The sequence below is a fragment of the Hyperolius riggenbachi genome, chromosome 10, assembly GCF_040937935.1.
Source record: "Hyperolius riggenbachi isolate aHypRig1 chromosome 10, aHypRig1.pri, whole genome shotgun sequence".
In the NCBI taxonomy this organism is placed as follows: domain Eukaryota; kingdom Metazoa; phylum Chordata; class Amphibia; order Anura; family Hyperoliidae; genus Hyperolius; species Hyperolius riggenbachi.
The window spans coordinates 228,353,061-228,475,506 of NC_090655.1; the positions used below are offsets into that span (position 1 = coordinate 228,353,061).

General features: G+C 44.2%; 3 protein-coding genes and 1 long non-coding RNA gene across 4 annotated transcripts in view; all 4 read left to right on the top strand.

Moving 5' to 3' along the window:
* LOC137534706 (oocyte zinc finger protein XlCOF6-like) overlaps window positions 1–5,243 on the top strand; it is a 13,701-nt gene extending 8,458 nt beyond the window's left edge. Inside the window, exon 5 of the mRNA XM_068256324.1 lies at window positions 2,506–5,243. Within this exon, the coding sequence (XP_068112425.1) occupies window positions 2,506–3,965 (1,460 nt within the window). The 3' untranslated portion in view covers window positions 3,966–5,243. The remainder of the gene's footprint in view (window positions 1–2,505) is intronic.
* Window positions 5,244–21,982: 16,739 nt separating this feature from the next.
* LOC137534707 (oocyte zinc finger protein XlCOF6-like) lies at window positions 21,983–48,378 on the top strand. Its single transcript, XM_068256325.1, has 5 exons — window positions 21,983–22,033; window positions 36,976–37,054; window positions 37,175–37,272; window positions 38,246–38,675; window positions 46,856–48,378. Exons 2-5 carry the CDS (start codon window positions 37,024–37,026, stop codon window positions 48,067–48,069), a joined length of 1,773 nt encoding a protein of 590 aa, XP_068112426.1. The 5' UTR covers window positions 21,983–22,033; window positions 36,976–37,023; the 3' UTR covers window positions 48,070–48,378.
* A 5,850-nt stretch (window positions 48,379–54,228) lies between these two features.
* LOC137534712 (uncharacterized) lies at window positions 54,229–55,046 on the top strand. Its single transcript, XR_011024379.1, has 3 exons — window positions 54,229–54,310; window positions 54,433–54,529; window positions 54,776–55,046. It is a non-coding gene; the product is annotated as an uncharacterized lncRNA (long non-coding RNA).
* Window positions 55,047–56,922: 1,876 nt separating this feature from the next.
* LOC137536870 (zinc finger protein 850-like) lies at window positions 56,923–113,362 on the top strand. The gene is made up of 15 exons (XM_068259054.1): window positions 56,923–56,928; window positions 57,305–57,839; window positions 57,950–58,239; window positions 67,263–67,341; window positions 67,448–67,545; window positions 68,508–68,724; window positions 73,234–74,425; window positions 75,554–75,609; window positions 86,875–86,972; window positions 88,662–88,935; window positions 95,565–96,705; window positions 106,069–106,115; window positions 107,958–108,049; window positions 108,172–108,388; window positions 112,117–113,362. Exons 1-15 carry the CDS (start codon window positions 56,923–56,925, stop codon window positions 113,121–113,123), a joined length of 5,349 nt encoding a protein of 1,782 aa, XP_068115155.1. The 3' UTR covers window positions 113,124–113,362.
* The last annotated feature ends 9,084 nt before the right edge of the window (window positions 113,363–122,446 follow it).

Here is a 122,446-nt window from a genome sequence, read left to right on the forward strand (position 1 = left end):
TTCCTTAAAAACCTCATCAGTGTACCTCCGGACCACCTGATGTGGAGGCCATATGAAAGGCCCATCTTCATTCCTCAGTATAACATCATGTTACCAACACATGTGGGGGAGATACTGTACACCATATGAAAGGCCCACCTCCATTCCTCAGTATAACATCATAGTACCAACAAATGAGGAGGAGATACTGTACACCATATGAAAGGCCCATCTCCATTCCTCAGTATAACATCATAGTACCAACAAATGAGGAGGAGATACTGCACATCATATGAAAGGCCCATCTCCATTCCTCAGTATAACATCATAGTACCAACAAATGAGGAGGAGATACAGTACACCATATGAAAGGCCCATCTCCATTCCTCAGTATAACATCATAGTACCAACAAATGAGGAGGAGATACAGTACACCATATGAAAGGCCCATCTCCATTCCTCAGTATAACATCATAGCACCAACAAATGAGGAGGAGATACTGTACAGCAGGGGTCAGGAACCTTTTTGGCTGAGAGAGCCATAAATGCCACATATTTTAAAATGTAATTACGTGAGAGCCATACAGTATGTTTCAAACTGGCACAGTGCGCATGCGCAGCAGAGGGCTCATGTCCCTGTTGTCATGGTGATGTGTATACAGTTGATCCGCCAGGCAGCGGAAGTGTCAGACATGTCTTCAGCTTTTCTTGAGTTTCAGTAACATCAGCAATTTCCCCGAGAGCCAGACAGGAGAAATACTGACTAACAGCTTGTACAATTAGCTAGCTGACTTGGGGGTTGATTCACTTTATAGGACGAGATCCCCGCACTTTGGCCCAATAGGCTGCCTGTCAAGTGACAGGCAGCCTATTGGGCCAATCAAAGTGCAGGGATCTCATCCTACAAAGTCACTGGATCTGACAGGGTCCAGGGTGGGACAATTAGAGCGGCTGTTAGTTTTGGGGAAGTGTAAGTTAGTGGTGCATGCTACAGCAGTAGCGTGCCTAATTTGAGAATAATAATTGCGCTGCCACACTAAGCTGTGGTACTTGAGCAGTGTAGCTTAGTGAATCAACCCCTACTGATTTGTTCGAGAGCCAGATGTAGCCATCAAAAGAGCCACATCTGGCTCGTGAGCCATAGGTTCCCTACCCCAGCTGTACACCATATGAAAGGCCCATCTCCATGCCTCAGTATAACATCATAGTACCAACAAATGAGGAAGAAATACTGTACATCATATGAAAGGCCCATCTCCATTCCTCAGTATAACATCATAGTGCCAACAAATGAGGAGGAAATACTGTACACCATATGAAAGGCCCATCTCCATTCCTCAGTATAATATGTTCCCAACAAATGAGGAGGAGATACTGTACACCATATGAAAGGTTCATCTCCATTCCTCAGTATAACATCATAGTACCAACAAATGAGGAGGAGATACTGTACACCATATGAAAGGTTCATCTCCATTCCTCAGTATAACATCATAGTACCAACAAATGAGGAGGAGATACTGTACACCATATGAGAGGTCCATCTCCATTCCTCAGTATAACATCATAGTACCAACAAATGAGGAGGAGATACTGTACACCATATGAAAGGCCCATCTCCATTCCTCAGTATAACATCATAGTACCAATAAATGAGGAGTAGATACTGTACACCATATGAAAGGCCCATCTCCATTCCTCATTATAATAACACCACAGTACCAACAAATGAGGAGGAGATTCTGTACACCATATGAAAGGCCCATCTCCATTCCTCAGTATAACATCATAGCACCAACAAATGAGGAGGAGATACTGTACACCATATGAGAGGTCCATCTCCATTCCTCAGTATAACATCATAGCACCAACAAATGAGGGGGAGATACTGTACACCATATGAAAGGCCCATCTCTATTCCTCAGTATAGCATCATAGCACCAACAAATAAGGGGGAGATACTGTACACCATATGAAAGGCCCATCTCCATTCCTCAGTATAACATCATAGCACCAACAAATGAGATGGAGATACTGTACACCATATGAAAGACCCATCTCCATTCCTCAGTATAACATCATAGTACCAACAAATGAGGAGGAGATACTGTACACCATATGAAAGGCCCATCTCCATTCCTCAGTGTAACATCCTAGTACCAACAAATGAGGAGGAGATACTGTACACCATATGAAAGGCCCATCTCCATTCCTCAGTATAACATCATAGTACCAACAAATGAGGAGGGGATACTGTACACCATATGAAAGGCCCATCTCCATTGCTCAGTATAACATCATAGTACCAACAAATGAGGAGGAGATACTGTGCACCATATGAAAGGCCCATCTCCATTCCTCAGTATAACATCATAGTACCAACAAATGAGGAGGAGATATTGTACACCATATGAAAGGCCCATCTCCATTCCCCAGTATAACATCATAGTACCAGCGAAAGAGGAAGAGATATTGTACACCATATGCAAAGCCCACTTCTAATCATTATACATTGTTTTCCTGCAGATGGACACTATGTCAGAAACACCTTGAAGGGACATCATATATTACCTCCAGGTTGGAATACAGGAGATAATAACATCACACAGTGTTCTCCAGGAGGAATCCCCGATCATAAACTTCACAATGCTAACTATGTAAATGGATCAGGAAATATCTCTGATTGCACAGAATATTCTGATAAATCCAATCTTAATAATACACGTAGCAGATTGCACAGAGAGGATCATTCAAATGAACTATCTAATTCTACAGAGTCCCCCAGTAATTTAAGCCCACTTAGAGATGGAGATGCTGACATATGTTCTGAAAATAATAAAAGTTCAGGGAAGAAGATACATTACAAAAACAAAGAAAAAACGGGCTGGAGTCCTCATCAATGTTCTGTGTGTGGAAAATGTTCTAGCTCCAAAGCAGAGCTTCTAGTGCATCAAAGAAAACACACAGGTGAGCGTCCTTTCGTTTGTTCAGAGTGTGGAAAAGGTTTCACCCATAAAGGAGGCCTAAACACACATCAAAGAACCCACACAGGTGAACGTCCTTTTTCATGTCCAGACTGTGGGAAATGTTTCGCTAGAAGTGAAGTCCTTCGTGTACATCAGAGAATACACACTGGTGAAAAGCCGTTCTCTTGTTTAGAGTGCGGTAAAAGTTTCACACGCAGAGGAGAGCTACTCTCGCACCAGAAAAATCATACAGGTGAGTATCCTTTTTCATGTTCTGAGTGTGGGAAAGCTTTTGTTCATAGAGAAGGCCTAAACAGACACCAGAGAACCCATACAGGCGAACGTCCCTTTTCATGTACAGATTGTGGGAAAAGTTTTGCTACGAGTGGAGTCCTTCGCGTGCATGAGAGAATTCACACAGGAGAAAAGCCTTTTACTTGTTCAGAGTGTGGGAAATGTTTCACACAGAGAGGAGATTTTCTTTCTCACCAGAGAAACCACACAGGTGAGCGGCCTTTTTCATGTTCAGAGTGTGGGAAACCTTTTGCACAGAAAAGATACCTTCTTGCACACCTGAGAATTCACACAGGCGAGCGCCCTTTTAAATGTTCAGATTGTGGGAAAGGTTTTTCTGACAAGGGACAACTTTGCAAGCACCAGAGAACTCACATAGGAGAGAATTCTTTTTCCTGCTCAGAGTGTGGGAAGTCTTTCACTCGGCAACAGAGCCTTCGTATACACCAGAGTACTCACAAAACTGAGCGTCCGTTTCCATGTTCAGAGTGTGGGAAATGCTTCATTGAGAAATCGGCTCTTGTTGCTCATAAAAGGATTCACACAGGTGAGCGCCCTTATGCATGTTCAGAGTGTGGGAAACGGTTCAGCGTGAAAGGAACCCTTAATGTTCACCAAAGGATTCACACAGGGGAGAGGCCTTTTTCGTGTTCTGAATGTGGGGAATGTTTTGCCTGGAAAGAAACTCTTCTGACGCATCAAAGAAAGCACGCGCAAACTGTTTGATGACCATAACGTAATGAGTAGTGGAGCTGCATAAGATTACATTCTATGTGTATAACATTCTGTATTGTAAACGTGGAATGTTTTGAAAAGCTCATCCAGTCAAGATACAAGTGATTTCTTCTGAGGCTGGGTGCAAACATTACAGAGCGTGAAAGGTCGCGTTTTCTGTCAGGTGCATTTTTTTTGTGTGTTTTTAGTGCATTCGCGTTTTTTCTGCATATGCGTTTTTTCTAGCATTTTGCGTGCGTTTTTACGTGTTTGCGGTTCGCATGTTCAAAACGCATATGCGTTTTGTATGTGTTTTTAATGCATTTTTATATTTCGAGTTATGCAAATCACTAGGAAGACAATAGGAAACGGAAATACATCACAAAAACATTTTTTTTTAAAAACGCATTTAAAAATGCATACAAAACGCAATACATTGCGTTCCCATTGACTTTCATTATGTGCGTTTTTGATTTGTTTTTGAGTATTATGCAACGAAACCAGCGGTTTTAAAAGCGTACGCATACAAAACGCATATGCGTTTTTATATGCATTTTTCATTTCGGCCCATAGACTTCCAATAGCGGCAAAAATGCAGTGTTTTCAGCAACGCTTGCGTTTCTGCTAAGTGTGCACCTAGCCTGAAAGCTCATCTCTCTGAGGACACTAGTGATTGGTTGCGCAAATCCTCACTTTCTCCGCCCACTACAAGATACTCACTCCCCTGTAGATCTATACTTTGTTTGTTTTTATGATTTGTGTTTCTCACTTAGGGCCTGATTCACAAAGCGGTGCTAACAGTTAGCACCCTGGTGAAAAGCCCTTTATCACGCCTAAACTCAGTTTAGGCATGATAAGTTTAGGTGTGATAAGTTTAGGCATGATAGGTTTAGGTGTGATAAGTTTAGGCATGATAAGTTTAAGCACCAACTGGGTTAGCACAGCAGTGCACAGCTGATCAAAAGTTTTGCGCTAGCAAAGTCTGGTGCACTTCGCATAGAGTTTAATGGTGCTGCTTTGCGTGCGGGACTTTGCACGCTATCTACACTTATCTAAACTTAGCATGCCTAAACTTATCACACCTAAACTTATCACGCCTAAACTTATCACGCCTAAACTGGCTTTTCGCCAGTGTGGTGCAATGGTTATCACGCCTAAAGTCTCTAACTGGGTTAGCACCACTTTGTGAATCGAGCCCTAAGTGTAAAGATAAGCTGTGTGTTCATTTCTTCTGTATTATTTTATTCTCTTTTGCGTAAAGAAGATGAAATGAAAATAAAATATAACTTGTGCCTGAATTCTGTCATGATCTGCCTATATGATACATGGTGGGAAGTGTAGAAGAGGATTGTGGTATGACATAAGCAGCTTGATTCACTAAAGGCCCCTTTCATACTGGCGCGATGCATTACCCTGTTTTGCCGCAACGCCACGCCAATGAAAGTCTATGCAACGTTTCATACCTGGTTCGCTGCAATCAAATTGGAAGTAGTGAATTTGATACATGGGCAACAGCGTGTTGTCGGCAACATGCACAGCGACCAGGGGTCATGTAAGTCTGTGGCGAAACAGGTTTTTAAAAATTTTCAGCGTTTGCATTGCGGCGGGAATGCGCATTTCATATTTCAGCCACACAAAGTGAGCACTAGAGAGCCTCACTTCCTGCTTGGCCTGCAGCCAGAAGGGAGATTACCGCACATTACCACGGTAATCCCCAAAGGCTGTTTATAGGATTGCGGTGCACTGCAACACTGCTACAATGCCGGTTTCCAGTGGGAAACCGGCCTCAATGTAACACGCTATCATAGCGCAAGAACATTTTAGCACGCGAGCGCTATGCATGGTCCTGTCAGCATAGCATGTGCTCTTAAGTTATGCACAATCTTTTGAAGTGTAATTAATGTAGTAGCAGCCGTGCTAGTGAAGTATCGCAGTCGCGCTACAAACACATAGTGTGGCACTTCAAAGGCTCATGCATAACTTAAAGCGTAACTCCAGTGAAAATTATATAATAAAAGAAATGCTTACATTTTAGAATAATTATGTATAAATGATTAAGCCAGTGTTTGCTCCATGTAAAATCTTTCCTCTCCCTGATTTACATTCTGTCATTTATCACATAGTGACATTTTTACTGCTGGTAGGTGATGTCAGTGGAAGGATATGCTGCTTGCTTTTTTGGCAGGTGGAAACAGCTGTTATTTCCCACAATGCAACAAGGCTCCCCCAGCGTGATGTCAGCACCTCAGAGCTGTAAGGCGCTCACATCACACTGTGGGAGAGGTTTCTCCACAAAATCAGCCATACAGAGCCCCCTGATAATCCGTTTGAGAAAAGGAAAATATTTCTCATGGGAAAGGGGGTATCAGCTACTGATTGGGATGAAGTTCAATTCTTGATTAGGGTTTCTCTTTAAGAGCATGTGGTATGGTGACAGGACTGTGCATAGCATTCCCTTGCTAAAATTAACTTGCGCTGTGGTAGCACGTTACATTTAGTGAATGAAGGCATTGGAGAGAATCATCTGTCCATACATTATATTAGCAAAATGTGTTCTTTGCACACAGTGGATACAATCATTAACCCTTTGCACTGGAACACTCACAGCAGGCTGTTGGAACTCTAGTAATGATAAAAACAACTAGAATGCAAGTTATATTCGGTTGCATTTATAGAGGATATTGCGATCTAGCGCAGGGCTGTGACAGCCTTGTCACTTAATTGTCCCTAACGGGTCCCTAACAGGCCCAATTTGGGGGGGGGGGGGGGGGGAATAAAAGTAATGGGGATTTTAAAAAAAATAAGCTTTTAGTAATAAAAACAAAACATTGCAGCAACAATCAGAGACCACCAAAAGAAAGCTCTATTACTGGGAAGAAAAGGAGGTTAAATTAATTTGGGTGCTAAGTTGGCGTGCATGAAAAAGGGCACCAGGAAAAAAGGGCCTTGCTGGATAACCAAATGGCGCTGGTGGATAACAAAATCTTAAAACATTGTTGTCGAACTTGTTAATGTTAAAAACCATTTTAAAAACAGACGGGAGATAATAACGAAACGATATTAACTTTAAAAATCATTATGTAATTCAACAATACAGCTTAACCCAACCCTACTCTCACACAAAACCTTCCTCTGGTGGTGCCTAAAACTAACTACTCCCCTGGTGGCGCCTAACCACCCTCCCGGTGGTGCCTAAGCCTAACCACCACCCTGGTGGTGCCTACCTCTAACCCCCCCCCCCCTCCTTGTTGCCTAAAACTAACCGCCGTCCGGGTGGTGCCTAACCCTAACCACTCCCCCTAGTGGTGCCTAACCCTAACCACCCCCTCTGCAGAAACACTCTTTTACACATAGAAAAGATAATATCTTTGATAACTAAAAAAAAAACTAGTGTTCTTATGTTGTTGACGATATTTATCAGGCGCCATTTTTTCTGCTTTTTTTGCCATATCAACAATAATTGCATTTTTTGTCTACTAGCCGCCAGCGCCCTTTTTTCCTGCTACCCTAAGTTGTATGATCAAGCAAATAAACTGTTAAAGCTGTGTAGTGCTGAATTGTAAAAAATCGTCCGGTCACTAGGGGGGTATAAACCTCTGGTCCTCAAAAGGTTAAAGAGGAAAGGAGGTGCTGATGGGAGTGGCCAATTTATTTACGAACAATCATTAACCCTTTGCACTCAAACAAGCTGAAACTCAAGTAATGATAAAATCAATTAGAATGCAATTTGTATTTGGTTGCTCTAATGGAGAATATTCACTATCAGTATGGATTGTATGCAAAAGCATTCTGTACTGAAAATGTTCACTAACGTTGATGTACCCTCCATTATGAATTGACCACTCCCCACTTTCTTTCCCCTTTAAATCCTGGGTCCTTAACTTCATAACCCTTCTACTTGATGAGGTATAGAAGATGCCCTCTGACAACCTGGAATCCAAATTGACTTCTGAGTAGGAGATGATCTGCCAGAAAAAGTATCAGATGGTACTGCCTTGAGACAGAATACAAGGAACATCAGGTGGATCTTAAAGCAAACCCAAGGTGGTAGAAAAAAAGGTAGATTCTTACTTAGTTAAGTTAGATTAAAACTGTAAACCGTCAATGGCCAGGAACCTGTTTTAGGGTGTGACTCTCCCATTCATGCAGGTGAGTACTATGCCTGCATAAGTATGTCCACACCTGGGCAGTAGCATGGAAACACTAATGGACAAGCAGCTTCGGCATTACTGAGCAGGCCTGGCCATACTTGCCTTCATACATAGTGAAAGTGCAGACACAAGAACATATCCAACAAACTCTTGTCATATATGTTCAGAGGGCCCATGCATTGCCATCAAGATACCCTTAGTGGAAATATAATAGTGCTAATAAATTGAAATGAGTTTCATTAATGTTTCAAATTGTTCCACTTTTGCATAAAGCCGTTGATTGTGGAGGTGCCTTTTAACATGTTCCATGTAGTTTTCTAGGGGAGAGCTGGACAAAATATCATCTACTTATGCCACCATGAACAAGTTAAAGTGGATCCGAGATGAAAAACTAACTATAACAAGTAACTTGTCTATATATCTTATCTAAGGTTTAGAAAGTTTACACAGCATATCTAGTTGCAAACAGCTTCAAAAGTTTATCATTATTTATTCCTGTGATACAATAAGGGCAGCCATGTTCTGTTTGTCACATTGTCACAGGCTGAGGGCTGGAGATGATATCAGCTTGTCTGTGTGTAAATTCAGTCCCCTCTCCTCCTCCCCCCTCCCCTCTGCCTCTGAAATCAATGGCTGGTAACCTCCTCCTGCCCAGGCTGAGCTCCCATAAGCCCTTGCTACAGTGTCAAGGCACAAAAGGAGCTGTGGGCGAGGCTTGTTTAGTTTATAGGGAATTAGAGTATTAAAACAAAACAAAAAAAGTATTTGGCTTGAGGAATGCCCTCTAAACTATATGAAAGGAACACAATTATGCAATGAGTAAAAGTTTATCTCGGGTCCACTTTAAGGAAGACACAATGTACAAAATGCTGGAATGCAACAAGAGACTATGGATTTCAACTGGTATGACCACAGATTTAAAATGGCCAAGTCAAGAACAAAAGGCATCATTCTGTTTATCTCTTTCCCACATTTGTACAAGCTTGTATGCTCCATCGATTTAGAGCTTAGTGATTAACTTAATGGTTTGTAATTGTTAAAACAGTTCTGGGACAATCAACCAATAGAACAAAGCCAAGGTGGAATTTAATGGGCCCATTTTCAAGCAGTATTCATTAAAAAGTATGCATTGTTCTGCAACAACATGGAATTATTTCCATCTCATTACCCTCCAATTTTTACCAGTAGGATTTACTAGGCAGTTTCCAAGAAATGGGCACACAATACAAACCAAGATTAGATTGGCAGCAGCGATGCTAAAGCTTCTTACCAGAAAGCACATGCCTTGCAAGATACAGTGGCATGGGTGGAGGATGTTTAGAGTCCCAGGGGTGACGAAGCAGCAAATGGTGCTCTGGGTTGTCCTCAACGAGATGCAAGACATTTGCCAGCTCTTCTTCATCTTGTTCCATTAGCTGAAATGCCCACACTTCAGCCCACACACTGAATTCCCCTTGGGGCAGTGATATGACTGTGCCCACATCAACATGCACTTTCAAAAATTTCCAGGATTGTAAGGTCAAGTAGAAAAGAGAAGGAAGGTATAGGTAATAAAAGTTTTAAGATTGTCTCTGAGCACTCACAAAGTGATTGGAAAGTGGAACATTTTGGTTCACTGGGTGGAAAAGAATCTGCTGCCAGAGTTGCAACACTGGAGAAACCTCAACACAACAGTTCATCACTGCAACTGGCAATAGCTTCTCTGAAAATCAGACATCTTTAGCTAGTTCACTTGTTGGCCAAGTGAAATCTTGGCCTTCACGAGTAGAGATGGCTCGAACCTCCTATTTTCGGTTCGCGAACCTTGAACTTCCGCAAAAGTTTGATTTGCGCGAACTTCCGCGAACCACAATAGACTTTAATGGGGATGCGAACTTTGAAAACTAGAAACATTTATGCTGGCCACAAAAGTGATGGAAAAGATTTTTCAATTGGTCTAACACCTGGAGGGGGGCATGGATGAGTGGGATAGACACCAAAAGTCCCGGGGAAAAATCTGGATTTGACGCAAAACAGCGTTTTAAGGGCAGAAATCACATTGCATGCTAAATTGGAGGCCTAAAGTGCTTTAAAACATCTTGCATGTGTATACATCAATCAGGGAGTGTAATTAGAGTACTGCTTCATAGCCGTTTGTGTAGTGACTGCTGTGCTGGACTGGTGCGCACCATGGTGAGAGTGCAGGCCGTGGTGGTTTTCAAGCCCATATGGTCACCGGGCTGTGGTAGCTCAATGATAGAACAACAGTGACTGTCCAGCTGATCGAATTTGGTCTGTCCACAATGAAGCGACAACCTTATTATCTTGCGTTTTCCGGAAGGGTTAAGGCCCCGTTGGACTAAAGAATGTCCGCATGTCTGACATCACCATGAGATCGCTGGAGCGTCCTTTCCTTGCCTGTGTGGACATGGGAGAAGGATTACTGGCAGTGGTACCTTTATGGCATTGTGCTGTGACATCACCCTTAAACGCATTGGAAAGCATAGTTGCCAGCTTGTTCTGCAAGTGCTGCATCCTTTCTGCCTTCGTGCCTTTGTGCCTATACCGAGGGCCTAGTAGCGTGGCCACCCAGTACAGCTCATTCCCCTTGAGTTTTTTTATACGGAGGTCTCTCAGCTGGACAGCATTCAAAAAGCCATCTGCACAAATTTGGATCCAGACGTACTATCCATCTCCTCTTGCTCTTCCTCAGTGACGTCAAGTAAGTTCTCCTCCTCCCCCCAGCCACGAACAATACCACGGGAACGTTGAGCAGCACAAGCCCCCTGTGACGCCTGCTGCAGTTGTTCTTCTGCTGCCGCCTCCTCCTCCTCCAAAAAAACACCTTCCTCATCATCTGAGTCTGACTCCTCTTCCCCACACGACTCTTCCACCTCCTCCTCCCCCCTCTGTGCTGCCGAAGGTGTTGAGTAAACATCTTGTTCTGATGAAAATTGATCCCACAACTCTTCCTTCTGTTCCTGTTCACGCTCCTCCACAGCTTGTTCCACCACTCTACACAAGGCACGCTCCAGGAAGAAAGCGTATGGGATCAAGTTGCTGATGGCGCCTTCACTGCGACTCAACAGGTTGGTCACCTCCTCAAACGGCCACATGAGTGTAACGATTGCGGAATCGTTTTCGTGGTCAGCGCACGAGATGCGCACTGACACAGCGAAAACCTTCCACAAGCGTATAATTGGGTGAACCCAGGCTAGGTGCAATGCACCAGCAGAGGGCAATTCCCACCGGCAGATGGCTCTGTGGAGTGCAGACGAGTACAATCGCTGCACGGCCACAGATGCCAGATGGGGATTGTACAGATCATGACAATGCGGAGATGAACAGCCCATAAAGAGAAAGAGCACAGGGACAGGACGAATGTGTGTTCACCAATCTAGTCGTGACCCGGCGACGGTGAACACACATCAGCAGAAACAAAAGTAGGAACGCGATCGCGAGGAAGGCGATCGCCAGAAGTGACACAAGACAGACTAGAACAGAACACAAGAGGAGCAAAGGCACAGCAAATAATACAATGAGAATGATGAAGAAAATAACAAACGCTAACTAAACGCGAACACCGCACTCATTCGCAACAGCAAACGCGTTTATTGCGCGGTCTCCACGTGTTAAGCACAACAGAGACAAGCACGCCTAACTAACCACCGACAGACAAACATGAAACAAAGAACGTGAATGCTTGCTTAACGGTTACCTCACCGAACCTACAGCAAGCGCCCGTATCAGACAAGACAGACAAACGAGAAACAAGAACTAGGCAGAAAGGACCCACCGCTCTTCCGCCAGAGCAAGTGTGATCCAAGCAGGAACACAGATCAGAAAGATCCACAGCCGCTAACACTAGCGGCTAGTGCGATCTAAACTCCGGAACAAGAGAACAGATCAGAAGGATCCACAGCGGTAGCGCTAGAGGCTAGTGCGATCCAGGAAGACAGAACAGAAGGATCCACAGCAATAGCGCAAGGCGAGTGCGATCCAGGCAAGACAGATCAGAAGGATCCACAGCACTAGCGCAAGGCGAGTGCGATCCAGGCAAGACAGATCAGAAGGGGCTACCAGTAACAACCACTGTTTCGGTTAGCACCCAGACACACAGAACGATTTCCTGTCGACCACCGCTGGGACAGGACAATCGCAACAGACAAACAAACAGATATGCAATCCTAACTGCACTAGGGAAACTACCTAGTGCAGTCCCATGAATTACTCTAAGCTAACTTTAACAAGAAGTAGCATGGCTGACACTCTAGGAGTGTTTACTACAAACCCTGAAGGAATGACCAGCCAAGGTCTCTGGGAAACATAGCTCTTTATACTGCCAGTCATCAAAGGAGGCAGGTAGGGGATTTGCATAACGAATGTATGCAAATTCCTTAGCAGCAGAACAGACCAGAAACTTGCAATGGAAAGACAGGTCTCTCTTCCAGAGACCTGCAGCCCACAGACTAGAGTAGAGTTGGGCCGAACCTCCGATTTTAGGTTCGCGAACCCTGTTCGAACTTCCGCGAAAGGTTCGGTTCGCGAAAAAGTTCGCGAACCGCAATAGACTTCAATGGGGAGGCGAACTTTGAAAGTTTAAAAAAATTCTATCAACTGGAAAAGTGATAGAAAACATGTTTCAAAAGCTCTAATACCTGGAGCCACACCTAATTGAGTGAAATATACATCACTGCTGGAGGACCCGCCCACCCTCTTCCAAGCAAGGTCCTTTATACCATTTGCCTGCCTACACTAATTAGTTATGGGACAGCTGCTACACACTCTGCTAGGGAGATTTTAATTGGTCACCCTCCTACCCTCCTACCTATTCCCTCCTACCGGAGGGAGGAGGGTCTCTTCTGCCAGGGAATTATACTATTTTAAAAACCAGTATACATCATACCATAGCTGGGAATACATACATGAGTATACATCATACCATAGCTGGGGATACATACATGAGTATACATCATACCATAGCTGGGAATCGAACCCAGATCTCACTGTGTGGTGGGCACGTCACCCTAAGCACTGTACCACTACAGAAGTAAGTGAAGCTAGCCTAAAATTTAACATTTATGCTCAATGCAATAAAACCATTAGGTTGCTTAAAGGAGAACTGTAGTGAGAGGTATATGGAGGCTGCCATATTGATTTCCTTTTAAGCTATACCAGTTGCCTGGCAGCCCTGCTGATCTATTTGGCTGCAGTAGTGTGAATCACACCAGAAACAAGCATGCAGCTAATCTTGTCAGATCTTACAAAATGTCAAACACCAGATCATACCATAGCTGGGAATCGAACGCAGATCTCACTGTGTGGTGGGCACATCACCCTAAGCACTGTACCACTACAGAAGTAAGTGAAGCTAGCCTAAAATTTAACATTTATGCTCAATGCAATAGAACCATTAGGTTGCTTAAAGGAGAACTGTAGTGAAAGGTATATGGAGGCTACCATATTGATTTCCTTTTAAGCAATACCAGTTACCTGGCTATCCTGCAGATCCTCTGCCTCCAATACTTTTAGCCCTAGACCCTGAACAAGCATGCAGCAGATCTGGTGTTTGACATTTTTGTAAGATCTGACAAGATTAGCTGCATGCTTGTTTCTGGTGTGATTCACACTACAGTGGCTGGATAGTGTACTGGTTAAGGGCTCTGCCTTTGACATGGGAGACCAGGGTTTGAATCCTGGCTAGGTCAAGTACCTATTTAGTAAGGAGTTCAAGGCAAGACTCCCTAACACTGCAGGGTGGCCTCTTGAGCGCATCCCTGTGGCTTGCAGCTCTTGAGCGCTTTGAGTCCGACAGGAGAAAAGCACTATACAAATGTTTGGATTATTATTATTACTGCAGCCAAATAGATCAGCAGGGCTGCCAGGCAACTGGTATAGCTTAAAAGGAAATCAATATGGCAGCCTCCATATACCTCTCACTACAGTTCTCCTTTAACCTCCTTGCCGGTCTAAAAAATCCGGCAAGGAGGCAGCGGCGCACATTTTTTTAATTTTTTTTTTTTTTAAATCATGTAGCGAGCCAAGGGCTCGCTACATGATAGCCGCTAAGCGGCGGCATCCCCCCACCCACTCCGATCGCCTTCGGCGATCAGAGTATGCAGGGAATCCCGTTGAGAACGGGATTTCCTGCAGGGCTTCCCCGGTCGCCATGGCGACGGGGCGGGATGACGTCACCGACGTCATGGACGTCGGGACGTCATAGGGAATCCCGATCCGCCCCTCAACGCTGCCTGGCACTGATTGGCCAGGCAGCGCAGGGCTCTGGGGCGGGGGGGAGCGACTCGGCGCGGCGGATTGCGGCGGATCGGCGGCGAGCGGCGGCGATCGGAAGTTACAAGCAGCTAGCAAAGTGCTAGCTGCTTGTAACAAAAAAAAAATTATGCAAATCGGCCCAGCGGGGCCTGAGATATCCTCCTGCGCAGGTTACCCCGAGCTGAGCTCGGGATAACCGGCAAGGAGGTTAAGCAACCTAATGGTTCTATTGCATTGAGCATAAATGTTAAATTTTAGGCTAGCTTCACTTACTTCTGTAGTGGTACAGTGCTTAGGGTGATGTGCCCACCACACAGTGAGATCTGGGTTCGATTCCCAGCTATGGTATTATCTGGTGTTTGACATTTTTGTAAGATCTGACAAGATTAGCTGCATGCTTGTTTCTGGTGTGATTCACACTACTGCAGCCAAATAGATCAGCAGGGCTGCCAGGCAACTGGTATAGCTTAAAAGGAAATCAATATGGCAGCCTCCATATACCTCTCACTACAGTTCTCCTTTAAGCAACCTAATGGTTCTATTTCATTGAGCATAAATGTTAAATTTTAGGCTAGCTTCACTTACTTCTGTAGTGGTACAGTGCTTAGGGTGACGTGCCCACCACACAGTGAGATCTGGGTTTGATTCCCAGCTATGGTATGATGTATACTCATGTATGTATCCCCAGCTATGGTATGATGTATACTCATGTATGTATTCCCAGCTATGGTATGATGTATACTGGTTTTTAAAATAGTATAATTCCCTGGCAGAAGAGACCCTCCTCCCTCCGGTAGGAGGGAGGAGGGAATAGGTAGAAGGGTGGAGGGTGGAGGGTGGAGGGTGGAGGGAAATTAAAATCTCCCTAGCAGAGTGTGTAGCAGCTGTCCCATAACTAATTAGTGTAGCCAGACAACTGAGTCAAATGGTATAAAGGACCTAGCTTGAAGGGAGGGTGGGCGGGTTCTCAAGCAGTGTGTTTGACAATAACATGTCTGCTGACAGTGAAATGGAGGCTAAAAATTTTGCTCAATACAGCATTATGGGGCGAATCGAACTTCCGCAAAAGTTCGCCTGATGCAGGCGAACGCGAACCCCCAAAGTTCACCTGGAACCGTTCGGCCCATCTCTAGACTAGAGGAATGGTCAAACAGCTGTCTGCCTGTGCAGCCGGCTGAGCGGATCATCACAATGAGCCTGCAGGCATTTCGCATGAGTGTCCAGTTTTTGGGCCAGAACATCCCCATCTCCCCAGAGTGTGTCCTTCTACTGTAGTTGTAGAGATACTGGGTGATGGCTTTCTCCTGTTGTAGCAACAAGCGAGAGAACATAAGGAGGGTCGAATTCCAGCGAGTCAGGCTATCGCAAATCAGGCGTCTCTCCGGTAAGTTGTTTCTCCACTGAATATCGGCAAAGTGTGCCATGGCTGTGTAAGACCACCTGAAATGCCCACACAACTTCCTGGCCTTCTTCAGGATGTCCTGTAAGCCTGGGTACTTCAACACAAATCTCTGAATTATGAGATTCAGCACATGTGCCATGCAGGGTACATGTGTCAGCTTTCCCAAACTCAAAGCGGAAATGAGATTGCTGCCGTTGTCACACACCACGTTGCCGATCTCCAGTTGGCGCGGGGTCAGCCACTTATCCGCCTGTTTGTTAAGAGCAGCCAGGAGTGACTCTCCGCTTTGAGGCAAGACATGTCTAAGATGGCGTGACACCGTCATACCTGGCATGCAGCATAGGCCCTGGGGAGCTGGGGCTGTATAGCTGCAGAGAAGATAGCAGCACCAGTAGAGTTGCACTGCCACTCAGCCAAGGAGGAGGAGGACGGCCACAGCGAAGAGGATGTAGTAGCAGGAGTAGGAGGAGAAGAAGAGGAGGTGGCAGCAGGCCTGCCTGCAAGCCGTGGAGATGTCACAAGTTGGTCCGCTGCACAGCCTTGTACTCCCTGCTTGCCATCGGTCCCCAGGTTGACCCAATGGGCTGTGTAACTAATGTACCTACCCTGACCGTGTTTGGCAGACCAGTCATCCGTGGTCAGATGGACCCTTGACCCAACGCTTGTGTGCCAGAGATGACACCACTTGCCTCTCAACTTCACGGTACAGTTTGGGTATCACCTTTTGTAGAGAAATAATTGCGGCCTGGCATCTTCCACTGTGGTGTCCCAATGGCCACAACTTTATGGAAGGCCTCAGAGTCCACCAGCTGGTATGGTAACAGCTGGCGAGCTAACCATTCCGCCAAGTCAGCTGTCAGACGCCGGGCAAGGGGGTGACTGGCAGAAATTGGCTTCTTCCACGCAAAGATTTCCCTCAAGGACACCTGACTGCTGCTGCGGGCAGAGGAGCAGGAAACACTCAAGGTGAGAGGCGGAGTGGAGGGTGGCTGTGATTGTGCAGGTGCAAGGGAGAAAGAGGCTGAAAATGATGCACCTGAAGGAGGAAGAGGAGAAGGGGGGTGGCTATTCTTTTGTGTGCTGCTTTTCCTCTGGTGCTCTTCCCATTGTTGTTTGTGCATTTTCTCCATGTGCCTTCGTAAGGCAGTTGTCCCTACGTGGCTGTTGGCCTATTCATGGCTCAATTTTTGGAGGCAGAGAGAACAGATGGCATTGCTCTGATATAAGGCAGACACACTAAAAAAATTCCCAACCGCTGAGCCCCCCTGGGGTGATGGCACTATGGTGGCATCAGCAGCTGACGTTAAAGGACATGTTGGCTGGCTGTACATAGGTGGCGATACATGGTGCCGGACACTGCCACCAGCTATTTCTGACGACAAGCTCCCCCTGCTTCTTTCAGGAACTCGTCTCCTCCTACTCCTCTCTGACTCCCCCTCTGAACTGTCCCCTTGGTCATCTTGTCTCTTAGGATCCCACGTGACATCTGTATCATCATCCTCATAATCATCCTGCCCAGCTTCGCTTGCCTTAGAACCTCATAAACTGCACCAACAGCAGGTACTTCATCATCCTCCTCCTCACACGTTACATCCATAGTGTCGCCTAACTCAGACATATGAGGTGGTGTAACTTGCTTAGCGCCTTCATCTTGTTGTGATAGTAGTGGCTGTGAATCAGTTAATTCCCCACCAAATAACTCCTGTGAAGTGTCAAATGGAACGGATGTGGTGCTAGTAGTAGCGCTGGTGGCTGCGGAAGATGAGGTGTTCTGTGTTAAATAGTCAACCACGTCCTGACAATCTTGGGAGTTAATGGGACGTGCCTTCTTCTGAGCACTGTACTTTGGTCCAGGGCCGCACAAAATCACATCAGCACGACCTTGAACAGACCTGCCGGGTGGCCTTCCCCTGGGTTTGCCTCTGCTTCTACCTGTTTTGTCCCTATCGGGGGGGATGAAGTTAAAGGTATGCACTGACTTGACTTATACAATGTGCAGTTAACAGGTATGCACGGCGTGGTATATCACACTGCGTGCGCTCACGTAGGTAGGTGGGGAACTGAACAGCAGGTAGGTATATGCAGTGCTGCTGGGTATTACAAATGTGCAGCTGTCACACACACACACATGTACCGTGAACAGGTACAGTGACTGGTGGTATTAAATAGCACACTGCGTGCGCTCACGTAGGTAGGTGGGTGCACTAAACAACAGGTAGGTATATGCAGTGCTGCTGGGTATTACAAATGTGCACCTGTCACACACACATACCGTGAACAGTTACAGTGACTGGTGGTATTAAACAGCACACTGCGTGCGCTCATGTAGGTAGGTGGGTGCACTGAACAACAGGTAGGTATATGCAGTGCTGCTGGGTATTACAAATGTGCACCTGTCACACACACGTACCGTGAACAGGTACAGTTACAGGTGGTATTAAATAGCACACTGCGTGCGCTCACGTAGGTAGGTGGGTGCACTGAACAAGTAGGTATATGTAGTGCTGCTGGGTATTACAAATGTGCACCTGACACACACACACACACACACACACACACACATACACACACACACACACACACACACACACACACACACACACACACACGTATTAACAATGCGTGCGCTCACGTAGGTGGGTAGGTGCACTGAACAGTGAACAGGTGCAGTGATTGGGATGGGATTACAAATGTGCAGCTGTCTGTCACACACACAGGTAGTCACTGAATGTGCTGGGCCTGGCAGTGGCACACAGTAGGAATTACCACCAAGGGGCCAAAGGCCAGCTGCGACTGACTGACAAAGCTGTATATAATGCAAGTGGGCCACAAAAAAATAGATCACAAGAACAAGATTAGCTTTCAAAAGAGCTGTTGAGGGGTGATTTTTTAGCAATAAGAATCAGCAAGGAGCAAGCTAACAAGCCTACAAGAGCCTAACTAAGCTTTCCCTATGAGAGTCTGCAGCAGCTCTCCCTTCTCTAATTACTGCAGGCACACGAGTAAGTAAAATGCCTGACGCTGCCTGCCTTTTATAAGGGGGGAGGGCCTCCAGGAGGGAATGTAGCCTGATTGGCTACAATGTACCTGCTGACTGTGATGTACAGGGTCAAAGCTGCCCCTAATGATGTAGTAAAGGAGGCGGGTCGAATCCACCATAAAGTTTGCATGCGAACGCGAACCACAGAAGTTCGTGCAAATAAGTTCGCGGTCGAACCGTTCAGGCCATCTCTATTCACCAGAACACCCTACAAAGAACCTGTCCAATGCTAACCCTCGCCCCATAAGTATAACATGCCCCCCCTTTCCTTAACCTCCTTGGCGGTAACCCCGTGTGTGACACATGGTAAGCCGCCGGAGGGTGCCGCTCAGGCCCTGCTGGGCCGATTTACATAATTTTTTTTTTCAAACACGCAGCTAGCACTAGCTGCGTGTTTGCTCTGATCACCGCTGCCGCCGCCGATGCGCCGCTACCCGCCGCAGAAACAGGCCCCCCCCGCATACCCCTTGCGCAGCCTGGCCAATCGCCGCCAGGCTGCGCTATGGGGTGGATCGGGACTCCCTGTGACGTCGATGACGTTACTCCATTCGTCGCCATGGCAACGGGGGAAGCCCTCAAGGAAATCCTGTTCAGAACGGGATTTCCTTATGGGCAAGCGGCGCCGGCGGCGATCGGAGGGGACTGGCAGATGCCGCGGGGAGGGGGGGAAGCATGTAGCTAGCGTTAGGCTAGCTACATGCTAAAAAAAAATGGCGAAAAAAACCATCCCACGGCTGCGCAGCCGCAGGAATTATACCGCCAGGGGGTTAAAGCACACCGGAACTGAGAGGCATATAGAGGCTGAAGTAAGTGAAGTATGGTTTGGTGCTAGTCTTGGAGCAGAAATGCAGGCATCAAACCAACAAACACTGATTCCGGTAATAACGTTAATGTACTTTTGTATGGCTCTGACCCAGTTCCTTATAATGCAGTCATGTAGTTAGGAGCGGAACACCTTTCCGTATATTGAGGGTGCTGAACCTTAGATGCAAAGCTACATCTATCGTAATTCCAAACAGTCCAAGGATAGGTTCGCACACCAGCTTCTCCAAAGAGCAAAAAGGCAGTTTTATTTCACCATAATGTGTCAACACAGAGTATGACAATTGTTTCGGGGCCACGGAGGGTCCCCTTCCTCAGATAAGTGCAGACAAACATTTTACTATGAAGTGCACACCACATTAAATACATAGAACGACTAAAACAGGTCAACCCACTGAGACCGGGCACACACCCACTCATTAAATATATGAACATGTAAACATGTACAACATGGGGCAATCAATGCTTCTAATACATGTTAAACACAAACTAAACAACTGTGCACATCATGTATACAATGCCCACTAATGGGTCTCCTAGCAAACTTTTGCTGATAGCATGTAATAGTCCTAAATTTAATACAGACAAATGCTGTCACTCACCAATGTATTTAAATTGATTGGCTGTCCATTCCCGCCGTAGGAGATCACTCATGCTGCCAACATTAGCCGTTCCCCGATGCCGAGCGGCCAGAACTCGTGATGCGTACTTCCGGTACGCTCGACTACGTCTGGCCAATTACAGAGCCCGTGACGTCAAGGCACTACAGCAAGTGCCAGCAAGCCGCTGGCCCGGAAGGGGCGTGTCAGACGTCTGCGTGTGGGATCCAATGAACTAGGACCCTCCTGCGCATGCCTAAACTCGCGTCGTCATAGTAACACATAAACGTGGACCGTAAAGCGCGTCACCATGTTAACGTGCCAGCCCAGTGGAAAGAGCGTGTTATAAAACTCGCCGCTATGAATAAGCGCAGGACCTGGGATAATGCAGCATGAGGATTCAACCGCATCCTAAAGCGGTCTGGACAGCAAAGAAAGTGGTGATGGCCAGTAAATAATAGGAAATGAAAAGATGTAATCCAACATAGTAATAACCCTACAAAAATGGCCACTATTCTTGGTGAGGGACAGTAACATATAAGACCACGCCCACATGTCCAGTTATAATGATATGGGTTGGGGAGGGAGGGGGGCAGGTTAAAAAAAGGGATAACATGGGAGGGGAAGTGAGGAACAGGGTAGGACTGACCAGGGGATTGGGAATAGTGAAAAAGGAATGGGAAAATGGAAAACGGGATGGGGCAAAATAGGTAAAACGGATAGCTCCTGGGGGACCTGCAAACCAAAACAGTGCAGTTGCATACTATACAGATATCATAAACGAAATCTACATCATAAAAACATATCACTAAACAACATGACAATAATCATGAGGTAGTGGAGAGAAGCGCTATCTTTCATTCAAAAAGCATGCAAAGGAATTCAACTGGTTTAGTCCCTTAGGTGTGATTGTATCCATGGTATAAATCCAGAATGTTTCTTTCTGTAACAAAAGTTTCTATCAATGTCCTCCTCAACTGAGGCCTGAAGAGCACGCATTGTAAATACCTACCCTGGTTTATGCACCCAGCTCCAATGTACAGAAATCATACCACAGTTTGTCGCTAGGGATGATCAATGAAATGGAGATAATTTCTCATTGCATTCAAATTTTATGTAAATTTTATGCAGCTTGAACTTGGACCAATAATAATTGACATGAAGCTATTCTGATTGGTCCAATTTCAAGCTGTATATAATTTGCAAAATGTCCTTGCATTTACTCTAAATGCAAGGACGTTTTTTTTAATTGTGCATCTCATTGATCATCATCAATGTCCATGGAACACTCCTCCTAGAACAATTGTAAAACTGCACCAGGGAATGCACACCAGCAACTATCCATAAAGTGACGAAGAAAAAACGCCTATGAGAGGGGTATCAACGACAGGGGCCCATATGCAATTAACTTTTTCTCCTGAGTTATCTCCTGGGAGATAATTTACACCTTCTCTTTAAAATAACTTTTTACCATTTTACAATTGAAAAAGTACCCAAAAGTTGGTGAAAAAAGTGCTATTAAAACTGTTTTGAGTATTTGCTTACTTACTGCTGCATTAAAAGGCATTTTATGATTGGGTGTGAAAATATCAACTAGGAGAAGTATCAGGACAAAAAGTGAATTGCATATGGGCCAGGGTCTCTTTACCGAGAGCAGTACTGATGAGGCAGCAGTTCTCACGTACAGCAAGTGTTCCCCTGGAAGCTGCAGTTCCCATATTAAACACAAGGTGTCTCACGCTGACAGGAAGTAATTTTGCAGTCTGAAGGGACACTGGAGAAGTCGAGAGGAGACGGTGTTGGGAGCACAGGCGGTAATTTTATTATTATTTTGATTAATGGTGTTTATACGGTGTTGACGTTTCCTGCAGCACTCTTCAGAATGCAATACGAAATTCATATCACTAAATATCCCTCAGAGGAACTCTCAATCATGGCCGAGATTCGGACTTGGGACTCTAACCCCACCCCCACCAGCATTCAGCATTATTACTACGGCTGTGTGGTGTTGAAGTCATATGTGGGAAGCATAGAGTTATTATTTTGCATTGACTAGATAATCAAGCTTGATATGCTCAATATGGATGTGCTGTCCCCATTCCACCTCACCTGCTCCTGCCCTGTACCTCTACTTTCTCCATTCCTCCTCCTACTCGGTACCCCCACCTTCTCCATTCCTCCTGCCCTGTACCTCCACCTTCTCCCTCCTGCCCACCTTCTCCATTCCTCCTCTTGTTCTGTACCCCCACTTTCTCCATTCCTCTTCCTACCCTTTACCCCCCCCCCCCCCCCCCTTCTCAATTCATCCTCCTAGCCTGTTTTCTCACCTTCTCTATTCCTCGTCTGGCCCTGTGTCCACCTTTTCCATTCTACCTACTGCCCTGTGCCCCCACCATCTTCCTCCTACCCTGTACCCCCACCTTCTCCATTCTTCCTCCTGCTCTGTACCCCCACCTTCTCCATTCTTCCTCCTGCTCTGTACCCCCACCTTCTCCATTCTTCCTCCTGCTCTGTACCCCCACCTTCTCCATTCTTCCTCCTGCTCTGTACCCCCTCCTTATCCATTCCTCCCCCTGTCCTGTACCCCACTTTCTCCATACTCCTCCTGCCCTGTACCCCACCTTTGTTCCTCCTCCTGTCTTATAACCCCACCTTCTCCATCATTCCTCCTTCCCTGTATCCACCATTTTGTTATACTGTCAAAGAATAGATACGTTGCGTTTTCCCGTGTGGTTCGCGGGATCGATTCCGTCGATTCGATTATTTCCAACATGTTTGATCGTGTTTCGATGGATACAGCCGTTGATTTTGCATATTAAGTATGCAAAATCGACGGCTGTATCCATCGAAACACGATCGAACATGATGGAAATAATCGAAACGACGGAATCGATCCCACCAATCGCACGGGAAACCGCAAAGTGTCTATTCTTTGACAGTATAACAAAATGGTGGATGTGGTCCCTGACAACCTGGGTGTACATACCTCTGCCCTCAATACTGAAGATTATGAATTATTACAAGCCAGGCTGGACTTTTGTAGGAAGAGCTGGTATAAATCAGAGATAGTACACCTGTCATCAAGAACAGCTGAGACCCCCTCACACATCCACCTGTATATAAACCAATGGGCTCAATTTTTTATAAAGTCAAAGTCGCATTTATCAATCAACTTATGGTGACAACAACATACCCCACACAAAACAATAGTCTGGCTACATAGATTCATTAGCAGAGTTCTGCACCTAAATATATAACGTTAATCTTATAATCATTAGAAAATAAAGCTCCTCATAATCAAAGTTGGCCAGCGCAATGCCTCATCATGGGACAGACCAAATGATTTGCATAGCTCCGCCTCCTTTTGACTGTATTAAGCCTGGCAGCCTTTCCATCTCACAGGCCACGCCTCCTCTGCCCTCAGACAGCCCATTCCAGGACTCAAGTCAGGTATGGACTATGGACAAGGCAGAGAGCCGTGATATACAGGCGGCGGGGAGCCCCAGAGAGTGGCAGCATATAATGTAAACAGCCATCTAGCGACAATCTGTGTGTCGCTAGCGTGACGGTTTTTATAAGGCGGACAGCAGAGCATGGGGGTGGGGCGGCTGGGGGCACAGTATAAGGACACAGAGGCTGGTGATAGTATGCAGAATGTGCATCTTTGTCGTATATGAATTGGAGAAACCCACCATTGGCTCTCTTTAGGGCCCGTTTCCATTATCGCGAATCTGCATGCGTTTTCTGCACACAGATTCACATAACCAATACAAGTTAATTAGCCTGTTCCCACTTGTCAGGACAACAGAGTGTTTTTCTGTACAGGAAAAATCTGCAGAGCCATCAGAATTCGCACACCGCCTCGTGCATACAATATAATTAATAGGAAATTCGCATGCGTTTTCGCTATGCGAACTTTCCATGCAAATTTGCGTACATTTTCGCATAAAATCAATGTAAGGACCATTTCAACTACTGTGGTAGTAGCAAAAAAGTTTCTGTACCGTGTTAGCCAAACAAATTATATAGGTAGAAAAAAAAAACAACGTTTTGTAAGAAATAATACCTTTTTAATGGCTAACTAATAGAGTTAAATGATGCAAGCTTTCTGGGATCTAGTCCCCTTCTTCAGGCATATTTCCAGATGTAAGCTGAAGTAAAACACTGATGCAGATAAATGGTAAACACGAAGATGACAGTTGTGTTGGTTACTGTTTATCCGTTAGGTGTCAGGTGATCAGCAGGCTGGAGCCAGTGAGTTAGTGCAACCATACATGAAATCCAGCAGGTTTCTGAAGATCATGAAGTCAAATCAATCATGTTACATAAGGTGTCATGAATCCTGTTCCACAATTTAAACCTTCTGTTAATGTCTTGAACATTTTCATAAATTTGTACTCAGAAACTTTTCTTGATTGATCATTTTTGAAGTTACCCTTAAGAACAAGTACTTTTAGATCTTGCATGCTGTGTCCTGGTTCACAGAAGTGTTGGCCCACTGGTGTGTCCATTTTACCCTCATTAATTTTAAAGCGGTGATGGTTCATTCTTGTGCGCAGTTTTTGTCCTGTTTCTCCTATATAGATTCCTCTTGAGGGGCATTTCATGCAGCGTATCATGTTTACAACATTGGATGACTCGCAGGAAAATTGGTCTTGTATTTGATGATATTTTTGTGAGTTTGGTATTTGTATTTGGCTTGTGCTCAAGATATAAGGGCAGGTCTCACACCTTGTGTTATTGCAGGGTAATGTGCCTGGAGTATCTGGTGTAGATAATGCACTTCTGATAATCATTTGTCTCAAATTGGGAGGTTGTCTGAAAGCAAGCAGTGGTAAATCAGGAAAAACATCCTTCAGGCGTTTGTCTTTATGGAGTATTGGTTGTAGGGCTTTTGATATCTTCCTCAGTGTCTTTAATTTTGGGTTGTAGGTTACCACAATTGGGATTCTGTTGTTTTCAGTCTTTGGGGTGTACTTCAACAGTTCCTCTCTTGATTTTAAAGTTGCTCTGTGTATTTGATCATCAACGATTTGTGGATGATATCCCTGATCTATGAATATTTTACGTAGTGACATAAGTTGTCTGTCTCTGTCCTCTGAATTAGAACATATTCGGTTATACCTCAGAGTCTGGCTGTAAACAATAGATTTTTTGGTGTGTTCCGGGTGGAAACTCTTCCATTTTAGGTAAATATACCGGTCAGTTGGTTTACGGTATATGGAGGTTTGTAAAATTCTATCTTGTATATAAATTGTGGTATCCAGGAAACTGACATGGGAGGTTGAAAAGCTGAGCGTTAACTTGATGTTCTTGTGGTACTCTGAAAAGTTTTTGTGGAATCTGATTAATTCTTCCTGTGATGCTGTCCAGATTAATAGGATATCGTCTATAAATCTGAAGTAAGCCCATGGTTTAATTTCACAAGTTGAAAGGAAGTTTTCCTCCAATCTGGCCATAAACAAATTTGCATACTGGGGCGACATCCTACTTCCCATAGCACTGCCCATTGTCTGTAGATACATATCATTCCCAAATGAAAAATAGTTGTGAGTTAGTATATACCTGATAAGTTGTAGTGTGGGCTCTGTTGGTAGATCATTTAGCTGAAGGAAATGTTGGCAAGCTGCAATACCGTCCTCGTGTGGAATGTTGGTATAAAGGGATTCAACATCCATTGTAGCCAGGATAGCACCCTCTGGGATCAGACCCGTGGCAGTCAATTTGTTAAGAAGGTCAGTGGTGTCCTGGATGTAGCTGGCTGTATTCCTTACCATGGGTTTAATAATGTTTTCTACCCAACCAGATATCTTTTCTGTTAGTGTCCCCAAACCAGAGATGATAGGACGACCTGGATTTCCTTCTTTGTGTATTTTTGGTAAGATGTAGAAGGTGCCTATTTTAGGATTAGCTGGTATTAATGTAAGTATGTTAGATGATTTTGAGGAAAGATCATTAACCACTTGAGGACCTAGGGCTTTCTACCCCTTAAGGACCGGCCACTTTTTTTCCATTCAGACCACTGCAGCTTTCACGGTTTATTGCTCGCTCATACAACCTACCACCTAAATGAATTTTGGCTCCTTTTCTTGTCACTAATAAAGCTTTCTTTTGGTGCTATTTGATTGCTCCTGCGATTTTTACTTTTTATTATATTCAGCAAAAAAGACATGAATTTTGGCAAAAAAATGATTTTTTTAACTTTCTGTGCTGACAGTTTTCAAATAAAGTAAAATTTCTGTATACATGCAGCGCGAAAAATGTGGACAAACATGTTTTTGATAAAAAAAAACCCATTCAGTGTATATTTATTGGTTTGGGTAAAAGTTATAGCGTTTACAAACTATGGTGCAAAAAGTGAATTTTCCCATTTTCAAGCATCTCTGACTTTTCTGACCCTCTGTCATGTTTCATGAGGGGCTAGAATTCCAGGATAGTATAAATACCCCCCAAATGACCCCATTTTGGAAAGAAGACATCCCAAAGTATTCACTGAGAGGCATAGTGAGTTCATAGAAGATATTATTTTTTGTCACAAGTAAGCGGAAAATGACACTTTGTGAAAAAAAAAAAAAAGTTTCCATTTCTTCTAACTTGCGACAAAAAAAAAAAGAAATCTGCCACGGACTCACCATGCCCCTCTCTGAATACCTTGAAGGGTCTACTTTCCAAAATGGGGTCATTTGTGGGGTGTGTTTACTGTCCTGACATTTTGGGGGGTGCTAAATTGTAAGCACCCCTGTAAAGCCTAAAGGTGCTCATTGGACTTTGGACCCCTTAGCGCAGTTAGGCTGCAAAAAAGTGCCACACATGTGGTATTGCCGTACTCAGGAGAAGTAGTATAATGTGTTTTGGGGTGTATTTTTACACATACCCATGCTGGGTGGGAGAAATAACTCTGTAAATGACAATTTGTTAATTTTTTTTACACACAATTGTCCATTTACAGAGATCTTTCTCCCACTCAGCATGGGTATGTGTAAAAATACACCACAAAACACATTATACTACTTCTCCTGAGTACGGCGATACCACATGTGTGGCACTTTTTTGCACCCTAACTGCGCTAAAGGGCCCAAAGTCCAATGAGTACCTTTAGAATTTCACAGGTCATTTTGAGAAATTTCGTTTCAAGACTACTCCTCATGGTTTAGGGCCCCTAAAATGCCAGGGCAGTATAGGAACCCCACAAATGACCCCATTTTAGAAAGAAGACACCCCAAGGTATTCCGTTAGGAGTATGGTGAGTTCATAGAAGATTTTATTTTTTGTCAAAAGTTAGCAGAAAATGACACTTTGTGAAAAAACACAATTAAAATCAATTTCCGCTAACTTTTGACAAAAAATAAAATCTTCTATGAACTCACCATACTCCTAACGGAATACCTTGGGGTGTCTTCTTTCTAAAATGGGGTCATTTGTGGGGTTCCTATACTGCCCTGGCATTTTAGGGGCCCTAAACCGTGAGGAGTAGTCTTGAAACGAAATTTCTCAAAATGACCTGTGAAATTCTAAAGGTACTCATTGGACTTTGGGCCCTTTAGCGCAGTTAGGGTGCAAAAAAGTGCCACACATGTGGCATCGCCATACTCGGGAGAAGTAGTACAATGTGTTTTGGGGTGTATTTTTACACATACCCATGCTGGGTGGGAGAAATACCTCTGTAAATGGACAATTGTGTGTAAAAAAATCAAAAGATTGTCATTTACAGAGGTATTTCTCCCACCCAGCATGGGTATGTGTAAAAATACACCCCAAAACACATTATACTACTTCTCCCGAGTACGGCGATACCACATGTGTGGCACTTTTTTGCACCCTAACTGCACTAAGGGGCCCAAAGTCCAATGAGTACCTTTAGGATTTCACAGGTCATTTTTGTTTCAAGACTACTCCTCACGGTTTAGGGCCCCTAAAATGCCAGGGCAGTATAGGAACCCCACTAATGACCCCATTTTAGAAAGAAGACACCCCAAGGTATTCCGTTAGGAGTATGGTGAGTTCATAGAAGTTTTTATTTTTTTGTCACAAGTTAGCGGAAATTGATTTTAATAGTTTTTTTTCACAAAGTGTCATTTTCCGCTAACTTGTGACAAAAAATAAAATCTTCTATGAACTCACTATACTCCGTACGGAATACCTTTGGGTGTCTTCTTTCTAGAATGGGGTCATTTGTGGGGTTCCTATACTGCCCTGGCATTTTAGGGGCCCTAAACCGTGTGGAGTAGTCTTGAAACCAAATGTCGCAAAATGACCTGTGAAATCCTAAAGGTACTCATTGGACTTTGGGCCCCTTAGCGTACTTAGGGTGTAAAAAAGTGCCACACATGTGGTACCGCCGTACTCAGGAGAAGTAGTATAATGCGTTTTGGGGTGTATTTTTACACATACCCATGCTAAGTGGGAGAAATATCTCTGTAAATGACAATTGTTTGATTTTTTTACACACAATTGTCCATTTACATAGAAATTTCTCCCATCCAGCATGGGTATGTGTAAAAATACACCCCAAAACACATTATACTACTTTTCCTGAGTACGGCGGTACCACATGTGTGACAATTTTTTGCAGCCTAGGTGCGCTAAGGGGCCCAACGTCCTATTCACAGGTCATTTTGAAGCATTTGTTTTCTAGACTACTCCTCGCGGTTTAGGGCCCCTAAAATGCCAGGGCAGTATAGGAACCCCACAAGTGACCCCATTTTAGAAAGAAGACACCCCAAGGTATTCCGTTAGGTGTATGGCGAGTTCATAGAAGATTTTATTTTTTGTCACAAGTTAGTGAAAAATGACACTTTGTGAAAAAAAAACAATAAAAATTAATTTCCGCTAACTTTTGACAAAAAATAAAATCTTCTATGAACTCGTCATACACCTAACAGAATACCTTGGGGTGTCTTTTTTTCTAAAATGGGGTCACTTGTGGGGTTCCTATACCGCCCTGGCATTTTACAGGCCCAAAACCGTGAGTAGTCTGGAAACCAAATGTCTCAAAATGACTGTTCAGGGGTATAAGCATCTGCAAATTTTGATGACAGGTAGTCTATGAGGGGGCGAATTTTGTGGAACCGGTCATAAGCAGGGTGGCCTTTTAGATGACAGGTTGTATTGGGCCTGATCTGATGGATAGGAGTGCTAGGGGGGTGACAGGAGGTGATTGATGGGTGTCTCAGGGGGTGGTTAGAGGGGAAAATAGATGCAATCAATGCACTGGGGAGGTGATCGGAAGGGGGTCTGAGGGGGATCTGAGGGATTGGCCGAGTGATCAGGAGCCCACACGGGGCAAATTGGGGCCTGATCTGATGGGTAGGTGTGCTAGGGGGTGACAGGAGGTGATTGATGGGTGTCTCAAGGTGTGATTAGAGGGGGGAATAGATGCAAGCAATGCACTGGCGAGGTGATCAGGGCTGGGGTCTTAGGGCATTCTGAGGGTGTGGGCGGGTGATTGAGTGCCCTAGGGGCAGATAGGGGTCTAATTTGATAGGTAGCAGTGACGGGGTGATTGATGGGTAATTAGTGGGTGTTTAGGGTAGAGAATAGATGGAAACACCGCGCTTGGGTGGTGATCTGATGTCGGATCTGCGGGCGATCTATTGGTGTGGGTGGGTGATCAGTTTGCCCGCAAGGGGCAGGTTAGGGGCTGATTGATGGGTGGCAGTGACAGGGGGTGATTGATGGGTGATTGATAGGTGATTGACAGGTAATCAGTGGGTTATTACAGGGGAGAACAGATGTAAATATTGCACTGGCGAATTGATAAGGGGGGGGGTCTGAGGGCAATCTGAGCGTGTAGGCGGGTGATTGGGTGCCCGCAAGTGGCAGATTAGGGTCTGATCTGATAGGTAACAGTGACGGTTGGTGATAGGGGGTGATTGATGGGTGATTGATGGGTAATTAGTGGGTGTTTAGAGAAGATAACAGATGTAAACAATACATTTGGGAGGTAATCTGACGGCGGGTTTGCGGGCGATCTAATGGTGTGGGTGGGTGATCAGATTGCCCGCAAGGGGCAGGTTAGGGGCTGATTGATGGGTGGCAGTGACAGGGGGTGACAGGGGGTGATTGATGGGTGATAGGTGATTGGCAGGTGATTGACAGGTGATCAGTGGGGTATTACAGGGAAGAACAGATGTAATTAATGCACTGGTGAATTGATAAGGGGGGGTCAGAGGGCAATCTGAGCGTGTGGGCGGGTGATTGGGTGCCCGCAAGGGGCAGATTAGGGTCTGATCTGATAGGTAAAAGTGACAGGTGGTGATAGGGGGTGATTGATGGGTGATTGATGGGTAATTAGTGGGTGTTTAGAGGAGAGAATAGATGTAAACAATGGATTTGGGAGGTGATCTGATGTCGGATCTGCGGGCGATCTATTGGTGTGGGGGGGTGATCAGATTGCCCGCAAGGGGCAGGTTAGGGGCTGGCTGATGGGTGGCAGTGACAGGGGGTGATTGACGGGTGATTGATGGGTGATTGACAGGTGATTGACAGGTGATCAGGGGGATAGATGCATACAGTAAACAGGGGGGGTGGTCTGGGGGGGGGGGGTCTGGGGAGAATCTGAGGGGTGGGGGGTGATCAGGAGGGGGCAGGGAGCAGGGTGGGGGATAAAAAAAAAATAGCGTCGACAGATAGTGACAGGGAGTGATTGATGGGTGATTAGGGGGGTGATTGGGTGCAAACAGGGGTCTGGGGGGTGGGCAGGGGGGGGTCTGATGGGTGCTGTGGGCGATCTGGGGCAGGGGGGGGAGAAATCAGTGTGCTTTGGTGCAGACTAGGGTGGCTGCAGCCTGCCCTGGTGGTCCCTCGGACACTGGGACCACCAGGGCAGGAGGCAGCCTGTATTATACACTTTGTATGCGGCGATCGCGGGGTTAACATCCCGCCGGCGCTTCCGTATAGCCGGCGGGATGTTGCGGCGGGTGAGCGGCGCCAGGCGGAGGCGGAGGATCGCGTCACGGATGACGCGATCGCTCCGCCCATGCCCATACAAGGACCGCCGCCAATTGTCAATACGGCGGTCCTTGCGGCGTCCACTTCCCGGCCGCCAATTGTACATACGGCGGTCGGGAAGTGGTTAAGCATATTCTTCAATTCCCTTGAGTATTGTAGCGTGGGGTTTGTTTCTAGTCTTTTGTAGTAGGTGTTGTTGGAGAGCTGTCTGTTTGCTTCTTGAACATAGGTGGATTTATCCAAAATCACTACAGCTCCTCCTTTGTCAGCTGGTTTAATTACTATGTTGTTATTGCTTTTAAGGCTCAGTATTGCTTTCCTTTCTTGAGTGTTGAGGTTGTAGAGTGTCTGTTTTTGTTTGTCCAGTATCTCTAATTTGATTCTTTTTCTGAAGTTTTCAATATACTCTTCTAATTTCTTGTTCCGCCCTAATTTTGGTGTCCAGGTACTGCTCTTTTTGTTTTTGCTATTCGCAGGTTCAGTATCTTCGAATGATGAATAATTAGGTCTGTTGTGAAAAAACTCCTTTAAACTGGCACACCAAGCAATGGAAATGCTTAAATGTAATTGTATTGTAAACACAAAGAGAAAATGACATGTGAATACATACAGTGGGCTCTGTACATCAGAGAGAATAGCCCAAACATTGGTACAATACACTAGCAGAATTACATGGCAGAATTACATAGCAATGGCAAACACAGCAAAGTGGATCAAAAAACAAAAGACAATCATTGCATCAAAAATCACTGCTGCCAACAAAGTTCATATAGCATTGTGATGTATCTGCTCCATAGCAGTTCGAAGTGGGAGGCAGCTGGCAGCGTTTAAGGCAAAAGGAAATGATTGTCCAATAGGCAGAATAAATTACCCTGACAGCGCTGTTTCGATTCTTCTTCAGAGAGTAAGGATAAGGTCCCCAGAGAGTGCTGCACCATATGAGCAAAAAACCGCCAGTTAAATAGCGGTATGCGCCCTCTCAACCACGCCAGACACCGTGGGCCAGCCCATTGACGTCATGACGTCACGCGGCTTCCTGCCGCCGCGCCAGTACGTCACTTCTGGATCCCATTCACTGGGAATGGTCGCCGCCAACCACACAGGACCAGCTATTGCCAGTCACAGTATGGGAGGCAAGCGCCCCTTCTCCCAGTGGTGGGACCAGGTACTGCAGCTCAAAAACATGCTGGGGGAACTTTGTAAATAGAGGCAAAAGCTTAATGGCTGCAAAGTAACGCGGTGTTCTGGTTTGTTTGATGGTAGCGGTGTCTGGTCATGGAGGCGCAGAGCATCTAAAATATAAGAAAGGAAAAATATTAAAATGCATTCATCATAAGCAAAGTATCTGGGGACTGTTAGTATAGATACATAGGTGACTGGGACATAGTAGTAATAATAATGACAGGGATCACTGGAAGCATACTGATCCAGGTTGACGGAATATCGATGGCAGCCCACCAGTAATCAGGCACATACCAGCATAACAAGCAAAGAGCCTGTGAAAAAATCCCAAAGTGATAAATCACTGCAGTCAAATTTTGATGGCCTGGGTCATATCCAGACATAGCAGTGGTGGAAAATAATATAGAAAAAAAGGGGGGGAGGGGGGGGGAAATTGTAAGCAGGTATGATTGTAGACAGGACTAGATCAACTACCGTGTGAAAGGGGTCAAGCTAACGTCCTCATTCATTCCCAAGGGAATTTTACTTTGAAGTTTGTATATCCAATATAGTTCACGTTGGAGCAATTTGAGTTCTAAGTCTCCACCCCTGTATGATGGACTCACAAGCTCAAGCACCCTGAATCTCAACTGGGATACACTGTGCCCTGCCGTAAGAAAGTGTTTCGCAACCGGTGAATCCACATCAACGCATCTTATATTGCTCCGATGTTCGCTAATGCGAGTACGGATGTCCCGTGTGGTTTGACCCACATAGATCCAGAAGTGACGTACTGGCGCGGCGGCAGGAAGCCGCGTGACGTCATGACGTCAATGGGCTGGCCCACGGTGTCTGGCGTGGTTGAGAGGGCGCATACCGCTATTTAACTGGCGGTTTTTTGCTCATATGGTGCAGCACTCTCTGGGGACCTTATCCTTACTCTCTGAAGAAGAATCGAAACAGCGCTGTCAGGGTAATTTATTCTGCCTATTGGACAATCATTTCCTTTTGCCTTAAACGCTGCCAGCTGCCTCCCACTTCGAACTGCTATGGAGCAGATACATCACAATGCTATATGAACTTTGTTGGCAGCAGTGATTTTTGATGCAATGATTGTCTTTTGTTTTTTGATCCACTTTGCTGTGTTTGCCATTGCTATGTAATTCTGCCATGTAATTCTGCTAGTGTATTGTACCAATGTTTGGGCTATTCTCTCTGATGTACAGAGCCCACTGTATGTATTCACATGTCATTTTCTCTTTGTGTTTACAATACAATTACATTTAAGCATTTCCATTGCTTGGTGTGCCAGTTCTTTGGTATATAGTATACAGTGTAAGACCTTGTGTTAGGTCTGGTTTATTAACTGAGCACCCTTATTGTTCTCTGTAAAATTTGAAGGTGTGCATACCAATACTTATTCGAAAAAACTCCTTTAGCCTTATCCTCCGAAAAAATTCTTCCATGTCACTACAAAATTCTATTTCATCAAATCTTTTGGTGGGGCAAAAAGTGAGTCCTTTAGATAAAACAGCTAATTCAGTCTTGCTTGGGTTATAGCTGGACAAGTTAACCACAAGTAAAAGATTGGCATTTTTGGGTTTTGAACGGGGTACACTTGTATTGTTATCTAGAATGATGTTTTCAGCTTTCAGTCTAAGGCTGTCGAGTTTCTTTTTCTTGTTTTGGATTAAATGGTGTTGTAATTGTTTGTAGAATTTCTGTAATGTAGATTTAATGCTTTCTGATGATGGTCCTTGCAGTGTAGAATAGAGTAAACATAGATTATCTTGGGTAATTTTCTTTTTGCTGTAACAAACCTTGATGAGATGATTCCTGATCCTTTCTGATGTTCTGAAGCAGAGTCGCTGTGCAAAATGGGTATTGAAGGTATGTTGAACTGGGTTTCTGATGGTAATACCTTTCGGTATCAGATTTTCTTTCTTGCACTTGGATAGAAAAAAGATGTCACTGTCCAGTTGTGCCAATTTCTTCAGTAAGGTTTTACATTCCAAATGTGTGCGGTACATTATGGTATCTTGCATGATGATAGTAGCAAAAAAGTTTCTGTACCGTGTTAGCCAAACAAATTATATAGGTAGAAAAAAAAACAACGTTTTGTAAGAAATAATACCTTTTAATGGCTAACTAATAGAGTTAAATGATGCAAGCTTTCTGGGATCTAGTCCCCTTCTTCAGGCATATTTCCAGATGTAAGCTGAAGTAAAACACTGATGCAGATAAATGGTAAACACGAAGATGACAGTTGTGTTGGTTACTGATTAATGATTAATCAAGTTAAATGATTAATCAAGAAAAGTTTCTGAGTACAAATTTATGAAAATGTTCAAGACATTAACAGAAGGTTTAAATTGTGGAACAGGATTCATGACACCTTATGTAACATGATTGATTTGGCTTCATGATCTTCAGAAACCTGCTGGATTTCATGTATGGTTGCACTAACTCACTGGCTCCAGCCTGCTGATCACCTGACACCTAACGGATAAACAGTAACCAACACAACTGTCATCTTCGTGTTTACCATTTATCTGCATCAGTGTTTTACTTCAGCTTACATCTGGAAATATGCCTGAAGAAGGGGACTAGATCCCAGAAAGCTTGCATCATTTAACTCTATTAGTTAGCCATTAAAAGGTATTATTTTTTACAGAACGTTGTTTTTTTTTTCTACCTATATAACTACTGTGGTGCGATTTCTATGTGGAAAAAGCATAAACGAATTCACATGTGCATGCAAATTTGTATGCAAATTTTCATGCAAATTCGCATGCGTTTTCGCGTTCCTGTATAAGGATGCGAATTTAACTATATGTGTGCTTTTCCATTTATTAGGTATGCGAATCTGCATGCATAAAACGCATGCAGATTCCCTGTAGTGGAAACGGGCCCTAAAAGCACACAGGCACTGACATGGTTAAATTCGCATACATACTAACATATGCAAAAACGTGCGCAAATTTGCTGCAGGTTTCTGCACGCAGATTCGCATAACCAATACAAGTTAATTAGCCTGTTTCCACTTGTCAGGACAACAGAGTGTTTTTCTGTACAAGAAAAATCTGCAGAGCACAGCCATCAGAATTAATAGGAAATTAACATGCGTTTTCGCTATGCAAATTTTCCATGAAAATTTGCGTACGTTTTCGCATAAATTCAATGTAAGGGCCTTTTTGGACTAGTGCAGTGCGATTTCTATGCGGAAAACACATAAACGAATTCACATGGGCTTGCAAATTTGTATGAAAATTTTTATGCAAATTCGCATGCGTTTTCGCGTTCCTGTATAAGGATGCGAAAATAACTATATCAGTGCCCTTTGTGCTTTAACATTTATTATTAGCTATGTGAATCTGCATACATAAAACGCATGCAGATTCACTGTAGTGGAAACGGGCCCTAAAAGCACACAGGCACTGACATGGTTAAATTTGCATTCTTACTAACATATGCGAAAACGTGCGCATATTTGAATCTGCATGCGTTTTTGCATTTCCTCTAACAAATTCAAGTCGGTTATGGACTAAGTATGGACAAGGCGGGGAGCCGCGATATACAGGCGGCAGGGGAGACGTGGAGAGTGGCAGCATCAATGTAAACAGCCAGCTAGCGACAATCTGTGTGTCGCTAGCGTGACGGTTTTTATAACGGGGGACAGCAGAGAACGGGGGGGGGGGGGGGGGCGGCTGGGGGCACAGTATAAGGACACAGAGGCTGGTGATAGTATACAAAATGTGCCTCTTTGTCGTATATGAATTGCAGAAACCCACCTTTGGCTCACTTTAGGGCCCATTTCCATTATCGCGAATCTGCATGCGTTTTCTGCACACAGATTCACATAACCAATACAAGTTAATTAGCCTGTTCCCACTTGTCAGGACAACAGAGTGCTTTTCTGTACTTTTCTTTTCCCTGTATCTCTTTCTCTTTTGCTGCCCTGCACCCCAACCTTTTACATCTCTCCTCCTGTCCTGTACCCACACCTTCTCCATTCCTCCTCCTGCTCTGTACCCCCACATTTTCTACTCCTTCTCCTGATCTGTACCCCCACCTTTTCCATTGCTCCTCCTGCCCTTCACCCCATCTGCTCCATTCCTCCTCCTACCCTGTACACCCACCTTTACCATTCTTCCTCCTTCCCTTTGTTCCCATCTTCTCCATTCTTGTTCCTGCCCTGTGCCCCCACCTTCTCCATTCTTCCTCCTGCCCTGTACCCCCTCCTCCATTTCTCTTCCTACTCTGCTCCATCTTCTCTATTTTCCCTTCTGCACTGTACCCCCACATTCTCTGTTGCTCCTCCTCCTGCCCTGTGCCCCCACCTTCTCCATTCTTCCTCCTGCCCTGTACCCCCTCCTCCATTTCTCTTCCTACTCTGCTCCATCTTCTCTATTTTCCCTTCTGCACTGTACCCCCACATGCTCTGTTGCTCCTCCTCCTGCCCTGTGCCCCCACCTTCTCCATTCTTTCTTCTGTCTTGTGCCTTCTCTCTTCCTCCTCCTGCCCTGTGCCCCCACCTCCATTCTTTCTTCTGTCTTGTGCCTTCTCTCTTCCTCCTCCTGCCCTGTACCCCCACCTTGACCATTTTAAGGTTTCAGGATGTACCTGTCTCTCTTTTTTCATGTAGGAGGGGCAGTATTTTAAAAGACAGAAGGATTTCTATGACAATATCATTATGGAAAACCATCAGCCCCTCACATCACCAGGTAAAAAGAGACTTTCATTTCTCTTAAAGGGGAAAACCGTATGGGAAGTTCTCCTGCAATCTCACCATCTGATAAACACATAGAAAAAATGTATTCAGTCAGCGTATGTATTTCCTACAGATGGATCCAGTCACAGAAACCCACCAGAGAGATGTACAGGTCCTCTTTATTCCCAGGATTGTTCACAGGAAGATTCCACCATCCCGCACCAATATCAGGTAGGTTAAGGGTCTATAACTTATAAAAAAGTCTAATCTCTTCTACCTTGTATTGGTCAGGGTTAGACATGCAAAGGGGATACTACAGCTAGCAAATATGTGCCTATGGGCATAGCACACATCAGATCAAACCTGAGTTTGGGTGAGGGTGGCCAAAGATTGTAGATGATAGTTACAGAGAGTATGGGTGGGGGATGCTATGAGTTTGAGTAGCGTGGGAGACGTGTCATTGCATAAAATGATAAGAGAAATAGAAGAGTAACGCAATGTGGTGATGAGTCTTAGAGGTAAGCTGGGAAAGTTTATAGTGGAAAAAAAGGGAAAAGAACAGCTCTACCTCACCATAGATAGTTGTACTGTGCAATTGGTAAAGGGTACTGGAAACAGATCACTAGTCCACATTACCAAGCCAATTCTGCACCCCTATTACATCTAAATCTTTTATTGGTTATCCAGTAGGTACATGACAGCAACGAGAGCTGACGTGTTTCCGGTTGGGTACTTAGACAACTAGGGTCGGAAACGCTTCAGCAGTCATATTAGGTCATGATAGGTTAGAGTCAGGCAGGAGGCCACAGTGGTAGGGATGGTAGGTAAAAGTCAGCAGTGTCAATTTTTATATAGTCCATAAATCTCACCAGCACACCCCAATTCAAAGCACACCTTTTATTGTGCCAGTTTCCACAATATTCCAACAATGTGGTAACCACATGCCTTGATAAAGGGGGACCCTGCGTGGCCCCCGAAACAATTATTGGAATATTATGGAAACTGGCACAATAAAAGGTGTGCTTTGAATTGTGGTGTGCTGGTGAGATTTATGGACTGATTTGAATGTGGTACTGCCTATACCACTTCACCAAGCACCCCGGAAACTAGATGCTGGATGGTGTGCCTGCTTCATTTGGAAAACATAAATTTTTATATATGTATGGTTAAAGTTGTTTTTTTTTAAATCATTTTCTGCTTTTAGTGTGGAGAACAGATCATTATGAAAGTTGAGGTTAAAGAGGAAGAAGAAGAGACCCATGAGAGGAGCGATTGTCAGTCTACAGAGGAAAGTAAAATGATGGGGATGATTAAAGAAGAAGAGACATATGTGAAGGGTGATCAGCAGTCTACAGAGGAGGGTGTCATGACGAGGACAATTAAACAGGAAGAAGAGGAGATATATGTTAAAAGTGAACAGAAATCTATGGAGGACGGTGGCATGATGGGGACAATTAAAAAGGAAGAAGAAAAAACATATGTCAGTGGTGATCAGCAGTCTATGGAGGAGGGTGACATGATGAGGACAATTAAAAAGGAAGAACAGGAGACGTATGTGAGTGGTGATCAGCAGTCTAAGAAGAAGAGGGAAATGAGGAAAACAATTAAAAAATCCTCTCTGAATATTGGCACAGGTAAGTAACTGTAAAGGCTCATACACACGTCCAACATAATGCAAAACCAACCACACAACATGACCAACCGCACACGTTGTTTACAAAACAAGTATGTACAAAGATGACAAACAACTAAACACCCAACTCGCTTAAATACAATGGCTATCATTCATGAAAGTGTGTTCGGTAAAAAATCTGTGCGGACAAATACCGCGTTCGGTACTTTAGACCTTTGTGTGCTGATTCATAAACATTTTCACAGCTGCCTTTGAAGTTCGGTAAATTACCGCAACCCATTGAGCGGCACAGCAGAAGTGTGGCGTCATCTCTCTTTTGTTACAAGCTGTAATTATGGTTCCCTGCACAGACTCACACAGACTTTGGCTCCCTGCACAGACTCGAACAGACTCACTCACACAGACTTTGGCTCCCTGCACAGACTCACACAGACTTTGGCTCCCTGCACAGACTCGAACAGAGTCACTCACACAGACTTTGGCTCCCTGCACAGACTCGCACAGACTTTGTCTCCCTGCACAGACTCAAACAGACTCACTCACACAGACTTCGGCTCCCTGCACAGACTCGCATAGACTTCGGCTCCCTGCATAGACTCGCACAGAATGACTCACACAGACTTCGGCTCCCTGCACAGACTCACAGAGACTTCAGCTCCCTGCACAGCCTACTTTGCTCTTATCCGCATGCTAATCGCCTCCTCCAAGCAAGCGGTATTCTCCGTCCCAAGACCGCCTGCTCTAATCTTTATGAATTGACATTTAGAGACATGTGTTGAGATAATTACCGCACAAGGCAGTAATTTACCTCACTGCTTGGTAATTTGAGCTTTTCATGTGGTAACAGCTTTTATGAATTTACATTTTGCTGAGTGCTCGGTAAAGTTAGCTGTTTTCAGCATTACCGCATGCGGTAATGCTTTATGAATGATAGCCAATGCGTGCAAGCTGAACATCAAACTGCACAACGTGTCTGCATTCTAAAACAACAAAGTCTGTTCAAAAGACTTTTCCACAGGTTCTAACCTGCATTCACTTACAATGGTACAAGAAATATCCAGTTAGGCCTGGTGCACACCAGAGGAGTTTTTCTGAGCGTTTTGAGTTTTTAAATCTGCTGCTAATGTTATCCTATGTGTCTGTGCACACTGGAGCAATAAGGTTTTGTAAAAGACCCCATAGCATTACATTGGGAAGAGCTTTTAGAGGTTTCAAAAGCTCTTCCCAATGTAATGCTATGGGATTTTTTACAAAACCTCATTGCTCCAGTGTGCACAGACACATAGGATAACATTAGCAGCATATTTAAAAACTCAAAACGCTCAGAAAAACTCCTCTGGTGTGCACCAGGCCTTAGTGTCAGATGGGGTGCCTTGTTGTTGAGCATCAAGCCTGGTCTGATTGGGTCTGACGATGATATCAACTGCACAAATCCATGGTGCCCACCTACCTTGTGTCAGCAGTCCAGCTGGTGGGATTTTGGGAAGTGGTGTGATCTGATATTATCATGTCAACATGGAGCAGAATCTCAGACTAAAGTTCCCAACTTCTTGTGGAATTCACAATGTACAGGAAGAGGCTTAGCTGTTATGAAACCAAATATAGGCCATATCCAGTATTGGTAAAGTGTTCCTAATGTAGCATTTATCGGAACAATTCACTCATTCAATACAGTGTGTGCCCTATCCTATGAATAAAAAAAAATGATTATCATCAAAAACTGAGAGAACCTAATTACAGTATTGTCCATTAGTACCTCATCAATGTATCTCACTTACCGCCTGATATAAAGGTATTGTATACCACATGCCAGCGCCATGCAATATGCTGTAATAACAGTTATAATATTAAAAAAGGTCTATCCCAATACATTGAAGCCCCAGTTCATACTCAGATTAGTAATTGTTAGTAGAAGCGAGTCAGGGTTTATACCATTAGACTCACAGTTCTTGTGTTTGTTGTAGCTGTTCCAGATATTCTCGCTGTTCTCGCACATTACAAAACTTTTGCACACAAACATTGGCTGTTCCCCAACTCTAATGAGCAGCCTTCACTGCTAAGCAGTCTTGTCACTTGACTTTGCTAACCTCCTCCCCATGCTGCTAAGTTTAACTTAACTTAACTTTTGTGCCCAGCACTGCATCTGTAACATAGTTACATAGTTATTTTGGTTGAAAAAAGACATACGTCCATTGAGTTCAACCAGTATAAAGTACAACACCAGCCTGCTCCCTCACATATCCCTGTTGATCCAGAGGAAGGCGAAAAAACCCTTACAAGGCATGGTCCAATTAGCCCCAAAAGGGAAAAATTCCTTCCCGACTCCAGATGGCAATCAGATAAAATCCCTGGATCAACATCATTAGGCATTACCTAGTAATTGTAGCCATGGATGTCTTTCAACGCAAGGAAAGCATCTAAGCCCCTTTTAAATGCAGGTATAGAGTTTGCCATAACTACTTCCTGTGGCAATGCATTCCACATCTTAATCACTCTTACTGTAAAGAACCCTTTCCTAAATAAATGGCTAAAACGTTTTTCCTCCATGTGCAGATCATGTCCTCTAGTCCTTTGAGAAGGCCTAGGGACAAAAAGCTCATCCGCCAAGCTATTATATTGCCCTCTGATGTATTTATACATGTTAATTAGATCCCCTCTTTCTCTAGACTAAATAAACCCAGTTTATCTAACCTTTCTTGGAAAGTGAGACCTTCCATCCCACGTATCAATTTTGTTGCTGGTCGTAAGGCTTGGTGATATAATTCTAGGAGTCAGTGTGTATGTCCCAGGCTATAGGTCTCGCTCTTCACCTAGGTATCCCTGCCTTGCACACCACTAACTGACACCTACACTGTCTCTGCCTGGCACACCACTAGCTGGCCCTAATTAGGATAGAAGACAGATATACCACCAGGAGCCACTACTGAGACTAGTAACACAGTTCCGTAGTATCACATGCACAGTTCAGAGAAAGTAATCTAAGTATAATAATCTTCATGCAAAACTATTCAACAGCAATAGTAATTTGATCAGAGTTATGAAACAGTTCCAGCAGACTTGCATACAGGATAGCAACAGATGATAATTGAGGTAAGTATGACGCAGTTCCTTTGAGTCTGCATGCAAGATTATGTGAACAGATCACAGAAGTCCAGATGATGTATGACAAGTTATGCGAGAGTATATACACACTGTTAGCTGACTGATAAGGAGAGTAGACTTTATACTTATCATCCAGAGCAATTGGCATACAGAGAATATCCAGTAACAGTCCAAGGTCGGTCCAGGCGGCAAGCAAGGAATGTCCAGTAACTTTGCATAGGTCGGTCCAGGCAGCAAGCAAGGGAAGTCCAGTAACTAGCAGAGGTCGGTCCAGGCAGCAAGCAAAGGGTTATCCAGGAATCGAGCAGAGGTTAAACACAACAGAGTAGTCAAATACAATCCGAGGTCGAAGTCCAGAATATCAAACAATGACCAGAGTGCGCATCCAGCAACTAGCCAAAGCTATGCTTATCACGGGTGATGACTGGGAGCACTCTGCACATTTAAATATCAATCATTTTTCAATCAGTGGCCTGCCACCTTTCGCACAACCAATCACACAGCAAGGCCCTGTCAGGTAGAGATCAGCTGACACCGCTCCAGTCAACTGAGCGGGTCAACTGACTATTGATTACCCTTGCGAAGGGCATACTGCGAACGCGCCCTCCGCCTATCAGCATGCCTATCAGCATGCCTATCAGCATGTGCGGACTGTGAGTCACCGGCAGGGCCGGCAGCAGGGAACAAGCACCGAGACCCGAAAGTGACAGATTCTGCCCAAGTTTCTGCGGCACTTTCACTGTTTACAGGTACATTCCTTATAGCAGCTCAGCAGATCTTTGTGCCCAGCACTGCAGCTCAACAAGATTCTTCTATAGCTACAGTGCTGGGCACAAACAGTTCATTTCTGTCCAGCAGATAAAGGTGGGCTTCGTCAGATGATCTGTGCTGGAAGAGCAAGACTAGTTAACGTCATCTCTTAACTCCTCCCAATTTCATATAGGTGATAATGGGAAAAGGGCTAGGCTGGATTTATACTTTTCCCAGTAGATATGCCATTTTTTTTTCATTGTGGTTTTGTGGTATATGGCCCATCTGCTCCTACACCGCTGTCAGCCTTCTAGGAGTTCAGCATTTTACCATTTTATTTTGTTATGATGCATTATTCATACAATTTTACTATAATATGCATACAAGTTAGGGTCATAATTAGTAGTATAACATCAAAGCATCAACAAATGAGGAGATACTGTACACCATATGAAAGGTCCATCTCCATTCCTCAGTATAACATCATAGTACCAACAAATGAGGAGGAGATACTGTACACCATATTAAAGGCCCAACTCCATGCCTCAGTATAACATCATGTTCCCAACAAATGAGGAGGAGAGACTGTACACCATATGAAAGGCCCATCTCCATTCCTCAGTATAACATCATAGTACCAACAAATGAGGAGGAGATACTGTACACCATATGAAAGGCCCATCTCCATTCCTCAGTATAACATTGTTTCCCCCATATGAGGAGGAGATACTGTACATCAGGGGCGTTTCTAGGGTCCTTGGAGATCGGGGGCACCTGTGGGCACCAGGCGGGGAGGTATATGCGGCGTGCGCAGCGGCAAAAAATGGGCATGGCCATGAGGTGAGTGGGCGTGGCCATGGGTGGGGCCAAATGTACATGAACTTAGCAGCATTGTAAGCTACAGATAACGGGCCTGCCCATCGAAATATTGGATGGAGCCCCCTGTCCTTTTATTTAGATAATTTACAATCAGTATAGGCATAGATCAAAGATGTATACGCACATACAATTTTGATTGGTCAATCACTGACCCCCAATTTTACCACCCCCGTGCAGTAAGTGGGCCAACAGACAATGAATTTTATGAACAGAGCTAAAATTGGCTAATCAAAATTGTATGTGTGTACCAGGCTTTACAGCTAATACTGTACATACTGAAAGTAGCAGGCATCAGCATACAATAAAGCTGGTTTACAATCAGTAAAGGCACAGAGTAACACCTTACACTGTACACACTGGAGGTAAATCAGCACACAGTGCAGGCACTAGAGAACAGCATATACTGTACATACTGTAGGCAGCAGAATTCAGCACACTGCAGCTAGCGTGCCAAAAATATGAGGATCACGTTGTGTGGCGTGCTTATCGCGCCGCACCGAAAAATGGGTGGGCCATGGACCAGAATATAGGTGTGGTAACGGGTGGAGACAAATTTACATGAACCTAGCAATGGTGGGACATTAGATTATGACAGTGGTGGCAAACCTTTAGGAGGCCGAGTGCCCAAACTGCAACCCAAAAGTCACTTATCTATCGCAAAGTGGCAACAGCAATTTAAACTAAATACTGTACAAACGTTTTAACTCATACATGAACATTATGGAAAATCCAATTTGAAAATAAACTGTGAAGATAAACAATTTCATCCATCCTACTCCTGAAAAATGTATTCAATTTTTTAGAACCTCCTAGTTTTATTTTCTGTTTTAAAAAGCTAAAAAAAGTAGGTTTAATGCTATTGTCTCATATGATAAGGATTCAGCTTTTCCCATAGTCTCGCAGTTAGCAATCATGTGACCCCCAACAAGACAAATTCAGCAATCATGAGGCCCCCAACAAATCATGAGGCCCCCAACAAGACAAATTCAGCAATCATGAGGCCTCCAACAAATCATGAGGCCCCCAACAAGACAAATTCAGCAATCATGAGGCCCCCAACAAGACAAATTCAGCAATCTTGAGGCCCCCAACAAATCATGAGGCCCCCAACAAGACAAATTCAGCAATCTTGAGGCCCCCAACAAATCATGAGGCCCCCAACAAGACAAATTCAGCAATCATGAGGCCTCCAACAAATCATGAGGCCCCCAACAAGACAAATTCAGCAATCATGAGGCCCCCAACAAGACAAATTCAGCAATCTTGAGGCCCCCAACAAATCATAAGGCTCCCAACAAGACAAATTCAGCATGAGGCACATAAATAGACAGCATTTCACATAAATAGGCAGAATGCCCCCTTAATATGGTAGCCCCCCAAGTTAGGTAGTGAGTGACAGGGACCCCCAGGTTAGCTAGTGAGTGACAGGCGCCTCCAGTTAGGTAGTGAGTGACAGGGACCCCGATAGTGAGTGACAGGGAGCCCCTTTAGGGAGTGAGTGAGTGCCAGGGAGCCCCTTTAGGCAGTGAGTGAGTGCCAGGGAGCCCCTTTAGGCAGTGAGTGAGTGAAAGGGAGCCCCTTTAGGCAGTGAGTGAGTAACAGGGTGCCCCTTTAGGCAGTGAGTGAGTGACAGGGAGCCCCTTTAGGCAGTGAGTGAGTGACAGGGAGCCCCTTTAGGCAGTGAGTGAGTGACAGGGAGCCCCTTTAGGCAGTGAGTGAGTGACAGGGAGCCCCTTTAGGGAGTGAGTGAGTGACAGGGAGCCCCTTTAGGGAGTGAGTGAGTGCCAGGGAGCCCCTTTAGGGAGTGAGTGAGTGCCAGGGAGCCCCTTTAGGGAGTGAGTGAGTGCCAGGGAGCCCCTTTAGGGAGTGAGTGAGTGACAGGGAGCCCCTTTAGGGCGTGAGTGAGTGACAGGGAGCCCCTTTAGGGAGTGAGTGAGTGACAGGGAGCCCCTTTAGGAAGTGAGTGAGTGACAGGGAGCCCCTTTAGGAAGTGAGTGAGTGACAGGAAGCCCCTTTAGGGAGTGAGTGAGTGACAGGGAGCCCCTTTAGGAAGTGAGTGAGTGCCAGGCAGCCCCTTTAGGGAGTGAGTGAGTGCCAGGGAGCCCCTTTAGGGAGTGAGTGAGTGCCAGGGAGCCCCTTTAGGGAGTGAGTGAGTGACAGGGAGCCCCTTTAGGAAGTGAGTGAGTGACAGGGAGGCCCTTTAGGGAGTGCGTGAGTGACAGGGAGGCCCTTTAGGGAGTGCGTGAGTGACAGGGAGGCCCTTTAGGGAGTGAGTGAGTGACAGGGAGGCCCTTTAGGGAGTGAGTGCCAGGGAACCCCTTTAGGGAGTGAGTGAGTGACAGGGAGCCCCTTTAGGGAGTGAGTGACAGGGAGCCCCTTTAGGGAGTGAGCGAGTGACAGGGAGCCCCTTTAGGGAGTGAGCGAGTGACAGGGAGGCCCTTTAGGGAGTGAGTGAGTGCCAGGGAGCCCCTTTAGGGAGTGAGTGAGTGCCAGGGAGCCCCTTTAGGGAGTGAGTGAGTGACAGGGAGCCCCTTTAGGAAGTGAGTGAGTGACAGGGAGGCCCTTTAGGGAGTGCGTGAGTGACAGGGAGGCCCTTTAGGTAGTGAGTGAGTGACAGGGAGGCCCTTTAGGTAGTGAGTGAGTGACAGGGAGGCCCTTTAGGGAGTGAGTGCCAGGGAACCCCTTTAGGGAGTGAGTGACAGGGAGCCCCTTTAGGGAGTGAGTGACAGGGAGCCCCCTTTAGGGAGTGAGCGAGTGACAGGGAGCCCCTTTAGGAAGTGAGTGAGTGACAGGGAGGCCCTTTAGGGAGTGAGTGAGTGAGTGACAGGGAGGCCCTTTAGGGAGTGAGTGAGTGAGTGACAGGGAGGCCCTTTAGGGAGTGAGTGAGTGACAGGGAGGCCCTTTAGGGAGTGACTAAGTGACAGGGAGGCCCCCCTCTAGCCGCCGCCGCTCCCCCCCTCACCTGGCAGACCTTAGGATCAGCGGCGACTCGACCAGTACCAGCGGGCGCCAGACGCACCCGCTCGATATGCGGAAGTGATGTCACTTCCGCATATCAGTGCGGGCGCTGGGTCCTAGCGCCCGCACGATTGGTCGCCGGCTCGCCGCCTGATCCTGAGGTCTGAGTGACGCGGCGGCGGCTGGAGGGAGCTGCTGACAGAGCGGCCGGGCGGAGATCCGTGGCACCCCAGGGCAGATTGGGGGCACGTGCCACCCCAAAATAGGGCTAGCGACGCCCCTGCTGTACACCATATGAAAGGCCCATCTCCATTCCTCAGTATAACATCATAGTACCAACAAATGAGGAGGAGATACTGTACCCCATATGAAAGGCCCATCCCCATTCCTCAGTATAACATCATAGCACCAACAAATGAGGAGTAGATACTGTACACCATATGAAAGGCCCATCTCCATTCCTCAGTATAACATCATGATTTCTTCCAACAGATGGACACTATGTTAATAACACCTCGAAGGGCCATCGTATTTCATCTGAAGACTGTGATGCAGAAGATAATGGCGGCAAACGATATTCTTCAGGAAGAAATCTTGTTACTCAACATAAATCTCATATTAACGATATAGATACATCGGCAAGTCCCTCTACCTACACAGAAAATTCTGACCAATCCCATATTAACTCAAATATACTTTCCACATTTCCCAGAGAGGAACTGTCACGTGACCTATCTAATGCTGAGGAATTCTCTAGTAAAACAAATCCTGTTGATGATGAGAAGATGCCAAATCCTGAAAATAATAAAAGTTTAGCTAAAGACTCACATTCCAAACCTAACACAGTTCAGAGTCCTTATATGTGTCCTGTGTGTGGGAAATGCTCCAGGTCCAAATCAGGGCTGGTTGTGCACCAGAGAAAACACACAGGAGAACGTCCATTTACGTGTTCAGAGTGTGGGAAAGGTTTTGTCCACAAAGGAGGCCTTAATACACATCTGCGAAGCCACACAGGTGAACGGCCTTTTTCATGTTCAATATGTGATAAAAGTTTTGTTACAAGTGGAGTACTTCGCATACATCAAAGGATTCACACAGGAGAGAAGCCTTTCTCGTGTTCAGAATGTGGGAACTCTTTTAAGCAGAGAGGAGAGCTTATTTCACACCAGAAAAGAAACCACACACGTGAGCGCCCTTTCTCTTGTTCAGAGTGTGGGAAATGTTTTATTGAGAAAAGATACCTTCTGGGACACCAGAGAATTCACACAGGTGAGCGCCCTTTTTTATGTACAGTTTGTGGCAAAGGTTTTACTATCAAAGCTCAACTTCGTAAGCACCAGCGAACCCACACGGGAGTGAGTCCTTTTTCTTGCTCAGAGTGTGGGAAATGTTTTGTTGGGAAACAAGGCCTTCAGGCACATCACAAAACTCACACAGGCGAACGTCCGTTTCCATGCACAGATTGTGGAAGACGGTTCACTGAGAAATCGGCTCTTGTTTCACATCGGAGGATTCACACTGGCGAGCGGCCTTATGTATGTCCAGAGTGTGGCAAAGGGTTCAGGGTGAAAGGAGCCCTTAATGTACACCAGAGAAATCACACAGGAGAGAAGCCTTTTTTGTGTTCGGACTGCGGTAAATATTTTGTCCGGAAAGAGAACCTTCTTGCACATTACAAAACTCTTGCACACAAACAAACTCTTTGATAAATAGTGGCTTTTCGTAGCTTGAAGATGCCAGTAGAGACAAGGTGAAAAACAGAGAAGATCTGGAGAGCTCAGTCCTTCCAGAAGTCATACGGGGGAGTCCTCCAGCTGTATTTCCCAGCTCTGCTTAGTTTTGGGATATTTCCCACTCTCCCCGTATCTTTTTATCCAATACCATAAATGCAATTAAAATTCGTATGAATTGTGGGCTATAAAGATTTCTTTTGGATTTGGTTGATCTCATTTGTTACTGCAAGCTGCATGTTTTTTTTTCCCTTCTGTATAATTTTGTTGTGTTGTATGAAAAAGATGAATAGTATTAAAGGAACTCAAATGTGTTCTCTTTTAGTTCTTGAATTCTGTTATTCCTCTGCTGGGCTCTCTAGGGGAAAAAAATCTACATATCCTTTCAAGGAAGAGTCTCCATTGGTCCTGAAAAATCACATGCTCCACCCCTTATAGCAAGCTCCACTCCTTTCTCAATGTGTCATTTTACACCATCTTGTATTAAGAACTGGTGGACAAAAACACAGGAGACACACAGCATGGTATACAATACACAGCAGCTGCCCAGCCATGCCTCCCCTTATATTATATACTGTTATATGATCCAGCCTTCGTCTGACTGGGCTGTGTTCTTCCTTTATCAATTAGAGATTATTTGTACCGTCTCTTCCCTTGATTGGTCCATTTCAAGCTGTATACATCTGCATAAAAAATTGTCTAATTCTGCATCAACTCAAAATTATTTGCTTCTCATTGACAATCCCTTGTGTAGAGGCAGGATGCTAATTAAGCACGCCTCATTGTACAGGCAGAAGATTCTCTTAACAAGGAGGTTATTTAACTGATAATACTACACTACGTAAGAGGAACTATCAGAAACTGTAATTCTGTAAACCCCACATACCTATAGAGCTTTTAGCCATTAGCAATAGAAAGCTTTTCAGAAGTCTCTCATCACAGCCTTAATGGAAAAAAACCCTTGTGTATCAGCTTTTTGTAACAAAGTTGGTGTCGGGGCCAGAGCTGTACCATGTAGATAGGTGCCGCTTCTCTGTCACTATTCACAGAGGAATTGTTTACTGTTTGTTTCTGCGCTGCCTACACACACACTTCTTTCTCACACATCATATGAGAACAGCTGAAAGATTTTTCAGCTACAGTGAAAGGATTTCACTGGGAAGGAGTCTTATTTTATTCCTGTACTTGCATGCTTACACCCCCCATTCAGAATGAGCTCTTCATGGCTGTAAACTCTGTTTACTTTCGACTGCATGAGGCAGAGAGTCACAGGAACAGCTGATGAGCTATTTACACACTATCTTGATGGTGTATCTCTGAATTTTGTCATTCTGAAGACATTTCAGTCACAGGATCACAGCCAGGACTGTTTCTGTATGTTGGATGTGCTGGATACAGTCCTCCATGGTAATGCCCACAGTGAAAACTGTTCTCTGTAAATGGCATATTTTATTCACATAAAAAAATGAAAAGATGAAAAAAAGCCTTTGTATTGCTATTTGCTAGTAATCACTGGAAATATAACGTGGCATTTAGAATTTTAGTTAACTTTGATAGTTGTCCTTTTTGTTAGGGCATGATCAATAAAATGCAAATAATTCCATGTAAAATTTGCAGGAAATTTACATGCCTGAATTATTTGTATCTCGTTGACTATCTCTAGTCCTCCTAAGAAATAATGGCGGACCACATTACGCCCTGTACCCGGAATTGACAAGGCCGTGGCGGTGTGGTGGTGAGGGACTGCGGGAGAGCCTGGGTTTTACTGGCTAAGTGGGACACCGCGGGTGGTGATATTGCTGATTATTGAGCTTGAAGGTGCCCCTGACGACTGTCCTGAAGCTTTTCTGCACTTTCACGATATATAAGCTGTTGATGGTGTGCGGAGAAATGTTGATGCAGATTGCAATTTGCTACCTGGATTTAACTTTTTTGGCTTTACATTTTAAACAAAGTTTTAATGGTTTTTACAGCAAGAATAAAAGGAATGTCTTATTGGATCAGTACAAGCATTGAATTGGTAAACAGTGGGGATATTGTTGTGCAGCCAGACCACACAGAGGCCCATATGCTATTCCTTTTTCTCTTAAGTTTTCTCCTAGGAGATCATTTTTCATCTCCTGTTTAAAATAACTTTTTAGAACTATGCAATTTAAAGACTACTAAACAGTAGATGAAAAGTACTGTCACAATTGTTCTTGCTTGCTGGTGGCTTAAAGCGGTATTGTCACCATAAAAATCAAATTTCAACAGCAACTGGTCTGAGTGTATTAAGTGATATGCTAATCCTGCATTCAAAACTTGCAAAATATTTTCTGCTGTTATGGTTTGGAGTTATCACATACTTTAGGAGCACTGGCCCTTTAGAAGTCAGTGCCAAACAGTTGAATGTTGGGGGTTCTTTCTTATCTATAATATATTCCTCCTCTTCCATTTATTTCCCTGCCTAGCCTATCTGAAACATGATCCTCTGCTCATTTTTGTTTACAAGCAAAGCTGAGGTGACTCAGCGATTGGAGGAGAAAAAAAAAAAAAAAGACATTGCAGTTCTTAGTATTCACCTCAGTGGGAGTGTCTGAAGACTGTGGGAGGAGGGCAGCTAATGAATACACAATGAGCAAGAGGAGGAGGGGGGGGGAACAAGAGTCAGGGAGGATATGATGTCAGTGTTAGCTTAGCAAGATGGCCACTGCCTAGAATAGGATTGTCTGCTTTTCCTTTATATATAATTCACAGGAATCATTACGTGGATAGCACAATACATCTGTTATGTAAGTAGAACTAGTATTTATCTACTTACATATGTGTTTTTTATTTCTAGGTTAGCATGGGTGTCGCTTGTTCTTTAACAAGAGAAAATATCACCTAGGAGAAAACTTAGAAGAGGAAAGGAATTGCATATGGCCTAGGAAGTCTTATAAGGTGAGACTGAACTGCAGGGCTACAGTCATATGTGTTAAATCCTAAAACACAGACATACTACGCTATTTTTGAGTTTCATTCATTGCAGGCAGCTGTTTACCTCCTAGAATAGTTGGCAATAATTACCACAAAACGCGCATACCACTATCCTGAATAAGATAAAACATTTATATTGCATTTCTCTCCTGACGGACGCCAAGCACTTGAGCTGCAGCCACAAGAGCTCAGTGGTAGCAGTGTTAGAGAATCTTGCCCAAGGACTCCTTACTGATGATATAGCGGGGAACACCGCTTTAATGGATTTACCCAAGGCTTCAAATCAATGTTAATATTTGTTCCTATGCATGCATTTAGGAACCTTGAATCAGAGAGACAAAGAGACCATATTCCATAGATTCATTATTAACAAGTCTTTTATTGAGGACGCAGTCTTTGATTTTATAGGTTACATGAAGTAACAATTAATGTTTATTCATGTGAGCGACGGTTTATAATTAGTGGAGGGTGTACATAATCATTAAGAGATGTGTTGGGGGTGTACATAATTCAATATGGTGCAATCTGATGAGCTCAGTGGTCCTGTGAGGTCTAGGCATCACAAGTGTTGGAACAGAGCAGAGTATCTGCAATGACATAAGTTAAATTAATTGCAGTACATCATACAAAAAATAAACAGTATAAAGTAATATATATATATATATTGAGAGATATGAGCAGTGAGCATTAATCCTGGATTTAATCAATAACCTATGAGGTAAAGAATGTTACTCAATACCAAATCAATAATATGCCTATGACAGCTTCCTTCTCTGGATCACATTATTTACCAGAATTAGCTGTAGACTTGCAAATGAGGATAATTTAATAAATTAATTTAATTTCTATTACAGGATAATCTTATGCGTTCCATGCAGACTTGGTTTATCCTTAGTAGATGGTCTAGGCATTATCTTATAATTTGATACTTTTAGCCATAGATCCTGAACAAGCATGCAGATCAGATGCCTCTGATTAAAGTCTGACTAGATTAGCCACATACTTGTTTCAGGCGTGTGATTCAAACACTACTACAGCCAAAGGGATCAGCTGGAGAGCCAGGCAGCTCATATTGTTTAAAAGAAAATAAATATGGCAGCTACCAAATGCTTGTCACTTTATGTTCCCTTTCAGAGGCAACCATGGCTAGAAGCGTTTTGTGCATAAGTGATTCTTAAAGAATTGTAACCGCACATGCGCATACTGGTCCTTGCTACAGCTGCCATGCACAGTAGCTGCAACTGAGTCTAGTCACGGCTTTTTAAAACGGGCGACAGCAGCACCTCGGATGGGGGGATGGGGGGGGGGGGGGGGGGGAGGGGGGTTTAAGAAACTGAGGGGCCAGGATGATCATGTTTTTCATTTAGCTGATGAGTTCATGTGTGCTAACTGGGTAAACAATCAGGTAGACAGATGCTGATCTACTCAACCTTATAGGTTACACATTTGCAGCTCCAGTAAAATAAGAATATGCTTCACCAGCAGTATCGGAACATCGATAATGTCTGAGCCTAACATCTAGTTACCACAAAATACAACATTATAACGAAATAATAAAAATCAGTTTGGAAGTTGCAGTTCCCATACTGAGCAGAAGCTGACAGGAAGTGATGTGAAAAGCAGGAAGTTCATAGATAGAGGAAGTAGAGAGGAGACATTGTTGAAACTGGAAACACAGCAAGTATTAACATGTTTTATATTGCATTACAGTATACATTTATATTATGGTGCCTTTTTCCACAGATATTTACAGAGTACACTTTTAGTGGGGAAGCTTTTAGGTTCCTTTTAGAACATTATAAAACGCTTTGCAGTTCTGGTTCATCATGACTTTACTGGGTATTTTGTAACATGTCTTAGCCCTAGCCCTAGTGCTATATCAGTCCATTCCTTACACTGATGAAGGCCTATTCTGAAGCAGCTGGATCACATCTGGCTCAAGAAATGAATAGGCATAGCATACACTAGTAGCTCTGGATGTGTCCTTGGCCTTTCAGGGAACATAAGGCAATGATTTGCATATCTGTTCACTGAGCAGCAGTGATGCATTGTGTGGTGTTGTTTCTTGCCTACATAAATCAGATAATTGCCAATCCTTTCTGTAGTAAAGCAAGTATGTAGTGAAAAGAAAAAAAGTTACCATTGTAGAGGGAGCTTTTGATTTCTTCCCCGATCCACTAGAACCCCTCTGCTTCTTGCCAGGTCCTTCTTTCCTTTTCCTCTTCTTAGCGATGCTCCTATTTAATGTAAACCTCTATTTTGGTTATGCAAGAATTGGCAGTTGCCATGGTTAGTAACTTACCCACTCACTCATAAAACATTATTTGTCTGAAACTCAACCGCCCTAAGGCAAAACCACCAGTTTGTACCCAGAGTGTTTCCGAAGCTTTGTGGCCACCTCTAACTACATTGCTGCTGCCTGACCCCAGCATGGCAGCCACCTATTACCATTGCATTGCAGGTGTTGGTGGCCACATAATTTGAGGTGTACTTTGGGCAAAATCCAACATGCCAGTTGTGTGTGTGTGTGTGTGTGTGTGTTGACAACTCTCTTTTAGTTGGATAGTAGTAGACAGCTCTCTGTTAAATTGGATGGTAGACAGCTATGTCAGTTAGATAGTAGTAGACAGCTCTCTGTCAGTTGGATAGTAGTAGACAGCTCTCTGTCAGTTGCATGGTAGACAGCTCTGTCAGTCGGATAGCAGTAGACAGCGCTCTGTTAGTTGGATGGTAGACAGCTATGTCAGTTAGATAGTAGTAGACAGCTCTCTGTCAGTTGGAGGAAACCACAAACACTCAAAGGTGAGGTAATTAGTGTCACAGCAGAGCTGATTAATGCTTCTGTGTATTACCACAAAACATACTTTGTTGGTGGGCCTTGAGCATAGAGTTGGGGAACACTGGCCTAGAGAATTGAGCTGCTGACGGAAGCAGCTCTAAAGAATTATGGGACATCATACAGTAACAACAAGGGATGTGTGAATGGTGACTGTATCACTTTGTGTCAGGTTCCTATAAGGTGATGAAAGTCACACTGACTGAAATGGCTTGATTGTTTGTTTCTTGTGGTGTGTGAATAAAAACCTTTGTGGATAAACCCAGGTGGAGTCCCAGATCTTCTTGAATTGGCTTAAGGTTCCTATAATGTTTTAGGATTTCACTCTCTGTTTCTCCATACAGGAGTGACAGTATTTAGAAGAACACAAGGATCTCTACAAGGACATTAGGATGGAGAATCAGCCACCCCTCACGTCACTGGGTAGGAGGAGACTTTAATTTCTTGTAAAAGAGAAAGCAGTACTGAGGGGTCATGTGTCCCCACTTCATCTGATAAACACATAGAGACAATGTATTTAGTCAGTGTGTGTGTGTTTCCTACAGATGGATCCACTAACAGAAACCCGCCATAGAGATGTACAGGTCCTCTTTATTCCCAGGATGATACACGGAAAGATTGCACCACCCCCACCATTATCAGGTAGGTGGAACTGAGGGTCTAGAATCGAGAAATGTCATGACTGAATATTTTGAATTATCCTACCTGATGGAGGTGAATCCAAACAGAACTGTTATGAAGGGGATGAGCAATATTCTATCCCCGCATACACTTTTGGTGTATAACTTATAAGAGACTCTGTACTGGATTTGATTTTCTTGTTCAGGGTAATATGTTATTAATGGTATTACATCAAAAACATGATTTTAAATCATTTTGTGGTTGTAGCATGAAGAACAGATTATTATGAAGGTTGAAGTTAAGGATGAAGAAGAAGAGACGTATGTAAGAAGTGATCACCAGTCTACAGAGAAGGGTGACTTGATGAGGCCAATAAAAAAAAAGAAGAGACCTCTGTGAGAGGTGATCAGTCTACAGAGAAGGGTGAATCGATGAGGCTAATAAAAGAAGAAGAGACCTCTGTGAGGGGTGATCAGCAGTTTATTGAGGGGAGAGACAGGATGGGGACAGTTAAAGAGGAAGACTCTAGTAAAGTAGATACAGGCAAGTAAGAAGCATTGAAGGTAAAGCTTTTTATATTTACAATTTATTTCTGTAAGAGAATGGGGGAAAATGTAACCATAGTGATTTTGACCATGGTATAGTTGATGATGCCAGACAGGCTGGGTTGAGTATTTCTGCAACTAGCGATCCATTGGTATTATTTTGCATGGTAGTCTTTTGAGTTTACAATGAATGGTGAAGGATACAAAAAAAAACCACACCTCCTTGATGAGAGAGATCAGAGGAGAATGGCCACACTGGTTTCAGCTGAAATTAAAGCCTCATACACAAGTATGCGGACTGTCACCTGGCACAGATTGGGGCCTCATCCTATGGGCAACAGTTCATGGGTTGAGTTTGTACAGACGCGTTGCTAGTATGCAGGCTAGCAATGCATTGTGTAGCTATGGGGGGGGGGGGGGAGGGGATAAGCCAATGGTGCATTGTGCATGAGAAGGCAAACCATGCCCTTAATCTGTGACCGGCTTAAGAAATTGGGGGCCTCTCTACACATGCTAGATCCTCAACCGAGAGCCATCTAGCATGTATATGGAGCTTAAAGCGGATCTGAACTCTTGCACAGCACACAATGAAAAGTCTTTATGCCACATCTAGTTGCTGAAGAAATCCAATAAACACTGAGTGCTCCCTCCAAAGTAAAACCACTTGCTTTCTGTTCAAATAAAAACAGATAAACCACACTATGGATACCTCCTACAGCTTGCTGAGAACATGTCATAGGAATGTAACAACTGTAGCTTATATTAAGATCCTATAAGCCAGCATTGGTTACCATATACTCTATTCAAGTGATTTTGTGTTTGTTCCTTTACGCTATTATAACTGCTATGCCAAACTGTTATAACACCTGGTATATTGTTTGTAACCAGATATTTCAAGCTCTTAAATCCTTGTATGGTAAAAATGTACCATGTACCAATTTTTTTGCTACTATCCGCTTAAATAAAGTATTTGCAAAAATATTACTGGTACAAACACTGCGCATTGCACAATTATCACAACCTGAAATACATGGGTAATGTGAGAGTTAACTATGTTAAGGAACGTTAAGCAAGTACAGTATTGTAATGCACATGGCCATAGCAACGCTCACATTACCCATGTACTACAGATGCTAATTGGGCAACGTGTGGTACTCTGCTGGCATTAGCACCAGTAATATTGCCATACGATACCTGCACATGGCAATATTACCGTTGGTAATATCAGACCCGATGATTTGTATCATGAATGTGCACCCACCTAATAGATATATTATATACATCCTTAATTTAATTTTTGCTAAGATACTGTACTGTACTGTACCATATGAAAGGTCCATCTCCATTCCTCAGTATAACATCATAGTACCAACAAATGAGGATGAGATACTGTACACCATATGAAAGGCCATCTCCATTCCTCAGTATAACATCATAGTACCAACAAATGAGGAGGGGATACTGTACAATGGGGCAAAAAACTGTCATCACTCCAGCGCTCCACTCCATACCTAACACAGCTATTCCTCACACAATCACCCTACGCCAGTACCGGCAAACACACAAACTCTGTTGTCTTCGTGGCGGCAGGGGGAAAGAGGCGCATAGGCTATGGGATGGCTGCAGTACAAAACATTTTCTGACCAACAGCACAACAGTGGCAATTCTCACAAGACCTCCGGGTGTTAGTAAGTAGCTTGCTGCAGCTGAAATCTTTGCCTTTATGAGACAGGCACATCTACCGCTCAAGACGTACACCCAGTTGAAGCTCGCGGAGGGCGGGCACAATGCGTCGGTGGGCGGGCACTATTGGGGTTCTATATAATAAATGTGATTACTATAATACAGACAGTCTTTCATGTCTGCTTTATGGAGGTAAGTCCACCGCTTCCTCCAAGCAAATTTTAAAGGTTTTATCCACTTTTACCCTGCTGGCGCCTCTGTTCCCTGTTTGCTGATCTATTTATACCTCCAGGAGATAATCCAGAAAATAATAGCATTGTACAATATTCCACAGGTGAAAATACTGTAACTCAACATAAAATCCACAGTGCTAACTGTGTGAATGGATCAGTGGATCCCTCTGGTGGCACAAATATTTTGACAAATCCCTTATTACTTTCCTACATGTTGATTCCCTAATTTACAGTCAGGATAGTTCAATTGACCCAATTACATCTGAGAGGTCCTCTAGTAAAACTTGTCCTGGGGTTGATGTAATTTCGTGTTCTGAAAATAACAAACGTTTCAGGGAAAAAAATCGCTTAACAAAGTTCACACAGGTCAGAGTCCTTATATTTGTTCTGTGTGTGGGAAATGTTCCAGCTCCAAAGCAGAGCTTCTTGTGCATCAGAGGAAACACACAGGCGAGCGTCCTTTTGTTTGTCCAGAGTGTGGGAAAGGTTTCACTCATAAAGGAGGCCTAAATACACATCAAAGAACCCACACAGGTGAACGACCTTTTTCATGTTCAGACTGTGGGAAATGTTTTACAACAAGAGGAATCCTTCAAGCACATGAGACAACTCATACTAGAGAGAAATTCTTTTCTTGTTCAGAGTGTGGGAAATGTTTTGTTACAAGTGGAGCCCTCCATGTACATCAGAGAATTCACACAGGAGAGAAGCCTTTTTCATGTTCAGAGTGTAGGAAATGTTTTAGAAAGCAAAAAGAACTTCTTTCTCTTCAGAAAAATCACATAGGCGAGTTGCCTTTTTCATGTTCAGAGTGTGGGAAGTCTTTTTCTGAGAAAAGATTCCTACATAGACACTTCAGAATTCACACTGGCGAGCAGCCTTTTTCATGTTCAGAGTGTGGAAAATGTTTTACTAATAAATAGCTACTCTGTAAGCACCAGAGAACTCACATTGGGGTGAGCCCATTTTTTTTTGTTCAGAGTGTGGGAAGTGTTTCACTGGGAAACATAATCTTCTTTTACACCTCAGAACTCACACAGGTGAACGTCCTTTTCCATGTTCAGACTGTGGAAAAAGTTTCAGTGACAAATCAGCCCTTGTCATACATCAGAGGATTCACACAGTGGAGCGTGATTTTGTGTACTCGGAGTGTGGGAAGTGTTTCAGTGTGAAAGGGACCCTTCATGCACACCAGAGAATTCACACCGGTGAACGCTTATTTTCTTGTTCAGAGTGTGGGAAATGTTTTACAAGAAATGAAACTCTTATAGCACATCAGAAGAAACACACGCAAATTCTATGACACTACTCATTAAAGAGAGTCTGAAGCCATAATAAAAATGGCTTTTTTGCTTATATATAGCAGGGGCATGTGTGCCCCTGCTAAAACGCCGCTATCCCGCGGCTGAACGAGGGTCCTTTCCCCTCCAAATCCCCCCCTGCAAAATCACGACCAACTTGGTCGTAGATTTTGCTACCCCTGTGTGCTTCCGTGTGAGGCGGGGCTATGAGCTGCAGCCCTGCCTAACACACATCTATCAGCGGCTGATCTCCGCCTCTCCCCCGCCCCTCTCAGTAAAGGAAGACTGAGAGGGGCGGGGGAGAGGCGGAGATCCGCCGCTGATAGATGCGTGTGAGGCAGGGCTGCAGCTCATAGCCCCGCCTCACACGGAAGCGCTCCCCGGGCAGCACAGGCGGGATTTGGAGGGGAAAGGACCCTCGTTCAGCCGCGGGATAGCGGCGTTTTAGCAGAGGCACACATGCCCCTGCTATATATAAGCAAAAAAGCCATTTTAATTATGGCTTCAGACTCTCTTTAAAGTGTTCTTAAACTCTAACATTCAATAAAAATATGTTTTCCTACTTTTTATTTCCCATACCGTTACCATATTTGCTTTTGTGCACAAGTAATATCATCTGTTCACAAGTTCTCAAAGTACAGTTTATCTGCTCTGAAAGCAGCCATTGCATTTTATTCAAGCTGCTTTTTATTATATATTAAAATCTTCTAGTGAGCTCTTCTGAACTGTGTGCATGCTAGAAACAGAACTCATTTTTCAGCTCAGCAAAAAATGTAACAACTGTGCAATGTAAACAAAAGATAATGTTATCTCCTCTCTGGATGTGGATCATAAGCAGAAGGGGCTTTTCACTGCAGAGCAAAATGCTGTGTTTAACTGTTTGGATGCAGTTCTGCTATAATTTTTGTTTGTTGTAGTAGGTTTAAAGCTGTAAGGAATCTTTTAGAGCAAAGAAGAAATGCTGAGTTTCAGACCACTTTAATAAGCAGTGGCATTTTACACAGTAGATGTCAGTGTTGAGCAGAAGGTGACACACTGCAGAGGAATCTGATCAGAATGGCTGTATGGGCAGCTAAATGGTAGATTAAATGTATCACTGAATAATGTAAGGTCATGCATGTTTGTGGTGTCAATGGCGGAGCATCATGTAAACTCAATGGGATGTCTCAGTGGATAGTAGGTAAAGGTAGACTGGTTGCTAGTGATGGTCAGCAAGGTGGTATTTATTCTGATTGGAAGCAAATGTTATGCTTATTGTGTTGAAATTGGGCCAATTATAGGCAACATCTGCATTGGATTGGTCCATTTACAAACGGGATATGTTTCCATAATTTAAACATAACATTTGTATCCACTTGGAATGATTTGCATCTCACTGGCCACCTCTTCTGATTGATAGCAAGGTAAGCAGCTCTACTTAATGCCAAGCAGCATCTGCTAAAGCCACTAAAATGTTGGTATGTTTTGCACATAAAGGGAGATCAAAACACAGGATGCTATTATACTCCCAACCCCAGTATACGTCTTGTATGCCCACACATATAATATAATGTATGGGCGCAATATTAAAAGGAACACATTTAAATTTATAGTATGCGTTAAAACGGAGCATTACGTTCATTAAAGGGTCTGAAGATCTCACTAAACAAGAAATGTTATCCAGACTGGGCTTATTTACCTTGAAAAAGAGGTGACCTACTTAAAATGTCGAAATAGGTCAGAAAAAAGCTCAGTGAATCAGTTTTTTTATGCTTAGGTCCATGCAGAGGACATGTACTGTGTATGGAGGAAAGGGGAATTTAATAAGGTGTACACTTGCTGCTATTGCTAGTTATGGGTTGGTGATCATTTGACCAGGTTAGGGAGGGAATTCTACTCTTGTAGTTTTTCCTTTTCCTGTATGAAGATAAAGACAATGGTCATGATTCACAAAGCTTTTTCACCTGTTTTCCTCTGTTTCCCCCAAAGAGCAAAAATATATTTAAGGTATAAAAAGTAATATTTTAATTATGTTAATCAGGAACAACTTTGAGTGATTATTTTGCTTGTAAATGTGCTGAAAGGTTATTTTTATCAAAGAAGTCATTTTTCAGAAGTTTTGTCAATAGAGCTCCAAGCCATGTAACTATATAGGCTTTTAGTATAAAAGAACATCTTATTGCTGGATGTGAAGGTTGTTTCTTTTTTCATTTGTTGGCGCCTCTTTTTTTACTGTAAGCTGCTTTTTCCTGCATTATTTTAGTTTGTTGTTCTTACATAAAAATGAAAAACCTGATCTGTGTTTTCCTTTTCTGCTGGATGAATCGCATGCTCTGCCCCCAATAACACAGTACATACTGCATGGAAACCATTATGGCTGTCCTCCATCCGCTGATGTTATAAACACTTTATGGTCAGTGTGGGCTAGAATGAGCTGTGACGTGGGGAGAGTATATTATACTGTATATTAAAATGTGCCCATATGCTACATGATGGAAGTATAGAAGAGGAGAAAACTGTCACTTGAGTCGCTCATACAATGTGCATGCCAGACGTAATTATTAGTGTAGTGGTGACATCGGCAAGAACAGCAACAGCCATTTAAACTATCTCATACCACAATAAACTGTAACAAATGATTTACACCTTCCATTTCATCTGGATTCAAATATATGGAGAAGTGGTGGAGGCATGCAACAGGGCCCAGGGGTGTAACTTAAAGGACAACTGTAGCACAAGGTAAATTGAGGCTGCCATATTTATTTCCTTTTAAGCAATACCAGTTGTCTGGCTATCCTGCTGATTCTTTGACTGTAATACTTTTAGCCATAGACCCTGAACAAGCATGCAGCAGATCAGGAGCATGATTCATTAAAGCAGCACAGCTTAATGTGAAGGAGCGGCTTCAAAAGCAGCGCTCGTAGCTATGTAAGTAGCGTGCCTTCCTTAGTTACGCGCGTTGCTTACATAGCAATGCGCATAACTTTAAATGCAGACAGTTCTTTGAAGTATCGCAACCACGGTACTCACTAGTGGCCATTACTATGTCAATTTAACACATAGTAGTGGCCGCTAGTCAGTAAGTGAAGATACTTTAAAGGACCGCCCGCATTTAAAATGACGTGCATTGCTATGTAAGCAATGTGCGTAACTAAGGAAGGCACGCTTGCTCCTTACATAGCAACGTGCGCTGCTGTGTAAGCCTTGCATTGCAGCTGCTCCTTCACATTAAGCTGTGTTGCTTTAGTAGCGCAGCTTAATGAATCAAGCCCTTGGTGTTTCTGACATTATTGTTAATGACAAGATTAGCTGTATGCTTGTTTCTGATGTCATTCAGACACTTCTACAGCCAAATAGATCAGCAGGGCTGCCAGGCAACTGATATTGTTTAAAAGGTAATAAATATTGCAGCCTTCATATTTCTCTATTAAGTAAGTTGTCCGTTAAAGAGGACCTTTAACCAAGGTTTGAACTTCATCCCAATCAGTAGCTGATACCCACTGTCCCTCAATAAATCTTTACCTTTTCTCAAACAGATCATCGGGGGGAAATATCAGCTCCCCCCTCTCCCTTAACCTCCTTAGCGGTAACACCGTGTGTGACACGGGGTAAGCCACCGGAGGGTGCTGCTCAGGCCCTGCTGGGCCGATTTACATAATTTTTTTTTGCTGGACGCAGCTAGCACTTTGCTAGCTGCGCCAGCACACTGATCGCCGCCGCCCCGCGCCCGATCGCCGCTATCCGTTGCGGCGCGCCCCCCCCCTCCCAGACCCCGTGCGCTGCCTGGCCAATCAGTGCCAGGCAGCGCCGAGGGGTGGATCGGGACTCCCAATGATGTCACGACGTCGCTGACGTCGGTGGCGTCATCCCGCCCCGTCGCCATGGTGACGGGGGAAGCCCTCCAGGAAATCCCGTTCTTAGCGGAGATCGGCTCGCTACATGATTTAAAAAAAAAAAAAAAAAAAAAACTGCTGTGCTGCCTCCTGGCGGAATGTTGCATACCGCCAGGAGGGTTAATATTGGCATTAAACCCCTCCCACAATGTGATTCATGACCATGGTCCTGACAGTTGTTGCTGCCTTGTCGACTTTTAATGGAATAAAGATTTGAAGAGCTTATAAATACAACTTTCTGTGTGGTGCCGATCCTTCCAGGAAGTCTCATGGTCCTGACAGTTTGCTGTCTGTGAAACTTATTGTATTGTGTGGGAAATATGGCTGTTTCTAACTGAGAAGCAAGCAACATCTCCCTCTGTACATAGAACTCTCAGTAATGAACATTCCGCACAGATCACCTGGCCCAACTAAAGATGTCACCGACAGTGATACATTTCAGAATATAAATTGGGAAGAGGAAAGCTTAAGCAATTGGCAAACACTGCCTAAATAAACTATAAATGAATGTTGTAAAAAAAAATAAGGAATTATATTCATTATATTATATATATTTATTATATTAAATAGGACCCCACAGCAGGGTTCACCAAGCCCGTGTGGGCTAAGTAAAAAATAAAAAGGGCTCGTTGTGCACACTGTACCTCAAAATACTATGAAGTTCCTGCCACTACTCTGCTCCCAGGCCCAGGCCAGCCCACCTCCCCTTCCCCCCCTCAACAATGCTGGTGGGTGCAGGTGCTATTATTACTCCCCCGGTGGTGACATCCTACACAGGAAGCACTGTGAGTATCTGTCCTTACCAACTGGTTAGTTAGACTGATCAGGCACCGTTTTGCTTAGCCATTAGTCACGACAATTATGGGCATGTACAAGTTGTGTGGAGGCGGATCAGGTTTCAGGAAAGGGACTTTACAGACTACCTTGCTTCAAATATTTTTGCATAAGTAATAAAGATGGTTTGATATTATTCTCTTGCACTGGTTGGTATCTTGGAATTTCTATTTCTTAAAGGACAACTGAAGAGAGAGGTATATAGAGGCTGCCATGTTTATTTCCTTTTAAGCAATACCAGTTGCCTGGCAGCCCTGCTGATCCTCTACCTCTAATACTATTCGCCATAGCCCCTGAACAAGCATGCAGCAGATCAGGTGTTTCTGACTTTAAAGTCAGATCTGACAAGATTAGCTGCATGCTTGTTTCTGGTGTTATTCAGATACTACTGCAGAGAAATAGACCAGCAGGGCTGCCAGGAAACTGGTATTTATTAAAAGGAAATAAATATGACGGCCTCCGTATACCTCTTACTTCAGTTCCCCTTTAATGGTGATTGCAGACTGCAATGTATGTCCTTATTTGACTCAAGGGTATTACTTGCAAGTAGTAGTGTGATGCAGTCCTCCTGTTGCTTATAATAGATGTGCCAGGCTAATAATCCAGCAGCACTCTGGGTCAGATACAAGTAGCAGAGATGAAGCCGGCACCATCCGATGTAATTTTTGCTCTTTTATTGTATTTAAAGCATAACAGCAAGTATGGGCAATGTTTTAAGGCTGCACGCCTCTTTGTCAAGCTATGCTGTTAGTCAATCACACATCAAACAGTATCATGTGAGTTTAAATAGCATACATGGTTAAGCAGCAGCCAATACAATTCAAATCATTTTCCTCCAATCATCACCGTCCTCCACAAACCGGACCTGATGGGGAACTTATGTGCTGCAGCCTGCAGCGCTATAGGCTCAAAGAACTCTGGTCCCTCCCACCCTCCAACACCCACCTTGAGTCACGGCAGGCGACTCCCCTTGTCCGCCCCTCTCTAGACAACGCTCGATCTCCCCGCCCTCGGCGGACCTGATAGGAGACATGCAGGATGATGCACTAGAGGCAGCGCAGAGCAAAAATTACATCGGATAGTGCCGGCTTCATCTCTACTACTCAAAGGTAATACTAAAATAGGCCAGGCCCCTCAGCAAAACTTGTCAGGCCCCTCTCCACCCTCCATCACATACCTGTGTGGACTAGTTAGAAGGTAAAAAAGGTGCACACCTGAGTCCCAAATTCTCCCCCCCCCCCCCCGCCACTCCCCAGGTTTTGCAGAGCAGTGGCAGCCACAGTGGAGCATAATTCTTTACCTCATTCTGGCAGGACAGGTTCTCTTCATTCCCCTGTGTAGCTGTTTTGTGCAACCTACTAGCTTGCGGCTCCTGACTCCTGTATGTCATGTGACAGGGAACCACGAGGTGATAGGCTGCATGGCATGGCTACACAGAGGATTAAAGGGTACCTAAACTGAGAGGGATATGGATGTTTCCTTTTAAACAATACCAGTTGCCTGACTCTCCTGCTGATCAATTTGCTGCAGTAGTATCTGGATGTCACACCTGAAACAGGCATGAAGCTAATCCAGTCTGACTTCAGTCAGAGCCCCTGATGTGCATCCTTGTTCAGGGGCTGTGGCTAAAAGTATTAGACACAGGATTAGTAGAAGAGTCAGGCAATTGGTATTATTTTAAAAGGAAAAATCCATATCCTTCTCAGTTTAGGTTCCCTTTAAAGAGAACCTGTTCCACCAGAAAGAGGTAAGGTATTATGCTCTGCTGTGGCTGCCGCTGCTCTGCACAATCTGGGGGTGCCATGGGAGAGAGCGTTTGGGACTCTGAAGCACACACAAGAATCCTCCCCTGCACCCCAGGACCTGATCTCTTAGCCCTTCCCTCCATGTGACAGTGAGGATCTATTGTTACCACTCTGTCTGGACTGCTCTACCCACATCCATTTCTTACCTCACTATGTACTCTAAGGGTGCATAAACATATCCAATTTTGATTTGCCAATCACTGGCCAATTTTGTCACCTCCATACCTTCATTGACTGCCTCACCTCTAGCCTCACCCAGCCCAGCTTTGTGCTTCCTCCACATATTCTGTCACTTCCACTGACTGTCTCTGCTTAAATCCTGCTCACCTCATCTACCCAGCCTCAGGGTCAGACCTGTGCCAAAGAGGAACAAATTTGCTAGTAAAATAAAAGAGTGATCCTCTTTTCCAGCAATCCGGGCTTCTTCGGGATGTCTGAGGCAGCAGTTCTTTTATCTAATTCAGTTTTTTTTCCCTTCATTTATCCAATTGGATATTGACTGAAGGTGAATTAGAAGGATATACACATGGAACGATAGCCAATATTTCAATCTGTATTTTTCAGCATGTCCAATCTGCATCCTATCGAGAAAGATATTGATTTTAAGCTTGGGATTTGTCGCTGGCAGCCAATAAGCTGTATATATTTTTCCCAATCGGAAATAGGATGTGAATAATGTGAAAATTGCATGGTGCGAACCAGGATTAACAGAACTCAGTTTGGATTGTGCAGTTCCCATATCGAACACAAGATGTCATACTTTCACAGGAAGTGATGTATAGGATGTTCTGAGTTAAAGGAAGTAGAGAGGAGACATTCTTGGAACTGGAAACAGAGGAGGTAGTAAGATAATATTATTAGTGTATATTATTATATATTATGCATTGATTATATAGTCCTTATAATTTTTACAATACTTTATAGAGTACACTTAATTCATGTCAGAAACCATTCATTAAAGTTCTCAATCTCATCACTACAGTAGTCATGGTCAAATTTCTTCCACAACAGTAATTCCTGGTTGTTTTGAGTAGCAGGTTAGGAGCAATTCTGTTTAATGGAGAGAAGAGGGGGATAACAAGTAACAGGCTCAATACTTTGGGCAATACAACAGTATGAGGCAAAGGTTTCATGGCTTGGACGATCACAGAATAGGAGACACCAGTTCACACTGTTGATGTTCTCCTTCTCCTACTCCTGACTCAGTCTCACATGGTCTTCATGGACAGCAGAAATGCATGTACATCGCATTATGTGAGTATGATGGAGAACCATTTAACTTACCCATATGCTTCAGAGATGTGACAGGAAACCACGGTGCCTGGAGGAAACCAACACAAGCATGGGGAGAACACACTTTACAAACTCCACCCAGACAGTCATGAAGGAGGAGAGGCAAACGCTGGCACTTGTGCTTATTGTGAAAAGGAGAGACTTACATGCAGTGTGTCCAGTGGAGGCAGCTACGTGCGGCTAAGCCGGGATGGAGGACGTCTGAGATGTCTGTTTCAAGCTACTGGTGTTCACCCAGGAAGTCCAGCATAGGGACGAGTTGCCATAATATGAGTTAAGTAAACTGCGCCGCGGAATAACTTCCGCTTTTGCGTCAGAGACACATCCCTGTTTCCTTGGCAACACAGGATGCCCAAGTAACATAATCCAACGGGGACAAAAAGATGCAATACAGATATTTTGAACAAAGGTGGCAAACATAGGATACAATAGTTAAAAACTGTTAAAAAAGGGAGGTAGTGGAGCCTTCAGCTCCCTGCACACTGCAAATCCTTTTTGCGATTCCGTTCTGTTTCCGATTTGAAATTCCGATTTTCCCTGAATGCAATCAACAGAAAACGGAGGAAAAAACGCAGCATGCAGTAATAATTAAAAATCGGAATCGGATGTAAAATCCGATTAAGGCTCCCTTGCACACTGCAAATCCGTTTTGCGATTCCGATTGAGTTTCCGATTCCGATTTGCAATTCCGATTTTTCCTGAATACTATCAACAGAAAAAACGAGGAAAAAACGCAGCATACAGTAACGATTAAAAATCGGAATGGGATGTAAAAACCGATTCAAAATCTGAATCGCATGCAGTGTGCAGGGAGCCTTAAAATCAGAATTGGAATCACATGCAGTGTGCAGGGAGCCTAAAGGCTCCCTGCACACTGCATGCAATTCTGATTTTTAATCGGTTTTTACATCCGATTCCGATCCCTCTGTATAATGTTCAATCAAAAAAAGCTGGCACATCCAAGATGAATCTTTATTAGTTCCATATAAAACATATAGCTAATGTTTCGGGGCCGCATAGGGCCCCTTTGTCAAGGCACAATTTGCTTGAGGGAAAAAATCTGTCTGCCGCTGTAAACAAGCTCCAGTAGGGGTTAATGGGAGAAATCTCCTCTAAACACTCACGAGTCATTGTGTGTATCAGGTTCATGCAAGCAATCAGGATGACCCTGTTTATTTGTCCATGCAGGAGGGGTTGTATCTAGAAGGACACAAGGACCTCTACAAGGACATCATGATGGAGTATAAGCCACCCCTATCATCACCGGGTAAAAAAAGTTTAATTTCTTGTAAAGGGGAGAGAAATATGGATTCCCCATCATCTGTTCAACACATAGAGGCAATGTATTAAGTCAGTGTGTGTGTTTCCTACAGATGGATCCAGTAACAGAAACCCACCAGAGAAACCTACATGTCCTCTTTATTCCCAGGATTGTACACAGGAAGATCACACTGACCCCCACCATGATCAGGTAGTTGAATTGAGAGTCTGGTGCTATTACAGAGAAGAAGAATGGGGAATGAGAGTAGAAAGGGGGGAGTGGTAGGCGTCAGCACAGGTAACAGTATATGCCTGCTCCCCCTTTTCTCAAAAATATTTGAGCTCTGGTATCCTTTAACCACCTGGGCATTATGGACGAGCTCAGCTCGTCCAGTAATCCCGCGGTGGATTGCTCGGGCCCTGGTGGGCCAATTTGCATAATTTCTTTTTTTTATACACGCAGCTAGCACTTTGCTAGCTGCGTGTTTTACCCGATCGCCGATCCGCCGCGAAAGAGTGCTCCCCGCAGACCTCTTGCGCAGGCTGGCCAGTCACCGCCAGGCTGCTCTATGGGGTGGATCGGAACTCCATGTGACGTCACGACGTTGATGATATCAAGACGTTCGTCGACATGGCGACGGGGGAAGCAAAGCAAGAAATCCCGTTCAGAACGGGATTTCCTGATAGGTATTGACGCCGGTGGCGATCGGAAGGGTGGGAGGGAGAGAGCAGGGAATCATGTACCTAGCGATAGGCTAGCTACATGAAAAAAAAAAAAAAATAGGTAACAAAAAAAACCCTCCCGTGGCCGTGCGTGAATCCAAACCCCAGGGAGGTTAAACAATGCAAGTTGCCTGGCTGCCCCCCTGATCCTGTGTCTCTAATACTTTTAGCCATAGACCCTGAACGAGCATGCAGGTTAGATGCTCTAACTCAAATGTGACTGGATTAGCTACATGCTGGTTTCAAGGCTGCAATTCCGACACTATTGATGTCAGAAGATAAATAGGTCTGCCAGGAAACTGGTATTGTTTTTAAAAGGATACAATATGGCAGCCTCCACCTCAGATTCCTTTTAAACACTCTACATTCAGATTGTGGGGTTCTAGGTAAGCACATGTAATGCGTGCTATTGCACTTACCTCAACATTTTCTATTATTTTATGAATTTAGTGTGAAGAACAGATTATCATTAAAGTTGAGGTTAAAGAGGAGGAAGATGAGACCTATGTGACTGGTGATCAGCAGTGTGTAGAGGAAGATGAAGTGATGAGGGTAATTAAAGAGGAAGAAGAGGAGATGTATGTGAGGGCTGACGAGCAGTCTACAGAGGAGGGGGAAATAATGGAATCATTTAAAGAAGATTCGGCTGTTCTAAGTATTGACACTGGTAAGTAATGCATGTTAAATGTAAGACAGTTTAATACAGTAGAATCCCTTTATAGTGACCTTCAAGGTACCTGGCTAAGTAGTTTACTATATCAGAAGTTTACTGTATCAGAATTCATCATACATTGGGCCTGATTCACAAAGCAGTGCAAACACTTTGCACGCCTGTGAAAAGCCCTTTATCATGCCTAAACTTAGCTTAGGCGTGATCTCTAGTAACTCACGCGAAGGAATCGCACAGGCGCGCGCGCAGCGCCCATTAAGCCCTATGTGACTTTGCACGCACAAAACTTTGCGCGCGGGAGCTTCGCGCGATCAGCAGCACAAAGCGGTGGTAACTCTGCTAGTGCAAAGGTTATCACACCTAAAGTCTTTTAGGCGTGATAACTGAGTTATCACCACTTTGTGAATCAGGCCCATTGAATATTTGTACAGGCGAATGGTCTGGACCTGAGGACTGAGTCTACTATATTAGAGTTTACTTAACGAGATTTTACTGTATTGTCATTTTATTTCTGAATATGACATATACAGCTTGCTATCATATATTTGCATACCTAGGGCTCGATTCACAAAGCGGTGCTAACCCAGTTAGAGACTTTTGGCGTGATAACCATTGCACCACGCTGGTGAAAAGCCAGTTTAGGCGTGATAAGTTTAGGCATGATACGTTCAGGCATGCTAAGTTTAGATAAGTTTAGATCGCACGCAAAGTCCCGCACGCAAAGCAGCGCCATTAAACTCTATGCGAAGTGCACCAAACATTGCTAGCGCAAAACTTTTGATCAGCTGTGCACTGCGGTGCTAACCCAGTTGGTGCTTAAACTTATCACACCTAAACTTAACATACCTAAAGTTACCACACCTAAACTTATCATGCCTAAACTGAGTTTAGGCATGATAAAGGGCTTTTCACCAGCGTGCGAACTGTTAGCACCGCTTTGTGAATCAGGCCCTTAGTGCTCGATTCAGTAAACGGTGCTAACCCAGTTACATAGTTACATAGTTATTTTGGTTGAAAAAAGACATACGTCCATCGAGTTCAACCAGTACAAAGTACAACTCCAGCCTGCTCCCTCACATATCCCTGTTGATCCAGAGGAAGGCAAAAAAACCCTTAGCCTAAAGGCTTTGGACGTGCTAACTAGGGTGCTAAGTAGTTAGCACATACAAACTACTTAGCACCGTAGTTAGCACATGCAAACTTAGCACCGTCGTTAGCACATGCAAACTACTTCGCACCGTAGTTAGGACATGCATACTACTACTTAGCACCGTGCTAACTAGGGTGCTAAACTCCATGGTTAGATACCCCTGGTCTTGCTAATTATGATCTTGTAAAAGATAGAATATTTGGAAATTTAAATTCAATCTGAGCTCTATATATTATGTGACGATCATTATATTATTGTTAACAATACCTCTCTTCCACAGTGATAATTGATGCTGAAGCTACTGTTGGAAAAGTTAGGAGGCGCACTGCTACACTGCATATTCTGTCATATGTTCCTTTACTTTGTTGAATAAACACTGATTTTTTTTTAAAAACTAGGGTGCTAAGTAGTTTACATGTGCTAACTACGGTGCTAAGTAGTTTACATGTGCTAACTACGGTGCTAAGTAGTTTGCATGAGCTAACTACTTAGCACGTGCAAAGCATGTTAGCACATACCAAGGGGCTTTTCACTGGCGTGCTAACACTTAGCACCCTTTTCTGAATCAAGCCCTTAGAGTCTTATGGTTAAAAAACTAATTATTCAGTCAATGTAAATAACATTCTTTAGTTATCAGTAAATTGGGACATCCTAATTATTAATGTGCCTTGTTAACATATAAGGAGGAGGAGATACTGTACACCATATGAAAGGCCCATCTCCATTCCTCAGTATAACATCATAGTGCCAACAAATGAGGAGGAGATACTGTACACCATATTAAAAGGCCCATCTCCATTCCTCAGTATAACATCATAGCACCAACAAATGAGGAGGAGATACTGTACACCATGTGAAAGGCCCATCTCCATTCCTCAGTATAACATCATAGTACCAACAAATGAGGAGGAGATGCTATACACCATATGAAAGGCCCATCTCCATTCCTCAGTATAACATCATAGTACCAACAAATGAGGAGGAGATGCTGTATACCATATGAAAGGCCCATCTCCACTCCTCAGTATAACATCATAGTGCCAACAAATGAGGAGGAGACGCTGTACACCATATGAAAGGCCCATCTCCATTCCTCTGTATAACATCATAGTACCAAAAAATGAGGAGGAGATGCTGTACACCATATGAGAGGCCCATCTCCATTCCTCAGTATACTGTAACATCATAGTACTAACAAATGAGGGGAAGATACTGTACACCATATGAAAGGCCCATCTCCATTCCTCAGTATAACATCATAGTACCAAGAAATGAGGAGGAGATACTGTACACCATATGAGAGGCCCATCTCCATTCCTCAGTATAACATCATAGCACCAACAAATGAGGAGCAGATACTGTACACCATATGGAAGGTCCATCTCCATTCCTCAGTATAACATCATAGCACCAACAAATGAGGAGGGGATACTGTACACCATATGGAAGGTCCATCTCCATTCCTCAGTATAACATCATAGCACCAACAAATGAGGAGGAGATACTGTACACCATATGAAAGGCCCATCTCCATTCCTCAGTATAACATCATAGTGCCAACAAATGAGGAGGAGATACTGTACACCATATGAAAGGTCCATCTCCATTCCTCAGTATAACATCATAGTACCAACAAATGAGGAGGAGATACTGTACACCATATGAGAGGCCCATCTCCATTCCTGTGTATAACATCATAGTACCAACAAATGAGGAGGGGATACTGTACAGCATATGAAAGGTCTATGCTCCTTCTTCAGTATAAAATCATAGTACCAACAAATCAGGAGGGGAATACTTAATGGGAACCTGAGGCGAGGGTGATATGGAGGCTACCATATTTATTTTCTTTTAAACAATACCAGTTGCGTGGCAGCCCTGCTGATCCTTTAGGCTGCAGTAGTGTCTGAATCAAACCAGAAACAAGCATGCAGCTCTTTTTGTCGGATCTGACAATAATGTCAGAAACACCTGATCTGCATAGGCTTGTTCAGGGTCTATGGCTTAAAGCCTAGGTTCTCAACGTGTGGTACACGTACCCCAGGGGGTACTTCTGATGGTTCCAAGGGGTACTCGAGCTTGATAAACTTAACCAAGAATAACACATTTAGAGTTTTAGAAAATGATAAATCTTATTTAAACAACACCAAATTAGTGTTTTAGCTAATTAAAAACAATAGCAAATGCTTGGAAATTGTTTAGAACCAATTATCATGTACTACGATGAAATATATGTTTGTCAAGGGGTACTTGTGTTAATGTTTACTATGCTAGGGGGTACTTGGCGAGTACAAGGCTTTAAAAGGTATACATAGCAATAAAATGTTGAGAAACACTGGCTTAAAGTATTAGAGGCAGAGGAACAGCAGGACGGCCAGGCAACTGGTATTGCTTAAAAGGAAATAAATATGGTGGCTTCCATATCACTCTCACCTCAGGTTTACTTTAAAGGGAACCAGAGAGGTTGGGGGGAAGCTTTAATACATACCTGGGGCTTCCTCCAGCCCCATAGGCACGGATCGCTCCCACGCCGCCGTCCTCTGCTGCCTGGATCCACCGGTACCGGGTCCCGTCATTGCCGCTAGTCGGCCAGTCGGCCGGCGGACGCGGCCAATTCGCCGCATCACACGGAGCTCCTTCTATACAAGTACGCATGAGGCTGCCTACTGCGCAGCCGCATGCGCACATGTATGGAGGGAGCCCCTGTGATGCGGACAATTGGCCGCGTCCGCCGGAAGTGACGGGCCCGGTAACGGCGGTTCCAGGAAGCGGAGGATGGCGGCGTGGGAGCGATCCAGGCTTATGGGGCTGGAAGAAGCCCCAGGTATGTATAAAGGCTTGTTCTTTTTTTTTCAGCCCGTTCCTCTCTGGTTCCCTTTAAACATATAAAATTGTATAATATGCTTTGAATATTAAAGCAAACCCGTAACTTCAGAAAAAAAAATAGCTACCTCAGTAGAGGGAAGCCTTTGGAGTCTACCCAAATCCCCCTCAAAACCACCACTTCCCAGGACCCTCTGAAAGTTCACGGTTGTACTCCCATCCATGAGCAAGCGTGGCCGGACTGCACAGGCACATTGAAGTCCCGTGCTGCTCAGTAGCACCGAGCAACTTGTGCACAGAGGAAAAAGGTGTGCGCAAGTGGCTGTTTGCTACAGCACAGGCCCTTGTTTCATGGACGGGAGCATGGCAAGCCCTTGTCGAATAGGTTTAGAGAGTCCCAGCTTTGGAATAGCAAGATCGAGGGGGTTGGGAGAAGCCTCTGGATTATCCTGAGACTTCCTTCTACTGAGGTAAGTATGTATCTTTTACTGTATATTTGTCTTCAGGTACCCTTTAATGTGCTCTTCCAACAGATGGACACTATGTCAGAAGAACCTCGGAGGGACATCTTAGCTCACCTCCAGATGATCCTGCAGAAGGTAGTGGCATCACACAATTTACTTCAGGAGAAATCTCTACAACTCAACCGAAACCTCATGATGTTTACCATATGAATGAATCAGCAGATCCTTCTGATGGCCCAGGATATTATGCTATCCATTCCACAAGTAGGGATCAGTCAAAGGACCCATCTAATTCCGAGAAGTCTTCCAGTGAAACATGTCCTGTTAGTGGTGGAGGTGCTGAGACTGTTGCACATTTAGAAAGTGATAAAAGTTCAGGAAAAAAATCACTTCAGAAAGTTCACATGGGTGAAAGTTCTTTGTCTTGTCTTGTGTGTGGGAAATGTTCGACTTCAAACGCAGAGCTGCTTGTGCATCAGAGAAAGCACACAGGGGAGCGTCCATTTACATGTTCAGAGTGTGGGAAAGGTTTCATTCACAAAGGAGACCTTCATACACACCTAAGGAGCCACACAGGCGAGCGTCCATTTTCATGTTCTGATTGTGGGAAATGTTTTAGTACAAGAGGAATCCTTCGTGTACATCAGAGAACTCACACTGGTGAGCGGCCTTTTTCATGTGATCAGTGTGGGAAATGTTTCATACAGAAAGGAGAACTCCTCACACACCAAAGAAATCACACAGGGGAACGGCCTTTTTCATGTTCTGAGTGTGGGAAATGTTTCAATGGTAGAGGACATCTTCTCATACACTTGAGAATTCATACAGGAGAGCGTCCTTTTTCATGTTCAGTATGTGGAAAATCTTTTATCGATAAAGGACCCTTACATAGGCATCAGAGAACTCACACAGGGGAGAGGCCATTTTCTTGTTCTGAATGTGGGAAATCTTTTGCTGGGAAACACAGCCTTCTTGTCCACCAGAGAACTCATACAGGGGAGCGGCCATTCCCATGTTCAGACTGTGGAAAAAGTTTCACAGACAAATCATCTCTCGTTACACATCAAAGGACTCACACTGGCGAGCGGCCTTTTCCATGCTCAGAGTGTGGGAAATCTTTCAGTGTGAAAAGAAGCCTCCGCTCACACCAGAGAATTCACACAGGTGAGCGGCCTTTTTCATGTTCAGAGTGTGGGAAATGTTTTAGAGAGAAAGGAACGCTTACTGTACATCAGAAAACACACTCAAACTCTCATGAAAAGTGACATTTCACAGATTAAACTGTCTATAAAACTCTATATATAATGCACCTTAGAAGTATTTATGAGGCGAGTTCAACTCCAAAATATAGTGGTGAGACCCCCCCTCCGTAATCCTGGATTCTGTCATTTTGCCATTGCTAAGTATTTGTTTCCTTTGCCACTTCTGGATGTTCCCGTTTTACATGTAGTCTTTTCTAGCATACATGTAAGTACATTTAAAATTGCAGAATTAATTGTCAACTGTAAAGATTGCTTCATTTTAATCTGTTTAGTTTTGTTTTTTCTCCCCTCTTCGACTGTTTTTCTGTTATGCTTACCAAAAATATGAATTTGTTGTTGGTGTTTTGTTTTGTTTTACTTGTTAGTTTTTTATGCAACAAGATGACAAAATGGCAAAGCAAGTCTTACATTTTTCAGTTATTTTTAAATAGATTGTACAGTAGAAGTAATTTACTACACTCACCTAAAGGATTATTAGGAACACCATAATAATACGGTGTTTGACCCCCTTTCACCTTCAGAACTGCCTTAATTCTATGTGGCATTGATTCAACAAGGTGCTGAAAGCATTCTTTAGAAATGTTGGCCCATATTGATAGGATAGCATCTTGCAGTTGATGGAGATTCGTGGGATGCACATCCAGGGCACGAAGCTCCCGTTCCATCACATCCCAAAGATGCTCTATTGGGTTGAGATCTGGTGACTGTGGGGGCCATTTTAGTACAGTGAACTCATTGTCATGTTCAAGAAACCAATTTGAAATGATTCAAGCTTTGTGACATGGTGCATTATTCTGCTGGAAGTAGCCATCAGAGGATGGGTACATGGCGGTCATGAAGGGATAGACATGGTCAGAAACAATGCTCAGGTAGCCCGTGGCATTTAAGCGATGCCCAATTGGCACTAAGGGGCCTAAAGTGTGCCAAGAAAACATCCCCCACACCATTACACCACCACCACCAGCCTGCACAGTGATAACAAGGCATGATGGATCCATGTTCTCATTCTGTTTATGCCAAATTCTGACTCTGTTGAGACTCATCAGACCAGGCAACATTTTTCCAGTCTTCAACTGTCCAATGTTGGTGAGCTTGTGCAAATTGTAGCCTCTTTTTCCTATTTATAGGCGAGATGAGCGGTACCCGGTGGGGTCTTCTGCTGTTGTAGCCCATCCGCCTCAAGGTTGTGCGTGTTGTGGCTTCACAAATGCTTTGCTGCATACCTCTGGTTATTTCAGTCAACGTTGCTCTTCTATTAGCTTGAAGCAGTCGGCCCATTCTCCTCTGACCTCTTGCATCAACAAGGCATTTTTGCCCCCAGGACTGCCACATACTGGATGTTTTGACCTTTTCACACCATTCTTTGTAAACCCTAGAAATGGTTGTGTGTGAAAATCACAGTAACTGAGCGAAAATATTCAGATCGACCCCTCTAGCACCAACAACCATGCCATGCTTAAATGACCTTTCTTTCCCATTCTGACATTCAGTTTGGAGTTCAGGAGATTGTCTTGACCGGGACCACAACCCTAAATGCATTGAAGCAACTGCCATGTGATTGGTTGATTAGATAAATGCATTAATGAGAAATTGAACAGGCGTTCCTAATAATCCTTTAGGTGAGTGTATATCATTGGTTTATTATACCAGAATTGGTGTCATACGTTGTATATTTATATAGACGCAGCGGCTGGGACCTGCGGACTGAGATTACTATATCCAGAGGTTTACTATATCAGAATTTACTATAATGAGATTCTACTGTATTAAACTGTTTAATTAACCCTTTCCAATCATATGTCCAGTATTGGCCTTTTCCAGGATGGGCTCAATATCTGACATAGCTTGACTTAGGAATAATGGCTGCCGCTAGGAGGCACTGTTGCTGTAGAAAATTTGGCACAGTGCCAGCCTCTTCAGGTCAAAGTGTCGGATTTGATCGCCGCTGGCCCCATCTTCCACCGCTGCTTCAAGTAAACATTACATGGGGGCATTTGGACTTGTAGGGGCTGCTGCCGGGTCTGGTCTGGCACAAGGTCACCCTGTGTGGATCAAAGCCTGACACTTTGATCCATTCAGCGCCACGCTGTGCCACGTTATAATGGAATTCCACTGGTGAGTTGGCAAGGGGGCAGAACTACAGCTCCCCCCTGATGGCCGGTTGCCTCCTCACTCTAGTGTGAGGAAGCAGAGACCCCCGTTTACTCAAGGCTGTAGCACTTTGAGATTAGGGCGAGGATGATCACAAAAATGGATAGTAAAGGATTTAATATCTGCTGTGTTTTAATGGCCTTAGTTGTCCATTCTTTTCATTTTCTGTTATTTTGCTGCCTAGTTCTTTTGTATGAAAAAAGATGACATAATAATAAAACAAGAGGTCTGTTTTCTCTTTCTGTGCCTGATGTCAGTCATTGCTCTGCTGTGTCCTCTGGAAAGTAGAAGCCACCAGTCCCTCCACATCAGAGTTCCTGGTGGTCCTGATAGGTGATCTCGCCCTTCACCCCCAATAAGAAACCCCTCCCCTTCATCAGTGTCATTTCTTCCGCTTATAAATATTATGCGGCCTCTGCTGACTCACGATCGTTGGTGTGTAACGCTCTGCTGTCCATCTGATTGCGGGGGCGTCATATTTGGGAACACTATGAAGGAGGCATAATATTGGATGGCTCTATTATGGCGAGCACTGCCACATGAGAATTACAGTGTGAATCCCTCTAATGGGGCAATATTATGGGGCGCACTATGAGGGGACTGTTAAGGGGCACACTCTAATATGGCCATTGTACTGGGCAGCACTATAATGTGGGTGTTATAGTGGGCGGGAACATGATGGTGAAGTTATAACAGGGACACTTTGAGGACATTATTATAGATAGCATGATAACTGGGGCATTATCACACCTGTAAACAAGCCCCTACGCCAGCAATACTCAAAGAATGTATGCAATAGGCATATTAAAATAATTCAAAACACACATTATTATTATTATTTAGTATTTATATAGCTCTGGCATCTTTCACAGTGCTTTACAGAGTATATATAGTCTTGTCACTAACTGTAACTAACACTAATCCCTACTATAGTCAAATGACCATTGTAGTCTAGGACCAATTTTTAAGGGGAAGCTAATTAACTTATCTGTATGTTTTTAGGAAGTGGGAGGAAACCGGAGTACCCAGAGGAAACCCATACAGACAAGGAGAAACCATAAAAACTCCTTGCAGATGTTGCCCTGGCTGGTATTTGAACTGGGGGACCAGCGCTACAAGGCATAAGAGCTATACACTATGCCACGGTGCTGCCTACAGCTAGGTCTTGTCACCACTACTTTTACTTCATGTAAACATCTGAATATAAGTTATGCATCAATTCAGAGTATGGGAATAAGATGACTTGCATCAGTTGAATACATTTCTTCCAGTCCTACTCTCTGGTGTGGACGGACAAAGCAAGGTCACACAGAGCTACAGAAAATGCCAAGCCAACAGAGGTTGTGTGTCGCTGTCAGGGTTCTATTGATCTCGGCACTGGTAATAGATACGGGCGTTCCCAGGGCATGAGTAGTGTTGGGCGAACAGTGTTCGCCACTGTTCGGGTTCTGCAGAACATCACCCTGTTCGGGTGATGTTCGAGTTCGGCCGAACACCTGATGGTGTTCGGCCTTTTAAGTTCGGGTTCGCCCCGAACTACTGAATGGCCGCCGAACAGGGCCGAACAGGGCCCCTGTTCGGCCGAACAGGGCCCTGTTCGCCCGAACATGCCGCAATACGGCCCCCCTATGGGGTCACAGGCATAAGGGAGGAGCATGCCCCGATCGCGGGGGGGGGGGTCGGAAATTCCCCCCACCCCCTCCGCTAGCGCTCCCCCCTCTGCCCGCTTCCCCATAAAAAAAGTTTAAGGCAAGTTAAATAGTACTTGGTGGCTGGCCTGGCACTGGCAGTGGAGTGAGGAGGAGGAGGAGTCCGAGTAGCAGAGTGACGCGTTGAGGCCGGGCAGCAGGCGGTTCATCGGTAGTACCCTTGTGGTACTTCCGCCCTTTCTCTGACCTCACGTCCTCTGCATACGAGGGTACGCGTCACGCGTACCCTCGTATGCGTCATCACGTAGAGGACGTGAGGTCAGAGAAAGGGCGGAAGTACCACAAGGGTACTACCGCTGAACCGCCCACTGCCCGGCCTCAACGCGTCACTCTGCTACTCGGACTCCTCCTCCTCCTCACTCCACTGCCAGTGCCAGCCACCAAGTACTATTTAACTTGCCTTAAACTTTTTTTATGGGGAAGCGGGCAGAGGGGGGAGCGCTAGCGGAGGGGGTGGGGGGAATTTCCGACCCCCCCCCCCCGCGATCGGGGCATGCTCCCCCCTTATGCCTGCGACCCCATAGGGCCCCCAAAATGGGCATGTTCGGGGGTCCCATTGACTTCCATTGAGTTTGGTGTTCGGGCCGAACATGCCGAACATCTGGCCCATGTTCGGCCTGTTCGGCCCGAACCCGAACATCCAGGTGTTCGCCCAACACTAGACATGAGGTCTAAGTGAGCACGGGTTTTCACCAGCGCACCATGCAGGAATGATGGACCCTAACCCCTAATGGGTGGCGGACTACTTTGCTGCTTGGTGCTCATTAGGTCACAACCCCTAGGACTACCCCACCAGAGACAAGAAGAAAATAAGGGGTTACCTTGTCGATAAGAAAGGAGAATTATCACCAAACTACTATACAGAACTGAATGACAAGGACCACTAGCAATAGAGGGTACATAGGACAGCACGGGGACCACCCAACAACAGAGGAGTACATAGAAGGGCAGCACAGGGACCACCAGCAACAGAGGGGTAGATAGGACAGCACAGTGACCACCAGCAACAGAGGGGTAGATGGGGGAGAGTGAGAAAAAGGAAAAGGAGTGTGCACTGGATCCAAATAGTACACCTCAAAAATTCAAGTGATAAGAGGAAATTGTGTAACAATTGACAACTTAACCTCTACGGTATAAAGGACATTCCTGATGTAATCCAAGGTAAGAGAGTACAACGATAGGTTGGCACTAGATGCACAGACAGGCAGATCCAGGGGGTAGCAGGTGGACACTCTGTGCCTCCGGACAAGAAGACAACGCTGCAACCAGTAGAAAAGAAATTATGTATCCGGGCACCAGCCAGCAATAATGCTTAGATCACACCTTTATTGCATCCACCTGGAATTCCAAACAACGATATGTACAGTCGGCCTAACAGCCGTTTCGTAGGAGCACCTGCTTTTTCAGAGGCAACAATGACAGTAAATGGCATACAGAAAGTTTAAATACATTTGCATTTCATAGAGAATGGGCTTACCGCACTTCAACATCCGCCCCACCGCCGAGCGCACGCTTCCGTGTCTAGCGCCGCCCCGAGCCACTGATTCGCTTGCAGACTCTGTCGTCACCCTCTCGGGCTCGTCTCTCAGGCGCTGCCTGATTGGTTAGTCGGGGGTCAAGTGACTGGGTACTGGATGTTGAAGTGCGGTAAGCCCATTCTCTATGAAATGCAAATGTATTTAAACTTTCTGTATGCCATTTACTGTCATTGTTGCCTCTGAAGAAGCAGGTGCTCCTGCGAAACGGCTGTTAGGCCGACTGTACATATCGTTGTTTGGAATTCCAGGTGGATGCAATAAAGGTGTGATCTAAGCATTATTGCTGGCTGGTGCCCAGATACATAATTTCTTTTCTACTGGTTACATTCCTGATGTATTAGAAACAATATAGTCATATAAGTACAGTATATTAACCACTTTAGAGCCATGCATATTAAAATCTATGTCCTGTCTATGAATGCTACTGTAGTTTCTGACACATTGTAGATTTTTACTCCACAATTCTTATATTTTGACAGCTGACACCTTCTGGAATGAATGAGGAGCGATTTTGATTGGCTCCTGATCACTAGGATTGCATAATTATCACTTTTTCACTCTTAAAATCTTAATTTCCACCTCTATTTGGTACACCTGCAGTGTACCTAAAAAATAAATCATCTACATATTTTTGACATCTCTGCATAGAAAACATATGGAAGAATCTGTTTCTGAAAGTTTTACTGCTGCTATTTAAGATATTTTCTGTACATATTTTTGTTTGAAAAAAATCAGAAAATTATTTTTTTAAGCATATTATCTCTTTAAAACACAAGCAATCCCGATTTGTCTTGAAAAGAAAAAAACACAAGGTCGCATATGTTGGGATAGACTAGAAATTGCCCAAGATCTCTCAACTTAAGCAAAGGCATAGCAGAATTATGAATATTGGCTTGGTCCTGAAGTGGCTAAATACAGCAGTTTGAATCCCATCGCATAGGAAGTATAGAAGCCCAATTTAGGGGGCCTACTTCAAATTAGGGGGGGGGGGGGCATAGATGGAAACCCGCGGTCTTATGGGCTGCTGACCACCCATGAACGGGAAACTCTCCCTATATCCCCCTAAATGTATATTTCGATCTAAATGTTGACTATCCTAATAAGCCACATTACTTATGCAAATAGTGTTGCAATTTGTGTGCAGCTTGCATTGTATACCATTGTATGCAGCTCGCTGCATTTTATTGCTCAAGTTGCAAGCCTTGCAAAAGGAGCAATCACATGCAGCAATCTGCTCAGAAAATTCAGAACGATTAAATCATTGATCGTCTTCTGTTCTTATTCAATACAAAAAACTTGGTGTTCTCCTAAAAAATGGAATTGTTGGGAAAAGTAATGATTGTTTCAGGCAACAATAAAAGTGATAAGCTAGGGAACTGTTCAGGTACCCACTAGATACAATCATTTTGTCCAATTTCACAATTTCTATGTAATATTTATTTATTTATTTATTTATTGTATTTATAAAGAGCCAACATATTACGCAGCGCTGGACAATAAATAGGGATACATACAATATTTAGGGGTGACATACAGCAAAATGACAATACCTGAATACAAGAAAGATCAGATCATGCAGCACAGTATGAGTACAAGGTAATGCTTAGTCAGTCACTGGAGGGGAGCATGGAGATTAGGCAAGTTAGGTTCACTCAGATGCCTAGCATGGGTTCACAGTAATGGAAGTGCATGATCAGGTTGGACACAAAAGGAGGAGGACCCTGCCCAAAGGCTTACAATCTAAAGGGAGAGGTAGGGACACGAGAGGTAGGAGACCAGAGTTCAGCTGTGGGTTTAGAGCACTTGTGAGGAGTAGTAGACCAGAGTGAAAAGGTGAGTTTTGAGGGCTTTCTTGAAGATGTTGAAGGAGGGGGCTGCCCTAATGGGTGGAGGTAGGGAGTTCCATAGTGTTGGAGCAGCTCTTGAGAAGTCCTGGAGGCGTGCATGGGACTGGGTGATGCGGGGGGCGGTTAGGCGAAGTTCATTGGAAGAGCGGAGTGAGCGGCTTGGTGTGTACCTCTGAGTAAGATCGGAAATGTAGGTTGGACAGGTTTTGTGGACAGATTTGTAGGTCAGACACAGTATCTTGAATCTGATTCTGGACTGGATAGGAAGCCAGTGGAGGGATTCAAGGAGGGGATCCGCCATGGTGGAGCGATGGGAGCAGTGGATAATTCTGGCTGCTGCATTCATGATGGACTGCAGTGGGGCTGTTCGGGTCATAGGGAGACCAGACAGCAGGGCATTGCAGTAGTCAAGGTGGGAAATTATGAGGGCATGGATGAGGAGTTTGGTGGTGGCAGAGGTCAGGAAAGGGCGAATCTTACAGATGTTACGAAGGTGGAAGTTGCAGGACTTTGTGAGGTTTTGGATGTGGGGAGTGAAGGAGAGTGCGGAGTCCAGGGTGACACCCAGACAGCGGGCTTGAGAGGTAGGACGAATTGTAGTGTGGTTGACAGTGACATGCACATCTGGGAGGTTAAGGTTTATGGATGTCCGGGGTGGGAAGATCATAAATTCCGTTTTGTCTAGGTTTAGTTTCAGGAACCTAGCGGACAGTCTATCTAAAATTCAAAGTAAAATTCAAACTATATTTACTCAGTTTACCCATCTACTGCACAGATTTGGATTGAACAAAAAAGATTGTTTCATCATTAGTGGGCACCATAAATTATGCACCACAACGACGCAGCATTCCATTAAAAAGGGCTGTTTAGAAGCTGCAGTTTTCACAGTGAACACAAGGTGGCACAATCACAGGAAGTGATGTGCTAAGAAGTAGAGGTACTCAGAGGTGAAGTGGGCGGAAAAAAAGAGAAGACATTTGCTAGAACTGACAAAACAGGAGGAGGTAATGCGAGTTGTGACACTGTTCTCTCTCTTCCCTCTCAGCTAATTCCTAAGGGCTATGATCATATATTCATAACTGGTAAATACAAATATTTACACCTTGATCTCCACCTCTCCACTCCTCCTGCTGCCCCTCTTCATCCTCCTGCTCTATACCACATTCCCCCCATATTCTCTATTACCCCTCCTACTCGATCTCCATCATCCTGCTCTGAGCCCCCACCTTCTCCATACCTCCTCCTGCTCTGTGACCCCCCCTCCCCACCTTCACATTCAGTCATTCACCTGCTTTATAACCCCACCTTCACCATTCTCAAGCTCTGTACCCCCTACCATCTGGCAAAAATAGCTTTCACGTTTCTTCCATTCCTCCTCCTGCTCTTTGCCTTTCTCCCCCCTTCTCTGCTCCTCCTCCTGCTCTGTGCACTCATTTTCTCAATATCTCCTCCTGTTCGGTACCCCCACCTTCATTCCTTCTTCTGCTCTGTGACCCCTAATTTCTCCATTCCTCCTCCTGTTCTGTGCCCCCACATTATCCATTCCTCCTCCTGCTCTTTGCCCCCCCCCCCATCCTCACCCTGCTCTGTACCCCCACCTTCTCCATTCCTCCTCCTGTTCTGTACCCCACCTCCTGTTCTGTGACCCCCACCTTCTCCATTCCTCCTTCTGCTCTGTGCCCCCACATTATCCATTCCTCCTCCTGTTCTGTACCCCACCTCCTGCTTTGTGATCCCACCTTCACCATTCCTTCTCCTGCTCTGTACCCCATCTTCTTCATACCTTCTCCTGCTCTGTACCCCCACCTTCACCATTCCTCCTCCTGCTCTGTGCCCCCACATTATCCATTCCTTCTACTGCTCTGTACCCCATCTTCTTCATACCTTCTCCTGTTCTGTACCACCACCTTCTCCATTCCTCCTTCTGCTTTGTGATCCCACCTTCAGTCCTTCTGCTATATACCCCCACCTTCTCAATTCCCTGTCCTGCTCTGTACCTCTGCCTTCACCATTTCTCCTCCTGCTCTGTAACCTACCATCACCATTCATCCTCCTACGCTGTACCTCTGCCTTCACCATTCCTGCTTTGTGATCCCCACCTTCAGTCCTTCTGCCCTGTACCCCACCTTCTCAATTCCCTCTCCTGTTCTGTACCCCCCACCTTCACCATTCCTCCTCCTGCCCGGTACCCCCACCTTCTCAATTCCCTCTCGTGTTCTGTACCCCCCACCGTCACCATTCCTCCTCCTGCCCTGTACCTCCACCTTCTCAATTCCCTCTCTTGTTTTGTACCCTCCACCTTCACCACCATTTCTCCTCTTGCTCTATACCCCCACCTTCTCCATTCCTCTCCCTGCTCTGTGACCCTACCTACTCCATCCTTCTACTGCTCTGGATCCCTCCTACCTTCTCTCTTCCTCCTCCTGTTCTGCTGCCCCATCTTCAGTCCTTCATCTACTTTAAACCCCACCTTCACCATTCCTCCTCCTGCTCTATGTCTCACCTTCTCCATTGTTCAACCTGCTTTGTATCCCCCCCCCCCCCCCCCCCCCCACACACACACACCTTCTGCATTTCTCTTCCTGCTCTGTGCCCCTTCCCCCCACCTCCCACCACCTTCTTCATCCTCATCCTGCTCTGATACCCCTTCATTTCTTAATGTCCTCTCCTGTTCTGTACCCCTACCATCTCTATTCCTCATCCTGCTCTGTGCCCCCACCTTCTCCATCTTCCTCCTGCTTTGCCCCCCATCAACTCATAGTTACAAAACAGTAGACAAATGTTAAAATAACAGCAAAGCTTACTTATTTTGCCTCATAAAAAGTCTCAGAGAATTGGAAGGCAACAATAATCACACTGTGGTGCTTTATGTTTGTGTAGCAAACCTCACCTTATATCTCATTATTATTTTATAACCTCTTTTTTCAGTCTCTGATATTCACAAGCTGCATGTGTGAGAAAAATACCAAGGGCCTTATGATGCTCTCTGTCTCTTCCACATTGCAAATGGATCTCTGCCATTCACTTATCCAGGTCACTCCGGAATCCATGGTCCTCACTCCAGACCTTTAGTAACCTCTCTACTTCACAGTCCACTTTAAGCTGTTTACAGTGGCGTAGAAATAGGGTATGCAGAGGTTGGGACCATCTCGGGGCCCCTGGACCAGAGGAGCCCACTAGGGACCCTCCTTCATCCATCTCATTAGCATTGCATATTGGTGCTATGCTGGTAATGAATAGGGACGATCAATAAGATGCAAATTTTTCCAAAATTATGCAAATGTTTATGCAAATGTATTCAGTTTGAAAACGGACCAATCAATTTAAACCCAGGTTTAAATTGATTGGTCAATTTTCAAGCTGCATAAATATTTGCATAAATTTGCATCAACTGGAAAAAAAATTGCATATCTGTGATCATTCCTAGTAATGAACACCTCTATATGTGCATTGCATAATGGTAATCCTTAAAAAACTGTTTCTTTGCTCTGATTAACCTTCTCTAACACTGCAGCTTTCCTTGGTAGGTTGGCTGATTACACATGCTCTTATACCCTGACCTGGATCTGCTGGAATGGAATGCAATACCCAACCTCCTCTGAATGCTCACCAGCCTCAATACCAAAGTAAATTAGCAGTTGCTAGGGATAGTCAATGAGACGCTAATGCTTCTGGAGTGCATGCAAATGTATGCAGCTCAAAATTGGGCAAATCCAAATAATCAGCATGTGCATTTGATTAGACTGATTCTAAACTTGTATTATGATGAAATCATGTCATAATTACACAGAAAAAACAAACACTAGGGTTTAGAGGCCCGCGGTCGCACTCTTAAAAAAGACTGGTAGTGCAGGTGGCAGGGCCACTTGTAGTCAAAAATATCCCCCCCCCCCCTTCCCCGATAGGGGGAGGTAAACTTCGCACAAACTGAAATGCAGAGGAGCCCAGGATCGATAAAACTTAGTTAAAAGAAAACTAAAAGTAGAAAAAAGGAGTTGGAAAAGCAGTAGTGCACACCCACTAAAAAGCAAAAATGTATTACAAAAATTTTAAAATCTTAAAGGCATACAATACCGCACACAAAGAGAGTACAAGGCAGTGGGTGGCATGTACTCTCTGTGTTGCAGTATTGTATGCCTTCAAGAATTTAACATTTTTGTAATAAAGTATTGCTTTTTAGTGGATGTGCACTACTGCTTTTTCTCTTTTGCATAATACAGTGACTAGTTTTAGATAGTTGCACTCCACTGTATTAAGCCACATCCCGTGCATCAGTTGCTTTCCTCCACGAGAAAAAAGGAGTTGGCCTACCTCTCTAATGACACTAACAAAACCAGTATAAGGTAGAATATGTATTAGCACAGGCAACACATTTTGTGGGTGCAAACCCACTCCCTCAGACCAGTAAAAGTGCCGCTTTGTACAGCCAAAAAGCACAGGGTGCCTCTCTGCTTTTTGACTGTACAAAAGTGGCACTTTTATTGTTTTAATGTCATTGAAGAGGTAAGCCACCTGCTTTTTTTTCTACTTTTAGTTTGTTTTTAACTAAGCTTTATTGATCCTGGGTGCCTCTTCATCATGTGTTGTTCCATTTGAGACAGCACTCCTAAAACCATTTAAAATCATTAGTAGGGAACAGAGAGGTTGACCCCAATACACCATACAGGCAGCACATATGCCACTCACACAACGGCCATTATCCAGCAATTGATGCGTCTGAGTAGTGTCTGTATCATTCTGTGTATCAGATTCATATAAGATGTCAGGATGTCTAGTGGCTGGATAGTGTACTGGTTACTGACACAGGAGACCAGGGTTCGAATCTTGGCTCTTCCTGTTCAGTAAGCCAGCATCTAGTCAGTAAGGAGACCTTGGGCAAGATTCCCAACCACTGCTACTGCCTACTGAGCGCGCCCTAGTGGCTGCTGCTATGGCACTTTAAGTCCGCCAAAAGAGAAGTGCAATATAAATGTTATGTGTCTTGTCTTGTTTATTTATCCATGCAGGAGTGGCAGCATTTAGGACATTAGGGCTTCTCCTTGGACGCCATGATGGAAAACCATCCAACTCCTACAACACCGGGTGAGGCAAGACTTTTATTTCTTGTAAAGAAGAGAGCAGTGTGGAGGGTTCACCTAGATCCCCCATCATCTGATAAACACATACAGACAATGCATTAAGTCAGTGTGTGTGTTTCCTACAGATGGGACCAGTAACAGAAACCCAACAGAGGGATGTACAGGTCCTCTTTATTCCAAAGATTGTCCTCAGGAAGATCACACCATCCCCCACCATTATCAGGTAGGAGGACCTGAGGGTCTGGAGGTCACAATGTTTATACAGTACAAAAATAATGTTCTTTAACCTCCTTGCCAGTCCAATTCCCGCCGGCAAGGGGGCAGCGCAGCACTTTTTTTTAATTTTTATTTTTTTCAAATCATGTAGCGAGCCCAGGGCGGCGGCATACCCCCACTCACTCCGATTGCCTCCGGCGATCAGAGTAAGCAGGAAATCCCGTTCAGAACGGGATTTCCTGCAGGGCTTCCCCGGTCGCCATGGCGACGGGGCGGGATGACGTCATGGACGTCGGGACGTCAGAGGGAATCCCGATCCACCCCTCAGCGCTGCCTGGCACTGATTGGCAAGGCTGCGCAGGGGTCTGGGAGGGGGGGGCTGGCTCGGCGCGGCGGGTAGCGGTGAATCGGCGGGTAGCGGCGGCGATCGCGTACCACACGCAGCTAGCAAAGTGCTAGCTGCGTGTAGGGAACAAAAAATTATGCAAATCGGCCCAGCGGGGCCTGAGAAATCCTCCTGCGCAGGTTACCCCGAGCTGAGCTCGGGATAACCGGCAAGGAGGTTAAGATAGTCTGATTAATAGTACACATGCAAGTGGCATTTGGCCATCTCAACTAAGAATCCTGCGTGTATAGCTGCCCTCAGTATTGTTCAATGATCCAGCAAGCCTGATCTCTAAAACAACACTGACCAGAAAGCACATTGCTCTTCGGAGCAGTGCTTTTCAGCGCTGCTAGATTTGGGCGCAGCCGGCGCCTCCCATAGACTACAATAGGAATCACTCCTATTGCAGCGCTCAGTGAGTAACGTCGGCTCCGTCAGGAGACGGAGCCGAGGTTGCTTAAAAAACACAATAATTCGGTCTCCAGCAATCGCATTTCCTCACTATCCATGGCGGCCTGGAGAGGGAATAGTAATTAAAACGTCCCGGACTTGTGCAGAAGCAGGATCAGCCATATACCACTGTATCCTGCGCCCAAGTCTACCGGCGCCGATTTCAAATGTACTCATTGCTCTTACCCCACCTTCTGGAAGCTGCTCAATCGTGCTCCGCCCCATTGTCCCTCCTCCCCACTGCACTGAACACTATGCGCTTCTTGGCTACAGCTGAGAAGCGTGTTTGTACAGCGATCATTCACTGCAGTGTTATTCTAATGATTATTAAAGTGACACTGAAGCGAAAAAAAATATATGATATAATGAATTGGTTGTGTAATATGGATAATTAATATAATGTTAGTAACAAAGAATTTTTTTTATTTTCTGTTATATAGTTTTTTTTTCTAACATTGCATTATTCTCAAATATTTGCAGTTTACACACTATACTCAGCATTCTAAATGATTTCACAGAGCATGCTAATGACCTTTTAACCTTTCATCTGCAGAAAAAACTAAATACAGTGACAGACAGTTGAGATAATAAGCTTCAGAAGACAGAGCTCTCTGCGACTTTAAAAGTTGGAGAGGTCAGTGAAGCTCTTTTGCATAGATAACAACTGGAGTTTCTTAACTCTTCCTGTACTGGAAACAATATTAGACTTGTATCTGCTCCTAATGTTTTATTTCTTGGCTGTACTACACATACAAATCATTATATCATAAGTTTATTTTCACTTCAGATTCCCTTTAAGGGCCACACTGTTTACTCTTACAAGCCTATTAAATGTTCTTTTCTATAAATTTCTGTGTTCAGAGTGAAAAACACGTTATTGTGAAAGTTGAGATTAAAGAGGAAGAAGAGGAGGAGTCCTATAAGAGGAGTGGTGAGCAGTCTACAGAGGAGGGTGACATGATGAGGACAATTAAAGAGGAAAAAGAAGAGACCTATAAGATGTCTATGGAGGAGGGTGACATGAGGAGGACTACTAAAGAAGAAGAGACGTATATGAAGAGTGATTGCCAATCTATGGAGGAAAGTGAAATAATGCAGAAAAAAGATGAACAATCTTCACTCCATATTGGAACAGGTAATGAATAAACTGTAAATATATACATCGCATAATGTGTTTAAGTGAAAATAAACTGATGAGTTGAACAACTCCTACTCTTAAAAATGACTTTAAATATCCCAGGGTTTTTGTAACGATCGGTGTCAGCACACAGAGAGAATCTGATTATTGGTGATCTGCAGAATCACCGATAATCCAAGTATAACTAACCTCTGGACACCTTATAGTGTGAGTGTTTGGTGTAACAGTATGACTTTGAGCAATCCACCTGATGAGCAGGTGGCTTTTGGCAGTACAGGAGGTACTGCTATAGAGAGTACAGAAACCCTCCAGCAGCCTGAGACTCTCCAAAGGGTGGAGGCAGGCTAAAGGTAGGAAGGGCCAGAGAGTGAGTGACACCTGAAGGTGGATGTCACTGACTGATCTGGAGACTCTCTTTAGGGGAGAGAGATAGCTCTCGAGGTCGGGCAATCCAGGTCGGCAACACACGGACAGACAAAGTACAAAGACAGAAGGCTGATTCGGTATCCAAGGCAGGCAGGGTTTGGCAACAGAATATCAGATATGCGTGGTACCGAATCAGAGAGCAGAGGGATAGTCAGGAAAGCAACAGGTCATAACAAATATCAAACAATGCCTAGTTTTGGGTGTGAGGTCCGTGGTCTCTACACCCTGGAACTAGTCTGGAGTATAACAAAACGATAACACAGAGTTCCTAATCTTGGGTGTGAGGTCCGTGGTCTCAACCCCCTGGAACTAGTCTGAAGTATAACACAATGATAATACAGAGTCCCTAGTCTTGGGTGTGAGGTCCGTGGTCTCGACACCCTGGAACTAGTCTGAAGTATAACACAATAATAATACACTGTCCCTAGTCTTGGGTGTGAGGTCCATGGTCTCGACACCCTGGAACTAGTCTGAAGTATAACACAATAATACACAGAGGTAATCTGGCTCAGTGTGAATTCCCAGGTCCTCCTGGTTCTAACACACTGTTGGATCTGACTAAGGTCTGAGTGCTTCCACATAAGTGTTTGCAATGGCAGACAACCAGCAACTGGCAAGCAACCTGAATATATAGTTGCAGGACTCTGCCGCCCCGCCCGAGCCACTCAGCCAATCAGGAGTCCAGCAGGAATCAGCTGATCGTCCTGATCAGCTGATACATCTCCTGCTGGCATAAAAGGTCTGACTTCCGGCGCGCGCGCGTAGCTCCTCAGCCTGTGTGAACTAACAGACCCAGCCACACCAGACGCACGCTACTGCGGACAAACCGCCGTGCTGGACGCGGAATCAGCCGCCTTGCCGCCAGTACACGCGGCGGCTTTTCCGCGTTTTCTCACAGTTTTCTTTTATATTTCAACATTTACATTGAAGTAGGTTGAATGTTTTACTGTCTCTAATCAGTGGCAACCTATGAAGTGTTCTAGAGTTAGATAAAGGTCAGTATGTATTTTAGCTCTCCCTGCCCTCAGAAGTTGTATTCTGCCAGGAAAACTTTTATGGCTGTAATTTGCTTACACGTAGGCTTACTATATTTCCGGCAAGGTACCGACAAGACAGAAGCTGTCAATTCCATGCCTAGAAATTAAGTCTTTTAGGCAGAAAAATAAAGTAGAACAACCTGGTTATTAATATGCTTTGTACCATACATACATGTGTTTATCTCATCATGTCACATATCACCTCGGGTACACTTTAAAATGACCATACAAAGTCAATTAGGGCCCGATAAGCCAAGCCAATTGATCTCTCTCCAATTGGAATTCAAAAAGATGGTAGCCTATTCCTACCCTACAGGGCAAACTCATTTTCAATCAAAATGTTAGCAGAAATCTATTGAGCAATGATTGAACCACAAGTACTGTATTGTATTGCTTGATGAAACACAACGCTTTGGGCCATCAATTCCACATTGCCACTGCCCCGCCCCCTCACAGGGAGATTTTCCAAAATCAGGTTTTAAAGTGATTGATTGCACAAAATTGATCAATAGTGAATTGATTGAATATGTCTGCTCACATCTGGGTAACCCTATGTCTGGCATGTGGCAGATTCAATGAAAGGGACTGAATAGATTGATGCTTGTTGTGGGGCCAGTTGTATGCAGAAATTTCTCAAAAGGAGAATGTACAAAGCTTTGTGCAACCAGGCAAACCAAAACTGGGTTATACTTGTTAGAAATTGCTAACTTCAATTCTAGGTGAAAATGTTTATTTACATATCCTAAAACCATACAGGTAGGATAAATGGCTGTGGTATGATCATTAGATTGTAAGGTTCTCTAAGTACAGTTAGTGACATGAGGCAGAGATTTAAGACATCAAGGGATTGATTCACTTACAGGAATAGCACGAGTAACCTCCTCACTTGACAGGCAGCCTATTGGGCCAATCAAAGTGCAGGGATCACATCCTTTAAAGTGATTGGACCTGAAGGGGCTCAGAGTGGGACGAGTGGAGCACCCTTTATTGGCAAGGGGCAGGTGTAAGTTACCAGTGCTCGCTATGCTGCACTACCCGCTCCTGTGGCTGAGGGTAATTACACATGCTACGCGGCCAGTAGCGCATGTAGAATGCAGCCACTTACATTTAAGGCACGCTGTTCTAATAGCACGAGTAACAGGATGTTACTCGTGCTATTTCTGTTAGTGGATCAACTCCCATAGTGTAAAATATGATTGTCTACTCCCCAATAACATGATGTCAACAAATTTTGTGAAGAGGCTTTATACCATATGCGAGGCCCATCTCCATTCCTTGGTGTAACATTATATTACCAACAAATGAGTAGATACTGTACACCATATGAAAGGCCCATCTCCATTCCTCAGTATAACATCATAGTGCCAACAAATGAGGAGGAGATACTGTACACCATATGAAAGGTCCATCTCCATTCCTCAGTATAACATCATAGTACCAACAAATGAGGAGATACTGTACACCATATGAAAGGTCCATCTCCATCCCTCAGTATAACATCATAGCACCAACAAATATGGAGGAGATACTGTACACCATATGAAAGGCCCATCTCCATTCCTCAATATAACATCATAGCACTAACAAATGAGGAGGAGATACTGTACACCATATGAAAGACCCATCTCCATTCCTCAGTATAACATCATAGCACCAACAAATGAGGAGTATATACTGTACACCATATGAAAGACCCATCTCCATTCCTCAGTATAACACCATAGTGCCAACAAATGAGGAGGAGATACTGTACACCATATGAAAGACCCATCTCCATTCCTCAGTATAACACCATAGTGCCAACAAATGAGGAGGAGATACTGTACACCATATGAAAGGCCCATCTCCATTGCTCAGTATAACATCATAGCACCAACAAATGAGGGGGAGATACTGTACACCATATGAAAGGTCCATCTCCATTCCTCAGTATAACATCATAGCACCAACAAATGAGGGGGAGATACTGTACACCATATGAAAGGCCCATCTCCATTCCTCAGTATAACATCATAGTACCAACAAATGAGGAGGAGATACTGTACACCATATGAAAGACCCATCTCCATTCCTCAGTATAACATCATAGTGCCAACAAATGAGGAGGAGATACTGTACACCATATGAGAGGCCCATTTCCATTCCTCAGTATAACACCATAGTGCCAACAAATGAGGAGGAGATACTGTACACCATATGAAAGACCCATCTCCATTGCTCAGTATAACATCATAGCACCAACAAATGAGGGGGAGATACTGTACACCATATGAAAGGTCCATCTCCATTCCTCAGTATAACATCATAGCACCAACAAATGAGGGGGAGATACTGTACACCATATGAAAGGTCCATCTCCATTCCTCAGTATAACATCATAGCACCAACAAATGAGGGGTAGATACTGTACACCATATGAAAGGCCCATCTCCATTCCTCAGTATAACATCATAGTACCAACAAATGAGGAGGAGATACTGTACACCATATGAAAGACCCATCTCCATTCCTCAGTATAACATCATAGTGCCAACAAATGAGGAGGAGATACTGTACACCATATGAGAGGCCCATTTCCATTCCTCAGTATAACACCATAGTGCCAACAAATGAGGAGGAGATACTGTACACCATATGAAAGACCCATCTCCATTGCTCAGTATAACATCATAGCACCAACAAATGAGGGGGAGATACTGTACACCATATGAAAGGTCCATCTCCATTCCTCAGTATAACATCATAGCACCAACAAATGAGGGGGAGATACTGTACACCATATGAAAGGCCCATCTCCATTCCTCAGTATAACATCATAGTACCAACAAATGAGGAGGAGATACTGTACACCATATGAAAGACCCATCTCCATTCCTCAGTATAACATCATAGTGCCAACAAATGAGGAGGAGATACTGTACACCATATGAGAGGCCCATTTCCATTCCTCAGTATAACACCATAGCACCAACAAATGAGGAGGAGATACTGTACACCATATGAAAGGCCCATCTCCATTCCTCAGTATAACATCATAGTACCAACAAATGAGGAGGAGATACTGTACACCATATGAAAGGTCCATCTCCATTCCTCAGTATAACATCATAGTGCCAACAAATGAGGAAGGGATACTGTACACCATATGAAAGGCCCACCTCCATTCCTCAGTATAACATCATAATACCAACAAATGAGGAGGAGATACTGTACACCATATGAAAGGTCCATCTCCATTCCTCAGTATAACATCATAGCACCAACAATTGAGGAGATACTGTACACCATATGAAAGGCCCATCTCCGTTCCTCAGTATAACATCATAGCACCAACAAATGAGGAAATACTGTACACCATATGAAAGGCCCATTTCCATTCCTCAGTATAACATTATAGTACCAACAAATGAGGAGGAGATACTGTACACCATATGAAAGGTCCATCTCCATTCCTCAGTATAACATCATAGTACCAACAAATGAGGAGGAGACACTGTACACCATATGAAAGGCCCATCTCCATTCCTCAGTATAACATCATAGTACCAACAAATGAGGAGGAGATACTGTACACCATATGAAAGGTCCATCTCCATTCCTCAGTATAACATCATAGCACCAACAAATGAGGAGGAGATACTGTACACCATATGAAAGGTCCATCTCAATTCCTCAGTATAACATCATAGCACCAACAAATGAGGAGATACTGTACACCATATGAAAGGCCCATCTCCGTTCCTCAGTATAACATCATAGCACCAACAAATGAGGAGATACTGTACACCATATGAAAGGCCCATTTCCATTCCTCAGTATAACATTATAGTACCAACAAATGAGGAGGAGATACTGTTCACCATATGAAAGGTCCATCTCTATTCCTCAGTATAACATCATAGTGTCAACAAATGAGGAGGATATACTGTACACCATATGAAAGGCCCATCTCCATTCCTCAGTATAACATCATAGCACCAACAAATGATGAGGAGATACTGTATACCATATGAAAGGCCCATTTCCATTCCTCAGTATAATATCATAGTGCCAACAAATGAGGAGGAGATACTGTACACCATATGAAAGGCCCATCTCCATTCCTCAGTATAACATCACAGCACCAACAAACGAGGAGGAGATACTGTACACCATATGAAAGGCCCATCTCCATTCCTCAGTATAACATCATAGCACCAACAAATGAGGAGGAGATACTGTACACCATATGAAAGGTCCATCTCCATTCCTCAGTATAACATCATAGCACCAACAAACGAGGAGGAGATACTGTACACCATATGAAAGGCCCATCTCCATTCCTCAGTATAACATCATAGCACCAACAAACGAGGAGGAGATACTGTACACCATATGAAAGGCCCATCTCCATTCCTCAGTATAATATCATAGTGCCAACAAATGAGGAGGAGATACTGTACACCATATGAAAGGCCCATCTCCATTCCTCAGTATAACATCATAGTACCAACAAATGAGGAGGGGATACTGTACATCATATGAAAGGCCCATCTCCATTCCTCAGTATAACATCATAGCACCAACAAACGAGGAGGAGATACTGTACACCATATGAAAGGCCCATCTCCATTCCTCAGTATAACATCATAGCACCAACAAATGAGGAGGAGATACTGTACACCATATGAAAGGCCCATCCCCATTCCTCAGTATAACATCATAGTACCAACAAATGAGGAGGAGATACTGTACACCATATAAAAGGCCCATCTCCATTCCTCAGTATAACATCATAGTACCAACAAATGAGGAGGAGATACTGTACACCATATGAAAGGTCCATCTCCATTCCTCAGTATAACATCATAGTACCAACAAATGAGGAGGAGATACTGTACACCATATGAAAGGCCCATCTCCATTCCTCAGTATAACATCATAGTACCAACAAATGAGGAGGAGATACTGTACACCATATAAAAGGCCCATCTCCATTCCTCAGTATAACATCATAGCACCAACAAATGAGGAGGAAATACTGTATTTCTTGGTATTTGACTGTATGTGCACTGTGACGTAGTGTACTAAAGTTGCTTCAATTATTTTATGTGTAATATATGACTCCTGAAAGAAGATCAGAAAATTCAATGTCCTTTCAAAGCCAATTGTTTTTCCCAACAGATGGACACTATGTCCAGAATTCCTCAGAGGAACGTCTTATTTCACCTTCTGAAGTTAATGCAGAAGATAATGGCGTCACTCGAAATTCTCTAGTGGGAAACTCCCTTGCTCAGAGTAGAATTCATTTTGTAAGAAATGTTAATGGCTCTATAGAACTCTCTAATAGCAAAGAATATTTAAACAAATCACTCATTCCTTCTTCAAGGATTCATTCCAAATTGGATCAGTCAAGTGACCCAGGTAACTCTGAGCAGTCTTTTAGTAAAGTCTGTCCTGGTACAGATAAAGAACTTTCATGTACTGAGTGTGGGAAATGTTTCACTCAGAAAGGGGAGCTTCTAATGCATCAGAGAAGTCACACAGGTGAACATCCTGTTTCCTGTACAGAATGTGGGAAATGTTTCAGTAAGAAAGAAAACCTTCTTATGCATATGAGAAGCCATACAGGTGAGCGTCCTTTTTCATGTTCAGTGTGTGGCAAAGGTTTCAGTACAAAAGGAAGCCTTCTTACGCACCAGAGAAGTCATACTGGTGAGCGGCCTTTCGCATGTTCGGTGTGTGGAAAATGTTTCAATCAGAAAGCAGTTCTTCAAACTCACCAGGCAATTCACACAGGTGAGCGTCCTTTTTCATGTTCAGAGTGTGGGAAATGTTTCTCTCAAAAGGGACACCTTCTCACACACCAGAGAAGTCACACAGGCAAGCATTATTTTTCATGTTCAGTGTGTGGGAAATGCTTTATGAAGAAAGAAAGCTTAGTCACACACCAGAGAACTCACACAGGAGAGCGGCCTTTTTCATGTTCAGAGTGTGGGAAATGCTTCTCTGAGAAACAGAGCCTTATCATACACCAGAGAGTTCACACAGGGGAGCGTCCCTTTTTGTGTCCAGAATGCGGAAAAAGTTTTAGTCAGAAAGGAGCCCTTCGTACTCATCTGAGAAGCCACACAGGCGAGCGTCCTTATTCTTGTTTAGAGTGTGGAAGAAGTTTCAGTATAAAAGCAACCCTTCGCAGACACCAGAGAACTCACACAGGTGAGCGTCCGTTTTCATGTTCAGAGTGCGGGAAATCATTTGGAAAGAAAGAAACTTTAATCACCCATCAGAAAAAAACACACACACAACCAGAGGCCAGCGAATTGTAATTGCTGACATTTCATAGATTGCATTGTTTTGTCAATGTGGAAAACTGTGTAATAAAGATTATGAATTTGTACATGATTAGTCCAGCCAGGAGCTGGAAGAGTCGCATTTCATAAGTGAAAGTGTTAAGGAGCCCATACATCACTCCATATTGCAGCCTTCCGATTCAATAATTTCATCAAATGGAAAGAGACTCGGTGCCACAATATGGCCACCCAATCGATGTTCGTCCAAAATCAGTTAAAAGGGATCACTTGTACATGCTGGAAAATCTTGGTTGCAAGTGCTCGGATGGGCATGCGACGGTAATGGCGTTTGTTATCACGATGACCGATGTCCCCCCAGAACACGACCGATGTGCTCCCGAAGCCACAGCTCCCCCCCCCCCCCCCTCCCGGCATCCGCCATTACTTAGAGCGGCTGTACCACATGGCATTGGGGCATGTGTGATGTCACTACACGTGCCTGGAGCCATGTGGTACAGGTGATCGCAGTGATGGCAGATATTGGAGGAGGTCAGGAGTCACAGCAGTGGACAGGTGAGACTTTACTGAGCATGCACATCGGGGGGACATTTAACATGGGGGGGGGATAGCGGACCTAAGCCATTTTCTGATAGATTTCAAGATGAAATCTATCATAAATCGGTCTGCAGTGTATGGGCAGGCAACAGATCCCCCTCTGTTCGGATTCGATCAGAGAGGAGTCTGTCTCATGATCAATTTGTTCAAATTGGAAACTCATGAATGATCAAGCTCTAGTAAATGGGCTTGATTGTCGTCTAAACGGGGCCATATATTAGGCGACTTGGTGACAGATCGACCATCCGATTTGGTTACTATATAATGATGTTAAATGTCCCCCTGATGCCCATGCTCAGTGTGTTTGTGTTTGCTCGTGTGTTTGGATGAAGGATCCAGCCTGGAGGCAGTGGCGGACAAGCAATGTATAGTGCACTGGGTACCAGGGGGGCACATTGACCATGGGGGACAGCAGATTCGGAGTCACAAGGCCGATTCCCGATTGACTTCAGCATGGCATTAATCAAAAAGCGTCCTGGGGTGTATGGGCATGTAACAGATCTCTTTCTAATCAGAGAAAGATCTGTCTCTTAGTCGATCTGGCCATACATTGGACTTGATTCACTAAGACAAATAGCATGCCTTATCAAAGTTAGCACGCCTTATCCCAGTTAACATGCCTTATCAGAGTAGCATTGCGAGCACTACGAACCTGCAGGACTCAGGGCAGGAGGATTGGAGCTCTCGTCATTGCCAATTAGAAGGCATACGTTCGCTATGCTACTCTGATAAGGCATGTTAACTTTGATAAGGCATGCTAATTGTCTTAGTGAGTTAAGCCCCTTGTCTGATATATGGGCACATTAAAGGCGCGTACACACACCACACTGTAGCAAACGACGGGTCCATCAGACAGTCACGCTGGGCAGACGTTCTGCCGACAGTAGCACGTGTATACATGCTGTCGGCAGACTGATAAGACGCGGATCTATCAGAAACAGTCTTGTCAGTCTGCCGACAGAGTGTACACACGTGCTACTGTCGGCAGAACGTCCGCCCAGCGGGAGGGTCTGATGGACCCTTCGTTTGCTACAGTATGGTGTGTGTGTACGCCTTAACAGACCAAAAACGGACAACAATCAGGTTGTCTGGTTGAGCGTGTGTATGGGCAAGAGGAGAGATTATTTTGTTTGCTAAGTAAACAAAGGAGGTACATTATCTACATATCTGATTAATGACAGTGCAGCACTGATCCTAAAGGTGCATACACACTTATATTAAAGACTATAACCGAGCATTGGTACTGGTGTTCCCTGAGCTCATTTAAAATATCACAATTCTGGGTCTATAAACCTTAGATAATCATCAGGCACATCCCTGGGCACCCTGATTCTGTATGCAGAGTACGTTCCTGATGACGTCACCCTCCCACAAACCGGTAAGGCAGACCATGGCATTGATGCCAAGGCAAAATCTCCTTAAGCGTCATATAAATGAGGTATACTACGTATTGGCAAATATTCTTTTAGGTATACATTGTTATTTCATCTGTGATGTTACTTTGTTTTTGTATAAACAAGATGAATTAATGAAAGATCTGTGTTCTCTTTTTGTACCTGTGTACTTCTGTGTATTCTGGGATTTAAAGCCTTAAGTCCTTTTAGGGAAGAGTCCCCAGGTTGTCCTAATAGGTGGCCACGTGCCCCACCCACAGTAACAAGTCCCTCCGCAACCAGTGTCTTATTTTATGCTCACGTAGAATCTTGCAGATACAGGTCAGAAGCTTCAGATAATGTTCACTTCAAACACCAGAATGGGTAAGCAATGTGATCTTGCAGCTATGCAGATCATGCAGATACAGGTCAGAAGCTTCAGTTAATGTTCACTTCAAACACCAGAATGGGTAAGCAATGTGATCTCGCAGCTATGCAGATCATGCAGATACAGGTCAGAAGCTTCAGTTAATGTTCACTTCAAACACCAGAATGGGTAAGCAATGTGATCTAGGAGCTAGCTTGAGGATTTTTGTAGCAGTGGATTTTGTGTTATTCTCACGCACGACTGTCTTCTGAGTTTACTCAGAATGTTGTGAAAAACATCTGCTAAGTAGCTGTATTCTAGAACAAGTTAGTCCTATTTCTGATTTTAGTTTCCATCACTAAATTATGCTTAACTGTCACCAAAAATAAAGGCCTTCGACACTGTTCCCCACAGAAGTCTGGTGCAAAAGTTGAGGATGCAAGGACTGGGGAAGAGTTTGTGTGCATGGATAGGGAACTGGCTAATGGACAGAAAACAAAGCGTTGTGGTCAATGGATCGTACTCAAAATGGGAGACTGTTAGCAGTGGGGTCCCACAGGGGTCTGTACTGGGTCCAGTGCTCTTCAATTTATTTATTAATGACCTAGTAGATGCAGTAGTGAGCAATGTTGCTATTTTTGCAGATGATACAAAATTGTGCAGAATCATCAACTCTCAGGAAGATAGTGTCATATTGCAACAGGATCTGGATAGGATGGCTATATGGGCACATACATGGCAGATGAAATTCAATGTTGACAAATGTAAAGTCATGCATTTTGGTCGTACCAATGGTCTAGCACCATACAAAATAAATGGGATACAGTTGGGAACATCAAACTTGGAGAAGGACTTAGGAGTACTCATCGACAACAAGTTAAATAATCATACTCAATGCCAAGCCGCTGCAGCTAAAGCGAACAAAATTTTGGGATGCATTAAAAGGGAAATAAAAACTCGAGGTGCTAGCATAATATTGCCCCTGTTTAACTCTCTAGTAAAGCCACATCTGGAATATGGAATTCAGTTCTGGGCACCACATTACAAAAAAGATATTGCAGTTTTAGAGCAGGTACAGAGACGAGCTACAAAATTGATACGTGGGATGGAAGGTCTCGCTTACCAAGAAAGGTTAGATAAACTGGGTTTATTTAGTCTAGAGAAAAGACGCCTTAGAGGAGATCTAATTAACATGTATAAATACATCAGAGGGCAATATAATAGCTTGGCGGATGAGCTTTTTGTCCCTAGGCCTTCTCAAAGGACTAGAGGACATGAGATGCGCATGGAGGAAAAACGTTTTAGCCATTTATTTAGGAAAGGGTTCTTTACAGTAAGAGTGATTAAGATGTGGAATGCATTGCCACAGGAAGTCGTTATGGCAAACTCTATACCTGCATTTAAAGGGGGCTTAGATGCTTTCCTTGTGTTGAAAGACATCCATGGCTACAATTACTAGGTTATGCCTAATGATGTTGATCCAGGGATTTTATCTGATTGCCATCTGGAGTCAGGAAGGAATTTTTCCCTTTTGGGGCTAATTGGACCATGCCTTGTGGGGGTTTTTTCGCCTTCCTCTGGATCAACAGGGGTATGTGGGGGACGGGCTGGAGATGTACTTTGTACTGGTTGAACTCGATGGACGTATGTCTTTTTTCAACCAAAATAACTGTAACTATGTATAGAGAAGGGGTCAGATGACTTCCATTCAGATGAGATCATGTGATTTGCTCCTAACAAAGGATGAATAAGCTGGGGGGCCCAATGATGGTCTATTCTACACCAATAAATAATACTGCTAACTGGGGGTGGGGGAAAAGCTCTTAGCAAAGGAAACTCTAATTAACTATTCAACATCTAGAAAACAGGTATAATGGGGCAATCCCATAACATACGTTTAGGTGTGCCTATTTCCTGTGTAGAAGGATGAAGGTGCCCAAAATTAAATGTCTCTCAGAGTGTACGTTATAAAGGCATAAATAAATACGAGGTATCTTACCTCTTCTGATTAACCAACCCAGAAAAACATGGGTTTAAATCAGGTTAGGTTCATCGAAGCACAATTAAAAAAGACAATGCGTTTCTCAGGTCTTTGCCCACTTTCTCAGGTCAATAAAGTGCCTTAAGGAATACAGTTTGCAGCCTGAGAGATATTTATTTTGGGGCACCTACCACCCTTCTTTATTGCCCACTACACCTCCTTCTGAGGTGTCCTTCCCACTAGTGTGGTGCCGTCTACAGCTAGTAAGGACCCCAGGAGACCGACCACCCGGTTTCAGCAGGACCTGGAGTACCGAGCGGGGATAGTGTTTTCCCTGTAGATGATATACTGTGGTTGCAGGTTCTGTAAGAGTATAACTACTCTTGTAATATTGAGCTAATTTTATCCTATGATACTGCACCATGTGGATCCTGGTCTCATCTTTGTCACACAGGCTACCCCGGTTCCCCCATAGTCACTGTCCCTACTTCTACCTACTGTCTGTGTGCATTTTTTACAACACCTAGGGGAAGCAACTTTGGGAAAAGCTTCCAATTTCCTCGCTGTGAAACATCATCTAAATACTCGGTTCTGGAATTGCTCCCATTGCAAGGTGCATCTTGTGAATTTATGTAAATATCTGCTCACATATATCAAATGGTCTATAGTTATATCAACATTTAAATTCTGAACCGAAATATTAGTGTACTTGCTAAGCAATGATTGCTACTGGGAAAGTGATTCAAAATACCATAGAGCCATTCTATTGTACCATTTGTCATGTTAGTGGAGCTCAAAGAAAAAGCAATTTGGTTGTGAAGTTTGGGGTTTGGAAAACCTCTAAGAAAACTATTTTCCTGTGATACGTAAAACTACTGGTTATCATTCAATGCAAACGCCCTCTGTAATTTAATCTGATCTCTGCCATATAAATTGCTTAATAGCCCAACTCCCTTCGACTGCTGTTGTGTTAGGGTAAGATGAGGAATTAGTAAATTAGTAAATAAGATGAGGAATTAGTAAATTGAGTTCAGTTACAGGGATCTGCAGGGTGCATGTGGGAAGTTTGTTAGGAGGACATTTAAGAAAATATTCCCATGCCTTCACAGTGACTTGAATCATTGCTTTTAGGAGGTAGACCAACAGTACTTACTCTATCTTTCGTATATGAAATTGGGGTGGTGGGAAAGTCAGTGCGTCTTATATGCCATAGGTCAGGCCAGGTGTCCCGCCCACAAGCTCTTACCAATACAGTGACAGGTGCCGTGTTCTCTGTGTTCGCCGCTGTATACAGCCGATTCCAACACTCTATGCACTCGTCCTGCATGGCTTCCGTCCTTCTGGGTTCTAATTGAAAAACACCAAGGAACAATCAAAAGCCCCAGATAGTGTAGTATGTTAGCAAAATGCAATGTACAGTAAATGAGGTAGAAGACAGGTACTCACAAAGGTGGGTTACTGCTAAGGCAACCACTGTATTTGCAGGTGGAGAGATTAGACCAGACCCCACTTGGGTTAAAAAGTCACACTCTGTAGAGGAAATGGGTTGGGGTAACACCCATCCACCAGGAGTGGACTAAAATCCTTGATTAGTTATCGAACAGAGGCACCAGAGTAGAGTAATACACGTTAAAAAAACAGGTGCTTTTGCTGACAGTTACACCTATTGATTGCCTGTTGAAGCGGGTTAATGCTCATGAAATAAGTTGCATTTTTGGATTGTTGGATTAAAGAGAAACTGGCCATTGTGGCCAAGAATTGAACTTCATCCCAATCAGTAGCTGATACCCCATTTCCCATGAGAAATATTTACCTTTTCTCAAATTGATCATCAAGAGGGCTCTGTATGGCTGATATTGTGGTAACAACCCCTCCCAAGGTGTGATGTCAGGGCCATAGTGCTGACATCACACTCTGGAAGCCTTGTTGCATTGTGGGAAATAACAGCTGTTTCCAACTGCCAAATAGGCAAGCAGCAGCTACTTCCACTGACATCACCCGTCAGCAATAAAAATGTCACCATATGATACATGTCAGAATGTAAATCAGGGAGATTGTTCCTTGGTGTTTTTTAGTTAAAGCAGAAAACTGTGCAACTGTATCATCATAGCAGGAACCAGAACCCAAAGTCCCGAGTCAAACATAAAAACAGTGACATTGGTTCAATATGTGCATAGAAACGGTAAACAGGGATGTCTCACTAAGGCGCTGATACACCAAACTGTGGTAAGATTACAGTGAGCACACCTCTATTTTACCTGTACTAATGCCAGGGAAGGACTGCCTGTTAACCTAATAGCGCCAATTGAGTTGTCGGAAGAACGCATACCTTGCCGGTGAATCAGGGCCCTTATTCATTTCACTTTTTCACCTAGGTTTTCTCCTCATTGATGTTTTCATACTTTATCAAAATATGCTTTGCATAGGGATGAAAAATTATGAAACATCTTCTAGGAGAAAACATTGGAGACGAAGGGCCTGATGCACTGTACTGCAGTCAAGTTGCCCTATGCACGGCAATTTTACCATTACGCCCAGAGAGCACTGCACGTTAACCCCCAAAGTGGTAACACACATGGGGGTTGATTCACTATAACAAATAGCGTGCCCTATCAGAGTTATCAAGCCCTATCCGAGTTAGCATGCCTTATCAGAGTAGCATAGCGAGCGCTACGAACGTATGCCTGCTAATTGCCAATGACGAGAGCTCCACTCGTTCTGCCCTGAGCCCCTGCGGGTCCAATCACTTTAAAGGACATTATTCTTGCACTTTGTTGGACTCAATAGGCTGCCTGTCAAGTTTCCTGTCAAGTGACAGGCAGCCTATTGGGTCAATCAAAGTGCGGGGATAATGTCCTTTAAAGTGATTGGATCCACAGGGGCTCAGGGCAGAACAAATGGAGCTCTCGTCATTGCCAATTAGCAGGCATAAGTTTGTAGCGCTCGCTATGCTACTCTGATAAGGCATGTTAAATCTGATAAGGCATGCTATTTGTTATAGTGAATATACCCCCTGTTGCTAAGGTAACACACATTTTATTGCATATTACCATAGCAATGTGCGCGTTAATCCAGTGGCGCTAACGTGCGGTGCATCGGCGGTGTTAGTAATGGTAAAATTGCTGTGCGCCTCCTGCACAGGGCAACCGTACCGCAGTGTACTGCAACAGACTCAAAGTGAATTGTAGAAAGGCATACGTTTCTCACTTTTTCAGAGCTGTGTCTTGGGAGTTGAGTACAGTAGGGCAGGGTGATCTAGCAACCGACCCTGACTAGGGCTAGAAGGGCACCAAACCCCCAGAGAAGTGAGAGTGCAATTCGGTTTCTCCACTGAGCGTTGGTGTAAGCGGGTGACAACAATAGGCAAATAACTTACCCTGCTCGCTGCCTCTGGCTGCAGCGCTCAATGCCCCTCTACATCCTCCCAATATTTCCTCCGTCTAACAATGAGGGAGAATGGAGCATGGCAGCCAGGGTATATGAACCTCCTTTGCCATGGTTCGCTTACACCAACTGAATTTAGCTATTGCCCGCTCATCCTTAGTGACGATTCCCAGCATAGCACCTATGAAGATTTAATACAGAGGTTAAAGGTGGGCCCCTCTGGTCCAGGGACCCCAATCACAATGTTTGCATCTCCTTTTGCTACGCCACAAACAACCCTACCTCTGGAAAATTAAAGCACATGCAGTGGTGTAGCTAAGGAGCTATGGGCACTGGTGCAAGTTTTACAATAGGACCCCCAAGCAACAATTGATATGGCGCACCAAAACCTGCAAAGGACAACCACAATGTCAGAGGTGCCAGAAGGGGACGGGGACAGTGTGCTAATAATTACTTAATTACTACTATTCAAAGCATCTATAGAAGTGAATATTACCAGCACAGGACCAATAGAGAGCTAATACTGTGGTTGAGGGGGGGGGGGGGGGGGGGGCTGATGCTGTCGCAACCTCTGCACCCCCTATTGCTACGCCACTGAGCACATGACAAACCACAGGAATGACGGGCCGAACAATTAGGTAGGCCACACATGGGCCTGTGGCAATCTCTACTAGTTAGGTGTGTGAAGAAAACTAGAATTAGGCCTGTCAGGAGGTTTCCTCAACATCCAGCTCAAATTCCCTCTCTGAGGTGAGCTGGATGTTGATTGGTTGAGTAAGCTCTGCAATGCAGGGGAACAGTGGGAGGCTCTGATTGGTCAGGTAGATATGCTTAGCCAGGTGTTGCTATGCTCTGTGGAAGATTAGGCCGACCAATCAGGGAGAGGTTAAGTGTATATAAAGGAGGTCCGTTCCCCATTGTAGCTGCCTGTCACCCCTGTGGCATAGGTGAGCTCCCCGCCCGCCCACCCACCCTTCCCTTTCTCTGAAAATGATTTCGTCGTGGTCAAGTTTATTTGGAGAATTTCGAGTACAAGTATTGGGGTCGTATTTCTTGGTGATAAAGAAGAGCATATCTGAAATGTGGTAGTTAGATGTGGTAGTTAGATATGAATAAAGAGTGTTTATACAATGTTTTTTATTAAAGTTGGTTTATCGACCTCAATTTATTTATTTCACTTTATCTTATTTATAGTAACCAAATAAAATTGGCCACGGCGTTTAAAATGCCAACTCTGGAGTTTTATTTGTTTGTCATTCATGTTTAGTTTAAGTTAAATTGGGGTTGGGGAGGATATTGTCTACGGGCCCATCAGAACCCAATTTCTGAACCAAATATCAAGAGAGGTTAGGACTGGGACACGAGACACATGTAACCAGGCATCCTTGTTTAACACATATTTGCAAATGTATGGAAACAATCTTTATTTCATGGTCTGTCTTTCCCACCCTGCAGCATTGCTGTTTCATCTCGGCCTTTGCCATTGGACTGGATATTACATTCATACATAGGTTGATATAAATCAGCAAAGAGTCGGACAGGTTGTGTGTTTTCTCAGTTCAGTCTTCAGCAGTTAACATACAGAAACTGCAGTTCCCATGATGAAAACAAGGTGGCGCATGCTGACAAGAAGTGATGTATTGCGCAAACCGGAAGTTTGGGATTAGAGGTGAAGCTGGAGGAAATACAGAGGAGACATTGCTGAAACTGGCAGCACTGGAGGTAATAACATTTTTTTATATCCACCTCTCAAAAAATGCAGAATGACAATTTCCAAACAGATGACAGAGCACCTAAATATACATGCAGCTTTTGACAGTAGCCTCTCTCCAGACACTGGCAACTCATTTAAAGTGGGATGTGTGCTCATGACTGGTGGAGTAGAGTAATTGTTTGTTATCATCCTTACAAACTTCAGCCATGAGCTCTACATGTATGACAGCTTATATCCTTACTGGAAGAAGAGCCAGAGCCTCCCAAGTCCTTTCTGCTTTCTCCTCCTCCTCTCATATGCCTGTCTTCTCTGGGCCTTTTTTTTGTCTCTGCTCAAACTCTCTCTATCACTCCTCCCACTCTGTGCCCTTTAATAATTTCTCTGCCCTCCTCAACTTTTACCTTGCATTCTCTGCACTCCACTTTCTCCATCCCTCCTCCTGCTCTGTACCCTCACCTTCCCCATTCCTACCCCTACCCCGCTCTGTTCCCCCACCTTCTCCTGACTTGTCCCCCCGCCTTTTCTGTTCCTCCTCCTGCTCTGTAGTCTGTACCCCCACCTTCTCCACCCCCCCCCCCCCCGCTCTGTTACCCCACCTTCTCTATTCCTCCCCCTGCCCTGTACCCCCACATTCTCCATTCCTCTCCTGCTCTGTACCCCCACCTTCTCCATTCCTCTTCCTGCCCTTTACCCCACCTTCTCCATTGCTCCTCCTGCTATTTACCCCCACCTTCCCCAGCTCTCTCCCTGCTCTGTACACTGCCTTCTCCATTCCTCCCCCTGCCCTGTACCCCCACCTTCTCCATTCCTCTCCCTGCTCTGTACCCCCACCTTCTCCATTCCTCTCCCTGCTCTGTACCCCCACCTTCTCCATTCCTCTTCCTGCTCTCCATTGCTCCTCCTGCCCTTTACCCCACCTTCTCCATTGCTCCTCCTGCCCTTTACCCCACCTTCTCCTGACTTATCCCCCGCCTTTTCTATTCCTCCTCCTGCTCTGTACCCCCAGCTATTCCATTTCTCCTCCTGCTCTGTACCCCCACCCTGCTCTGTGGCACCACCTTCTCTATTCCTCTCCCTGCTCTGTACCCCCACCTTTTCTATTCCTCCTCCTGCTCTAAACCCCCACCTATTCCATTCATCTCCCTGCCCTGTACCCCCACCTTCTCCATTCCTCTTCCTGCCCTGTACCCCCATTGCTCCTCCTGCTCTCCATTGCTCCTCCTGCTCTTTACCCCCACCTTGCCCAGCCCTCTCCCTGCTCTGTACCCCAACTTCTCCATTCCTTCTATTTTGTGTTCATTTCTCCCTTCCCGTTTTCCACGTCTGCATTTTTCCTGCTTGATTGTCATTCACCCCCACCTTCTCTTTCTTTCCACTTGCTCAGTCCCTCCAACCTTCTTCACCCCTTTCTCTGCCTTCTGTCCCCCAGCTTGGCCATTCATTCCTCCTTTTGTTTTGTGCACACACACCTTCTCCAGGCCTCCCCTGTATTGACTGAAACAAGGAGATCTGCTGATGGGAGAGGACAATAACCAGTAATGGCAAAAAATGTGTCTGGATGGTGACTGCATCATTGTGTGTGTCAGGTTCCTATAATGTCATAGGATCATAGAATGACCCTGTCTGTTTCTTCATGCAGGAGTGACATTATCTAGGACATCTACAAGGACACCATGATGGAGAATTATCCACTCCTCACATCACAGGGTAAGAGGAGACCTTCATCTTTTTTAAAGGAGACACCAGTATGGAGGGTCCACCCAGATCCCCCCTCCCCCCCCCCTCCTCTTCCAATCATCTTATCAGCACATAGAGGCAACGTATTCAGTTAGTGTGTATGTTTCCTACAGATGGATCCAGTAACAGAAACCCACCAGAGAGATGCACAAGTCTTCTTTATTCCCAGGATTGTCCACATGAAGATCACTCCATCCATTATCAGGTAGGTGGAATTGAGAGTCACGAATTCTCAAATAACTTGACGGTGATGAGATTTTTTTATGTAGCCTCCATTCATTATTGTTAGTATGTTAAATGTGATTCTTCATCATTGTTTGTCTTTAGGGTGAACAATTAACTGTCATAAAAACTGAGATTAAAGAGGAGGAAGAAGAGAACACATGTATGAGGGTTGATCAGCAATCTACAAAGGAAGGAGAAATGATAAGAACACTTAAAGAGGAAGAAGAGGAGATATATGTGAGGAGTGACCAGAAGTCTATAAAGGAAGGTGAAATTATGGGGGCAAAAGAGGAAGAATCCTCACTCCATATTGGAGCAGGTAATTAATAAAGAGTAAATGCAGAGATGTTTCACATTGCTTACAGTAAGTGTCAAGGACTGAGGAATAGGGGGTTGCAGATGTTGCAGTTCCAGCCCCACCCCCTGTATCAGTCACTGCATTGGTGTTGTTGGACTACAACTATGCAGTTACCACAATAAGTGCAATAAAGTGAAGAATGGCTCTCAGTATGTATACATATCATGAAGGCTGTGTTGGATAATGTTGGAGGGATCTCATCTGATAGGGCAGTACAGCTGTGAACAGTGAAAACAGAAGAATGGTAGTAGTTTCCAAACCTTTTGTAAGACAAAGCTTGCTTTGATTGCTATATGGTCTGAACAGCTGGGCTGACATAGATCCTCTTGGCAATAAAGTAGCTGCATGCTGGTTGGTGCCCAGATTTTGTAAGTGCAAAGCGGTCAGCATTCAATACATTTTCCCACTTTGTGCTTACTGAGGATATCTCGGGAAAGCCGGCTCTAAAGGAGAAGGAATTATAGTGCTGGATGTGTCCCCAGTTTTTGAATTCTGCTGCAGCATTCATGCAAAATTTGCAATCAGGCCCATGAATCTGTAGCTACACCGGATGGTTGTTATGTTAATAAATATGTTAAAGAACAGTTTTATCAAATGAAGAATGTGAAGCGCTTAACACATTCATGTTAGATGAGCAAGGTGCTAATACCAGTTTCAGGTGAAAAGTTTATTTATATTAAATATAGGCCAATTTAATTAGGCCAAGGTGGGAATTGATTGGTCCATCTCCATTCCTCAGTAGAACATCGTAGTACCAACAAATGAGGAGGAGATACTGTACACCATATGACAGGCTCATCTCCATTCCTCAGTATAACATCATAGTATCAACAAATGAGGTGGAGATACTGTACTCCATATGAAAGGCCCATCTTCATTCCTCAGTATAACATCATAGTACCAACAAATAAGGAGGAGATAATGTACACCATATGAAAGGTCCATCTCCATTCCTCAGTATAACATCATAGTACCAACAAATGAGGAGGAGATACTGTACACCATATGAAAGGCCCATCTCCATTCCTCAGTATAACATCATAGTACCAACAAATGAGGAGGAGATACTGGACAACATATGAAAGGCCCATCTCCATTCCTCAGTATAACATCATAGTACCAACAAATGAGGAGGAGATACTGTACACCATATGAAAGGCCCATCTCCATTCCTCAGTATAACATCATAGTACCAACAAATGAGGAGGAGATACTGTACACCATATAAAAGGCCCATCTCCATTCCTCAGTATAACATCATAGTGCCAACAAATGAGGAGCAGATGCTGTACACCATATAAAAGGCCCATCTCCATTCCTCAGTATAACATCATAGTACCAACAAATGAGGAGGAGATACTGTACACCGTATGAAAGGCCCATCTCCATTCCTCAGTATAACATCATAGTACCAACAAATGAGGAGGAGATACTGTACACCGTATGAAAGGCCCATCTCCATTCCTCAGTATAACATCATAGTGCCAACAAATGAGGAAGGAGATACTGTACACCATATGAAAGGCCCATCTCCATTCCTCAGTATAACATTATAGTACCAACAGATGAGGAGGAGATACTGTACACCATATAAAAGGCCCATCTCCATTCCTCAGTATAACATCATAGCACCAACAAATGAGGGGGAGATACTGTACACCATATGAAAGGCCCATCTCCATTCCTCAGTATAACATCATAGTACCAACAAATGAGGAGGAGATACTGTACACCGTATGAAAGGCCCATCTCCATTCCTCAGTAGAACATCATAGTGCCAACAAATGAGGGGGAGATACTGTACACCATATGAAAGGCCCATCTCCATTCCTCAGTATAACATCATAGCACCAACAAATGAGGGGGAGATACTGTACACCATATGAAAGGCCCATCTCCATTCCTCAGTATAACATCATAGTACCAACAAATGAGGAGGAGATACTGTACACCATATGAAAGGCCCATCTCCATTCCTCAGTAGAACATCATAGCACCAACAAATGAGGAGCAGATACTGTACAACACATGAAAGGCCCATCTCCATTCCTCATTATAACATCATAGTACCAACAAATGAGGAGGAGATATTGTACACCATATGTAAGGCCCCTCTCGATTCCTCAGTATAACATAGTACCAACAGATGAGGAGGAGATACTGTACACCATATGAAAGGCCCATCTCCATCCCTCAGTATAACATCATAGCACCAACACATGAGGAGCAGATACTGTACACCATATGACAGGCCCATCTCCATTCCTCAGTAGAACATCATAGCACCAACAAATGAGGAGGAGATACTGTACACCCTAGGTTCTCAACATGTGGTACACGTACCCCAGGGGGTACTTCTGATGGTTCCAGGGGGTACTCAAGCTTGATATACTAAACCAAGAATAACAAATTTTAGAGTTTTAGAAAATGATAAATCTTATTTAAACAACACCAAATAGTGTTTTAGCTAAATAAAAGCAATAGTAAATGCTTGGAAATTGTTTAGAACCAATAATCATGTACTACAATTAAATATATATTTGTCAAGAGGTACTTATGATAATGTTTACTATGCTAGAGGGTACTTGGTGAGTACAGGGTTTTAAAAGGGGTACATAGCAATAATATGTTGAGAAACACTGCTGTACACCATATGAAAGGTCCATCTCCATTCCTCAGTAGAACATCATAGTACCAACAAATGAGGAGGAGATACTGCGCACCATATGAAAGGTCCATCTCCATTCCTCAGTATAACATCATAGTACCAACAAATGAGGAGGAGATACTGTACACCATATGAAAGGCCCGTCTCCATTCCTCAGTATAACATCATAGTACCAACAAATGAGGAGGAGATACTGTACACCATATGAAAGGTCCATCTCCATTCCTCAGTAGAACATCATAGTACCAACAAATGAGGAGGAGATACTGTACACCATATGAAAGGCCCACCCCCATTCCTCAGTATAACATCATAGCACCAACACATGAGGAGGAGCTACTGTACATCATATGACAGGACCATCTCCATTCCTCAGTATAACATCACGTTTCCAACAAATGAGGAGGAGATACTGTACACCGTATGAAAGGCCCATCTCCATTCCTCAGTGTAACATTATGTTCCCAACAAATGAGGAGGGGATACTGTACACCATATGAAAGGCCCATCTCCATTCCTCAGTATAACATCACGTTTCCAACAAATGAGGAGGAGATACTGTACACCGTATGAAAGGCCCATCTCCATTCCTCAGTGTAACATTATGTTCCCAACAAATGAGGAGGAGATACTGTACACCATATGAAAGGCCCATCTCCATTCCTCAGTGTAACATGATTTTCCCAAGAATACAGCTCCATATTTCAAGCCCTGCTTTATTTAATTTCCAGACTAATGTGAGTGGGGGTTGGTAGAGGGATGTACAGTATAACGAGAGTATTTCCAGAAGGAATCAGGCAGGTAGGAAAATATCTAATATCAGTAGATTGAGAGCTGGGGACACGTAAGGGATGAATGTTCATCTGATATACGACGCATCTAGTATGGTGTTAACCCCATTAAATTCTTGCTATGGAGTTCCATATTACACTGCTGAGCATTACATAAATGTGTATGACCTCTGCATGAACAAGACAAATGACTGTGAATTGAAAAATGTATATATTTTTTTTCTAAACAGATGGACACTATGTCCCTAATTCTGCAGAGGAACATATTGTCTCACCTCCAGATGGTAATGTAGGAGATAATGGCGTGCAGTATTCTGCAGTGGGAAATACCAAAATTCAGCATAAAGGTCACACTTTTACCAATGTGGATGGATCAGTGGATACCTCTGATTGCTCCGAATATTCTTATAAAGTCCATTGTATTTCTCAAATCACTCATTCCAGACTTCAAACTAAAGATCAGTCAAATGACCCATTTGATTCCGAAAAGTCCCCCAGTAAGACATGTCCTGATAAAGGTGTGGAGGACAAGATAATTTCATGTGAACGGCGCTTTTCGTGTTCAGAGTGTGGGAAATGCTTTACTCGGAAAGGAGAGCTTCTGATGCATCAGAGAAGCCACACAGGTGAGCGTCCGTTTTTGTGCTCAGAGTGTGGAAAATGTTTCTCTCAGAAAGGAACCCTTGTGAAACATCACAGAAGCCACACAGGCGAACGTCCGTTTTCATGTTCAGAGTGCGGAAAACGCTTCATCAACAAAGGAACCCTTCTAAAACACCAGAGAAGTCACACAGGTGAGCGTCCCTTCTCATGCTCAGAGTGTGGGAAACGTTACACTCAGAAGGAACACCTTCTCACACACCAGAGAAGACACACTGGTGAGCTTCCCTTTTCATGTTCGCAGTGTGGGAAATGTTTCATTGATAAAGGCAACTTTCATAAACATCGGAAAAGACACGTTGGCGAGCGTCCTTTTTCATGTTCAGAGTGTGGAATGACTTTCTTTGAAAAAGCAACTCTTCTGAGATACCAGAGACGTCACACAGGCGAGCGGCCCTTTTCATGTTCAGATTGTGGGAAATGTTTTACTCAGAAAGGAGCTCTTCTTACTCATCAGAGAATTCACACAGGTGAACGTCCTTACTCATGCTCAGAGTGTGGGAAATGTTTTACACAGAAGCAGACTCTAGTTATTCACCAGAAGACACATATCCACCCCAATGCATGTGACCTATGAAGCTTGTTTGCTAGAGATGAGAATTTTCATGGAAGTCAGTTCAGCTAGAGACTACAATTAAAATGTGAATGGTGGGATCACATACTGGCTTGTTTTATCTCATGGGGACTTCAGTAGTGACATTGTCTACCTGCCATCTCTGGCTCTGTTGCTGGTTACATTTATGGTTTGTTTGGGTCTCTGGGAGTTTTATAAGTCATTGTACTACTGAAAATAAAACCATATCATGTTTATTTAAACATCTTAAAAAGAACAGTGATAACACAACATTTAATAAGAGAACCATACCTTGAATATGCCATATGGAGGTATAAGGAGACAATCAAGAGCCCATTGTAGTGTAGTAATTCAAAGCAAAGTACAATCTTGGACACAGTATAAAAATTATACTCTGAGGCCAGCTTCACACTGTGGATTGGTGTTAAAACCGCACCATCAATAACAGGCCTTCAGGGAATACTGCGTTACTATGTGGTATTGACCTTCTGGCATCCAGCCAAACAGGAACTGACGCTTGCTTGCTGTCCCTTCCTATTTTGGAAATACGGAAGCGTATTGTAAAAATATATGCTTCCGCGCATGTGCGTGGCAACGTCGCCACACCACCGCTGCCAACACTTTTAAAATACCTGCATCGCCATAGAACTACATGAAGTCTGGGCCGCCGCACGTTGACGCAGATACTCACGGTAACGTAGATTTGGAAGCATGTCAAACTGAGCACTTCCTACTTTCATTGCCCTGCGGTAGCAGTTCAGCAAATTGCCGCGACGCACTGCGCCAGTGTGAAAGGGCCCTCAAGTGTGGGTTACCAATAGGCAACCACTTAGGCCTTGTTTCCATCTGTCCGCTTCTATCCGCTTTTTATCAGCACGTCAATGTTACAGATTGATACATGCTGCTGAAAAGCGGACAAAAGCGGACAGAAGCGCACAGATGGAAACAAGGCCTTATATAGCAGGTGTGGAGATTAAACCCGACCCCACTCGGGCGTATGATGTCGCTCTCTGTAGAAGCAGGAAAAAGGGGGGTAGCACCCCTTCACTAAGGGTGGACTCAATGTAATAACACAGACCAAACAGATGCACCAATCAGAGTAAAATACGTTAAAAACGGTTTAAAAAGGGGAAGCAGTGGTGGACTTACCTCTCGAGCACTTGCAGATTGTGTAAGCTGCTTCTGCTTTTTATTTTCTGAGGAAGTAGGTTAAGGCCCACAAAACGCATCACATTTTCTTTTGAGTACCTAATAAGTCAGATGTTGACAAAAATACGCTGACTCTTGCCCTTTTTAAATCGTTTTTAACTTATTTTACTTTACTTTGATTGCCGCCTCTGTTTGGTCTGTGTTTCTACATGAATATGCTATAGTCCATATAATAGACATTTTAGCAAGAATTTGGCTCATACATCATTACAAACTACATAGGGTATGACAATATTCTCTCTTCTTAACTTAGGAGACTCCACCCGACTCCCAGTTACAGTCACTAAGAGTATTGAATGTTATAAACAATAAATACAAGCAGGGCGGAGAACTAGGTTGACACGCTCCGTGAAAAATTGCTTTACTTCTTCAGGAGGTGTTCAGCCCTAAATTGGGCCTATTTAGTTAGTATACCACATCTAATCCAGAACTCTGGGTCGGGTAAAAAGATGTTTATTGTGCATAATGTTTGGTCCAATCTGTCAATTAAAGTATTTAAAGTAAATGGGAACCCGTTCAAAAAATAGAAAGCCAGATATTACCTAAGTAGTGGGAAGGCTCAGGGTCCTAATGAGACGTCCCTCTCCCGGTGCCCATTCCAGCGCTGGCTCCCCTGTAGCAGTATTTGACCAAATTGGTCAAATACTGATATTTCCACCGCCAAAAGGAGGCTTCAGTAGTCTTTGGGAGCCCGAGTACTCCTGAAGATGGGCCGCTCTACACTGCACACGCAGGGGAGCCAGCGCTGGAATGGGCACCGGGAGAGGAGAGGGACGGCTCATTAGGACCCTGAGCCTTCCCACTACTTAGGTAAAATCTGGCTTTCTATTTTTTGAACGGGTTCCCATTTACTTTAAAGCCCCAGATACGGGAAACAGCAGAGGGGAGAGAATTCCCCTTTTATTATTATTTTTTTTTACTCGGCTTGATCGATTTATGTTATACTGAATACAGAGATCCATTCAAGTAATAAAGTGTTGGAATGAAGAATCGAGTGCAGAGAACAGTATGCCTCCATTGGAGCTGTTGTGCATATTAACTAGGACAGCGTGATGCTCGTATCATTCATCTCAGCCATTTTTGGCACATTGAGCTTGATTCATTAAAAAGGAACACGCCTGTCAGCGCAAGTTAATGTTAGTAACGCGAGGTAATTTGAATGAGCAAACGCTATGCTAGCTGTCAGTGTAGCGTGCGCTTTGTAGCAACGGCCGATACTTGTCAATCTCGTGCAATATTGATGTAGCGCAACCGCGATACATCACTAGGGCGGCCACTACTACATTAATTACTTGTCAGCTCGATAGTGACCTAGTGCCGCCGCCATATATCACTAGCGTGGGCACGATACGTCGCTAGTGCGGCCACTTTAACATAGTAGCGGCTGCACCAGTGATGTATCGAAGTCGAGCTACGTCACTATCGCGCAGGACTGACAAGTATCGGCAGTTGCTAAAGAGCATTTGCTATGGTGCCAGGACTGTCAGCGTGCGCTCATTAAAATTACCTTGTGCGACTTACATTAACTTGCCCTACATTAACTTGCCCATTCCTTTTTAATGAATTAAGCCCACTGTTGTAACCATTGACCCGAGGAAGCTAGTTACTCCCGCAAAATGCATTGTCCAGCTTTCTATGTGCAATAAAATATTTTTTCTGTCTTATAAAGTTTGGTTGACGGTTCGTCTAAAAAGATAAGCCTTCTCATACATTTTCTTTTAACAATTTTCAATCCAGTGACTGGATAGTGTAATGGTTGACACAGGAGACCTGGGTTCAAATCTTGGCTCTTTCTGTTCAGTAAGCCAGCTTCTATTTAGCAAGGAGTCCTTGGGCTAGACACTGCTACCTGGATATTGAGTATGCCCCAGTGGTTGCAGCTCATTCACTTTGAGTCCGCCAGGAGAAAAAGTTTAATATAAATGTTATTTGTCTTGACTTTTTTGGGGATCTCCATCTCCCACCTTTTATCAAATTTTAAAACTCTGGAAGGAGGATGTCAGTTTAGAGTAATACCTCCCAATAACTTCTATTAACCAAGGAGAGTGACCACTTATGAAATCCACCCAATCTGATCGGAGGCAGCCAATCCCCTGCATGCTGTTTACATGTTTTCAGTGGTTTGCAACCAGAAAAGTGTGAGTATAGTTTTTCCTTTACTTACACCTTATATTTACCTACTATGCTATTGGCTTCTGGAGTTCTTTGTGTCTTCTCAGTTCCTGGCTTTTCTGGTACCTCCCACCATAAATATGTTTTATTAATGTACACTGTCAGGTTTGTGCTTTCCTATTACTATGACAAGAGGGAGGAGGGGGGTGTTAGAAGTGAGTGGCCTCAAATATAGTAAGAGGATTAGAAGGTGGGTGGGCATTAGGTAAGTAAGGGCATTATTAGGTAATTTGTACCCCCCCCCCCCTATGGTTGTGTACACAAATCCAATTTTGAGAGGCCAATTGCATCACCACACAATCTGTTCGAAGTATTCAAAGTCCTCATGCTACATTGAAGTGGTAAATTTGGCCCATCAAAATTGGATGTGTGTACCAGCCTTTAGGTTGTAAGCTCATAGGAACAGGGCCAGGTTCAATTATATGCCAGGACGCTTTCTGCAGGGACTCTGCTGTCAATGATCAGAACTTTTCAGGGTTCTCTGTAAATTGCTGTAAATAATCCTAGTGCTGTATAAATTAATAACAACAATGTTAAAAGCAGTACTGTATAATAGCTCCCAACAGTCCAGTTTGCACAGGGACTGTCCCAGATTTCACCCTCCAGCACCATGTCCTTTCTGCTCCTGATTGAATCCCACTTTTTCAGGGCAATCCCCTACTTACCGGTGTAGTGCAATATCTGCTCCCAGCAGCAGAGACCTGGTTGATCCTGCAGATCAGGCTAGCAGCACGGAGAACCAATGATGCATGGAGATTGCCCCACCCCTTCCTGACTACCTGGGCTGCAAGTATGAGTACTGCTCTCCTAACCTGTGGCACTGTGCAGCAGTAGTTTGGCCAGCCAGAGACAAGTGAGGGCTTGTGTCACTGGGAACAGTGAAGAAGAGGAGGTGACAGTGTGATTAGCCAGGTGCTTTGACAGCATCACTGTCGGGGACATCCAGGTCACATAAGTAGATTTCCTGCTGTGAACATCAGCTATCCTGGGACTTTCATGGCTTAATTAAAGGGGAACTGAAGAGAGAGGTATGTGGAGGCTGCCATGTTTATTTCCTTTTAAGCAATACCAGTTGCCTGGCAGCCCTGCTGATCCTTTGCCTTTAATATTATTAGCCATAGCCCCTGAACAAGCATGCAGCAGATCAGGTGTTTTAGACTTTAAAGTCAGATCTGACAAGACTAGCTGCATGCTTGTTTCTGGTGTTATTCAGATACTACTGCAAAGAAATAGACCAGCAGGGCGGCCAGGCAACTGGCATTGATTAAAAGGAAATAAATATGGCAGCCTCCGTATACCTCTTACTTCAGTTCCCCTTTAAAGGAATACCGAAAGAGTCGGCAACCTCTGACCTGAACGTAATTCAGCTGCACATGGGCAGAATCATTCTCATGCTCAGTTCTAAGAGCCATGCGCATGCTTGCATTGAGCGAGCTCTGGGCACCGGGACATGCACAGCTGAATTACCTCTGGGTCAGAGTTCATCAACACTCTCCGGTCGCGGCTGATAAAGAGAGGATTTACAATCAGTAGGAACATTGCGGAGGTGGAACAGAAGATGATATAAGTCTAAAAATAAAAATAACATACCAGCAAATATCCAAAAATCCATTTTATCACCTTAATGTCGCCTTGGTATTCGATACCCCCTGCAAACTTACACCCTACAATGGGCACCCCTGGAACTTGCTCTCCCCTGTAACTTAGGGGCCCATTTCCACTAGAGCTTGAAGTGCGTGTGCGTGTGTGTGTGATTTTTGACAAGTGCAAAAAAAAAAAAAAAAGAAAAAGGATGGTGGTGGAATGAGTGCAAAACCATGTCTGAGACTTAGCACTGCTGCAACCTGTCACCCTACACATAGCACCTTATGCAACTATAGGCCCTTTACTTGGCATGTGCTTCAACTTGGCACACTATACTTAGCACCCCCTGCAACTTTGCACCTTACTCTTTGCACTCCCTGCAATTTGCTACCCTACACTTTGCACTCCTTGCAACTTGACATCCTATACTTAGCACCTGTCTCCTGCAACTGCCCAGGAACCTGTGTTTTAAAAAAGCCATAGGTACAAACTGTTTTTTTTTATTATGTGCAACTGAAACAGCTTGGCCTGCAAACACTAGTGCACATGACAGGCAGGGGCCTTTGGCAAGCTGAGCTACAGAATGGTCAGGAACTCCAAATTAGGGATGCAGGTAATGTGCCGTTTGTTTTACAAGCACCCTATTTGATGTCCATGGAACTCCTTGTTCAGAAAAGTCAGGGGTATAAAGTGCCTTTTTTTCTGCAAGTTTGATATAGTATGGCCTGTGTCACAGTACAGTGCACACAAAGTTACAATGCAAGTATGCTGGATGGACAGTATAGCCTGTGGCACAGTACAGTGCACACAAAGTTACAATGCAAGTATGCTGGATGGACAGTATAGCCTGTGGCACAGTACAGTGCACACAAAGTTACAATGCAAGTATGCTGGATGGACAGTATAGCCTGTGGCACAGTACAGTGCACACAAAGTTACAATGCAAGTATGCTGGATGGACAGTATAGCCTGTGTCACAGTACAGTACACACAACGTTACAGTGCAAGTATGCTGGATGGACAGTATAGCCTGTGGCACAGTACAGTGCACACAAAGTTACAATGCAAGTATGCTGGATGGACAGTATAGCCTGTGGCACAGTACAGTGCACACAAAGTTACAATGCAAGTATGCTGGATGGACAGTATAGCCTGTGTCACAGTACAGTACACACAACGTTACAGTGCAAGTATGCTGGATGGACAGTATAGCCTGTGGCACAGTACAGTGCACACAAAGTTACAATGCAAGTATGCTGGATGGACAGTATAGCCTGTGGCACAGTACAGTGCACACAAAGTTACAATGCAAGTATGCTGGATGGACAGTATAGCCTGTGTCACAGTACAGTACACACAACGTTACAGTGCAAGTATGCTGGATGGACAGTATAGCCTGTGGCACAGTACAGTGCACACAAAGTTACAATGCAAGTATGCTGGATGGACAGTATAGCCTGTGGCACAGTACAGTGCACACAAAGTTACAATGCAAGTATGCTGGATGGACAGTATAGCCTGTGTCACAGTACAGTACACACAACGTTACAGTGCAAGTATGCTGGATGGACAGTATAGCCTGTGGCACAGTACAGTGCACACAAAGTTACAGTGCAAGTATGCTGGATGGACAGTATAGCCTGGGTCACAGTACAGTGCACACAAAGTTACAGTGCAAGTATGCTGGATGGACAGTATAGCCTGTGTCACAGTACAGTACACACAAAGTTACAGTGCAAGTATGCTGGATGGACAGTATAGCCTGTGTCACAGTACAGTACACACAAAGTTACAGTGCAAGTATGCTGGATGGACAGTATAGCCTGTGTCACAGTACAGTACACACAAAGTTACAGTGCAAGTATGCTGGATGCATAGTATAGCCTGTGGCACAGTACAGTGCACACAACGTTACAGTGCAAGTATGCTGGATGGACAGTATAGCCTGGGTCACAGTACAGTGCACACAAAGTTACAGTGCAAGTATGCTGGATGGACAGTATAGCCTGGGTCACAGTACAGTACACACAAAGTTACAGTGCAAGTATGCTGGATGGACAGTATAGCCTGTGTCACAGTACAGTACACACAACGTTACAGTGCAAGTATGCTGGATGCATAGTATAGCCTGTGGCACAGTACAGTGCACACAACGTTACAGTGCAAGTATGCTGGATGCATAGTATAGCCTGTGGCACAGTACAGTGCACACAACGTTACAATTTATGCAAGTATGCTGGATGGATCACAGTACAGTGCAAAGTAGCAAAAAGAACACAAGGTGGGCACCGGTATGGATAGTATAACCTGTGTCACAGTGCACACAATGTTACAGTGCAAGTCTGCTGGATGGATAGTATAACCTGTGTCACAGTGCACACAATGTTACAGTGCAAGTATGCTGGATGCATAGTATAGCCTGTGGCACAGTACAGTGCACACAACGTTACAGTGCAAGTATGCTGGATGCATAGTATAGCCTGTGGCACAGTACAGTGCACACAACGTTACAATTTATGCAAGTATGCTGGATGGATCACAGTACAGTGCAAAGTAGCAAAAAGAACACAAGGTGGGCACCGGTATGACTTTCCAGAGTCATTCCGGTTCCCGCCCTGTGTTCTTTTTGCTACCATGGATTGTGTTGCTTAGGCGGAGGCACGGTGTTTCAGTAGCCTGGTGTCATTATTTGATGCAGACTGTGCATAGTCACTCCTACTTGATTCACATTACAGTGCACCTAACATCAGTGACAGTGTTGCTGCCCCTCACTTTGCCCTTGTTTGTTCAGCAAAAATAGGACCGCATGGCAAAAAATAGGGCCTTTCTCATACAAATCTGCATCCAGCGAGAAAGGCTTAATTCGCCTGTTGCAACTTGGCATTCTATACTTAGCACCCACTGCATCATAGCACCCTGTACTTAGCACCCTATACCTGGCACCTGTTGCAACGTGGCACCCAATACTTACCACCTCCTGCATTGTAGCACCCTGTACTTAGCACCCTATACTTGGCATCTGTTGCAACTTGGCACTCTATACTTAGTTATCACTCACTGCAACTTTGCACCCTATACTTAGAACCCGGTAAGTGCCAAGGTGTCCGTTTAGTATTTTGGGTCTTTTTTTTTTGTTTGTTGTTTGTCTTCAAGGAGAGGGGGCACATTGCTGGCAACTTCATGCACCTTTAACTCTTCCCACAGTATATCATGGCCATGCCTTCTTTTTTGCAGTGATGCACATAGTGAGCCACATGTGATTTTGGGGTGTGGCTGGAGTTGTGGCAGGGACATGTCTGAGGGCTCTTTTACACAACATGCGATTCCAATTTCGATGCAATTTTACATGCGATTCTGATTTTTGATGTATCTAAAAAAAGACTTGCATGCTGCATTCTTCTTCTTGTGTTGCATCCAGTGAAAATTGCAAATCGGAAAGCGGAATTGCGGTTTGCAGTGTAGAAGTAGCCTTTTACCCCTTTCACACTGGGACATTTTTGTTACGTTGCATCGGAAATACCCGGTTTAACGCGATTACAACAGCGCTTAATTGGCGACCACCTGTGGCGACCGGAAGTCCTGTAAGTCTATGGCGCCGCAATTATTTTAAACTATTTGCCGTTTGCATTGCGCATGCGGGGAAGCGTATTTTGTCAATGCACTTCTGTGCTATTCGTATTTCCGCCAGAGGAAGTGAGCGCTAGAAAGCCTCACTTATGGCTTGGCTTGCAGCCAGATTAGAGATTACCACACATCGATGCGCAAATATCTAAAGGCTATTTTTAACGTTACGGTTCAATGCGATCATCCAATCACACTGCACCCATAAGGCTGGTTTCCAGTGTGGAATCGGCCGAGTGTCCCTTTTTCCTGGACACAAAAGTTAGAGGTATAACTGAGTTATCTGTAGTGATATCAAAACATGTATTAAAATAATCTGCATTGCCTTGTTTCCCCAAGTGAACTTTATTGCACACGTGTTTATTACACAGTAATAAATAGGATAATCAGATGCCAATTTTCCAACATGGTTGCAGATGTTATGGAGCTTGCATACCTCTCAACTTTTTGAGATGAGAAAGAGGGACCCTGCCACGCCCTCATCACACCCCTAGTCACGCATACCATAGAGATTTCATAAGAAAAATATGTTGTTATATAATTCAAACCACACTGGTCCTTTTTATCCTGGTTCATTTTCCTTCATATTAACATTTTAAAATTCGTAAGATATCAATTAATTTAAAGGATGGGAAAAAAGTTTAGTCAAACACATTTTTTTAGTAGAGAAATATATCTATTTACACAGAAAGAGGGACAAAGTCGGGAGAGAGGGACAAAGTCCAGAGAGAGGGACAGAA

Excerpts from the sequence above, each read along its gene's own strand:
- LOC137536870 (XM_068259054.1), top strand. Across the intron at positions 75,610-86,874 it reads TGTAGCCCATCCGCCTCAAG|ATGGGACCAGTAACAGAAAC; the intron begins GTTGTGCGTGTT and ends TGTTTCCTACAG. Across the intron at positions 108,389-112,116 it reads CTCACTCCATATTGGAGCAG|ATGGACACTATGTCCCTAAT; the intron begins GTAATTAATAAA and ends TTTTCTAAACAG.
- LOC137534707 (XM_068256325.1), top strand. The coding sequence starts at position 37,024 with ATGGAAAACCATCAGCCCCTCACATCACCAG. Across the intron at positions 37,055-37,174 it reads TCAGCCCCTCACATCACCAG|ATGGATCCAGTCACAGAAAC; the intron begins GTAAAAAGAGAC and ends TATTTCCTACAG. Across the intron at positions 37,273-38,245 it reads CCATCCCGCACCAATATCAG|TGTGGAGAACAGATCATTAT; the intron begins GTAGGTTAAGGG and ends TTCTGCTTTTAG.